Genomic DNA, 136,343 nt, shown 5'->3' with positions numbered 1-136,343 from the left:
GAAATGGATACCACACAAATATGAATGGTGATTGATTCCAATTATTATTTATGATTCTAAGCCCTGATATTTACTTGCGTCCTAGCCTTCACTTCCCTGTCCAACAAATTTGAGTTATCAGGGAGATGCCTTCTCTTCCTCTGACCATGTTATAGCTATCTAAGTCAGGAAAAAAGACCCAGATGATATCTTTTCCAGTCTAGGGTCTATGAGGACTATAACACTTCCTATCACTTTATTGGCTTAGGTTTGCAAAGTGGGCATTCAAAATACTGTCCTGTAGAGCCCGATAAGCGGCTCTACAAGGAGGGGGTTGTCCTTTGTGAGAGGGACCCGAGGAGAAGTAGGGAATCGTCGAACCAGGGTGAAGAATGACAGACACGGACAAGTCAGTGTTTAATAGGGCAGGCAACCCATATGATTTTCCCCTTGGGAGGAAAATATGAGGATCAATGGAACACGAGGTAAAGGAGAAGATTAAGGTGGAGAATGTAAGCCGACAGGGGCCATAGCCTAGAGAGAGGCTTTAGAGAGGGAGAGACAGAGAGATTGCTAGAGTAGATTGAAGATCCAAGAGGAAGATCATGGGTTTGCCTCTGAATATAATCCTGTCCTGCTTGGGCGGTACTCCCAAGCACGTAGCAATCACATCACAAAGTGTAGACAATTAAGATTGGGTGGCAATGTAGAGGGAACACTTTTTGGGGCATATAGATTTCAACCCGCCCTTTCTCCGTGTACTCCGAGCCAAAATGTTAATGAATTTGTCTTAGGTAACAGGCCGCATGGCCAGGTCAAGATTACATTCACAAACATCCGAGTATAACCTTGTGTCTGAAGACACAGTAATCATACAATCATTTATATTTCATAGATGTAAATATGCTTGGGATGCTACATGTCCATTTTTCCCCAAATTCTTTTTAGACAATTTTGACAAAGTCTGACAGGGTCTTGACTATAGCGGTCTAATCTGTCAGGCTCTCCTGAGGATGGTTAATTGAGAAAATTTACCATCTATTTCCTCTCATTCTAGTTTGAAAAAAAAAACACTTTTATTAAAGTTGTTAATAATAACCATTGTTATTCATTACTATGCTTAAATTGCTTATATACAATGCTATAAAAGACTGGAAGAAAAATTAAATTCATTCTAATTCTGGTTTCCACAGTATAAAGTCATAGGAAAAGAAATGGGGGGAAAAAGAGAAGTACATGAGCTGCATAAAGAGAAGGATCATGTAGACATTTGGACTAATGAAATAGGTAAGAGGCACAATTTGGGGAGGGCAAATTTGGCAAAATATAGCATAAATTGAAGAAAATTTGAAGAATAATGTCAAGGTTTGAATATTGATCCAGATTCTATTTAAGATTATAGAGAAGAAAGGAAGGTGGCCTTGCAGTCCCAGATCTCAAACCATACTATAAAGCAGTGGTCATCAAAACAATTTGGTACTGGCTAAGAGACAGAAAGGAGGATCAATGGAATAGACTTGGGGTAAGTGACCTCAGCAAGACAGTCTATGACAAACCCAAAGACCCCAGCTTTTGGGACAAAAATCTACTATTTGATAAAAACTGCTGGGAAAATTGGAAGACAGTGTGGGAGAGATTAGGTTTGGATCAACACCTCACACCCTACACCATGATAAACTCAGAATGGGTGAATGACCTGAACATAAAGAAGGAAACTATAAGTAAATTAGGTGAACACAGAATAGTATACATGTCAGACCTTTGGGAAGGGAAAGACTTTAAAACCAAGCAAGACAATGAAAGAGTCACAAAATGTAAAATAAATAATCTTGACTACATCAAATTAAAAAGTTTTTGTACAAACAAAACCAATGTAACCAAAATTAGAAGGGAAGCAACAAATTGAGAAACAATTCATAACAAAAGCCTCAGACAAAGGTCTAATTACTCAGATTTATAAAGAGCTAAAGCAATTGTACAAAAAAACAAGCCATCCTCCAATTGATAAATGGCCAAGGGACATGAATAGGCAGTTTTCAACCAAAGAAAACAATACTATTAATAAGCACATGAAAAAGTGTTCTAAATCCCAGATAATCAGAGAGATGCAAATCAAAACAACTCTGAGGTATCACATCACACCTAGCAGATTGGCTAACATGACAGTGAAGGAAAGTAATGAATGCTGGAGGGGATGTGGCAAAGTCGGGACATTAATGCATTGCTGGTAGAGCTGTGAATTGATACAACCTTTCTGTAGGGCAATTTGGAACTATGCCCAAAGGGTGATAAAAGACTATCTGCCCTTTGATCCAGCCATAGCACTGCTGGGTTTGTACCCCAAAGAGACAATAAGTAAAAAGACTTGTACAAGAATATTCGTAGCTGCACTCTTTGTGGTGGCAAAAAATTGGAAAATGAGGGGATGCCCTTCAATTGGGGAATGGCTGAACAAACTGTGGTATATGTTGGTGATGGAATACTATTGTGCTAAAAGGAATAATAAAGTGGACGAATTCCATGGAGACAGGAAGTGATGCAGAGTGAGAGGAGCAGAACCAAGAAAACATTGTACACAGAGACTGATACACTGTGGTACAATCGAAGGTAATAGACTTCTCCATTAGTGTCAATGCAATGTCCCTGAACAACCTGCAGGGACCAAGGAGAAAAAAACACTACCCACAAGCAGAAGACAAACAGTGGGAGTAAAAACACCAAGGAAGGACAACAGCTTGACTACAGGGGTGGAGGGGATATGATCGAGGAGAGACTCTGAACGAACACCCTACTAGGGAAACCATAGCAGGGAAGTGGGCTCAGGTTGAGGATGCATGTGACACCCAGAGGAATCACACATCACCAATGGGAGGGTTGGGGGAAGGGGGGAGGAAAAAATGATCTTTATTTCTAATGAATAATGTTTGAAAATGGCCAAATAAAATAATGTTTAAAAGAAAGATCATAGAGAAGAATGAACAAGGACAATTAAAGAAATTGTGGAAGGATTAGGAAGAATTAAAGAGAATTTAAAAAAGGAGAATTGGAGAGTGGAACAGGAAGCAAAATCAAGAAGGAAGTTGGCAATGCAAAGTAAATAAAAGGTAAGTAGAATAATAGAGTCAAATTAATAAAATGGACTGGCATGTAGAGCATATTGTTTCTATAAAATCTTACTTTTTAACTGAAAATTTTCAAAGTGCTTAGACTTAAGGTATAAACACAAATAGTTTTAAGAAACAAAACTGAAAATCTCAACCATTATCAATAGTTGGGGTAATTTTGTAACTTGCACTGGGTGTATGTTTTATTTCTGCTGCAACTAAATGATTTGTCTTCCAAGTGTAGGTATAGCTCTCCTAGAAGAGGAAAAGACCAAAAGAATATGTTTCTTCCAGGTTGTTAGGGAAGAGATTGGAATAACATAACTGTTCCAGATTGTTAGGGAGGATCAAGGGAAATAGAAGCAAGACTTCAATGAGAAAAAAGGATACTGAAGTTGAAGGAAACAGACTTGACTTATATCAAGATAAAACAAAATAAAAGAGTGTTACACTGAGGAGAAAAGGAAGGAAAAGGGCACCTATACAATTAGAGCTAAAAAAAAAATAGATCTGAGACTCTTCCTCCCTCTTCTCTGAATAGTCCTTGATGCTCTGAGGAGGAAGTAGGAAGTCTTGTCCTCTCAAGGATGATGAAGAAATTATTAGGTGAGGGATTATCTAGTAAAAGACAGAGGAAGAAAATAAGAATAGTAGTAATTAGTGATTTCCTGCTCAGAGACTGAGGGTGCTATTTACCCAATTGATAACAATAGAGAGATATATTGTCTTATTGGGCCATATATCCAAAACATAAGAGACCCTCCCAAGACTTATTAAAATGGATGAGAAATAATCTGCTTCTGGTGATTCACATGAGTATGAATGACACTTCCAGAAGGAACCTAAAATGTTCTATAAATAATTTTTAAAGAGAAAGAATGAACAGAAGTTGCAAAAATTTAGGCTTCATTTAAGGAAAACTTCTTTATAGTACTATCTTAAAGTGGATTCTGTGATCTTAATAAGCACACTTAGATAACATACTATGAACTTTAAAATTATTCCACTCAATTTAGACATGCTTTAGGGGAAGATAAAGTTGTAAACTCATGATTGAACAATGAAGGTACTTAACTCATACCTTATAGTGAAGCTAGAACTTTAAGCTAAGTCTATTTTTAGTATCTTAATACTAAAAGATGTTAAGTACCTATAAAGGTTAAATTAATCACAAAAAGGTCAAGTAATTAACAAAAGGTGAATTTAAGATATAATCTAACCAGAGAATGTGAGAACTAAAGAGTGGACAGTCCTGGAGAAAATCTAATCAAAGAATGTGAGAACTAAAGAAGGGGCAGTCCTGGAGAAAAGCATCTGCTGTGATTAGTAGTCATAAAAATTTAGGGGAGGTGACACAAGGGAAAAGATCTTTAAAAGGAGGTCTATATGAGCAGGTGAGAGCAGTTCAGGTGAGGAGTCAGTTCAGGTGGAACTCAGCCTGGAAGATCTCCCTCAGACAGCTTCCTTGAGATGGTCTCATGGTGATTGATAAGACTGACTCCCTTTGCCTTGGGCTCAGGGAGGCCACTTTGGCCAAGGCCTTTAACTCTTGCCTAGCTCAGCCTGAGCCAGAGCAGTTTAAATTAACTCTTTCTTCTCTCTCTCTCTCTCTCTCTCTCTCCCCTCTCCTTAATTCCTTCTCTCTATATTAATTAAAATCACCATAATTTCCAGCTGAATTGGTTATTTTATTATTTGGGATTTTCCCTGGTGACCAATTAATTTAGATTTAAGTCACAACTATAAAATTATCTTACACTACTGACTAATCTGTTACTGTAAATATTCATTGACATGACTCTGGTTTTCCCCTAGGCTTGACTAAAATACTTCTTACAACTCACCTTGAGCCTTTCTCTGAACATTCATGTAGACTGTTCTCCATTCTTAGAATATATTCCCACCTCTGTTTATTGAAAACATTCACCACATTTAAGGCCCAGCTCAGACAGCATCTCCTCCTTTAAAATTTCCCTAATTTCCCCTAAAAAAGTGATACTTCCAAGTTTTCCTAGTGTAACAAAGGGATTGCCAATGGGGATTCTGCCCTCAAAGCTACTCCCAAATCATATGAGAATTCTTGACAAATATATCATTTATGAAGGAGAATAGAATGCAATAAACTGAAGCTAGATTATTAAGAACTTTAAAAGCCAGAAGAGTTCATATTTTGTCTTCAGAGCCAAAGATAAATAGCCACATGCATAATGGAATCAGACTCATACTTTAGGAATATTGCTTTGGCAACTGTGAGGAGAATAAAGAGAAAATGGAGACAGGGAGACCAATTAGGATACTATTACAATAATCTAGACTGGAGATGATGGGGGCCTGAATGTTGGTTGCTATATGAGAGTCAAGTGATGAGAAAATAGATGGATGAGATGTTTTGGTGGTAGAAGCCACAAAGTTGGACAACTGATTGGTGACCTTAATAGAAATAGGGAAGTTAAGAAAAAGGAAGAATTTTTGAGGAAAGATATCAAGTTCTATTTTGGATATAAGATCACAGATTTAAATCTTTAGCAGGCTTTCAGAAGTCATATAGTTTTATTCTGAAATAAGTAACTTTCTCAAGACCATATTGGTAGGATTTGAACCTAGATCTTCTGATCAAAGAACCAGTACTGTTTCCTCTTCCAAGCATGTTGAGTGTGAGAAGTCTAAAGTACATCCAGTTGGAAATGTCCAATAAGCAGGCAATGGTACAGAACTGTAGATCAGGAGAGAGATCTGAGCTGGATGTATAGATCTGGGAGTTATTTGCCCGGACTTGATAACTGAACCCAAGGATGCTGATGAGATCCCCAAGAGGATGGATAGAAAAATGGAGACCTAGAATAGAGCCCTGGTGAGACATGGAGGATAATGATTCAGCAAAGGAGAATGAGAAGCAACTAGAAAGGTAGGATTGGACCCAGAAGAAAGCACTGCTATAAAAACTCAAGGAAGAAGAAATATCTAGGAGGTGGCAATAAACAGTATTGATTCTAAGGTAGAAGGTTAAGGGTTAAAATTTTTTTTAATTGAGTATTGGTTCCAAGGCAGAAGAGCAGTAGGGGATAGGCAATTATGGTTAAATGACTTACCCAGGATTACACTGCTAGGAAGTGTCTGAGGCCAAATCTGAATCATGGACCACCCATCTCTAGGCCTAGCTTTCAATCCACTGAGCCACCCAGCTGCCCTCTCAATACTTAATTCTGATTCTAAAACAGAAGGTATGGGTTTAAGAAAAAATTTGTAATCTACTGGAAGTTAATATTTAAGCTTCATCAGAACATAAAACAGGTTTTTTATACTGCTAATTGTGTGTTTTATATTTCACTTCAACACTGCAGTTTAATGACTCCTGATACTTGTCTGTTAGGGCAGGTGGGTGGTACAGTGGACAGCGCACCAGGCATAGACTCAGAAGACCAGAGTTCAAATCCAGTCCCACACACTTACTAGCTATGTGACCCTAGGAAAGTCATGTAAGCCTCTTTGCCTTAGTTTCCTCATCTGTAAAATGAGTTGGAAAAGGAATGACGAACCACTTCAGTATCTTTGCCAAAAAAGGTCAGGAGGAGTAGGACATGCCTGAAAACAACTGAACAACAAAAATAATAACATAAAGCCATACAAAATTATTTATAATATTTTAACTGTTTGGACATGGCTGATCAACAATACTAGTCTATTGGTAAAATGGTCAGGGTGTGGGCTAATCCTTGTCAGTGGCCATCCCCTTCAATGCAAAAGCTTCCTCTCAGTCTACTACTGACACTTCAGGGAGGTGTAATTCCATTGTGGAAAAGAGAAGAAGACATCAAGGTTGCTATGATAATGGATCAGAGGATTTGTCCTTCACTATCCCTATTCCTGGAGTCACTTCATGCTACCTGTAGTCTCAGAAGAGAGAAGAGAAGGGCAATCCTTTTTCTGCATGGACTGAATCAATTTCCCCAATTCAGCAGCCAATAAGCAGACCTCATTTCAGAGTTCCAATCCTTGCTGTCATATATGGCAAGAAGCCAAACACAAATCTTCCCTATAGTCAACCAGAATCAGGATGGGCAGCTCTGAGATCCTTGTTTTATTCAGCTCCTCCAGATATGTACAACCTTCATAACTCATAAGACCAATAAATGTGTCAATAAATAAGTCAAAAAACATTTAATGTTGTATGAGGTATTATGCAAGAGCCAAGAACATAAATACAAAAGTGAAATGTTTCTGTCTTTGTTTGTTTGTTCAATGATTTGTTTATATCTACCTCTTTGGGCCCTTATTTGGAGTCTCTTGGCAAATATACTAGTGGTTGCCATTTCCTTCTCTAGCTCATTTGACAGATGAGAAAACTGAAACAAACAGGGTGAAGTGATTTGCCCAGGGTCACATAGCTAGTACCTGAGGTCATACTTGAATTCAGGAAGAAGAGCCCTTCTGACTCAAAGCCCTGAACTCTATCCACTATGCCACCTAGCAGCTTCTTCTAGAACAATGGTTCTCAACCTTTCTAATGCCGTGACCCCGCAATACAGTTCCTCATGTTGTAGTGACCCCAAACCAAAAAATTATTTTGGTGGCTACTTCAAAAATGTAATTTTGCTACAGTTATGATTCAGAATGTAAATACCTGATATGCATTATGTATTTTCATTGCTACAAATTGAGAGGTTGAGAACCGCTGTTCTAGAAGCTACAAATATGTAAATAAATACAAAGTGATGAAAGAGTAGTATTAACTACTGGGGAAAAAAGCTTTTGGAAAAGGTGACCCTTGAGTGGATCTTTGAAGGTCATAATCTTTTCCAGCTCTAAACTTCTCTTCTGAGGGACTGAGTGAATATATGGACCTCTCTCCAGAAAACCTTGTCCATCTCAATTCTGGATTCATAGATTTTTGTTCTGTTTGGTTCTGCCCATGGTAAGTGGTTCTGTGATTGTTGTGCTGCCATTTCCACAGTTCTCTTTGTAAGGAGGAAGTCTCTTTTTTTAATTAAAAAGCATTTATTAATGAACCCACCATGTATCAAGCTAGGGGCAAAGACTATTAGGACAAAACCAAAATGGTCCCTGCCCTTAAGGAATTTATTTTCTCCTGAGAACCACATTGTATAATAGCTCTCTATACAGAAGAAAAATTATTGATTCAATTTCCAGGAGATAGGTGAGCTTATTTATTATACTAAATCATTCTGAATATTTTGTTGGCACTACAGAAAGATGAAAATGACCAGGTTTGATCTACATAAGATTTCAAAGATCCTTTGCCATAAATAACTCCAGGGACCTCTGGGGAGTCTCGGGCTCTCAGATTGGGAACCACTGGTACAGACCATAAATACTTATATGACTTCTGTAGGCCAAACGTGGCTCAGGTCAGTCTTCAGGTTCAAGATTGAAAGAAAATGAGAGGAAGTCTCTTCTAAGGAATTCAATTTTTCTTTTTTTAATTTAAAAATTTATGGAAGCCTTTTTGTACTTACAACATCTTCATTTCCCAATATATTCCTTGCAACTCCAAACCCTATAACAAACAATTTTCTAAAGGAAAAAGTAAATGGTTCAGCAAACTGACCCACTTTATCAGTAAGTCAACCTTCATAAACAGTGTTCCACTTCTAATCAACTCCCTCATTTGCAAAAAGGGAGGGAGGTGTTTCTTCATAGGTTTTTTGGGGGGTCAGAGTTGGTCAGCTTAATTATAATGCATTCAGTTTCCATTATTTTGTTGTTGTTCTTTCCATTAATACTGTGGTAGACCTAGCAGTGGAATCTCTAAGTCAAAGACTATGGATATTTTAAGTCACTTTTTTAGCACAGCTCCAAAATTGCTTTCTAGAATGGTTGAACCAATTCAGAAATTTCCCCAAGAGTGTATTATAGTTCTTGTCTTTCTACAACCTCCCACATTGATTGTCCCTATCTTTTGCCATCTTTGACAATAATTAGTATTGATTCTAAGGCAGAAGGGTTTAAAAAAAAAGCCTAGAGGGAAAATCAAGGAGATTAATCAAAGAGATTAATAGGGGCAGAGGCTGTAGATGAATCAAGACTGGTAAGGACTGGAAAAGGTCATTTGACGTAATTAAAAGATCATTAGTAACTTTGGAGAGTTCAGTTCAGTAGATTGACTTTGACAACCAGCTTCCAGAAGATAATCATCAAGAAGGTCATATGAAATTCAAACCCCCTTAACTTCTCTAGACCTGTTCCCTCATCAATGAGAGAGCTGAATTAGATGACTTTTGAATTCCCATACACCTCTGGATCTACGATCCCAAGATCATTATGTCAAGGATTTTAAGTCAGGTGTCTCTGGCTCCAAGTCCAGTGCTTAGGGTTACTAGCCCTAGAATCAAGAGAACCTAGGTTCAAACTCCACCTCTGACATTCACTGCCTATATGACCTAGGACAAATCACTCAACCTCCCTATGCCTATTTCTTCTTCAACAAAATGCAACGAACAGGCTACTTAGTAGTCAGGACAGGGTTTTAATGTGAGATCTGTGAACTAGTCTCTATTTTTTTTTATAAGTGTATTCCAAATTATTTCTTTTTTTAAAAATCCTCTATATTTTATATTGTGCATTTAAAAACATTGCTCTGAGAGGGGGCTTTACCAGATTCCCATAGAGAGGTCTGTGACACAAAAAGGATGAGGAATCTCTGAATTGGATGATTCCTATGTTCTTCCTAACACATATGGGGGGGGGGGGGAACCAGCCAATGAGATTTATTAAGTGCCTACTTAATAAACGTGCTATGGGCTAAAGATACAAAGAAAGGCAAACATCAGCCCCTCCTTGCTTGTAAACTGATAGAACAAAGTTAAAAACCCAACCTGCCATTTTGGACCATTTACAAAATCCCCATCAACAAGTCGTATTACATCCTTGGCCCCGCCTTCAGCGAGTTTCCCTAAACCTAACATATATCCGGAAACAATATAGCAAGAAAACCCTGCGTTTCCGGGAGGACTTGTAAAGCTAGAACACTCGCCGGAAGCAGCAGAGAGAAGGTAACATGGCCGCGGCCCGAAGTCTTCTTTGGTTACCGAGCCGGGCTTGGCTCAGGTTGACTCTGCTTCAGCCGCCCAACCGCTGCCTCTGGCGTACTTTTCACGATAAGGCTGTCAGCTCTGAGTTTAAAAGCATCTACAGCCTTGATAAGCTTTACCCGAATTCCTGCGGACGGGAGACTGCCTGGAGAATCCCGGTGAGGAAGGAGGGGGTGAAAAAAAGAAGGAAATGTGGGAGAAAGAACCGAAGTCAGTGGCATTACTTGACTGCCCGGTGATGTCAGAGTCGGCGCTTCATTGGCTAGGTTTAGAGTTGCGCGATGTCCGAGAGTTGGTTTTTCATTGGCTATACTTGGAGATGCTGTAGTGACTGTCAGAGAGCTAACATTTCATTGGGTAGATTTTTATCACAGCTGACATTTCATTGGCTAGATTTGAAAGGATTTGTGGAAGTTGGGGGGGGGGGTGAAGGCGTATGTTCTTCCAGCAAAGGGAAGCTGAGTGTACCCAACTCCTAAACTAGAACATTTCTTTTGCTAGGCTTTCATGACTCCGTGGCATCTTAATTGGCAGCTAACGGGATTGCTGGTTTTACATATCGTAGAATAATAGAGGTGGAAGGGACCTTAGTGATCATCTAGCCCAACCCCCTCACTATACAGAAGAAAAAACTGAGAGGGAAAATTAGGTCATCAAAAGAACCCAACACTATATTATCAGTTGTCCCAATTGTAAAGATTCTAGGAAACCCGGCTATGTTAAGAACGATAAACAGCTTTCTTTTTCTATATTATGTTCTAAAACATCCTATTATAGAATCTTTGCTGCTGTTCCATTCTTTTATGTTCATATTGGAGTGCAGGGCTCCGAGGGTGAAGAGAAATAGACAATACAATCATAAAATCTCAACCAAAGAGATTGAGTTGAAGCCACAAATCTGATGATATTTTTGGTATTCTTATTTGAAACCTTAATTAGAAGTCGCTAATAATAATAGCTTACTTTGCATAATATTTCTAAAATGCTCACATTATCTCAAGATTTGTCAAATTCCTGCATTTTTCCACCCTAAATAATAGCCCTAATAATAGTTTTTATATTGGTGAGTAAAATGTAAGTGAAGTTTTATTGTATTTTGTATTTATTGTATTTATATGTATTTTAAAATTACATTTTAAAAAATTGATAGCTCCCCACTAGATTTCTAGACTTCTTTTTCAAGCTATAGTTTGCCAACCCCCATTCTTTTTTTTAATGTTTTATTTTCCCAGTTTCATGTAATGACAATTTTTTAAAATCCTTACCTTCTGTCTTAGAATCAATACAGGGTCACCCAGCTAGGAAGTGTCCTAGGTCACATTTGAACCCAAGACTGTGAATATGTGAATATGCTTGGAATGCTACAAAGACATCTCTTCTCTAGACCTGGCTCTCAATCCACTGAGTCACTTAGCTGTTCCATAATAACAATTTTTAACATGCATTTTCTGAAATTATAAGATCTAAATTGTTTCCTTTCCCTCTCTTCTCCCTTAGATGGTAATCAATTTTATCTTCATTATAGATGTAAAATCATGCAAAACATTTCTATATGGATCATGTTGTGAGAGAATACTCATATAAACCCAAACCACCCCCATTCTTAAACCATCTAGGGCACAGATTCAGCTACCCCAGAAAATGATACTTAATGTTGGATGTTTGTGTCTATTTGTTTTAGGATGATGCAAAGCAGGCCAGCACTGACATTCCTATAGGTAAGTCAGCTTTTGCCTCATCACTGTCTTAGAAAAACAACTTATTCTTCATTGTCTCTTAAGTTGAGAGTCCCATTGGGCATCAACTATAATAGGTTATGAATGCTACCTTGAGCTTGCTTCTTTAAATCACATCTATAAGAGTTAAAATAAAAAAGTTAGACTAAATATATGAGAAATATGGTCACTGAAATTATTACTTAAGTCAGAATGACTTTTTTGTAGTTTATTTACAAAATAGAGGGAAAGAATTAGGTAGAGGAAAGAGAAAGAGGGTAGAATGAGAAATCTAGCTTAACAAGCTAGATTATTTTCTCAGGCCCTGACTCCAAAAAGTTTGCACCAGAGTGTTCATTTAGAGTCTCTCCTCAGTCATATCCCCTCAACCCCTGTAGTCAAGCAGTTGCTTTTCCTTGGTGTTTTTACTTCCACAGTTTGTCCTCTGCTTGTGGATAGTGTTTTTTTTCCTAGATCCCTGCAGATTGTTCAGGGACATTGCATTGCCACTAGTGTGTCAGTCTCTGTGTACAATGTTTTCTTGGTTCTGCTCCTTTTGCTTTGCATCACTTCCTGGAGGTTGTTCCAGTCTCCATGGAATTCCTCCACTTTATTATTCCTTTTAGCACAATAGTATTCCATCACCAACATATACCACAATTTGTTCAGCCATTCTTCAATTGAAGGGCATCCCTTCATTTTCCAATTTTTGGCCACCACAAAGAGCGCAGCTATGAATATTCTTGTACAAGTCTTTTTACTTATTATCTCTTTGGGGTACAAACCCAGCAGTGCTATGGCTGGATCAAAGGGTAGATATTCTTTTGTCGCCCTTTGGGCATAGTTCCAAATTGCCCTCCAGAATGGTTGGATCAGTTCACAACCCACCAGCAGTGAATTAGTGTCCCTACTTTTCCGCATCCCCTCCAGCATTCATTACTTTCCTTTGCTGTCATGTTAGCCAATCTGCTAGGTGTGAGGAGATATCTCAGAGTTGTTTTAATTTGCATCTCTCTGATTATAAGAGATTTAGAACACTTTCTCATGTGCTTATTAATAGTTTTGATTTCTTTATCTGAAAACTGCCTATTCATGACCCTTGCCCATTTATCAATTGGAGAATGGCTTGATTTTTTGTACAATTTTTTTGTACAATTGTACAATTTTTGTACAATTGATTTAGCTCTTTGTAAATTTGAGTAATTAAACCTTTGTCTGAGGTTTTTATGAGGATTGTTTCCCAATTTGTTGCTTCCCTTCTAATTTTGGTTACATTGGTTTTGTTTGTACAAAAACTTTTTAATTTGATGTAGTCCAAATTATTTATTTTGCATTTTGTGACTCTTCCTAAGTCATGCTTGGTTTTAAAATCTTTCCTTCCCAAAGATCTGACATGTGTTTGATCTGACTATTCTGTGTTTGCCTACTATAGATGCTTTATAAAAGAAGATAGGTGATATTAATAATAAATGGTTCCATATAGGGAACTAACACAAATATGTAAGACTAAGAGCCATTGTTCAGTAGATAAGTGGTAAAAGAATATGAACACTTTTCTTTTTTTTCCCCCGAAGTAACAAGTTGTAAAGATTAAAATTAATATTCAATACTCCAAGTATTCTTTTAATACTATTTATTAAAATTCACTTAAAGCAGAGAGAAATTTAAAAAAAAAACAGAGAAAAGCCAAAAAGCTGATCCCTCCTTCATGCTGATACCAGCCCCCAAGAGACCACGTGGGCAGCAATGGAAACTCTAAACTCCATCCACAGGAGCTGCACAAACAGGAAAAGGAAAAGGGGATTGTGGGAAATGTAGTCTCTAGGGTTCAAGATTCTAAATCAGTACAAAGTACTTGTTTAATTTGGCCTTCTCACTATCTCCTTTAAAGACAAAAAAGCTGCAAGGACTAGGCAATTGGGGTTAAGTGACTTGTCCAAGGTCATGTAGTTAGGAAGTGTCTGAGGTCAGATTTGCACCCAAATCCTCCAGACTCTAGACCTATCACTATCCACATGTGTTGCCAAGCTGCCTGTCATTTTATGTTTTAAACTACCCAGTTTACATGTTTAGTTGTGAACTATTAATCATAAAATAAGCAAATTTTAAAAAAAATCTTCCATGTAGTCAGTCACCTGACACCTCCATTCATAACTCCTACATTAATCATATTGAAACGGTATGTCTCACTCATCATTTTAACTTCATTACCTCTCTGTCAGAGGTAAGTGGCATGTTTCATCATCTTTTTTTTGAACTTCTGATTTACTATTGAACTCATCAGAGTTCTGAATTCTTTTAAAGTTGTTTTTCTCTATAATCTTGTTATTGTTATAGAAATCATTCTACTTATTTAACTCTGCATTAATTTATTCTTAAAGATCTTCCCATTTTTCTCTGAAATTGCCTATTTCTTATATTATATTATATTATATTCACAAATCACAATTTGTTTAACAATTCCCTATAGAAATATAAGAATTAAAATTGGTTTCGGTCAAATTAACAGTTATAAAAAGTTGTGGTCACCATTTATAATAGTTAAAAATTAAACTATGAGTCTGTTAGTAGCTTTAGTAGCTTTATTACAGCAAAGCAGAGGTAGTAAAGAGAGGGAAATGTAGGAAGAAGGTAGAAAATATTGCCTAGCTAAATACCCTAAGTCCAGATCCAAGTGCCTCCAAGACCGCAAAAGAGAATCCAAATGTGAATTTCAAAAGCCCATGAGTGTCTCCAGCCAAGTGTTTCACCAACCAAAAGAGAGTCTGATGTCTCAAAGACTGAGCCTCACCAGAGAGAGTGTCCCACCAAAGACAGGAGAAGAACCAAAAAGCCAGTGTCTCTGGCCAAGGTCTCCTCAACCAAAGCGAGTCACCAAAGCCAAACTTCTCGAGGCACCAATGCAGAATCTCTCAGAAAGAACCACCAAGGCAGAATTTCCAACACAGAATGAATGCTCTGCTCTTCAGGCTCACCTTTTATAAGCCCTTTTCCCATGTAACTTCCTTTCTCTCTGGTTTCTACTTCTCCAAGTTCTTGATTAAGTTAAAATAAACAAAGGGAGTTTTAAATTCCCTTTCACAGAAGGACACTATCTTTGTTTCTCATTTTTGAAATATAATATGAAAATAACTGCCATAAATATTTTTGTACATACAATTTTTTTTCATTTTCTTTTGATATCTTTAGGGAAGAGGCCTAGTGGTAAGTGGTATAGGTGGGCCAAAGGATATATACAGTTTGGTCACTTTCTGGGCATAGTTCCAAATTGTTTTCCATAGCTCCACAAAAAATGTGCTACAATACCATGAACAAACTTTTCAATGAAGACTATAATCTCCCAACAATTATGAAAGCTTGCTTAAGATCACAATAATAAGAGAAGGGTCTTGGGTTTTTACCTCACACCCAGGAAAATGGGAAAAATGTTAGAGGGGGTATGGAAAGACAGGTACCCTAATTCACTTTTTGGTAGGTTCTAAATTGGTTCATCCATTATGGAAAGCAACTTTGGAACTATACTGTGAAAGTGTTTGTCTAATTTGGTCCTTTCACTACCTCCTTTAATTAGAGGGCTGCTAATAGTGATAGTTCATATTTGCATAGTGCTTCCAAAGCATTTATATCATCTCATTTGATTTTGTTTGTTTGTAAAATATACTTACTCTTTGACCCAGAAATTCCACTGTTAGACATACTCCAAAGATATTTCAAAGATAAAAAGAATGGTCCTATCCATGTCAAAATATTTATGATAACCCATTTTGTGGTAACCAAAACTTGGAAGCAAAATAATATAATGGTTAAATCGGGATTTTGACTAAATAAGAGAATTATAAAAAGTGGTTGCCCGTTATTACCCCTTAAGGCAGGAAAACTATTACCAGCTTTTAACAATTGTGTTTAATTGGAATATTAGTAAAAAGAGGGAAATGTGGAAGGGAAAGAGGTAAGGAGACTGCCTAGACTACCCTAAATGCTGATCCAATGAAATGAAGCTCACTCCCCAACAGAGTTCCAATCTCCATGTAGGAATCCTAGTCACTCACCAGCAAGCCAGGCAGGATCCAGGCAAGGTCCCAATGTAGAAAAACCCTTCTGAGACACCAAGGCAGCAGTGAACCCAACAAGAAAGTCCCCAATTCCAAAAAGTTCCAAAGGGTACTTAAGTTTTTGCTTGATTAACTTAAAAGTCAGCTGATTGATAGACAAAGAGAGTTTGATTCACTCTTCACCATAGATACCCATAAGTTGAAGAATGGCTAAACAAATTGTGGCAAATGAATGTAATGCAATATTACTGAACCGTGTAAGAAAGGATGATTATAAAGAATTTTTTTAAAATTAGAAGATGTATATAAACTCATATAAAGTAAGAACTTGTAAAATGCTATACACAACAACTATAACAATATAAATGGAAAGAACCAAGAAACTAAACAATACTCAGTGAAATTAAATGACCTAGTTTGTCTCTAAAAAAGAGATGAGAAAATACACTTTCCTCAATTGAAGATATGGAGAATGGTAAGGTGTAGCATGTTTACATATACTACCTGACTTGATTGGTAGGTTTATTCATTTGGCTGCACTCTTTTTTTCCCTTTTGCTATTTTATTTTTCATCTAATGAAGAGGTAGCCCTTCTTCATAACTTTACATATAAAACTGGTCTTGCCCTCTTCCATTTTCTTGAGCAGATTTTTTATATTATAATTCTCTTTTCCTTTCCCTTTCCTTTCCCTCTCTCTCTTTATCTACCTATTGGCTCCTTCCTTCCTGGCTACTTAAAACCATACCCAGCCTTCCCCCTTTATGAAAAACCTTCACTACTTCCATATATTAAATTTTAAACTGGATGTCTTATAGACATCAGAGATTCAGTATGCCCAAAACAAAACTCATTCTCTTTCCCTCTTCAAAACTTTCCTGTTACTTTTAAGGTCCTCACTGTCCTTTCATTGACCACAGTTCCCAAATTTTGTTTCAGCCTCACTTATTCTCACTTATCCAATCAATTTCCAAATCTTGTGGTTTCTTTTTTCACATCATTGCTCACATGCATTCCCTTCCCTCTGTTCACAAAGCCACCATCCTAGTGAAGACCTTTACCACCTCTTACCTGAAGTTTCAAAGTTGCTATCTAAATGGACTCCCTTCCAAAAGTCCCTATCCACCCCACTCCATTCTCCACATCGCGCCAAAATGATTTTCTCACAAGTGCAGGTCTGACCATGTTATCCCCCAACTCAGTAAATTCTAATGACTTTTTATTACCCTTTAGGATCAAATGTAAACTTCTATTTGGTTTGGAAAGCCCTTCACAGCCTGGCTCCTTCCATTCCAGTCTTATATATTACTCCCTTCAGTACGGTCTAACCATACAGCCTACCTACTGTTACACTTGATACTCCATCTTCCTTCTGTGTATTTTTGCTTTGGCTGTCCTCCCATGCCTAGAATGTTCTCCTTTCTCTCTACCAACCTTTGGAATCCCTGACTTCCTTCAAGATCCAGTTTAAATCCCACCTTCTTCAGGAGCCCTTGTTATATAGTCATCCCAACTGCCAGTACCTACCCTTCTGGGGCAATTTTCCATCTATTCCAAATGTTTCTTTTTTGTGCCTGTTCATATATATTAGAATGTAAGCTCCTTGAGAACAAGTATAGTTTTTGCTTTTGCTTTATATGCCCAGTTCCTAGTAAAGTGCCTTATATATAACTGTAATTGTCAATCAATTGTTTTCATTTTTTGTTATAAATAATAGCCAGCTGGGTAGGGAAAGAGGAAAAGATGAGATCAGAAATGAAGGTGATATATTTTTTAAAACCACAAAGTTAACAATAAAAATTTTAAATAAAAAATAACCTGGTAAAAGGTTCATTTTGACCCAAAGTAAACTCTTTTTTTTCTTCTGTCTTACAGATCGCCTACAAGTATCTTATTCTAAAAGTAGTGGTCCTGGAGGACAGAATGTTAATAAAGGTACCTCAGTGCTTTCTTTTGTATTAAAACTAAATTCTAGAATTGCCTAAGTAACTATACTATAACACAATTCAAGTAGAATAGAGGGATTTTCAATAGGGGCTTAACTGTGGCCAGCTCACAGTAATCCTGTTCTTCACTCTGGTCTCTGGTCTAATCCTAGAGCTTTTAGCTATGAGTTCCTACAGCTAAGCTTTCAGTGCATATATAAATCAAGAGGGGGATAGTAGGAACTTACTGCCTACCCATGAACATATTTATAGCAGCATTTACATAGCCACCATTTTTTTAAAAAGCCCTTACCTTCTCTCTTAGATTCAGAAAAGCAATAAGGGCTAGGCAATTGGGATTAAGTGACTTGCTCAGGGTCACACAGCTAGGAAATATTTGAGGCTAGACTTCAACCCAGGACCTCCCATCTCTAAGCCTAGCTCTCTATCCACTAAGCTGCCCCTATAGCCATCATCCTTGATACTTTCTTCAGATGTGGAAAATGAACATTGCATTGAGCATTGATGCAATATGAGAGCAGTATTTTTCTCCTGAAAGTGGTTTCTCATCCTTAAGGGATTAACCCTCTGTGCTCCTTTATGACTTAGACTAATTTGAAGAAGATGGTTTGTCTGCTAGAATTTTAGCTGTGTTGCTAATTAATTCACCAAAGCCATTTTACCCTTTGAACCTTTGTTTTTTCATCTGTAAACGAAAGGGTTGAACTAATGATCATTAGGATTCCTTCCAGCCCCACATCCTCTGAACTTCACATTCTAGAATTTGAAACATAGTTTTGTAAAGGATAATTTTAGTGTTGTGACTTAAAATCTAAATTAATTGGTCACCAGGGAAAATCCCAAATAATAAAATACCCAAGTCAGCTGAAAATTATGGTGATTTTAATTAATATAGAGAAAAGGCATTAAGGAGAAGAGAGAGACAGAGAGAGAGAGACAGAGACAGAGACTGCTCCGGGTCAGACTGAGCCAGGCAAGAGTTAAAGACCTTGGCCAAAGTGGCCTCCCTGAGCCCAAGGGAAAGGGAAGTCAGTCTCAACACTTACCAAGGTGACAGTCTAAAAAGAAGTCTGGGTGTCTGTCTTTCAGTTGCTCCTCTGAGTCAGTGCCTGAATATCGAAATGCCCGTCTCCTGATTCTGAACTTTTCATCCTCTTTTATAGACCTTTCACTCTTTTTGTCTCCTCCTCTAAATTTTCACATCTACCAATCACAGCAGACACTTTTCTTCAGGACTGTCCACTCTTTAGTTCTCACCTTCTCTGGTTAGATTATATCTTTTGAGCTACTTCACACTTCTTTGTTAAGTTCACCTTTTGTGAGTTACTTGACCTTTTTGTGATTAATTTAATCTTTATAGTTACTTAATACCTTTTTGTATTAAGACCTAAAAATAGACTTAGCTTAATGTTCTAGCTTCACTATAAGGTGAGAACTAAGTACCTTCATTGTTCAATTAGGAGATTACAACTTTATCTTCCCCTAAAGTATGTCTAAGTAGGGTGGAGTAATGTAAAGTACCCAAGACCTGATTTTGTTAGACCAAGTATCTCCATTATTACTAATCAGGAAATAGCTAAATCAGATCTTCTAAAGTACAGTCTGAGTAGGGTGGAGTAGTTTTAAAATTCACAGTTTAGACATCTTTTCTCTTGGAGAATCATCAAGGAAGGTTTACAATGTGAATCTTAAAAACTACTCATACTGGAGTATTAAATTCATTCTCTCTCTCTCTCTCTCTCTCTCTCTCTCTCTCTCTCTCTCTTTCTCCTTAATTCCTTCTCTCTATATTAATTAAAATCTCCATAATTCCCAGCTGACTTGGGTAGTTTATTATTTGGGAATTTTCCCTGGCAACCAATCATCTAGACTTTAAGTCACAACGCCAAAATTATCCTTACAACAATTTAACTTTTTTCAGGATTACAAGTCTAAAAGGTCTTTGTTATTATGCTTCTCATCAGGGCTTCTCAGTGAACTGAGATTATATTCTCCTTCTCATTCACAGTAAATACCAAGGCTGAAGTCCGGTTCCATTTAGCAACAGCAGACTGGATTGCAGAGCCTGTCCGGCAAAAGATTTCTGTCTTGGTAACTAACTGCCTTTACATTCCCAAGAACCCTTAATTAAGTTTTTGTATTTTCTACCGTGAAATTTTGAGTTTTATCTTTTTTCTTATTCCAGTTCAAAAATAAGATCAGCAAATCAGGAGAGTTGATCATTACCTCTGATTCCAGTCGCTATCAGTTTCGAAATTTGGCGGATTGCCTCCAGAAAATCCGGGACATGATTGCCCAGGCTAGCCAAGTTCCCAAGGAACCATCCAAAGAGGATGCTGTCCTTCGAAGGATCAGGTAATGGAAAATTCCCTGCATTCCTATAGTCATGTTTCTTAGAGACCTTCTTTCCAACAAGGCTAAAATCCACAAGTTTTTTGTTTGTTTTTAAACCCTTACCTTCCATCTTAAAATCAATACTATGTATTTGTTCCAAAACAGAAGAGTGGTAAGAGCTAGGCAATGGAAGTTAAATGACTTGCCTGGAGTCACACAGCTAGGAAGTATCTGAAGCTATATTTGAACCCACCCATCTCTAGGCCTAGCTCTCAATCCACTGAACCACCTAGCTGCCTGCCGCCACCCCCTCCCCAGCCCACCCCTCTGACAAGTGTTTTAAAGGAAGCATTAAAAAGAATAAGGGCTCATAAGGAGACTATTGTAGTATCATAAAGAAACCATGGCTTTTGATGAAGAAGATTCTGAGTAGGAAGAAAGGAACTTACCTATGAATCTCAATGCTTTTCTTACTGCTCTGTAGTTCCTCCACCTATCACTTTGAAAGTTGTTGATTAGGCATCTAGGCATGTTTTTTCTCTTTGTTTTCAGGATAGAAAACGCGAATCGTGAAAGGCTAAGACAGAAGAGAATCCATTCTTCCACAAAGGCAAACAGGAAGATAGATATGGACTGAACTCAGTTTCCAGCTACCTGGAGCAGGCCTCTAATGGTTCTCAAACTGTTTTTGCTCAAGACCTTCTTGCATCATTCTTTGCCATGAGGAATCATGGCACATTGAACTTTTTGGTCGTCAAGACTAGAAATCACCAGTATAAGTTCCATTCAATTCATAACATACCAATGAGAAACTCATGTCACATCCTTTGAGTCTAACAACTACAATTGGTGGTCATTTGGAACCACAAAGAGACTGTTCTTGGTGGAAAAAAAAATATACCTCTTTTTATTTAACAATAAAATATCTTCAATGATTTGGTTGTTCATGAAGAATGCTGAGTAACTGGGAAAATGATGTTGCCCTTGACCAGGGAAGGATGGGTTTGGGAGAGAAAGAAAATCAGTTGGCCTATGGGACATCTTGTTGGAGATACATGGTAGTTGAAAATATGTGACTAGATCTCAGAAATGAAACTAGGCAAGGAAATACAGGTTTATTTTATGTCTGCCCAAAGATTATAACCATGGGAGTTGATTAGATCATGAAGTGACAAGAGTGTTGAGGGAGAAGAAAGCCTAAGACAGAGCCTTGGGATCTGTCAAAGTGGGCATAATGTTGATGCTAAGAAGTCATTGTTAATGTAAGAATTGAAATAATATTTCTACCCAGATATATATTTTATAAAGTTTATTAGAAAGGGTAGGCAATCATTTTAAATCTCATTCCTCTAAGTAACCTGACCACAAGCTGCCTGGCCTGCAAGTCTCTTCCTCTTTTCCTCTCTCCTGCCTGCTCCGCTCCCCATCCATTCTGTGAGAGAGTAATATTGAAGAAAAACCTGCAAACAGAGGCAATGGATGGAAGTTTAAGAGCTGTCCATCAAGGAGTATTCCAGAGGAGAATGTGACTGGGAGAAGGCAGTTAAAAGAAACACCCAAACTGCTGGAAAAATCTCTCTCTTTCTCCTGGCACTTGAAGGAGGAAGAACTGAGAAGATCCTTTGCTTGTTGGTTACTGATTTTCTCTCTACATTATCAAGAATTTACTCAAAGATCCTTAAAACTGTTAGCCACGTACCTCATCTAAGACTATAATTTTATTACTCAGTTTAGGATTTACTTAAGATCAGGGCAAGTCCTAACCCCTCTCTCCTACCCAATTTCCTTTTCCTTCCCCTTCCTTAAATAAACCCTTGTTCCAACAACTTTAGAGAGTGAGTTATCTATCAGATATTCAGGCAACTTACTCAGTCTGAATCCCAGTTTGACTCCAACTGAAGTGGGAGGGAGAAGGAGGAGGGAGACAGAGTTTGATTCCACCTTACCTCTTTGGTCTGTAGGCTTGCCCAGAAATCTTACATTACCATAGTACATCTAAAGAAACAACCACCTAATACAGTTCTAAGCAAGAAGCCCCCAGTAAAGACCTCCCCCTCACTTTTTATTCACAGATGAAAAACCTGGTGCAACTATGTTATGTCAGGAATGTTTGCTGGACAGATCAAGTTACTCAGGAGGGGGAGGGAATGAATCTTCCTTGACACATTAACTTTGGGGAGTGTAATAATTGAAATTCTCAAGAGGCAGTATTTCTTAATTTTAAAATGATTTACTAATTGACCAGTCAAGACATCCTAACCTAGTCCATTGACTCTATAATCTAGCAGGATGAAAAAAAAACTTCCTTTGTGGCACAAGTTTATATACCTCTTGTGAACTCACCTCTCAGCCCCTCTATATCACAAGACAATCTCTGATTGGTAAATAGCCACCAAGGGAGAAATTAATCAAATTGAAAGTAAAAGAACTGTTGAACTAATAAATAAGAGTAGGAGCTGGTACTTTGAAAAAACAAATAAAATAGATAAAGTACTAGTAAATCTAATAAAAAAAAGAATAAAATCAATTTAATAATAAAAGATGAAAGGGACAATCTCACCTCTAATGAAGAATACATTAAGGTAATTATTAAGGACTATTTTGCTCAATTATATGGCAATAAATATGGCAATCTAGGTGAAGTGGGTGAATATTTACAAAAATACAAATTACCTAGATTAACAAAAGAGGAAATACAATTCTTAAACAATCCTATCTCAGAAAAAGAAATTGAACAAGCCATTAAGGAAATTCCTAAGAAAAAATCCCCAGCATTTAAAGAACAATTAATCCAAATACTATACAAATTATTTGACAAAATAAACAAAAGTTTTACCAAATTCCTTTTATGAAACAAATATGATACTGATCCCAAAGCCAGGCAGACCAAAAACAGAGAAAGAAAACTATAGACCAATTTCCTTAATGAACATAGATGCAAAAATCTTAAATAGAATACTAGCAAAAAGACTCCAGCAAGTGATAACGAGGATTATTCACTATGATCAGGTGGGATTTATGCCAAGAATACAAGGATGATTCAATATTAGGAAAACCATCCACATAATTGACCATATCAATAATCAAACCAACAGAAATCACATGATTATCTCAATAGACTTAGAAAAAGCCTTTGATAAAATACTCATTCCTATTGAAAACACTAGAAAGTATAGGTATATAAGGGTCATTCCTCAAAATAATAAATAGTATATATCTAAAACCATCAGCAAGCATCATCTGCAACAGGGACAAGTTAGAAAACTCCCCAATAAGATCAGGAGTGGAGCAAGGATGCCCATGATCACCTTTATTATTCAATATTGTACTAGAAACACCAGCAGTAGCAATTAGAGAAGTAAATAGCCACCAAGGAAGTGGTCCTGGAGAGAGACCTCAAATCCTCCCTCATTACTTCAGGAGAATAATTATTTCATGATTCAATATTAGTTTTCCACAAGAAAGCAATTTCAATTGGATAGTATAATTAGTAAACAGATTACAAAAGAATTAGTAGATGAGCTAGGCTGGAGGGACAAGTCACTGGAGTTGAATAGATGGAGGAATTGGGAGGTTAGGGTATTTGTACTGATATCCTCTAGTATGAGGGCAGGAGTTGAGATGGAGTGAAAGAATTAGCCTTATGACAAGGAGATTTCAGTAATGGGGAGACAGGATGTCAGGAAATGGAATCTGAGTTCAGATTTAACAGGAAGGAGCCTGAGGTAGGAGAGACTAAGGGAAGGAGGAGTCTTTCATTCATGAGCAAAGACCTGGAGAAGGGAGGGTAGTCCAGTTGGACTGGAATTTAGGGACTGAAAAACAATTTGGGGTCAGATTATGAGGATCCTTGAATGCCAGATTGAAAACTTTTATATGTGTGTGTGTATAAAGGTGCTTTTTGTTGGGGTTTTTTTTTTTTTTAACTAAAGAAATGTATTGGAAAGTTTACTTAAGGAGCAATGTGAAAAATACTTCTCTACCTTCCCTGTCCTTTTTACTGCTTCTCTACTAGAAATTAGGCTCCTTCCCTTGAACCACTTTGGACTGTATTGAATAGGCCAACTTTGATTTTATCTTGCTAAGATCCTGACTTCCATGGCACTTCTCAAGCATCTCCACACCATGTTGCCAAGCACATACCTACCTCTCTTCCCTTCCCAGCTCCCCTTTATATATTATCTTCCCCTATTAGACTGTAAATTTTTCAAGTGCAGGTACTATCTTATTTGCTCATATTTGCCTTCCCATCGTTTAGAATGCAAATTTAGCTTGGGGTTTGGCATATTGATAACACTTTAAAAATATTGTAACCCATCAATTAGAAGCTTTCATAAGAGGCAAAGGAAATAAAGGAAATTCTAAGATGGCAACATGAAAAGGTGTCTCTAAAACAAACAAGAATAAAAACAAAAAGCCGCTGAGAAACTCTATCCCATAACAGATAGCACAAGGAAATGGAAATAGAAGCAAAGGCCTCTCCAGAGGTCCAGGGCACTGTTTCCAGGGGCCTTAGAATGCATTAGGAAAGCAGCTTTAAACCAGGGAAATCGTGGGCCCCTCCAGAGGCTGCAACTTTACGGCAAGGCCCTCTGGCAAGTATCAGACAAGGCCTGCAAAACCAGGATCAGGGGATACCCCAAGAAAAATCAGGGAATACCCCCACTAGATCAATGCCACATCCAACCCCAATCTGAGGCCAAGCTTGTAATCACAGACCAAGGCTGTGCAAGAAATCAAAGCCTGATCCTAGACACTCTCCCACCCAGGAACTACAGAGCAGCTGCTTCTGCATTATAGTTGGAACAGGGCCTAGCCCCAGCACAATATGTCGCACTTACTACCAGCAGCACAACTACAGCAGAAGAGAAGACAATCCTTGTCACCCCAACTAACAGGAAAGGAGGAGGGAGATCCTGACCCTGTGCTAGTACTGATCTGGGGCCTGAAACTGAAGACTTGAGCAAAGGCACAAAAGAAGAATACAAATAGAATGAAGAAATACTCTGAGTCAAAAGAATCCCAAAGGAAAATCCAAGAGAAAGGAAAAAATCCAAAAGATTACAAGTAGAACCTCAGAAATAAGAATGACTTGACCACAAGAAGCCCTAAAATGAATGGATCAAATTAAGAACTGAAGTTCTTAACTGAAGAAATGAAGTTAGAACACTTAGAAAGAGAATAAGCTGCTTAGATTAAAAAAAGACAACATAACCAAGATAATCAATAATGACTGCTTTAACTCTGAAAAACAGAATGTAGCAAACAATGTAGTGATTCACTGGGGCAATGAGAATTATTAGAACAAAATCATGGGAGCAGCTAAGTAGCTCAGTGGATTGAGAGCCAGGCCTAGAGATGGGAGGGCCTGGGTTCAAATATGATCTCAGATACTTCCTAGCTGTGTGACCCTGAGCAAGTCACTTAACCCCCATTGCCTAATCCTTAACACTCTTCTGCCTTAGAACCAATACATAGTAGTGATTCTAAGACCTTTCTTTAAAAAAAAAGAAAGAAAAAAGAATATTAGAACAAAATCAAAGCACTAAAAAATTAGAACAAGTGAGATCTATCAAAAATAGAAATAGAAAACAATAACTAGCATCTAATTCCCTGAAAACCATAAACAAAAAACCTGAATACCATATTTCAAGAAACCATAAAAGAAAAGGCCTAAAACTACTAGAGCTAGAATGCAAAGTGGGAATAGAATCTACTATTGCATACTACTAGCTAATTTTTTGGAGGAAGCCAAATATGGAAAATCAAAAGGAGAAATCATAACAGATGAAGAGAAAATAAAGGGAATGATTAGAAACTATTTTGCCTACTTATATGTTAACAGAATTGACTAAAAAATGTATCAATTAGAAAAATATTATACCTGTACTATCAAAACAAAAACCAGAGAATTTAAACAACCTAATCTCAGAAAAGGAAATTTTAAAAGCTATAAATGAATTTCCAAAAGAAAAACCTAAGGCCTGGGTGGATTTACTAGTAAATTCTGGGAAGAACAATGGATTTAGAAGTGGCTGAGACAAACCAAGAAAAAAATAGTAAAAAGTACAAGAGCCTTAGAGAAGGGGGCAAAAAATGACACGACCACAAGAACTATAAGTGTACCTAGAAGCAAAATGAAAGAAAAGATTAAAAAATGAAAGGCCCCTTAAGGAAAGACTTAGAAGGACAATAAATAGCTTAGAAAAGAAGACAGAAAAATTTATCCAATTAACAGACTCACTGAAAATTAGAATTAGAACAAACAGAATTCAATGACTCTATAAGAAAATAATATTGGAAAAAAATATTGAAACATTATAGGAATATAAAATAAACAGCTCTAACATTCCATCTTATACCCATTAGAATGTCAAAAGTTGACAGAAATGGAAGAAGAGAAATATTGGAGGGGCTGCAGGAAAATCGTCACTGTTAGTAGAACTGAATTGGTTTCAGTCTTCTGGAAAGCAACTTAGAACTCTGTTCCTACAATTACAAATTACTAGCCAAATTACATACCCTTTTACCCAGCAATACTGCTACTTGGAATATGGCCCAAAGAGAAAAAGGATTTAATATAGCAAAATTATTCAAAGCAACTTTTTTTTTGTGGTGACAAAGAACTAGAACTTAAGGAGATGCCCATTAATTGGCGAATGAATGCCTGAACAAATTATAGTCTATGAATGTAATGAAATACTATTGTGCTATAAGAAAGGATGAAGGGGATGGTTTCAGGGAAACCTGAGAAGACTTAATATGAATGGGTGTAGCATGAAGTGAGCAGAACCAGGATTAAAACTTATATAATCACAATATAACACTAGCTAACATTAAATAGTGTTCTAAATTTTGCAAAATTCTTTGCATATGTTATCCCATTTGATCCTTGGAATAACCCTGAGAGACAGGTGCTATTCTATTGTTAGCCTCATTTTACAGATAAGGGGACTGAGGCTGAGCAGTTAAGTGACTCGCTCAAGGATACAACACTAATTATGTTCTAAAACCCTTACCCCAAATTCAATGTGTTAAATATCTATGGCACTACCTAGCAGCCCCAGTTGTAAAGAAAAGCTACTTTGAAAGAGGAAGCATGCTCCCCACCTTCTAACAGAAAGGTCATGGACTCAGGGAGCAGATTGTGATAAGCATGGATGTACATGTGTGTGTATGTATATATATATATATATATATATATATATATACATATATATACTGTATATTTTGTGGGGATATGGCCTTATGGGGATTAGTTTTGCTTTACTATTCATATTTTTTACCAGTTTTATTTTTGTTGGTTTTTTCTCAATGGAAAAGAGAAATAAATTTTTTGTTAATTAAAAAAGAAGAGATAAACAACAAAATAGTTGGCTGAAATCAAGAAATGATCATCATCCAGGTATGTTGGAAATCTAGTGAGAGAAATAAATTTTTGGTAATTGAAAAATTTTTAATTAAAAAAGAAAAGATAAACAGCAAAATAGTTGGTTGAAACCAAAAAATGGACATCATCCAGGTATGTTGGAAATCTTGAAATACTGTACTAATAATTTTTCCTCTCCGTTTTAATGCTTTTATTAAGTATTAGGGAACCAAACCAAGCCTAGTGTGGAGATAGAATTAACTGTCCCTCTGTCTATTTTAATTTATCAAATCAAGAATTTAAAGTACCCCTGCTTAGTAACTAGCTAACCATTAGGCAAGGGAGTTCACAAGTCACTTACTAGTTCACACCACAAGAACTGCCCCCTTGGGCAGTGGTAGGCAAATTAAAAGATTGCAATTGGTTCCTGTAAAAAGGGGGAGAGATGGGAAATGAGGTGGGGGAAAAAAGGGTATAAAAGAAGAAACCAACATAGTCTGGCCTCTTTGCTTCCTTGGTTTTGGAGAGCCTGGTTCCTTGGAGAGACTCTTCCCTTGGATTCCAAGTTGGTGAGCAGAGCTGAAGAGACATACTTTTCATGTGTTGGTGGAACTCTGGCTGAATTCACTACCCAGGACTTCTGGCTGAGGACTACCAGGAAATCCATGTGGAGATTGGAACTTGGGGAAGCCCCTGCCAGTGACTGAACTGGACTTCACCAGAGCAGCACTTAGGGCTGGTAGACTAGACCAAGCTTTTCTCTTTCCTATATTTCCCACTTTCACTATCACTACTTTGTTTTAAATAAAAGCTGCTTACAGTCATTTTTGACTTAAGGGCTAATGTTTTATAAAATGTGATCACTTTTATAATTCTCATATTGAGTCCAAACCTAATTTAATTTTTACACTAGTCTATGAATGCCATGGAACATTATACTCTGATAAGAAACAGCAAATAGAAGGGATTCAGAGAAGCATGGGAAGACTTGTATGAACTAAGACAGAATGAAGTGAGAACTAGGAAAAGGATGCCATGATTACAGGAATATAAACAGAAACAACAAAATATCCAAACTGAGCCCTACATCATTATAATGACCAAGGTTGGCCTTAAAGATGATGCTGAGACTCCTTCCTTTCATTGAAGAGGTAGGAACTCCAAGTATGGAACACTGCATTATACTATTGGACTTACTTGATTGGTTGGGTTTGGTTAGTTTTGCTGAATTTGGAACCGATTTTTTTCTCTTTTTTTCCTTTCTTTATTACAAGGAATGGCTAGGAAGGTAGGGAAGCAAAGAAGCAAAGAAACAAAATATAAATAAAATGTTTTTTTTAAATAAAATTTAAAAAAAAACAAGGGAAAATCACTTTGGCCACTATGGAAATGATATATTATACAGTAGTGAAACTTGAAGTAGGAAGACCAGTGAGGAGGCTATCATTGCAATAGTTCAGTGATGAAGGCCTAAACTAGGTAGAGCTGGGGAGTGGCTGTGTGAGTGGAGAGAAGGGAACATATAGGGTCTTCAGGGGTCAGTCTTTAGTCTAACAGGTTGGGGAATCATCCTGCTCAAAAAGGGTGAAGTGGAATAGGGAAAATAGGCGTGGGAAGGGATTTTATCACTGTCTTTAGGGGCTATCTCCCCAACCTTCCTAGAAATTTAAATTCCCTTACAACTAGGCTAAATTTGAATTTGCATTCCTGTACTCTCAGTTAGCATCTGTTGGTCTTCTTTCCTTGCATGGGGTATTGCTGATCTCTTACCATAAACACTTTTACTAGATAATAAACAAATCAACTTTATGGTCCCAGGAGATTCTTCCTCACACAATGATTTCCAAGGTCAAATTATATTGGGCAGTAAATTATGTCATAATTTATGTAACAGTAATAAATTATGTTGGGCAATAAAGTAGTTAATATTTTATATTCATTTAAAAAAACTTTAATAACAAATTTCCACTTAAGTTTTCTGAAGTTATAGGTTCCATATTGTTCCTCTCCCTTAAACATTCATTTTTTTAAGTTTTGAGTTTCAATTTTTTTCCTCTCCCACTTCCCCTTCCTTTGAGATGGAAAGCAATATGATATCAATTCTACATGGAAATTTAGGTAAAATATATTAGCTGAGTTGCCAAACACACACACACACACACACACACACACACACACACACACACACACACACACACACACCTAAGCAAGAAAAATAAAGTGAAAAAAGTATGCTTCAATGTGTACTCAGAGTTCATCAGTTCTGGAGATGGATAGCATTTTTGATCTTGTCTTGGATTATTGTCTTGAACAGAAGAGCTAAGTATTTAATACCTAACTGTCATTATAATATTGTTGTTACAATGTTCTCTTGGCTCTGCTCCCTTCACTTTGCATCAGCTTATATAAGTTTTCTCAGATTTTCTGAAACCATCCAAGTAGTTAATTTTTTAAAGTAACCTTGACACTAACGAGTCTAATTACAGTCTAATACATATAATGATCATTGAAATAGCATCCTTGCTCCGATGCTATTCAACCTATTCTTCACCCAAGTATTACTACATGCTGTGATGGATCTAAATCTGGGCGTCTACATCAAATACCGACTGGATGGCTCACTATTCGACCTTCACCGCCTGACTGCAAAAACAAAGACAACAGAGAGACTCATCCTGGAAGCTCTCTTTGCAGATGACTGTGCTCTCATGGCCCACCAAGAAAATCATCTTCAAACCATTGTGGACAGGTTCTCTACAGCAGCAAAACTGTTTGGCCTGACTATCAGCCTCAGCAAAACAGAGGTGCTATTCCAACCTGCACCAGGGAGGCCAACTAACTAGCCGTGCATTACAATCGATGGCACGCAGCTTTCTAACATCAACACTTTCAAGTACCTGGGCAGCACCATCACCAACGACGGGTCCCTAGACCATGAGATTAATGCCAGGATCCAAAAGGCCAGCCAGGCACTCGGGCAGCTGCGCTGCAAAGTCCTCCAACACAGAGGTGTAAGCACTGTGACAAAGCTCAAAGTGTACAACGCAGTGGTCCTCAGCTCTCTCCTGTATGGTTGCGAGACATGGACACTGTACCAGAAGCACATGAAACAGCTGGAGCAATTCCACCAACGTTCCCTCGGTCAATCATGAAGATCCGATGGCAGGACTGAATCACCAATCAGGAAGTCCTCGACAGAGCCAACTCCACCAGCATCGAAGTCAGGGTCCTCAAAACCCAGCTACGATGGTCTGGACACGTCATCCGCATGGACCCACAGCGAATACCAAGACAGGTATTCTATGGTGAACTGTCAGCTGGACTCAGGAAACAAGGCCGACCAAAGAAAAGATTCAAGGATCAGCTAAAGTCCAACTTGAAGTGGGCTGGCATTACACCAAAGCAACTAGAACTCACTGCCTCTGTCAGAAGCAGCTGGCGAACCCACATTCACCATGCCGCCACCACCTTTGAAGATGAGCTACGTTGACGTCTTGCCGCTGCACGTGAACGCCGACACCAGGCCACAACCGCACCTCCCCTAACAACTGGCATCCCATGCCCCATGTGCCACAAACTCTGCGCCTCAGCCTTTGGACTCCAAAGCCACGTGAGGGTACATCAATAGATGATAATGCACAAAAACAATCGTCATTCTCGGTCACCGAGAGACTACCACTACTACATATAATGATCATTGAAATAGCCACTTTGGGTATTCATTAAACTTATGCAAAGGCTTTCTAAAAGCTTTTAGCACTTTATCTTATATTTCTAAAATCTTAGTCTCATCTCTCCATTGCCTTTTCCAAATCAAATATACCCGATGAAAACTAAGAATTTTGTCATTGTGGAGTTTTATATTGAAAACTGTGTATAACAGGCTTACATCAAAAAGACGTTTATCATTTGAATACCACAATGGCAACCCGTTTCTCATTTTGATTATATTCCAAAAATTCCAGTTCTTATGGAATGTACTCTATTCAAGTCATGCCCCTTGTGTTCTCATAGGAGACCCTGCCTACTCATTACTGCCAAGGAAAAAAGATCTTTAGAAATGCTGAATGGATTTAGTCTAATCAACTCTCACTAAACTGCTATGGAATGGCCTTCTGTCCTCCCACTCTGGAGGGGTAAGAACAAGATTCACATATATTTAGGTCTTCTGTATAGAGGGAAACTATTGAAATAAACAGGTTCCTAATTAGATATATACATATACATATATATAAAATCCAGTGAATTGTTTATTACAAATGGTTCAAAATGTTAAAGACAAAACAAAGTTCTAATCACCCTACTTAGAGGATTACTAAATTTCCATAGGGATCTCCGAGATTTCATTTTTTCCCCAAGTTTAAAATAGATGAAGACTTTTTTGCTCCACATAAGCTGTGTAGTGGGCATTCCTACTGACACTGATTCAGTAGAGGATGCTATTTTGACTTCAGAATGTCCGTGGAACTATTTACAAGACCTAAACTAATGTTGATTAACTAGAGTATAATATTTAAACAATCATTTGCCCTTAGAACCAATATACAGACTTGATTCTAAGATGGAAGGTAAGAGTTTAAGCAATAAGTCTTATAGCTTTTATCCTATACCTTGCCCTTCCCCGTCTCATAAGGATTTTTATGGCATCCTATGGGCAGCTGCGAACTGCCACTCATCACCTTAAGTTACAGCTCAAACAAATAAAAAGGGGGGAAATGACAGAGACAAATCAAGTTTGGGGACTAAGAAATTAGGCAAAGGTCCAAACTTTGGAAATAATATTACAGATCCAAGGACAAAGATTGGAATGTGAATATCTCCCCTCTCCCAGTAGACTAAATATCTTAGGAAGTGGCACAGATGGCCGGAAAAACAATCTTGAGAAAGAATATGTTTTTGTACCCATTTAACCATGAACTTGCTGAACCCCACATGTACTCACACACCCCCCTCCTTCATTCCTGTGGTTTTTTCCTTTATAAATCCTGCCCCTACTCAATAAACTTTGCTGGCATTAGCTATCTACTCTGCAACCCTTCTAACCCCAAAGATTCTAATCTCTGGTCTTTATTTCTCACTCCTACCTAAGGGACCCTCAGCCCCTGGTCTGAGCCTTTGGGGTTCTTCTCCCCCCACCCCCTCCCCATAGGCTCTAACAATTTGCCGGAAGAAGAGAGTACTGTTTTTCCCAGGCAAAGGTTCCTATTTTTTTTTTTAACTCTTACCTTCTGTCTTGGAGTCATACTGTGTATTGGCTCCAAGACAGAAGAGTGGTAAGGGCTAGGCAATGGGGGTCAAGTGACTTGTCCAGGGTCACACAGCTGGAAAATGTCTGAGGCCAGATAGGACCTCTAGGCCTGGTTCTCAATCCACTGAGCCACTCAGTTGCCCCCCAAAGGGTCGCTCCAATAGGGTGTTTCAAAGTTATAGCTCCCATGGCAGAAAGGGAAGAAACATTAAACCTTGTGATGAGGTTAAAGGCGTGTAAACATCAAAGAAAGCTAAGTCTTGGAAAATGGAAGCAGTATCGGATTTTATATCCTTGGACTAAAGATCACTGCAGATGGCAACTGCAGTCATGAAATTAAAAGACGCTTGGTCCTTGGAAGGCAATCTATGAGGTTTAACCCAACAAGTAGAAACCTCACCTTGCCAACAAATGTCCATACAGTCAAAGCTGTGTTTTTTCCATCAATAATGTATGGCTATGAGAATTGATCTATCAGGAAAGCTGAGTACTGAAGAATCAAGGCTTTCCAATGGATGTACTGGGGAGGACTTTTTGAGAGCCGCTGAGACAGCAAGATCAAACCAATCAATGCTTAAAGACTATTTCAGACTATTCTCTGGGAGGTCAAATACTGAATCTGAATTTTGGCCACGTAATGAGCACACAGGACCCTCCGGGAAAGATCCTTCTGTTGGAGAAGACTGAAGACAGAAGGCAAAAGATAAACTAGTGTCATGGAAATAATGAACATGAACTTGAGGAGACTGAGAGATAGTTGAAGATAGAAATTCCTGGCATGCTTTGGTTCTGTGTCATGAAGAATCGGGTATGAATGAGTGACTGAACAACAAAGTTTTATTGTGCCTTCAGTGAGATTTAGCATAAATCACTAGAAATTTCTATAATTATATGATACTATTGTCATTAGGAGAGTAGCTAAGGCTGAGAGACAGTTTCTGTTAAAAATAAATGAATGAAGTAGATCTCTAATAGAAAATTCCCAAAAGGGCATTTGTACATTGACATTTATATGGTAATTTAAGGTTAAAAGGCATTGTAGGTTTGTTATTCCATCTCATCTTTACAACACTCCTGAAAAGTAGGTGCTATAAAGTTTCTTCATATTACAGATGAAGAAGTGAGGCTGAGAAAGGCTAAAGGGCCTTTATTTCCCCAGCCATTAATAAGGGAGGAGGGCTCCTCATATATACCTTTGTATATATGCTGCCAAAGTGAGTACCTTTTTACCTTTGTAAGAAAATTCTCCTTTCAATTTATAGCCAGGCTTGGCCAAGATGGGGAAATGGTTTAAATAAGTAATCAATTATCAACAAAATGTAGGCTCACTGATATAAAAAGGGAGAGGGGGGGGGGCAGGGAAGAAATCTACACCAGCTTAGAGTGACCACTAATGGAAACAGCTGGGAAAAAAATTGTGGTACCTGAATAAAATGGAATATTATGGCCATGTAAAAAATAATAAAAGATAATTTCAAAGAATCCCAAGAAACATAAAACCAAAGCAGAGAGAAGTCAGCAGACTCACCGGAAGAATTTGTACTAAGGATGAGGACAACTTTGATCCATGCCATGACCAATCATGTCTCCAGAGGACCAAGGATAAAGCACATGGCCCTCCTCCTGCCAAAGGGGTGATGAGCACTTAGGTACAGAATAAGACACATTTGGGGGTATGACTCAGTGTAGATATAGGCTTGGCTACTGTTATTTGATTTTCTTTATTTTTCTTGGTTTTTAATGGGGAGGAGGGGATGTAGGAGGGGATGGGGTTAGTCGCAGGCCATTTTGAAAGTGCACAATGTGCAGTTTTTTATATATGAAATTAGAGATTCCCTGTTGGATAAAGAATCCTCTTTCTGTACAGAAATGATCTTTTTTGGGGAGAGAGGAGATAAGTTTAGAATAAAAAATAAGAATAAATGCAAGCTGTCCATGGGGCTTCGTTTTTTATGACTGATCTGAGTTCTTTGGTGTCAGGGTGTTTAAAAGTTCAGAACAAAAAAATGAAGTTAAAAAAAAAAGATCTACACCAGTTGGAGGGTGGCTAATCAGTCTGTATGTGAGAGAGGGGGGTTGAAAAGATTAAAAATTTTTAAATAATTAAAATATAGAGAGAGACTTGTTGGGAGCAAAGGCTTTATTTTTATAGTTAATCAGCTCTTTGGGATAGGAGTATTTAAAAGCTCAGAACAAAAAATATTTTTAATTTTTAAAAATGTGTGTGTGCGCCCGCCAGTGTGTGCGCGTGCTTCTTTTTGGTGACTAAGCAGTTTTTGATGGTGGTGGGGAAGTTGAAAAATTCAAAATTTTTAAATTAAATTATTTTTTAAATGTGTATACATAGACTCATTTTATATGGACTAGATGGGCAGGCTTCTTTATAGCTAATCAGAGTTCTTTGGGAAAGATATCTAAAAGTTCAGAATAAAAAACAAAAGTACTATATCTGCACCAAAGGAATCTTTTCCCCTCTAGTTAATCAGTTTACTGGGGAGGTGAGAGAGGTTAAAAATAAAAAAAAATTTTTTTTTTAAATTTATATATGGAGTGGAAGGGGAGCTCTTTATAGCTAATCAGTTTTTTTGGGGTGAGGATGTTTAAAAATTGGTAACAATAGATAAAGATAGATTTAAAAACCTACTATCTTCATATAGTTTCTCTCTCTCTCTCTCTCTCAATCTCTCTCTCTCTCTCTCTCTCTCTCTCTCTCTCTCTCTCTCTCTCTCTCTCTCATGGGGGGTTTCTTTCTTAGTGACTAGTCAGTTCTTAGTTAAAAGTTAAAGGTTATAATTTTAAGAATTTTTTAAAAATTTAATTTTTAAGTTCACAATTTAAAGAAAAATTAAAATTAAGAAAATGAGCTGAATTGGAAAGAGGATTCTTTTTTTCTGTTTTAATCACTGTTCAGAGCCAAGATGAAAAAAAAGTGAGCTTTCGCTCCACCCCAGATGGGACTCGAACCCACAATCCCTGGCTTAGGAGGCCAGTGCCTTATCCATTAGGCCACTGGGGCTTCCTGTAGCGAGCTGCTGATCACATGCCTCTTCTTCGTCGCACCACGCGCCGGTTCCTTCCCACCTGGTTGGTAGAGTGGGGGATGGGGTTCTATGGTGCAAGAACCCGCGCTGTGGCTCTCTACGTTCCGGAACGGGCAACCACATTATGGATTGGAGATTTAGAGGTTCTTCTGTCCTTGCGGTCTGCCGGGGAGCGGGGAGGGCGCAGGGATTCCTCTCCCTAGAGTTTCCGTCTTAAGAAACGCTAGGAGAAGCGCCAGTGCCTAACGTTCCAGTGGAGGCCAGCTTAGATTCTGAGACGCGAATCGCGCTTGCCGGGGTTTTCCGCTCAGCTTTCTGCATTTTCAGTATTTGTAAGGGATTCATCTTATTGATTTGTTTCAAAACATTGCAGCCCTCTAAAGCGCAGTGATTTGTTTCCCCACACCCCTTTTGGAATTAAAATGATTCGACCACGAAGGGACTCGAACCCTCAATCTTCTGATCCGAAGTCAGACGCCTTATCCATTAGGCCACGCGGTCCCTGTGGAAATGAATCTCGAAAGAGATTAGTTATTTGTATCAGTAGTGGCGTAGCGGAGGTAGGGAGAAGTGTTCTTTCTCTACTAATTTCCTTGGGTTCCCCAGAGAGTTCTGCAGCTGCGAGGCGACATAAGCATGGGCTGGACTGCAAAGTAAAATTACATTTCGGATTTTCCTGTTTCCGGGGTCCTTAGTTCCCACTTACCTTCTGGATTTGGGCTGGAGACCCTCTTCCCGTTACCATACCGCATATGTCAGGTCCTCCCATCCGCTGTAGAAAATGCTGTAAGGCGACCGCGTGGCCTAATGGATAAGGCGTCTGACTTCGGATCAGAAGATTGAGGGTTCGAGTCCCTTCGTGGTCGGATGACATTTTAGCGTGGATCTAATCCATTCTGAGAATGCTCTTTGCAGGTTCCCATCCAGGATTGGAAATGCTGGATTTGAGTTTCCTCTGCTGAGGAAAATCGCTCCCTGGGGACCCGTTCTTGGCAGGGCCTCATCTAGTCTGCGGGTACCCATGCTCCTCATTTCACTAGCGCCCCACGTACACGTGATCATGGATCATGACCAAGTGAAATATTATCCATTTATGTCTTCTGCCAGGATGTGCATTGCGTAACATTTTCAGTGCAAGCAAAATGGATTTGGAGATAGAATTTGGGAGCTATACGTAGGCCAAGGTCAAAATCTGATTATGCATCTTGGTTTCGGTACAGCCATTTAAAAAAAAAAAGATGTGGATGGGATTTGCAAAACCAAGTAGTACGTTTCCGTAAATATAAAGTGACACTTGGAAGCAGCAAAGAAGGAAGCCGGTGAATGGGTTGCCAGACTTGTTCTGGGAGAGGTTAATAAACCAGCTTTTTCAGCCTCTTTTTCAATTCACTCTCCTGGTTTACCAAAGACCACGTGACGTGCTCTTTTCTTTGTCCAAATGGCCTAATGGTTAAGGCGTTAGTCTTCTAAACAAAGTGTCCTAGGTTCGAGATCCATAGTGGAGTAAAGTCTATCTCCCGTTTTTCAACTCAATGTAAAATCTCCAAATGTTATTCTATTGCGCTCTATCCCTTCTTCGAGGCTGCTCCTGGATTCATTGAGTCCAATTTCCTTTCCAAATGTAGGTTTGCATTTCTCTCTCCCCAAACAAGTATTGAGCCTTTCCCTAACATGCACTAACCCCTACTGGTCTTTTCTTGCAGTGCAGGTGAGAGAAAGCACGTGATCTTTGAACAGATTTTTTTCGGTTAGTGAATTCAGTGCTCAATTTGTGGTTTGGGGGTGTGCCTTCTTCCCAGATTTACACCCGTATAATTTGGTACCCTAAATCAGCCCTTGCAAGGGGACCATGTGGTGGTCGGGGGGGAGGGGGGATGCGCTCGTGAGATTACTGTGCCCCAAAGGACCTCCTTAGATGTGCCTGGGAGCCAGGCTTGCTTTAGCCGCTCAATTTAGGAAGAATTAGACCTTTCCTGAACCATTGCTAGAGCTTTGGGAGGACAGTCTGGGCGTTTTTATTAGACACTCCGCTCCTAACTTTGAAAATCTGGAGCACTAGGGTCAGTGCAGTGAGTGGCCATGATTCTAGAAAACTCACTTTCAGAATGAGGCATATATTTTCTAATAAACCCGTGTAGGGATTAATTTTGCTTGACTATGCATATTTGTTACAAGGGTTTGGGTTTCTTTTCTTTTTCTCAGAAATGGGATAAGAGAAAGTAGCACAAGAATAGGAAGAAAGAAAAGAAAAAGGAAGAAGGAAAGAAATGAAGGAGGGAGGAAGGAAGGAAAGAAGGAACGAATGAATGAAGAAGGAAGGAAGGAAGGAAGGAAGGAAGGAAGGAAGGAAGGAAGGAAGGAAGGAAGGAAGGAAGGAAGGAAGGAAGGAAGGAAGGAAGGAAGGAAGGAAGGAAGGAAGGAAGGAAGGAAGGAAGGAAGGAAGGAAGGAAGGAAGGGAGGGAGGGAGGGAGGGAGGAAGAAAAGATTTTTTTTCATTCACAGGAGGGAACAAAAAGAAAACCACAATCACAGACAAGCAAGACAACTTCTTAATAATAACAGGTTAAAGTATAGCTAGCATTTATATATCATTTTAAGATGTGCAAAATGCTTCTTCACAACCTACTAGGAAGTGAGTGCCATTATTATTATGATTTTACAAATGATAAAACTGAGGCAGATAAAAGTTAAATGACTTGTCCTAGTCACATAAGTATCTGAGTTAGGATTTGAGCTGGGTACTCCCTGAGTTTATATCCAGTCCTCTAACCACTATAGTTTCATAAATAATCAATCCTCTTTCTCTGTTCTACAAAGGATATGGAAATACCCATTTTCTTTCATGTTTGCTAAACTCAGAAATTTTCTTTTTAAAATTATATATTCCTTGAGGACAGGAACTCCTGGATTTGTTTTCCCATCTTTTTATCTACAATGTGTATCATAGAGCTTTGTATGTGGTAAGCTCTTAATAAAGGTTTGTTGAATTCGTTGAAAAACAGGGTATTATCCTCTTCTTCAAAGAGTATTTCAACTTTCCCTGCTGCTCTGTTTATCTAAAGACCCTCTAGTTGATGGGATCAAGCAAAGAACACATATTACAGGGGAAGAATTTCAAGGAGAAACCTTAGACCTCAGAAGCCTCAGGACGTCACTCTTTGGTGGGGAAGAAGGCTCAGCCTGATGCTGTAGGAGAGGCAGCTTCCTGGGAATGATGCTGGACTGACTCAAGCAAAGGAGTTCACCAGCAGTATGACTTTCTAGTAGTTTTCTATCTTAACTAATTATTTTTGCTAAATAGTTCTTGCTTATTCTGCTTGTTGACATATCCAGACTAAACTCTATACATTCTGTAAATTTCAGTGTTTTGGCACAAGACTCCAATTAATTACCCTTCCCTAGTTATGGCTCTACAAGTATTCTTTCCACCACAAAATTTATCAGAGAAACAGAGGAGAGTCAGGTATAGCCTGATATGCCTGCTAGATTTGGGGAAAGAACAATCTCCATTTTAGGATTAAAGTAGGACTGGTGTAGTAGAAAGAGAGTCAGGAAGACCTGAGTTCAAATCTCCTTCAGAAACTTACTTAGAGGGGCAGGTTAGTACACAGTAGGTTAGTACTAGGTATAGAGTTGAGAAAACCTGGGTTCAAATTTGACCTTAGATACTTCCTGGCTGTGTGATCCTGGGTAACCCAACTGCCAAGCCTTTGCTCCTCTTCTGTCTTCAAATTGATACTAAGACAGAAGGTAAGGGTTTAAAAAAAAAAAAGGTGTTTACTAAGCATACTCTAAGCTGTATGATCGCCCAGCCTCAGTTTTCTCACCTGTAAAATGGCAATGCTAATAATAGCATCTATCTCACAAGGTTGTTGTAAGGATAAAAAGAGGAGTATTATGCGAAGTGTTTTGTAAACCTTAAAGCCTATATAAATCCTATTATTAACTAGTTATGTTTCTTGTTCCTTTAGACAAATCACCACACTTCTCTAGCCCTCAGCTTCCTTATCTGTAAAATTAAGGGATCAGGCATCTAAAGTCCTTATGAAGCTTGTTAACTTGACTTCACTCAGGTTTATATGCCCTGTAGGAAGTTGTAAGTATGGAACCTGGAAGAGAAATCAGGGTTGAGAATTATCTGCATTGAAGTGATAATTAAGAATGTAAGAATGAATGAGATTGCCAGAGAAGACTGTACAGAAGAGAGATTAAGGTTAAGAATGGAATGAAAAGCCAATGAAGAAAACAGAGAAGGAGCTGTGTTAGAGGTTTTGGAAGAGAAGCAGGAGAAAGTAATGTTTTGGAAGCTAAGAAAGAATGGAAATGATGGGTATTTAAAAGATAAATGATAAAGTATAATATCCAAAATATACAAGTAATCAAAACACCACCATGTGCCATTTTGAAGTAGATAAGAGGTTAAAAATGGGAATCATTTTCAAAAGAATAACTCTGAATTATAATGACTACATGAAAATATGATCTAAATCATCAACTTTAAAAGAAATGCAAATCACTAATAACACTGAACTTTCCTCTCATTCCATGCAAATTAGCAAAGTTGACAAAAGATGAGAATAGTCAAGTGTTGGAAGGACTGAAGGAAGATTGGTGGAGTCATTAATTTGTCCAGCAGTTCCAGATTTCAGAAAAAAAATATGCTAAATTCACTGGAAGGTTAAATACTGAAGCTAAAGTTTAAAAACTTTGACTACATAATAAGAAGGCAGTACTCACTGGAAAAGATCTTGATATTGGGAATGATTGAAGACAAAAGGAGAAGGGAATGGCAGAGGTTGAGATGGGTGGATAGTATCATGGAAACAACAAACATGAGCATGGACGGACTTTGAGAGAGGCTGGAGGATAGAAATTCCTGCTGTGCTATGGTCCATGGAGTCATGAAAAGTTGTATGTGACTGACCAACTGGACAACAAATAACTATGTAAATGAAAATATCACAGGAAGTCCACCTCACTCTAGTATACAGCCTGGAGAAGAGTCTGGCTACCTGGACAAAAGTCTCTGCCCTTTATCTAGTCATTGTGAACTGTTCCAGTTCAGTTCTGCATTACCCCTGTGAATCTTAAATTTTCTCAGCCTCTACCTTGGAACATTATCTTAAGGTTAAGGTTAAGGTTATTCTCCATTTAAACAATGGAGGTACTTGATCAGGAATGTATTGGGAACTTTAAAATGACTCCACCCATACTTAGGCATACTTTAGGGGAAGATAAAGTTGTAAAACTCCTTAGTGAACAATGAAGGTACTTAACTCATACTTATAGTGAGGCCAAAACCTTAAGCTAGGTCTATTTTTAGATCTAATACAAAAGGATGCTAAGTACCTATGAAGGTCAAATTAATCACTAAAAGGTCAGGCAACTTGCAAGGGGCAAGTTTAAAAAAGAGGTGTGAAGTACTCAGAAGATATAATCTACCCAGAGAAGGTGAGAACTAAAAACTAAGAATGGGCTGTCCTAGGAAAAGTGTCTAGTGTGATTGGTAAACGTGAAAATTTAGGGGAGGTGACACAAGAGAAATTTCTCTTTAAAAGGAGCTTTCTGAACCAATTCAGCTTTGATTGCTGAATTGGAGGTCAGGAGTCAGAGGAGGCTTCTGGGTCTCTGAACACTAGAGTTTTGCTTGGAAAGATCTTGTGGTGAGTGATTAAAGACTGACTTAGTTTCTCTCTTAAAGAGAAAGGTCTAGGCCATTGGCCTAGGCCCTAGCCTTTTCCTACTATTTCTTCTTACTCTGTCTCTTTCCCTTTCCTTAATTCCTTCATTTATATTAATTAAAATCTCCAAAAAACCCAGCTGACTTGGGTATTTCATATTTGGGAATTTTTCCCATGGCGACCACTTATTTTTGATATAAAATCAAGACGCTGAAAATTATCTTTACAGTTTGGGCAATTCACAGTCTTAAAACTCGTATTTTCACAGTCACACCTCAATCCCTAATAATGAGAAGTAAACTCTCCATTTTCAAATTCAATCCCAACTCTGGTGTTACCAGTAAGTTTCTGATAATATTGATACTTATAGCTCAAAAGTCCAAAGGGTTCCCCAGATAGGAGAAACACACAAAAGGTACCCAAACATGAATCAAAAACAGAACCAGTCATTTATTCCCACTTAGAAAAAGGAATGTGAAGAATTAAAGAATTATACCATGCAGTAAAGAATGATTAGAATAGAATTTCATGTCCAAACTTATTACTATTAAGTCATCACAAATGCCAACATAGAATGCTAAACCTTCTTGGGACATAAATTATTTTTTTTTGTAGGGCTACTTCATATATTACCTCTGAGCTAGGTATTGTCTGATCAAACAGCCATGCTTGAATTCATTACTGTGGCCTCCACTGCTAATGTTTTCCTTGTTATAAACTCAATCCTATTGCGGCTTCTACAACTACAGTTGTTCTAGGAGACCCTCCCCTTATTGCCCTTGCTGCTAATACTCCCCGTCTTTTTGGACCTTTCAATGCCCGCCAGATTGATTTGATTGCTTACAAATGGAGATACAAGGGGGCAACTAAGTAGCTCAGTGGATTGAGAACCAGTCCTAGAGATGGGAGGTCCTAGGTTCAAATTTGGCCTCAGACACTTCCCAGCTATGTGATCCTGGGCAAGTCACTTCACCCCCGTTGCCTAGCCTTTACCGTTCTTCTGCCTTGGAATCAATATACAGTATTGATTCCAAGATTTGATTCCAAGACTGACGGTAAGGGTTTAAAAAACAAACAAATGGAGACACAAAAAGAGAAGCAAAAGTAGCCCACTCTGTCCAAGCCCACTAATTAAGACCATACTGCATGTAAGGAGTAATAGCCGCTGCTTCCAATATGACAGGCTAAAGAAAAACCATCTTTCTCCCCCCAATGGAATCATATCCTGCCACCTGGAAGGTACATCTAAAAGGGTCACCAGCCAGAAACCATCTCTTTGTTCTACCAACTGTGTAATTAGACTTTTGCTCGCCAGGCCTCTAAATCCCAGTTTCCCATGTTCCTTCTCATGTTACGTGCTAACATAGGGAGGATATAAGTTTTGTGTAGCTCCAACCTCCTTTCTTCCCCGGAACACAGCCAGTATAGGTTGGAGGGAGAGCCAGGCAGGAGAATTTTATTCACATGGTCATACTTAAGCTTTGTACTTCTATTTTTATTTCTTCTACTTCAAGTGATTACCAACAAATCTTATAAAATATATACTTGGAGTTATTGGATATTAATTTAAATCTTACACAACTGTGGCACCCCATATTATCAGCTCTTCCAGCTCAGAAGCCAATTAGGGCACTATCAAAGGACGAGCCAGGCATGGCCAGAAGCCAATTTCCAGTGTTCCCTGACAGTTGACCAGAATGGCAGCTGTACATGCTCTCAGTGAGGGAAGGGGAACCAGGAGAAGCACCTCTTTTTATTTGAAAAACTGAAAAACTTGTGTTCCCAAAAAACAGTGAAAGCTACTTTTTCATTCTCAACAGAGAGGTAGGGAATTACAAGGATAGAATATTCTATATACCCAGTCAATCAAGTAAGGTCTCTTATCACAAGTTTTTTACTTGTTTGTGTTTCTCAAAAGGGAAGTTTCCATCTGGAGATAGTATAGGGAATGACTAGTGTCAGGATAAACAGCATCAATAAAACACTGTGGCTTTTTTTTTTAAAGGAACATCACTGAATTGAGTCTTCAGTGAACTTGAACAAAAAAATTTCTGTGAAGGTATAAAGATAGAAGTAAGGGATTAAGAAGAGAGTGGGTAGTGTGGAAGGAACAATATTTCCGAAGACTGGAGTCAAGTGGACTAGGAGAATTTTTCCCAGGTCTTTACTAGAACACAGGTTAGACAGTGTTTTATTTCAGAGATAATGAAATTATAAAAAGTATTAAAAAAAACCTATATGAACTAATACAAAATGAAGTGAGAAATACTAGGAACTCATTGTGCACAGTAATAGTAATGTAATGATGATCAACTGTGAAAGACTTTGCTACTCCGATCAATATGGTGATCCAAAACAATTTCAAAGAACTCATGTTAAAAAATGTTATCCATATCTAGAGGGTGAACTGACAAACACTTGAAGTAATTGAAGCATATTGAAGTATAATTTTCTCACTCTATGTTTCTTGTTTTTTTTTTAATATGGCTAATATGGAAATATGTTTTGAATGATTTTACATGTTTAATTGATGTTATATTTCTTGCCTCCTTCAGGTGGTTGGGGAGAGAGAATTTTAAATTCAAAATTTAAAAAGAAAAGAATACTTAAAATAAATAAATTTTTAAAAGAAGAGGAAAAAGAATAAAAATAAATTTAACATTTAAATTAAAAAAATTTTAAAGATATTGTTGAAAAAATTGTTCAAAAAAGTTGAAACATAATTGTCCCAGGGGACTAATTGTGCCAAACCATTGCTGTGGTTCCCTAGTCCACTAAGGACATAAAGTGACCAATGTTGTTGTTGGTTGTCTCTCGAACCGAGGATGACGATTGTCTGTGTGTTTTTGTGCACAAAGACATTTGTGCATGAAGATTTAAGTGGAAAAGTCGATGCACAGAGACAGTCCCACTCTCTCGGCGTTGGAAGCCTGGGTCCATTGGCACGAAGTCGTTATACCTGGAGACTTCCTCAGCTGCATTGGATGGCCAAGTTGTCTTTTGTGCTCCATCATGCCCTAAGCACTCCACAGTGCCTTGCTGCATCGCCATCTCAGCTGTTGAACCTTCTTGTTGGTTTCTTCCGCCTGTTCCGCCAAAGCAGTCTTCACATGCTGGGTGAGCAAAGCCCTAGTTCACCAGGGGTCGACGTTGACCCGATGGCTACCCTCACAAGGTTTAGCCGGCCTGTTGAAGCCATTGCCCGGGGTGTGGCCGCTGCCACATGCTAGCAGCTACTAGGAGCCACAAGTGAGAGCTGGGTGTCAGGTGAGGGTCAGTGGCTGGAGAGCTGCCCTAGAAGGGCACGACAAGCCCTCCATACCAAAGATATTACCCCTCCCTGAGCACCCCAATAGAGGAGTTAGTAACCCCCTCACATTTGACATATGTCTCAATTATACTGAGGTTACCATGTATGTTGATGTATGGAAATGAGGGAAGCTACTGTAAAAATTAAAATTAAATCTAAATGTTAAAAATATTACATTTGAAGAGATTTATTAAAGATCATTAGAAATAAAGGAATAAAAGGAATACAAAATAAAACCACATGCCTATGGCTAATCAGCCTATTAAAACCCCCATGCTTACCACTACCATGCTTGGGACAGGAAGGAAAGAGAGCCCTGAGCAGGACCACCCACTGAATTTATCCCCTTTCTACAGAAAGTACATAATGACAGGAAGTTTGTGAGCTCCCAGGAAATGTAGTTCTTTTTTAGGGTAACAGATTTTCAATTATACATTCCCCCTGAGATCTGTGGAAGACTGGTCTCTCCAATGCATCTCATAAACATAACAAACTTTGAAATTACAATAATTTGGGGATAAAAGGAAAAGAGAACAAAACCAATGATTGCTAGGCGCATTGACAAAAACCCAGTCCCCTTCAGCATAAGAGTATATATAAAAAAACAAATGCATTCAACCCTACACAGTTCAAACACTACATCCCAAAGTTCACTCTGGATCTTTTGGTGTAGTGTGTGGTCTGTGCAGGCATCTTCATGGTGCCTTCTCCAAACAGTTCACTTTCTGGATTCAGAGAGGTAGCATGTTTCTTATCCTGAAATTTCTTTCAAAAGAATTTAAACTTTGCATTTTAGAATAATAATAATACACAACTTGGACCCTTTGCTGAATATCTTATCCATGCTATGGCTAAGTAAATCTTTTGTCATCTGTGTAATTCTTATATGACAACAGGAAATCTTTCATAGCTTCAAAATTCTCAAGAGCCTCCTCCAACCAAGAGGAAACTAAAGCTTATGTGGTAGGACTCTCCTTCCTCCAAGTCACACCTTCTCAAGGGGGTTAGCAAAAAAACTAAGTCTCTCAAATCACGTAAGTAGGCAAATAGTAATTTTTAGAAAGGATTGAAAAAAAAATAATTTTCTTTAGTACAAAAGAAACTGAAAGGATATCCATTAACTTGGGAATGGCTCAACAAATTGTGGTATGTGATTGTAATGGCATACTATTGTGCCCTAAGAAATGATGAACAGGACAACTTCAGAAAACTTACGTGAACTGATGCAAAGTGAAAGGAGCAGAACCAAGAGAACATTATACCCCAGAAGTGCAATACTATACAATGGTTAATTGTGAAGTACTTAGCTATTATCAACAATACAATGCAAGACGACAAAGGCCTCCTGATCAAAAATGTTACTGATCACCAAAGAAAAACTGATGGAATCTGAATGCAGATCAAAGCATATTTTCACTTTAATTCCTTTATGAGTTTTTTTTCTTGTGTGTGTGATATGTCTTCTTTCACACTATGAAATATGTATAGTTACATGTGTAACCCATATCAAATTGCTTACCATCTCAGGGGAGAGGGGAAGGAAGAGAGAGAATCTGGATGGCAAAATGTCAAAAATTAAATGTTAAAAATTGTTTCTACATGTAATTGAGGAAAATACAATAAAACATTACTGGAGGGAAAAAAAATACACAGAAGAGATAAGCAAAGCCAAGGAATGAATATAAGAAAGTGCCATGGTCCTGTAAAATTAGGGTCAAGTCTGGGTGTTATAGCTCAGAATAAACTGATGCTAACAAAGAAAGCGAAGATAACAACAAGGCCTATTCAGTTATAATGGAAGGTTGAAGTGGATGCATACAGAAGAAGTAGATGGAAATTAGCAGAGCTGCTTATTTCTTATTTTGTTCCTGTTCTGTACCAAGGAGAACGACCTTGACACAGAAAACAACAAAGCAGAAGTGGAGATAATCATGGAGTACCCAGTTGCCCTTCATGGCCTTTGGAACAAATTGTTCTCATCTGCCCCTTCCGCTAGGAGAAGTCTTCACATGCTTGGGGGGGGGGGGGTAATATCTCCTCTAACTTAGCAACAGCCCTGTCAGTTACCCTCAACCTGGTTTAACCCATCAGCCAAAATGTTTTCAATGAGGTACATGCTACAGCTTCTTGGAGCCTCCGGTGAGAGTTGGGGGAAAGGTAGATAGTAATAGTGAACAAGCAGCCCTGAAGAGGGCTCAGCAAACTCTCACACCAGGGTTACTAGTTCTCTGGGCACCCCATATACCCCATACGTAGCTAAGCAGGGACTGAGGAGAAGGGATCACCCGTCCGTGGTAGACTGTCTGAGCCAGATAAATAGCTCAGAAGGTGATGTTTCAAAGAAGGGAGACATTGTTTACTGAAATCAATTAATTAGCCTTGCCTTTGATTATTGAGGTCTTTGGTTCAGGAAACATAGAGAAAGGGTTCTGTGGGTTTTTAAATGAATATTCAATAACTATTCTATTTTAAAAGTTTTATGAATAATAAAGTAAAAGAGCTAGCCGAACTCAGCCTGGTGGTGAGTAAAAAAGCGTGGGAGGAGTTTTAGCCAACTTAAATACTATCAAGCAAAACTCGAGGATTCAGGAAAAGGGAAAAGGATTCTAGGTAATACAGAAAGGAATTTTGGGTAATGTAGTTTTAGGGGTTCAAGTATTTCTAACTATACAGTTCCTACGTAGTGTTTTATTTGTGGAGACTCTTAGGGTAGAAAGACAATCCATTTTATTTGAAAATACTGGTTGCTAAATAAAGGATGTCCATTATCAATATTATTTTTTAAACCTTTACCTACCTTCCATCTTAGACTCAGGAACAAAAAGGTCTAGGAAACTGAGGTTAAGTGACTTACCCAGGTTCACATTGCTAGGAAGTATTTGACACTGAATTTTAACCTAGGACCACCCATCTCTAGACCTCAGCCACCCGGTACTATTCTTTGGTATGGTTTCAGAAATGTTAGTGTTTCTGGGGTTCGAGATCTAACTAACATTCCGGGATATGTAATTATGATAAGTAGTCCCTCCCAACCCTGAGAGAAAGATTGATCTTTGAGCCAGGGGCAGATTTGAATCACATCCAAGAGTTGTATAAAGAAGGGCATGTAGCCTATGACAGATGAGACAGACTGAGCACAGATGGCACATACAGCCTTCCTGTGGGAGATCAGAGGAGAGCAGAGCACTGGCTCTACTGGATGGAATCAAGAAATTGGACAGGAGCCACTTTAAGGAGAGCTGAAGAGAACTCTAGAAGCTTTTTAATCTCCTCAACTTCCCTTTCCATGTCTGTTTTTGAATAAAGGCTTCCATCTAATTTTCTTCTGTTTTATTTAATGTCTCTTTATCCTGATTTGTTGCTTTCAATAAAAATCCATCCTTAACTATAAATGCTTATTCTAAATATCAATATCATTACATGCCTAGGAAGGGGAGGTAGAGGAGGGAGCAAGTAACTAGTTGGGATCTACAGAACTGGAAGATCAGTCCAGAGACTATATTCTGTCCGAATTATCTGAGTTGAATTCTGATCTGGGGGGCTCAAGAGTTAGGTGTGATTTTTTTTGTGAATAGCCTCTTTTTTTTTTTTTAGCTCCCTAAGATAGCAGAGAAAAGATCTGATGTTGGACCTTCTCAGACAAAACTCCAATGTCCAAAGAAAGAGGAGGGGACAGGGAAAGGTTAGCTAACTTTGTTCTAATAACAGGTCATAGTTACTATAGTTATATAAATAAGAAAAAGAAATTCAAAGAGTATGCTAAGGCAAAAGAGAAGGTAAGGGAAAGGATAGCTATTTGTGCATGATATAATAATGATGGAATTATATAATACTAGAAATGTACATAATATAACACTAGAAATTATATAATAATAATAGAAATGGAAATATAGCAATAACATAAATGTAATGCCTATTTGGAATTATGCCCAAAGGGCTTTAAAAGAATGTCTGCCCTTTGATCCAGCAATACCACTACTAGGTTTGTGCCCTAAAGAGATAATAAACAAGGGTCCTACAAAAATATTAATAGCCATGCTCTTTGCGGTGGCAAAAAAATGGAAAATGAGGGGGTGTCCCTTGATGGAGGAATGGCTGAACAAATTGTGGCATATGATGGTGATGGAATACTATTATGCTGAAAGGAATAATGAACTGGAGGAATTCCATGTGAACTGGAATGACCTCCAGGACGTGATGCAGAGTGAAAGGAGCAGAACCAGGAGAACATTGTACACAGAGACTGATACACTGTGGAACCATCAAATGGAATCAACCTTGCTACTAATAACAATGCAACGATCCAGGAACATCTCTGAGGGATTTATGAGAAAGAATGCCATCCACATCAAAAGAAAGAACCATGGGAGGAAAAACGCAGAAGAAAAGCATATGATTTCTCACTATATGGGCATATGATTTGGGGTTTGGGTTTTAAAAGATTACTTTATTACAAAAATGAATAATATGTAAAAATAAAATAAATGTAATGCCTACTGTGTCCTAGGCACCATGCTAAGTACTTGACACATTTTAAATTCTTTGATTCTCATAATAACCCTAACAACAAATATTATTATTATTCCAATTTCACAGTTGAGGAAACTGAGGCAAGTAGAAATTAAATTACTTACTCAAGGTCACATAGCTAGTAAGTGTCTGGAGTCAAATTTAGTCTTTCTGTCTCCAGGTCCAGTGCTCTATTCACTGTACCACCTAACTATGTGATACCTAAATAATCCTAGAAATTCAACTAAAAAATAATTGAAATAATTTTAGTAGTGAGATATAATATAAACCCACAATCAATAGCTTTCTATAAATTACATATAAAACCTCGTAAGAAGAGACAAAAAAAGAAATCTTTCAAAAAAATCTAGAGACTAAAGTATCTATCTATCTACCAAGACACCCTAAAGACTTGCTCAACTATAAAGCATTTTTTGCATAAATAGGTCATCTAAATCTAACCTAAATATAAAACAACAAGATATTAATTCCTCATAGTTAGATCATGCCAATATAATACAATTTGTGATATCATCTAAATTAATTTACACATTTGGTACCATACTAATACAATTACAATATAGTTTTAAAGTTATAGACAAAAAATAACAGAATGTATCTGGAGGAACAAAAGTTTGAGCATCTCAAGCAAGATAATGAAAAGAAATGGGGGAAAAAAACCCTAAATTAAGGAAGCCTAGAAGTACCAGATCTCAAAATAAAGTTTATAAAGCCATAATCATTTAAATAATTTGGCACTGGATTTTTTAAAACCCTTATCTTAGAATCAATGCTGCATATTGGTTCCAAGGCATAAAAGTGATAAAGGTTAAGCAATTTGGGGGTTAAGCACAGCTAGGAAGTATCTGAGATACTTCTCTCATCTCTCAGCCTGGCTCTCATTGAGTCAACTAGCTGATCCCTTGGCACTAGATTTTTTTTAAGTAGATCAATGGAACAGATGACGTAAATGATTCAAACGCAATTATAGTGATATAGGGTTTTGTAAACCCAGAAATACTCTGAGGATATATGGTTGAATCCCTGAGTTTAAGGAATAGCCTGTCTAGGCTGAAACTCCTTCGACTATTTCCTATTCCTTCATACCAATTCATGTCAATACTAAATGGGGATAGGGACTCCCTATTTGATTAAAAAAAAAGTTTTCCCATTATCCAAAGCCCTCCATGATCCAAGACCATTCCTATATCTTGTCATTGGCTCCTCTGACTACTAAGCATGAGCCTTCTGCTTATTCTTCACTATCCAAGGACAGCAGGTATCCCTAAATTTGAAGCTTTTGCTATTATTGAACCTCCTATCTGAAATGCACTTCAGCTACCTAAAGCCTGGTTCTCAATCCACTGAGCCACTGAACCAATAATTGGTATTGATTCTAAGACATGTAAAGGATAATTTTAGCATTGTAACACAGCTAGGAAGAATATCTGAGACCAGATTTGAACTTGGGTTTTCCTGAATACCAGGTTCAGTAGTCTATCCACTGAACAACCTAGCTATCTCCTATGCAATCAGAACTTAAATGACTTGCCCAAGGTCACACAACTAGGAAGTGTCTAAGGCTGGATTTGAACTCAGGTTTTTCTGACCCTCTTTACCACAGAGCCACAGCTGCCTTAGTCCACTGGATCCATGAATTCTTGAGGATGATTTCATCCTCCTTTTAGGGAAAAAAATAGTCTATGTGATAGGGACCTCCTACTCTTAGTAATAATAATAGTCTTGTTCAATAAAATGGACCATTTTATTAAACTTTTTAAAGTATCAGACATCTACTTTTTGGGAAATGTACTGTTAGATGCTGAGGGGATCCAAAATAAATGTAAAGCACTGAATACAATTCAGTATTTAAATGCTTATTTGCTAGGCACTGGGGATACAAAGACAAAACAGTCCCTGTTCTCAAGTAGCAAATATTCTGTTGAGGTAAACAACATGTTCTTGTGTAAACTGACTACTTGATAAGTAGACAGGAAATGATCATAGAACATTTGTTTTCTTCTGAAGTCAATGTTGAGAAGCACATGATATGTCCTTCTAGGAAATGGACACATACTATTCCCACAGTTCTTCCTCTGAATGTGGATAATGTTCTTTCTCATAAGTCCCTCAGAATTTTCCTGGACCATTGCATTGATGCTAGTAGAGAAGTCCATTATATTTTATTGTTGAGCTGGCCTTTTAAAGCCTTTTTCTCTATGTCACTTCCTGTCCCTTCCCCACTTTACAGGAACCAATCATAGTCTTTCAATTTGCCTAGTACTGCCCAAGGTGGGGGGGCAGTGACCTTTGAAAGTCTGAGCTTACTCTAGTAAGACTTGCAACTGCTCTTACTTAGTATCAGGTAGGGGTACTTTAAGTTCTTGATTTGTTTAGCTAAAAATAGAGAAGGGGTGAGTTAATCCTGTCTTCACAGTTTTTCCCCCTAGAAATTCTATATGTGAAATTTTAATTCATATTCTAGAGGAAAAGGGAAATATACTTCTCATACAAAAAGATCTTAATAGGATTTTTGTTATTATTGTCATTCAGCCATTTGAGTTGTGTCTGATTTTTCATGGCCCCCTTTGGGGTTTTCTTGGCATTGATACTGGAGTGGTTTGTCATTTCCTTCTCTAGCTCATTTTACAGATGGGGAAATGGGGGCCAACAGGGATAAGTGACTTGTCCAAGGTCATACAGCTAAGAAATTAAACTTGGTTCTTACAGATTCCAGGCCCAGCACTCTATCCACTGAGCCACCTAACTGCCCCTAAAAAATGAGAACTGGGGGAAGTGGCTAATACTTCCTTCCTTTTATCTCACCTGGTCAAAAGAAGGAAGACAATAGATGCTCATGGAGTTAGATATTTGGTGTAAACATTTCTATCTACAGGGAAATAGGAGGGAAAGAGGAGAAAGAGAATGGGAAATTAGAAGGAGGGTAGATTAAGGTTGGAGTTAGTCCTAAACAAAACAAACTTTAAGGCTATAAACTGTAGTTCATTTTATAGATGAGGAAAGGAAGGCAAACAGGAATAAGTGATTTACCCAGGATCACACAGTGTCTGAGATAAAATTTGAACTCATTTCTTCCTGACTACAAGCCCAGTGCTCACTGAGCTACCTAGCTGCCCCAAAAAGGGGTATGAAGGCCATATGCACATAACTGCATATAGATGTGTATATTCACACACATATATAAAATATTAATCGTATTATAAAAACACTTTAGGAAATACAAAGTGCTTTATATGTGCTCTTATTTAATCCTCACAAACCCTGGGAAACAGGTGCTATTGATACACATTTTACAAATCAAGTCAACAAGCAGATATTAAGCAGCCCTATATGCCAAAATATGGAGGGGATGAAAGTAAGGAATCAAGGGTCAGATGTTATTTGTAAGCCTGGATGACTGGGGAAATGGTGGTGCCATCAACATTAAGAGGAGAGTGCAAACATCAACAATATGGAAATAGGTTTTGATCAAGTACACATGTAAAACCCAGTGGAATTTCACGTCAGCTACAGGAGAGGGGGAGGGGAGGGGAGGGAAAGAACATGACTCTTGTAACCAAGGAAAAATGTTCTCAATTGAATAATTAAATAAAATTTTAAAAATTAAAAAAAAAACAGTAATGGGAGACAGGAGAGTTTGGGAGAAAAAATAAATTCGATCTTACACACGTGAGTTAGAAATGTCTCCAGAATGTCCATTTTGAGATATCCATAAAGCAACTGAAGATGTGAAACTGTCAGGAGAGAGGTTAGGGATGAATAAATAGATCTGAGAATCATCTGCAAAGAGATGATAATGGAATTCATAGGAGCTGATGAGATCATCAAGTGAAACAGTCTAGAGAGAAGGCCTGGGGCAGAGCCTTGAGGCGTACTGACTTTTTGCCAGCATGACCTAGAAGATGATCCAGCAAAGGAGACTGGGAAGGAGTGGTCAGACAGGAGGGAAGAGAACTGGGAAAGGAGGGTTTGAGGATTTCAAAACCTAGGGAGAAAAGAAGATTAAGGAGCAGAGAGTCATTGACAGTTTTAAAGACTTCAGAGAGGTAAAGAAGGATGAGGGTGGAAGAAAGGCCATTAGACTTGGTAGTGAGTTGATGGTCCATAACTTTAGTGAGAGCATTTTCAGTTGAATGATGAGGTAGGCAGCTGGACTGGAAAGGAGGAAAAAGTGAGGGTGAGAGGGAGAGAAAAGGAAGTGGAGACCCTGATTATAGACAGTCTTCTCAAAGAGTTTAGCAAAGAAACTGAGGCAGACAGAAATAAGGTGATTTGCCTAGCTTGTACAGCTAGTGTGTAAGTAAGGGAGGATATGAACTCAAGTCTTCTTGAGTCCATCATGCTATACAGTATTCAGTATCCACTGAATATATATAATATGAATTCATTTATATTAATTAAGAATGATAAAAGATAGCAATTGCAGTTACAAAATTTTAGAAGTAAAATCATCTCCTGATACATAATAAAGGGGTATATAGGCCAGACATAATAAAAAGCACTGCAGAAGCTAAAAGTTTTGCTGGCCTTTCCTGAAGCCCCTAAATGTCCTGGTGAGATTATCCTAATGGCTGCTAAATGGATTAAAAGAGAGAATAAATATACCACCAGGGTTTGTATTCTCTAGTTGCTGTTGATGGTCCTAAAAAATCTAGATCATCAGTATAAAGAAAATGAAAGTGAACTATTACCAGGCCTACAGAAACTGGAGATTCTGATGAAAGCAGGTACCGACCAGCCACTAAGATATGGTGTCTGACCCAAAGGTCTTGCTGGAAAATTGCTAAACTCTCTTGAGAACAGGACTAGAAGGGCAGAGAAAAGCAGAAGATTCTGGAGGGACCAACCCATCAGAGGCATGAACTGGAAGATGTGTGGAGAATGAATGATCCAGAATGTGTAGACCACTGTGGTATGATGGGTAAAAAAGAGCCCAGAGAGAAGTTTTGAAGAAATCAGAGGATGAGAACTCAGATGATTTCAGATGCAAACCAGAGCAAGTTACTGATACTCACCAGTCAAGTAGGTGCTGGCAGTAGGCATCAGCAGCAGTGTCATGGTCACCCACAGTAGGGACCAGCATCAATGTAGGTTTTAGTATAGTGAACAGCAATATTGTCGACCCCATCAGAGTAGGGACCAGCTTATGACCCATGAGTCATGGGTGCCAATATTAGGTAGCATTGCTAGCAGTGTTCATAAGTAGGTTTTGATTCTGTCAGAGGCTGAAGCTTCCCATCTCAGCCCTGTATATAATTGAAAATGTAGCAGTCCACCCCTAGCTATGGGCAAGGGAAACAGTATGTACAGAGTGGCTTAGAAGAGAGCATGCTCAGTCTTGCACATGGCTGGGAAAGCCTCTGACCCTTGACCCCAGCCTCCCCCAGGTTAGGCAGGAAAACAGGTTTCTTTGTGCTCACCTGGCTGAGAGAAACCACACCTATACCTTGTCATTGACCAATGATAATCATCCCTATGTATTGTGTATATTTGCATATCAAAGAGATTAAATACTGGGCCACAGCAAGCTCCGCCTCTCGATTCCCTCTCTCTTCCTCTTGAGATAAGATAAAGTCACAGATCTCAGCTCTCACTGATGCCTGTCCTAGCTGGAGCTTGGCCAAGCTCCATCTTTGATTCCTTTCCTTATCTACCTCTCCCACCTGGGACCTGGCCTTCGGCCAGGCACTTTCTTTTCTCTATCATGTCTCCGACCTGTGTGGTATTAAATTTGGATCTTTGGACGGTATAAGCCTTCTGAGTAGTCCACTGATCGGAGTTTTTGCTGTGGCTCCTTTGTAATCAATAAGGCCTGGATTTCTGACTCATTCCTGCCACCTCATATCTCTAAGTTGGCTCCGCCATCCCCCTCGCAGCATCCAGAACTTCTATCCTTCCTCTATCTTCCTCCCTTGAGGCTTCTCACGGGTTCGAGGAAGCTTCAGAAAATCTGTTACCTTAAAAAAGAACTACATTTCCTGGGAGCCCACTGACTTCCTGTCATTACATACTTCCTGTAGACAGGGGATATTAAGCGGGGACATGGAGGGTCCTGCCTCTTTACTTCCTGTCCCATGCTTGGTGGTGGCAAGGCAGGAGTTTGAACTGGCTGATCAGCCATAGGCACTTTGTCTTTATTTTGTATCCTCTTTATTCCTTGATTTCTAATGATCATTAATAAATCTCCTAAAATAGAATATTTTTATTTATTGAGACTAATTTAATTTTTTATACCTGACACCCTTACCTTCTCTATTAGCCCAATTGGCCCCCACCTATAAGAAAGTGACCCCTGTCCTTAACGAATATAGATGCAAAAATGTTCAATAAAATACTAGCAAGGAGACTATAGCAACATTTCACAAGGATCACTCACTTTGACCAGGTAGGATTTGTACCAGGAATGCAAGGATAGTTTATTATTAGGAAAACTATCAGCATAATTGGCCACATCAATAACAAAACTAACAGAAATCACATGATTATCTCAATAGATGCAGAAAAAGCCTTTGACAAAGTATAATACCCATTCCTATTAAAAACACTAGAAAGCATAGGAATAAATGGGTCACTTCTTAAAATGATGAGTAGTATCCACTTAAAACTATCAGCAAGTATCATCTGTAATAGAATTAAGTTAGAAGCCCTCCCGGTAAGATCAGGAGTGAAGAAAGGATGCCCATTATCACCACTATTATTTAAAATATTAGTAAATATTTTTTACTAATAAAAAAAAGTAAATAAAAGCTAGTACAATAGTACTAGAAATGCTTGCAATAGCAATAAGAAAAGAAAAAAAAATTGAAGTAATTAAATTAGTCATCACTCTTTGCAGATATGATGGTATACTTACAGAATCCTGGAGAATCAACTAAAAAACTAGTTGAAATAAAAACTTTAGCCAAGTTATTTTATAATATCATCAGCATTTCTATATATTGCTAAGAAAGTTCAATAAAAAGAGAAATTGCATTTAAAATCACTTGAGACAAAAGTAATTTCATCTGGAAGAATGAAAAATCAAGAATATCAAGGAAATTAAGGAAAAAAAAACTGTTAAGGATGGGGGCCTAGTGGTACCATATCTCAAACTGTACCATAATGCAGGAATCATCAAAACAGTCTGGTACTGCCTAAGAAATAGAGTGGTGGACCAATAGAATAGATTAAAATTTTAAAATACAGGGGTAAATGACCTTAGCAACCTAGTGTTTGATAAATGCAAAGACCCTAGCTTTTTTGGGATAAAAATTCAGTATTAAACAAAAACCGCTGGGAAAACTGGAAAACAGTATGACAGAAACTAATTATAGACCAGTATCTCACTCCCTATAATAAGATATGGTCAAAATGGGTATAAATTAATTAGGGGAACACAGAATAGTTTACCTGGCAGATCTATGGAGAAGAGAATTCATGACCTAACAAGAGGTAGAGAGCATTATAAGAAATACAATGGATATTTTTGATTACATTAAATTAAAAAGCTTTTGTACAAACAAAACCAATGTAACCAAGATTAAAAGGGAAAAATTTTTTAGTAAAAAATTTCTCTGATAAAGTTCTAATTTTTCAAAAAGATCTCAAATAGATAACTAAGTTAAATTTATGTCATTCCCCAATTGACAAATGGTCAAAGGATGTGAGCAAAGTTTTAAGATGAAGAAATCAAAGTTATCGATAATCATATGAAAGAATATTCTAAATCCCTCTTGATTAGAGAAATGCAAATTAAAGCAACTCTGAGGTACCACCTCACACCTATCAGATTAGCCAATATGACAATAAAGGAAAGTAATAAAAGTTGGAGGGAATGTTGCAAAATTAGGACACATGCATTGTTAGTGGAGTTGTGAACTGATTCAATCATTCTGGAGGGTGATTTGGAACTATGTCCAAAGGGCTATAAAACTGTGCATACCCTTTGATCTGATAATAATACTTCTGGATCTATATACCAAATCGATCATAATAAAGGGGAAAGGACCTACTTGTACAAAAATATTTATAGCTCTTCTTTTTTGTTATGCAAAGAATTGGAAATAAAGGGGATGTCCATCAATTGGGAAATAACTGAACAAATTGTGGCACATGTTGGTAATGGAATACTGTTATGCTATAAGAAATGATGGGCGGGATGATTTCAGAAAAAGCTGGAAAACCCTACATGAATTAGAACATAGTACACAGTAACAGCAATGTCATACAATGATCAACTGTGGAAGACTTAGCTAGGCTCAGCAATACAATGATCTAGGACTATTCTGAAGGACTTAAGACAAAGAATACTCTTTACCTCCAGTCAAGGAATTGTTGGAATCAGATGCAGATCAAAGTGTACTATCTTTCACATTAGTTTATTTACAGTTTTATTTTGGGGTTTTGGTTTTATATAAGTATTTTCTTACAATGACCAATATGATAGTGTTTTGTGTGATAATACATGTATAATCCAGATCTAATTGCTTACTATCTCCAAGAAAGAGGAGGGAAGGGAGAGAGGGAAACACTTAGGACCTTATAGTTTGAGAAAACATATGTTGAAAATTGTTATTATATGTAATTGGGAAAAGAAAATATCTTTGAATTAAAAAAAAAAAAAGAAACTGGCCCCTGAGGATTACTATTTGGCATGGTCTATTGGAACCTGCCAGCCAAGTATCTGCTAATGGATCAAGTTCCTGACAAATGCTCTCAGTGAGCCAAGCTGCTGGGCACATGATTGGCAAGAGAGCCTCAAGAAACAGATGGGATGAATAAAACCTAAATTTACACAGATACCTGGGTTTGGCCAAATGGTCTGGGATATGGAGGGAAGAAGACTGAATAATTAGTTTCTTTTTTTTGGAATCAAAACCAAGAGAGGAATTTCTCCATCTCTATCCCATCTATAAAAGTTGTGAGGGACTTCAGTGTTTTGTTAAACTGAATACCAATGCGATGCTGCTGCAAGGATGGCAAAGGTTTGAGGGTAGGTCTACTTTTTATCTTGGCATGGGAGCTATGATGTCATGTTGTGGTGGGTACAGGACCATATGATACCTCTAAAGATGAAGCAGCTACTTCTGCCCAGTGTGGCGACTTCCTGTAGTTAAAAATCTACTTCCAATTGAAAAATGTATCTTGTTGTCTCCACCCTCCCATCTCTAGCCAAGAGGTTTGCCATGCTAAATAATTTCATTATCCTGCCCTTGACCACTTAAACCTGACTGCCCCACCTCCCAGAAGCCACAACCACCAAGGAGCAACATCCCAGAAATCAATTAATTTCTTGCATTTGGTTTCCATGGAAATTTATCTGATAAGAATCCACTCTTCCCCCTTTTTTTTAAACCCTTATCTTCTGTCTTAGAATTGATATCACTTCTAAGACAGACAGCTAGGCAATAGGGGTTAAGTGATTTGCCCAGGGTCATACAGCTTAGGACGCATTTGAACCCAAGACTTCCTATCTCCAGGTCTGGCTTTCAATCCACTAAACCATCTAGCTGCTCCAATGCACTCCTTAGGCAGCTGACTATGCTGAAAGCACATCCATGCTGTGGCCCTATTCCTGGTGCTGTTTCTGCTTCACACCAGGAAATACACTTCCCTCAATCACACCACCTTCAGTCTTCCCACATACCAGATTTTAAGATTCAGGACAGGATCCTGTAGCATTCCAAGCACATTCACATCTATGAATCATAAATGATTGTATGATTACTGTGTCTCCAGGCATAAGGTTATACTCGGATGTTTGTGAATGTAACCTTGACCTGGCCATGTGGCCCTTGCCTAGGACAAACTCATTAACATGCTGGGAGGTTTGTAATCTACACGCCCAAAGGTGTTACCTCTACCTTGCCTCCCAATCATGATTGTCTATGCTTTGTGATGTGATGACGTCCAAGCAGGACAGGAATAAATTCAGAGGCAAACTGGAGATCCTCCTCTTGAACTTCCTCTCCCCTTTCTTGGATCTCTGCTCTGCTCCTGATCCTCTTCCTCTTCCTCTCTCTCTCTCTCTCTCTGAATCTCTTCCTCCCCCAGGCTCCTGCCCCTCTCCCCTATGCACTCTCCACCCTAATCTCCTTCTCGACCTCTTAAGCCCTTGATCCTCATACTTTCCTCCCAAGGAGAAAATCATAGGGGTTTGCCTGCCCTAGTCAATCACTAACTTGTCGGCGTCTGTCATTCTTCACCCTGGTTCCCTGATTCCCTACCTCTCCTCGGGTCCCTATCACAAAGGACAACCCCCTCCTTGTAGACCCTGTTTATCAGGGCTCTACAGATCCTTTGGAAATGTGGAGATGAAGTCTAGGATCTGTAACAGTTAAAATTAGTTTCTCTGCTAAAAGTATTATATTTTTATAAGGTTTATTAAAGATTAAGAAATAAATACAAAATAAGAAAACACATGCAACCTACATCTTGCCTGCCTGATAGCCAGCCGAGTGTGCCTAGAAGCAGAAATGGAGAGGAGTAGGAGGTACAGTCAGTTTAAATACCCATCGTGTTCTCGAACTCAGGTGAGGACTCAGGGAGATTTTAGGGCATTCTGGGAACTACAAAGGACTTCTGGGACTTGAAGTCTGGGGTTCAAATCTCCATTTTACAGATCTCGGGGCCTTCTTGAAACCCTGAAGCTGCTGCTGTCCATTACTGGTGATGAATGGCTCTAAGACCATTTAGAGGTCCCCGAGAAGTGTTAGGTGGAATGTTGGGAGCAATATCTATTAAGACTAAAAGACCCCTGCTACTGAGGCTAATTTTTTCCTAAGAAAGGTCATGAAACTGTCCTTGAGTGAACTGATCTAGGAGACAAAGACGTAAACTATCTTGGCAAAACTTGCTGGTTTCTTAAGCCTTTAAGCCCAGGGCACAGGCTCCTTAGTTTGGACAGACTTCCCATGGCCCAAAAGAAACCTTTTGACATGACTCCAGTTGAGTGGGGCCTTACCCAACTGAAATAATGTGGGGTCTACTGAGTATTTTCATGTTATTGTTGAGTAAACATCCTCTGGTTAAGTGTTGGATGGCTTACCAAGATCTCATTTCATTCCAACCTCATCTGTCTAGACTACCCCAAGTCAGACCCATACCAGAACAAGATATTCAATCACTGAGCCCAGGCTTATAGGCTAGACTGAGTCTGAGCCTCCTCCCATCATTATATATTTTAAATGACCCTCCCACCCACCCCCACCATCCACCTACAGTATGGTAGAAAGAAGGTGGGGGCTGAAACAAAAGGACTTGGATTTTCATTCCTAGCCCACCACTCCTCAGCTCTAACATTCTCACTGCCCACCAGTCACCTTCTACTCTGGAAAAACTCAAGACTGTGTTTGGATTAGTGGCTTTTTCTCCAAGATCACTAATTTGGGAAGGGCCCTAGCCTTGCCTCCCCATCCTTTCTGCACCTGTCCCTGCCCCTCCCACTTTACAGCTGCTCTGTGATTTTTCCCAGTTTGAATGTAAGTTCCTGAGGACAGGATCCTATTGTTCCCCTGGATTGATATCCTCAGGGCTGAGTATAGTACCTAACACATACTAAGAGGTTAATAAAGTGCTTTACCTATCCATTTATTTTCTACATGACTTTGCATAAGGCATTTCTTCTCCCTAGCCCATTTCCTCATCTCTATAATGAGGTTGGTCTAAATCCTCTACAAGTTCCCTTCCAGTTCTAAACCTATGATCCTCTAGCTTGTTTTTAAACCTTCTACCAATTTGAAGGCAGAAAAGCAGCAGGGGCTAGGCCAATAGGGTTAAGTGACTTGTCTAGGATCATGCTGCTAGGAAATATCTGAGGTCCAATTTGAATTCAGGTCCTCAAGCCTATATCTTTTCTATAGGATTCCCTGCAGTTTTTTTTTTAAACATAGTGAGTTTTCCCAGTGAATAAAAATGTTTTTACCCAAATTTTTATGGAACTAAGTAAAACAAACTTCTTCCAGCTTTTTTTAACATTTTCTAACTTGCTTGGCATGGAGAACAGTAGGAGTTCAGAACTGGAGTCCAAAGACATGGGTTTGAATGCTGGTTCTTTTACTTACCAACTATATGGCCTTCAGCATGGCAGCACTTCCCTCTCTATTTGAGATTAGAATCTTTAGATTGCGGATTTTCAAGGTAGATGGGATCTTAAAAGTTCAGAGTTCAAGATCCCAGCTTTTGGGACAAAACCCCACTATTTGACAAAACTGCTGGGAAAACTGGAAAACAGTATGGGAGAGATTAGGTTTATATCAACATTTCACACCTTACACCAAGATAAGTTCAGAATGGGTGAATGACTTGAATATAAAGAAGGAAACTTTAAGTAAATTGGGTGAACACAGAATGGTATACTTTTGAGATCTTTGGGAAAGGAAAGATCTTAAGACCAAGCAAGAGTTAGAAAAAATACCAAAATGTAAAATAACTAATTTTGATTACATTAAATTAAAAAGGTTTTGTACAAACAAAATCAATGCAACCAAAATTAGAAGGGAAGCAACAAAATGGGAGACAATCTTCATAACAAAAACCTCTGACAAAGGTCTAATTACTCAGAACTAAACCAATTGTACAAAAAAATCAAGCTATTCCCCAATTGATAGATGGGCAAGGGACATGAATAGGCAATTTTCAAATAACGAAATCAAAACTATCAATAAACACATGAAAAAATGTTCTAAATCTCTTATAGAGAAATGCAAATCAAAACAACTCTGAGGTACCACCTCACACCTAGCAGATTAGCTAACATGACAGCAAAGGAAAGTAGTAAATATTGGAGGGGATGTGGCAAAACTGGGACATTAATGTATTGCTGGTGGAATTGTGAATTGATCCAACCATTCTGAAGGGCAATTTGGAACTATGCCCAAAGAGTGCTAAAAGACTGTCTGCCCTTTGATCCAGCCATAGCACTGCTTTTGTACCCAGAGATAAGAGATAATAAGGAAAAAGACTTGTACAAGAATATTCATAGCTGCACTCTTTGTGGTGGCCAAAAATTGGAAAATGAGGGGATGCCCTTCAATTGAAGAATGGCTGAACAAATTGTAGTATCTGATGGTGATTGAACACTATTGTGCTGAAAGGAATAATTAACTGGAGGAAATCCATGTGAACTGGAACGACCTCCAGGAAGTGATGCAGAGTGAAAGGAGCAGAACCAGGAGAACATTGTACACAGAGACTGATACACTGTGGCACAATTGAATGTTATGGACTTCTTTACTAGCAGCAATGCAATGATCCAAGACATTTCTGAGGGACTTATGAGAGAGAATGCTATCCACATCCAGAGAAAGGAACTGTGGGTGTAGAAACACAGAAGAAAAACAACTGCTTGATCACATGGGTTGATGGGGATTTGATTGGGGATATAGACTCAAAACAATCACCCTAGTACAAATATAAATAATATGGAAATAGGTCTTGATCAATGACACATGTAAAACCCAGTGGAATTGCATGTTGGCTACAGAAGGGGGGTAGGAGGAGGTGAGAAAAAGAACATGAATCGTGTAACCATTGAAAAATTTTCTTAATCAATTAAATAAAAATTAAAAAAAAAATTCACACCTTCCTCATTTTACAGATGTGGGAACCTCAGCAAGAGTACTGCCTGGTAGCTCTATAGATCAGTGCTGTACGTGGCTGTGAGCAATGGTAACACTGCACTAAGAAAGCCTCTCATGGACAAATGTGGGGTTATCCACCCAGATAAAATCCCTATCTTTGGAGCACAAAAGCTACCTCAATCTTTTTCGTGCATGTCATTCCCACTCCTTTTGGTCAGAGGAGGGATATCACATTACTTCCAGGGCAATCAGCTCGAATCTACTCTAAATTTAGAGAAGCAGCAGATATAAGGCTGTACAATTGCTTTATTTGAAATTTCAAGAGCATATGACAGGAAGGTCACAGCTTCCTCTGAGATCCAATTTTAAAGGTTCTCAATTGGCTGGTGGGGCCAATAAGGATAATTCTTCTTGTCCAGTTTGGTTTGAGGGAAAGCTTCATTCAAATCCTCAATGGTCATCTGTTCAAAAGGAATTATATTCCTGATCTTTTCCAGCTGGAAAAAAAAAAGAACATAAATAAGAAACAGTAAGCCACAGTGAACAAGAATCAAATGCAAATTGAAAGTAACAAGGAAAAAGACTTGTACAAAAATATTTTTGGCTGCACTTTGTGGTGGCAAAAAACTGGAAAATGAAAGGTAGTAGGAAAGCAGCCAGTAGACAGGGGGAAGTTTAGTGAGAAAGTGGAGATGATGGAGAGGGCAGCCTGTCAGAGGAGATGGAGTATAAAATAATCAATTGGGGAGTGACTGAACAAATTGTGGTATCTGATGGTGATGGAATATTATTGTGCTGAAAGGAATGATGAACTGAAGGAATTCCATGTGAACTGGAAAGACCTTCAGGAATCAATGTAGAACAAAAGGAGCAGAACCAGGAAAACATTGTACACAGAGACTGATACATTATGGCACAATCGAATAGAGAATCGACTTCTCTACTAGCAGCAATGCAATGACCCAGGACAATCCAGAGGAACCTGGGAGAAAGAATGCTATCCATGCCCAGAGAAAGAACTGTGGGAGCAGAAAAGCAGAAGAAAAATATATGATCAATATGATCGATCATGAAGTTCGATATGGATATAACTCTACTGTAAGGATGAATAACATGGAAATAGGTTTTGAACAATGATACATGCATAAACCAGTGGAACTGCTTGTCAGCTCCAGGAAGGGGGAGGAAGGGGAGGGATCATGAATCATGTAACCATGGAAAAATATTCCAAATAAAATAAATAAATAAAATAAAGGGCAAATTAAAAAAGAATCCAAGGCAAATGAATTCTATTAGGCAGGAGTAGATAGAAACAGAATCAGGGAGAAGAATGTGTGAATAACATTTACCTCCTTCTGAAGTTCTACAATCCTAGCATTTGAAGCTTTCACAAACTCAGCACCAATTTTCACCTTTAAGAGATTGGATAAATGATTGTTTTAAAAAAACCAAATTGTATTTAATAATTGCCATGACCCTGGAATTTCCTGGTTTCCTTGTACCAATGGCTAAAACTGTCCCCAAAATTCTATTTTGTTTGCCTACATGAAACAAGATTTAGTTATCTTCCTTTTCTTGGTCAGTGTATGCAGCCTTGTTAGTGAAGTCCTTTTGAATAAGAGAGAGGGAAAGGGCCTGGATCAGTAATTTCACAATAGAGAAAAATCCTGAATGAGGAAGCTCTCTCCACTTGTACTAAAAAGGGGACTTGCCTAACATGTGTCATTCAGGAGACATATTAAACTACAAAGAAATCAGAAATTATGGCTTTTAGTGATAAAGCAGACTCAACTTCTCTACAAAATAGGAATGATATTTTCACTGTTTTTTTTTTTGCAAAGAAATTTTTTGTAAAATTCAAAGTACTTCAGAAATGTTATTTTATTTATTTTTGAATATTTCAATAATAAATTTATATGTATATATTTACATGTGTAATATGTACATTTTATTTATAAATAAATACTATATTCAGATATATTACCTACAAAATTATTAACCCAAGTAATTTTGATTATTTAATGATTGGGTTGGACAGTAATCTGACTTTGAAGCAGGAAAACTTTCCCAGAAATATCAGATAAAAATATAAGCATTTTTCAAATATCTGGATTTCTAACACCATTATGAACACAAGCAACCCAAAAGTCAGATATTTGAGTAGCATTTCAGCCATTTCCTAAACTTGGGAGACTACAGGGGTCCATTCAATTCTTGCTAGGATTTGACTCAAGTCACTGCACCTTAATCTAGACACTCATACTTTTACCAGGTTTAGGAAAATTCCACAAAATTGAGCAGCTTTAAGCACTTACATCTTCCTTTTCTTCAGCATCCACTAGGGAAGTGAATTTATCTTCTGGTATGGGTATCTTCAAGTCATTGAACTCAGAACACAAAAACAAGAGTATTAATAGTCAGTACAACTGGTAACCCAGAAAAGGACTTACAGCAGCCAATCCATATAAATGTTTCTCAAAAAAACAAAATTACCACTTCTAGGGTTGAAAGACTTAAGTTCAAATCATATATTTAACCTTTGGGCAAGTCAGTTACACTCTCAGTGCCTCAGTTTACTAATCTGTAAAATGAGGTGGCTAGACTAGTTTTGTTGGTTTTTTTTTAAAACCCATACCTTCCATCTGAAGAATCAATACCGTGTATTGGTTCCAAGGCAGAAGAATGGTAAGAGATAGGCAATGGGGGTTAAGTGACTTGGCCAGGGTCCCAGTGAGGAAGTAGCTGAGATTAAATTTGAACCCAGAGCCTCTCATCTCTAGGTCTGGCTCTCAATCTACTGAGATACCTAGATGCTCCCCTAGAGAGCTTTAAAATCTCTTCCAAATTTACATCTGTAACCCTAAAAAAAATACCAATATATCTCTATTTAAAAAATTAAACAATGGAAAGTCATTAATATAAAGGAAGGCACAAGATAGAGACTCAAAGGTAAAATAAAGGCAAGTACAGAATGGAAGAAAAGCAAAAAGTCAAATATTAGAGTATGGACCTATATTTTATCTAGTCCAATTTCATACTCTGTGAAGAATCTACTACTGTAATACCTCTTGATGGTCAGTCTATGCTTGACCTACAATGGAGAAGAACTTATGAGTTACATGAAGCAAGCGATTCCATTTTTATCTTAGGACAAAATCTTTCTCCTTTTAATTTTTACCTCCTAGTTCTGCTTGTCTGCAAATACAAAGAACAAATCTAATAATTTTATCCTGTAATATCCCTTCAGATACTTGAAGACAAATCAAACCTATCTCCTTCATTTGTGTCACAATATTTCTTGCCAAGTCAAAATCCTGCACTTGTACAAATGATTATTTTATACTCCATCTCCTCTGACAGGCTGCCCTCTCCATCATCTCCACTTTCTCACTAAACTTCCCCCTGTCTACTGGCTGCTTTCCTACTACCTCAGAATATGCTCATGTCTCTTTCATCTTCAAAAAAGTAATTTGATTGTCCATCCCTGCTCACTACTGTCCTATTTCTCTCCTGCCTTTCATGACTCCTTGAGAAGGCTATCTACAATCAGAAGTGTAAAAAAAAACAAAATTTCAAATGTTACAAGAGTCTTCACTTCTGTTCCTCTCTCTTAACTGTATGCTGTCAGGTTTCCAATCTTATGATTAAACTGAAGCAGTTCTTTTCAAAGCTACCAATGATCACTTAATTCCAAATCTAAATCCTCATCTTTCTTAACCTCTCTATAGCCTCTAAGACTAAGAGGATCAATGATACTTTTCTCCTAGATACTATCTTTTTTTTTGATTCCAAGACACTGTAAGATTCTTTGAGAACTTTCCAAAATCTCATCCTAACTGTCACATCACTGCTCAATGTCCTATGCTGGAACTTCATCCAGGGCCTGCCTACTAAAAGGGGATGTATTCCACGGTTCTACCTCAGATTTTCTCTTCTTCTATACAATTACACTTTGTCATCTCATTAACTTAGCTAAATTCAATGATCATCTCTATTGAGATGGTTATTTATTTATCCTTCCTTAAACTCTTTCCTGACCTCCAATCTCTCATTTCCAACTACCTGTTGGATATCTTGAACTGATTATCCTGTAGACATTTAAACTCAATATTGCAAAATTAAAGTCATTATTTTTTCCCCTTATGCTTTCCCTTCTTCTAAACTTCTATTACTATTTAGTCTCCCCAGCCACCAAGGCTTGCATCCTACATATCATCCTAAACTCCTCATTGTTTCTCATCTAATATCCAATCTGTTGCCAAGTCTTGTTGATTCTGCCTTTGCAATATATATCCTATATGCCCCTTTCTCTCCTTTGACACTGTCCCAAAAAGTTTCTTCCCACCCAAGTCTATCCTCCACTCAACTGTCAAAATGATCTTCCTAAAATGGTAAGTCTGACCATGTCAATAAATTCCAATGGCTCCCTATTACCTCGAGGATGAAACATCTAATCCTCTGTTTGGCTTTTAAATCCCTTCATAATCCATTCCCTTCCAAATCCCGACTCTCCTCTCAAGTACTCTGCAATTCTTGATAATGGCTTCCTGGCTATTCCTCTAACAACTAGTCATTCCAACTTCATATATTTTTACCAGTTGTTCCTCCATACCTGAAATGTTCTCCTTTCATCTCTTTCCTGGCTAGTTTGACTTCCTTCAGGATCTAGCTAAAATGTTGCTTTTTATGAGAAGCCTTTCCTGATTCCCTCAAAGCTGCCTTGCAAAGATTATCTTGTATACAGTCCTGTATATACCTTGCTTGTACCTAGTTGTATGCATGCTGTCTCACTTTGTATTCCCAGAAGTTAGCACAGTGCCTGGGACATAAGGGTACTATGCTCACTGACTTGATTTGACTGCTGTCACATCAGCCTCTGACTCTTTTCTACTTCAAGCTAAATATCTTCAGTTACTTCAACAAATGCTTATTTGAGTTTCCAAGTTAATACTTTACAAAGAGAAACAAGGAATGCAGCTTTGTCAGTATGCTTTTGCTCATAATTGACAGTAATGTAAATAAAAAGGGGCATCATAAAACTTTTTTAAAAAGAACAAGAGACTGAAGACAAGTTAGGACAGATGTCTCAAACAGTCATTATTTTCCCTCTGGCTTTATGATTTTAGCGAGTTTGTTGCCCTAGAAAAGAAACAATTATCTATCATCAACTGCTCTGATTTTAAATAGTTTGTTTCTAAATTGGCTTTGGCTATTCACGTTATCATTAAATTTCCCTCTAGACTACTAGAACTGCCAGTAACCTCTCCTCACTGTCACCCTTAAAAACCCTACTTTTTCAAGATGTTATTGGTTTTCCTGCTTCCCCACTCACAAATTAATTTCAAGAAATGTCAATAAGGTTTTTAATGGTGGCCTCACCTTCTTCTCAAAATCTTCTACAAGACCAGGCTTGGCAACATTTTGCTTGTAAAAAGCCCAGTTGATCACTTGCGGCTTCTCGGACAAGGCAGCCAATCTGCCCAGATGGAAAAGCAAGAGTTAAGACCAACATATGGCAACTAAAGAAAGTTTGTATTTCCCATTTTCTTCCATGAGTCAACCCAGAAATAATATAATATCTAGACCTAATAATGGAGGATACAGAACTATGAACACTTAAATTTTGATGCTACATAAATTCTTTAGCTTTCTTTCAAACAAGAAGGGAAATGGAACTTTTACATTATTCCATTACCCTATCTAGAGTTCAGAGTCCATTAAACTCCCTTCTCTCCAACTTACCTGGTAGTAAGAAATTCATTTTGGGATTTCAAAGCATTAGCAATGGCTTTCTGGTTTTTAGGGATGATCTCCCCAAATGCTACCCAATCAATAGTTTTCAGAGCAAGCTTTCGTCCAGCCATCTTAGAACTGGAAAACAGAAAAAACAAAATGGGTCAGAAAAGAAATAAAAAGCCCATAATGATGTAATGAATATAAGTTCCTTAGGATGGAAGTTGTCTTTCTTTTTCTATTTTTTCTTTTTAACCCTTAACTTCTGTCTAGAATCAATACTGTGTATTGGTTCTAAGGCAGAAGAGTGGTAAGGGCTAGGCAATGGGGGTCAAGTGACTTGCCCAGGGTCACACAGCTGGGAAGTGTCTGAGGCCAGATTTGAAACTAGGACTTCCCATCTCTAGGTCTGGCTCTCAATCCACTGAGCTATCCAGCTGCCCCCAGTAATTCAAACTTTTGAGAAACAACACCAAGATCTCTGTTATCTAGTTAATGTGTGCTCTTCCAATACTTGTTGTTAATTTCTACAGACTGGGGGCAGCTAGGTGGCTCAGTAGATTGAGAACCAGGCCTAGAAACAGGAAGTCCTAGGTTCATATCTGGCCTCAGACACTTCCCAGCTGTGTGACCCTGGGCAAGTCACTTAACCCCCATTGCCTAGCCCTTACTACTCTTCTGCCTTAGAACCAATACTCAGTATTGATTCTAAGACAGAAGGTATGGGGTTTATATAACATATAATTATATATAAATATATAATATAACAAAATATAATACAACATAAATATATATTAATAATTTCCACAGAGCTAGAAAGATTTGATTCTTTGAAGAGGGCTTCCTCAACCAATGCAAAGAGAGTAAAAGAAACATGGCAAATGACTGTTTCTGGAGGCATCAGAACAAAAGAAAAATAAGATTAAACCAAGGAAGAACCTCCTGAGAGAGGTGGCAAATAAAGGGGTTGGTTAAAGAAGAAGGTAGAGGAAGTTTCTTTCAGAATCCAAAAAAAATAGGATGGGCACTCCACCCTCTTCCCCCCCTCCCCCCATTTGCTTGGATGGGCTCAAAGGAAGCCTGATGGGAGTAAGAAACGTCCAAATCAGATTTTTATAAATTCTTGAAAGCATGTGGGTAGCAAAAGGATTGCATAAGGGAATACAATTCAATTTTCAAATATCCTTAGCTCGCAAGAATATCACAACCTTAAAGCTACTGAATTAAGAATGATAGATAGGTTGGAAGGAAGACAGAATTTAGGTGCTGAAAGGAACCTTACAAATCATCCACTCTCCCTCACTTTACAACATGAAGAAACTGAGGCCCAGAGAGAAGCGGGGACTCGCCCAAGGTCTCATACATATTAAATTAAGCTGGGCCTCTATCCCCTATGATCTGTTGTGTAAAGTTTCACTGACCCATGTCCCTGGCTCCCTTCTGACAGGTGGAGTCAGGGCCCGGGAAGTACTGGCCTTCCCGGAGGCACACAGCAGAGACCCAGGAGTACACCCTGGGTGGCAGAGGCCTGGGAGCTACGGAGAAGGCCGGGAGAGGAGAATGCAATGGCTAAAGCAGGTGAGTGCTAGGAGTAAAGTTTAAGCAAAGCTTCGACCCCAACTCACCTTCACCGACCCCGGCGGCGTCTATCCCTGGGCAGAGAGCAGCCGGAAAAAGCGTCACCGGAAATCACCTTCAAACCAATCCCTCTCCGAGGTAGGCGGGTCTTCCTTCCACCCACACCAATGGAAATAACGAGAGGGTCCCAGAGGCCCCGCCCTCTGAGGGAGGGGGTGTGTGCCCGGCTTGGGGTGCTGGCGGCGCAGACCCCTCCTTCCCCTGCCGTTGGGCCGGTCCGGCTCTCCCTGCCGTGGAATGGGAATGGACCGGCCCGGGGATGCGCGGGCAGGAGGGGTCCAAGATGGCTGAACTGCAAGTGGACTCGACGGTGGGAGGGGGCGGCCTCGGGGACGGCCGCGGCCCAGCCAGCGCCAGCCCCCGCGGCTCCTCCTCCTCCATCGCTGCCGCCACCACGGCTTCCTCTCGCGGCCACGGCCGCCCAGCAGCCGCCGCCACGGCCTCCGGTCTTTCGTCATCGCCGCAACCAGGGCCGGGGCCGCCGGAGCGGACTGGGGGCGCGGGGCGCTGGGTCCGACTCAATGTAGGAGGCACCTACTTCGTGACCACTAGGCAGACATTGGGTCGGGAGCCCAAGTCCTTCCTGTGCCGTCTCTGCTGCCAGGAGGACCCGGAGCTGGACTCAGACAAGGTGAGCCAGGGCCGAGCCCCCGGCCCCCTCCACTCTTGGTTCCCTCCCCACCACCATTCCTTTCAAAACAAGACTTCCGTCCCTCCCCAGCACCCCAACACTGCGCGCCCCCCCCCAAGCCCTTCCTTACCTAAACATTCAACCCACTTCCACGGTCAACCCCAATTCTTTCCACCTCCCTGCCTGGTCCCAGCACCCCAGGCTACCACCCTCACCCAGTCCTTTCCTTCCCAGCATCTCGGGCTCCGCCTCCAACCCTTCCCTTGTTATACTCCTTTCATAGTCAGCCCCAGCTCCTCCTGCCCCCCACTCCCCAATCCTCCCTTCCTTAGCATCCCAGGCTCCCCACCATCCTTTCCCTCTCCAGCATCCCAGGATCAGTTTCCAGCCTTTCTCTTCCCCCTCTTCTTTTTTTAATCTTCCCAGGCCTCCACATTTTTCTTTCCACCATGCCTGAAGTACTCTTTTCTCCCCTGTCAGTCTATCAATAAGGATTAAGCGCCTACTATGTGCTAAGTATTGGGTATACAAAGAAAGGCAAAAAAAAAAAGTCCCAGCTCTTACAGTCTAATGGGGGAGACAACAAGCAAAAACTGTAAACAAGCTATATATAGATTCGGGATAAAAGGAAACCAACAGAGGGAAGGAACTAAGATTCTAAGAGGAGTTGAGGAAGATTTCTTGTAGAGGGAGGGAAAGAAGCCAGTAGGGTGAACATTTGAGGGAGGGGGAAGCAGAGAAAATGCCTGGAGTTGAATCTTGTTTGTGGAATAGCCAGGAGACTGTCACTGGAGAGACTATGTGGGTAGGAGTAAGTTGTATGAAGACTGGAAGAGTAAGAGGAGGCTAGATTATGAAGCACTTTGAATGCCAAACTGCATTTTGTATTTGATCCTAGAGATGTTAGGGAGACCCTTTGAATTTATTGAGATGAGCTGTAGAAAGATCCCATTAGTGACTGAATCTGGGTGGACAGACTTGAATCAGGCAGATCCACCAACACACATTTGCAATAGTTCAAGTGTGAAGTGATGAGGATCTGTACCAGGGTGCTGACAGTGTCCAAGGAGAAAGGGGGAACGGGAGGTATTTATCAGAGATGTTGAAGAGGTGAAATCAACAAGCATTGGCAGATTGGATATGGGAGGTGAGAGACAGATTAATGAAGGTTGACACCTAGGCTACCAGTCTGGGGAAAGAGGAAGAAACTGGATTGTAATAGGGAAGTCTGGAAAGGGGAAGGTTTGGGAGATAAGCTTCTTCTCTGTGCCTAGGCTGCTTCCCAGCTCCTCTTTTCTTTCTTCCAAGTTCCTTCCTCAGCCCCTTTTCTTCCCAATGCCCCTGGAAGCCTTTTCTAGCCATTCTTCCCCCACCCCCAAAGGTAGTGCCTACAATAGAAATGCACACATGCACCTACCCCACGATCTTGCGGTGGACCAACTAACATTAACATAGGCATATTTGGCTGGCTTCCAGCCATCTTTTCTGGTTGGAGAATCAGAACCTGGGTTAGACATTTAGGTCTGCTACTTGCCATCTGTGTTGCTTTGAGGAAAAGCAGAGCCTCCCTGGGTCACAGTGTTCTCATTTGCAAAATGAAGGGGTTAGAGTAGATGATCGCTGAAGGCTTTTCAAGTTTTAAATCTTATGATTCTTCATTCCCACATCCAAGGACAGCCCCTTCCTGTAATCTATTTAACTTCTTTGATGTATAAAATGTAGAACCTATTCAAAATTCCACCCCCTTCCTTAAAAATTTTTCTCACTAAATTGTTTTCTCCTTCCTTCCATTACTTTCTTTTTTTTAAACATTATTTTATTTGGTCATTTCCAAACATTATTCATTGGAGACAAAGATCATTTTCTTTTCCTCCCCCTCCCCCACCTCTCCCATAGCCCATGTGCGATTGATTCCACTGGGTATAACATGTGTTCTTGATTCGAACCTTCCATGTTGTTGGTATTTGCATTAGAGTGTTCATTTAGAGTCTCTCCTCAGACATGTCCCTTAACCCCTGTAGTCAAGCAGTTGCTTTTCCTCGGTGTTTTTACTCCCACAGTTTGTCCTCTGCTTATGGATAGTGTTTTCTTCTCATAGATCCCTACAGATTGTTCAGGGACATTGCATTGACACTAATGGAGAAGTCCATTACGTTCAATTGTACCACAGTGTATCAGTCTCTGTGTACAATGTTTTCCTGGTTCTGCTCCTTTCACTCTGCATCACTTCCTGGAGGTTGTTCCAGTCTCCATGGAATTCCTCCACTTTATTATTCCTTTTAGCACAATACTATTCCATCACCAACATATACCACAATTTGTTCAGCCATTCTTCAATTGAAGGGCATCCCCTCATTTTCCAATTTTTGGCCACCACAAAGAGCACAGCTATGAATATTCTTGTACAAGTCTTTTTACTTATTATCTCTTTGGGGTACAAACCCAGCAGCTATGGCTGGATCAAAGGACAGACAGTCTTTTAGCACTCTTTGGGCATAGTTCCAAATTGCCCTCCAGAATGGTTGGATCAATTCACAACTCTACCAGCAATGCATTAATGTCCCAACTTTGCCACATCCCCTCTAGCATTCATTACTTTCCTTCACTGTCATGTTAGCCAATCTGCTAGGTGTGATGTGATACCTCAGAGTTGTTTTGATTTGCATCTCTCCGATTATCTGGGATTTAGAACACTTTTTCATGTGCTTATTAATACTTTTGATTTCTTTATCTGAAAACTGCCTATTCATGTCCCTTGCCCATTTTTCAATTGGAGAATGGCTTGATTTTTTGTACAATTGATTTAGCTCTTTGTAAATTTCAGTAATTAGACCTTTGTCAGAGGTTTTTATAAAGATGGTTTCCCAATTTGTTGCTTCCCTTCTGATTTTAGTTATATTGGTTTTGTTTGTACAAAAACTTTTTAATTTGATGTAGTCAAGATTATTTATTTTACATTTTGTGACTCTTTCTAAGTCTTGCTTGGTTTTAAAATCTTTCCCTTCCCAAAGGTCCGACATGTATACTATTTGTGTTTGCCTAATTTACTTATAGTTTCCTTCTTTATGTTCAAGTCATTCACCCATTCTGAATTTATCTTGGTGTAGGGTGTGAGGTGTTGATCCAAACCTAATCTCTCCCACACTGTCTTCCAATTTTCCCAGCAGTTTTTATCAGATAGTGGATTTTTGTTCCAAAAGCTGGGATCTTTGGGTTTATCGTATACTGTCTTGCTGAGGTCGCTTTCCCCCAGTCTATTCCACTGATCCTCCTTTCTGTCTCTTAGCCAGTACCAAATTGTTTTGATGACAGCTGCTTTATAATATAGTTTGAGATCTGGGACTGCAAGGCCCCCTTCCTTTGTATTTTTTTAAAAATTATTTCCCTGGAATATCCTTGATCCTTTGTTCTTTCAAATGAACTTTGTTATGGTTTTTTCTAAATCAGTAAAAAAAAATTTTGGAAGTTCAATGGGTATGGCACTAAATAGATAAATAAGTTTGGGTAGGATGGTCATTTTTATTATATTGGCTCGTCCTACCCATGAGTAGTTAATGTTTTTCCAGTTGCTCAAATCTAGTTTTAGTTGTGTGGAGAGTGTTTTATAGTTATGTTCATATAGTTCCCATGTTTGTCTTGGTCTAAATATTTTATTTTGTTTAAGGTGATTTTGAATGGGATTTCTTCCATTACTTTCAAGAAAGTTCTTCTCCATGTCTCACTGCCATTCCATCCTGCAGCACTTGGAAACTACTTTTTTTGCTCTTTCCTCTACGCCCTTTCTCTCAAATGGTCTTTACCTCTCCATTCTCCCATATTTTTTGTCTTCCATTCTTTCCCAATTCTAATCTCCTTGCTTACTATTTCCTTCCTAGCTGCCTACAAACTTGGCCACATCTTCTACTATCACTTCTTGTGTTAAACTCCTTTAAAAAGCTGACTCTCATCTAAATTTCCTCTCCTCGAACTACCAAATCCTGTGACTTTTTCAGTTCTCATACTTGTTCTCTACAGCATTTGACAGTGTTGGCCACCTTTCTCCCTTGGATAGTCTTCTCTTTGGGTTTTTTCCTGTTCTCTTGGTTCTCCTCCAACTTCTTTAACTACTCAGTCTCCTTAGCTGTATTTTCCTCCACATCATCACAGTCAACTCTAGGAATCCCCCAAAACTCTGGCCAAGACTGCCTTTTCTCCTCCCTTCATGCTCTCTTACATAGTAATTTCATTAGTTCTTATGAGTTCAATTATCTGCATGCTGATGGCTCCTGGAATATATATATCACATATCTTCAGTCTCATATCACTGACTGCCTATTGGGCATTTCAGACTTTCTTGTAAGCGTCTCAAATTCATTATGTCCAAAACAAATTCTCAATTACACTTCTAACTAGACTGCTTGCAATAATCTTTTTTTTTAAATCTTCCTGTCTTAACTTTCTCTCCACTCCCAGTGTCATAAGATCTATGTAGAACTGGAAGAGAACTTGGAGGCCATCAAGTCCAATGCCTTCATTTTACAGATGAGGAAACTGAATAACAAAGGTTAAATGACCTGCTTAAGGTGGCACAGCTGATAAGTGTCACAGGCATGGTTTGAACTCAATTCTTTTTTTATTCCAAGTCCAGTACTACCCATTGTACTACCTAGCTGCCCCTTTTCCCATCTTTTCTCTACACAGCTGCCAAAGTAATCTTCCTACAGTATAGGTTTCATCATGTCACCCCAGTTCCTCAGTATATTCCAACACCTCACTATTACCTCTAGGATCAATATCAGTTTCTCTCCTTTGTACTTAAAACTCTTCACCTCCTAGCCACTTCATTTCTAGTCTTCTCACACTTTACTCCTCTCAATGAAATTTTCAGGCCAGCTATATTGGTGTGCTTATTGTTCTTCACACATGATGATGGATCATTTGTCTCTGAGCCTTAGCACTCATTGTCTCCCATCCCTCTAATGTGTTTCTCACCTTATCTCTGCCTTTTAAAGTTCCTTGTTTCCTTGTGATGCCTTCATGAAGCCATAAAGCTTTTCCACATCTCTCTAGCTGCTAGTAGTATCCTGAAGGATTGACCCTCTTCTCTCTCAATATACATGTACACTCCCTGAGGAAAAACTGTTTCATTTTTGGTTTTGTATTTCTATACCTAATAATGCCAGGCATATAGTAGTTATATGTTATATGTTAATATTAATAATGCTCACAGTTATTGATCTGCCCCTCCCTTTTGCTACCTGCTAAGCTTAGAGTTGAAATGGGAAAAGTTCTTGACAGGTCTTCAAGTGGTGCACTTTCTGGAGTCTCAGATCTAATAATGGTATAAGGAATAATGATCTATGTCTGGATCAGAATTATGAATGGTAGAGCTAGAAAGGGTTCAAGGAATCTACTTTCATTTTACAGAAAAATAAGTTGAGCCTTAGAGAGTTGAAATAATTTGTTCAAGGTTACACAGCAAGTTAATAGTAAAGTTTACCTTTTGGTTCCTAATCAAAATCCAAAATTATTTTCACTACACCTTTATATTGTCCTAGGTTGATGTGTTAAGACTGGGAAAAGAAAAGCATAATAATGGAGAAGTGTACCATCTTTCCCTAAGTTCTACAGTGAAGTCTAGGTACTAACTTTGGAGCTTAGGAGCTAGGGGATATATAAGGAAGGGAAAGAACCAGCAGGATCTCTGACTGAGAGAATTGATTTCAGACTCAAAACCAGGCAGGGATGAAGAAGGGGAAACCACATTTATACTTCCCTGACTCCAACTTCTCTTCACTAAATAGAATCACAGACTATTGATATATCTAACTCATCTCTTCTAATTTTGAAATGTAGTTTTGTTTCTCTTATTGTTTCATTTCCTATTTGAGGATTGTCTTTCCAACTAGATTATAAGTGTAATACACTATTGTGTTCTAACTCCTTGAAATACCCTCCAGCATCTAGCATGATACTTTGTTGGAATTATGAACTCAGTGGATAGTTGCTTTGATTTTATTTCCTTGTCTGAGTGATACATTAATACATTCCAAATGAACTAATGCCTATTCTATTTTTAAGATATTTTGAGAAAATTCCAAAACATTTCTTTGTCAAGCAGAACCTTTTTTAATCCAACCTAAATTTCCCTCATTGCAATATAAGCCCGTTTTTGTTTTTGTTTTTTCTTTTTACATGAACTATAGTAGTCTTGGAATTTCTGAGCCAAAGTCTTGGTTCTCCCAAGCCTTCCTCTGGGCACATGGCTGGATCAGGTGAGATTGGTACTAGAATGCAATCATCTGTTAGTATTGGCCTTGAGCTTCAAAGAGTTGCAGAACCCAGACAGGGGTTTTCTTATAATTAGGAAGATGATCCAAAAAAGATTGGAAAAATTTAAAGATGTCCATCCAAAGTGGGGCAGCTAGGTGGCTCAATGGATTGAGAACCAGGCTAGAGACAGGAGGTCCTGGGTTAAAATCAGCATCATACATTTCCTAGCTGTATGACCCTGGGCAAGTCACTTAATCCCCTAGCCTTTACTGCTCTTCTGCCTTAGAACCAATACCCAATATCTAAGACCGAAGGTAAGGGTTTAAAAAAAAATGTTCATCCAAAAAAAAATCCTATGGTATAAAACTTTCTTCCTATTCCTTTTCCTAATAAATCTTTTAGAAGAACATTTATTATTTATTCTAACTCCTACCTTCTTAGTATCCATTCTAAAGCAGAAGAGCTGGGCAGTTGAGGTTGTGTGACTTGCCCATGGTTATAGTGCTAAGAGGCTGAGCCCAAATTTGAACCCAGTTCCTCCCCCTGGTGTTCTATCTACTGTGCTCCCTAGCTGCCCTCCTTAGTCCATTTTTAAAGCTCCCATTGACACAGCATTCTTATACCAAACTGACAGGATGAGACAGGAGCCTATCTGATTGACAGAGATCCAACATACTTTGGTCCTATCCTAAACTACCTCCGCCATGGGAAACTCATCATTAATAAGGAATTGGCAGAAGAAGGTAAGAAACATCTGCTAGAAAGGTAAGAACAGGTGTTTTCCAGTTTGAGCATCATGTAATACCTAACATTTATATAGCACTTTAAGGTTTGAAAAGTGCTTTATTTATATTCCCTTCCTTGATCATCTTTAAATATGTTGTGAATTATATGTTGACTTGACCTGGTTCTCTAGTTTCCACTAGTACATTTCAGTTGAGATGTTCATTAAATTTATGAAAGCACACAGGAAACTGCTATTTATTGTCTTATCCAGGGGAACACTTCTGTGATCAGTCTTTAGTGGGAAAGAAAATAATTTATTTTTGCATGTGGTTTCTAAAGGTTTCCCTAGCTTACAGTCATTTTTATTAGTCTTTTCTCAATATGACTATTGTCCAAGAAAGAGTTCATTTGATGGCAGTTAAAGTGATAATCTATAATAAGTGATATTTTCATTTAGCACTTTAATTTGCTTCCAAGTACATATTTTTAAAAAATTACAAAATCTTAAACTAATTTCTTTAAGATTCTATTTCCTTTGGGAACCCTGCAAAGTTTAATCACTGATATATTTTATTCTTAAAATTCATTCCTAGTTGCCCTGTAGTTTTGGTTTTTAGAGAAGACAAGATTCCGGATCTAATCACTTTTCCAAAAACATTGGTTCTCTTTCACAGAGGACATCTAGTGGAAGATTAGATAGAGACTGCCCTTCCATCCAACAGATTCCAGATTTGGGGGCATTGTTATAGGACAGGCATGTAGTAATTATTACTTTTTTTTTTTAAACCCTTACCTTCCATCTTGGAATCAATACTGTGTATTGGTTCCAAGGCAGAAGAGTGGTAAGGGCTGGGCAATGGGGGTTAAGTGACTTGCCCAGGGTCACACAGCTAGGAAGTGTCTGAGGTCAAATTTGAACCTAGGACCTCCTGTCTCTAGGCTTGGCTCTCAATCCACTGAGCCACCCAGCTGCCCCCTGTAATTATTACTTCTAATAAATTTTTCTAATACTGAACCATCCTTCCATTACTGGTATAAAACCCACCTGGTCCTAGTGTATGATCCTTCCGATGTATTGCTATAATCTCCTTGCTAGTATTTTATTAAAATTTTTTACATCATTATTCACTAGGGATATTGATCTATAGTTTTCTTTCTTAATTATTCTGAAAAATGTAGCAAAGTAAATAGCCCTATACAGAGCCAATTGATTCTAACTTGTTCAAGCTCACCCTAAATATAAATATATTTTTCTCAAACTCTTCATCTGGCAAAAATGGAAAGTCTTTCTTTTGCTTGGTTGGTTGAGTTTTTTAGTTTATCAAGTATAGATCATCACTATGTTATATTATGTCTAAATAAATCAAAGATATTGTTCCCTTTTGGATAACATTACAAATTTTTTAATGACTTCTTTTTCCATATGTTCCTGGCAGCACCAGGAGGTATCCAGGATGAAAATAATAATAGCTAATATTTGGCACTTTTAAAGTTTTCAAAGTATTTTACATATCTCATTTTGTCTTTACACTACCCTGGGTAGTATTATTAATCCCATTTTATAGATGAGAAAACTGAGGCAAATAGGTTAAGTAACTTGCCAAGGGTCTTAGGATTTGAACTCAGATCTTCCTGCCTCCAGATCCAACATTCTTACCCATTGTGCTCCTCTAAAAATCACAGGAACTTGATTCCTTCTCCCTACTTAAAAGTGAGACACTACTTAATGATGAATCACAACTTTAGAACTATAAGCTCTAGGCTTTAGAGACCATCCAATCCAACTCCCTTGTTTTATTGATCTGGAAATTGGTATGACTCTCTACTGTAGCCCAAGGCTTGGGTCATTCATGTCTGTTTCCATTTAAGAAATATATTCTAAAGAAGGTAACTCAAGCACAAATATGACATATGTCTCCAGTTTAGATGGAAGAAAGACTAGAATCTTAGTTTGAAAAACAAAAGTTTATGAGCAGAGATGAGTGAACAAAGCATTTTATTTGCTTATTTTAGGTGTGTTGGAAGAAGCGGAATTTTACAACATTGCATCTCTTGTGCGACTGGTTAAGGAAAGGATACGGGACAATGAGAACATAACCTCACAAGTAATTTGTTTTAAAATTTTATGTGGAAAAATGTCCCAAACAGTCTTAACCATTTTGAGTATGGTGTCAAAAGGGTGACGTGCTGCTTGGAGAGAAAATAGCTCAGCTTCTAGTTAGGAAAGTATATTCCTGAGTCCTCAGAGACAGTCTAGGCATGACCAGCTACACATGATTCTGAGGCTAGCTACTCAAAATGAGTACGTCAAGAAAAAAAAAATCAGCCTAGGAGACAAAAGCCTTCAGAAAAAACCCTCAGCTAAAGAAAGGAAGGCTAATCACCCTATTTTAGTACTGTAAAAATAGTGAAGACCTTGAGAGTCTTTACTTTCAAAACCTGCTCATACTGATAGAGAAACTCCCTAGAAAGAGAAATATGTGAGTGTGTGTGTATGAGAAGGGCAAAGGAATATTTTTCAAATGATACCTTCATTAGCTTCTATTCAAAAAGTTTTTATTTTGCATTGTTGTCATCCTGTAAATTATTTTTCTGGTTCTGTGTGTTGTTTACATATCTTCTTTTCTCTTAATTTATCATATTCTCTTATGGAGCAATAACATTTCACTAATCACATACCACACTTTGGCTAAAGGTTCCCAGTAATGAGTACTCACTTTGTCTCCGAATGAAGTAATTTCTTTTTAAAAGTTGAACATTGACCTTTGTTTAACACATTCAATTATATTCACCCTACTGCCTGAGATCAGGGCAGAATGCAGAAGAAGGGGATGGCAGAGGATGAGATGGATAGATAGTGTTCTGGAAACAACAAACATGAGATCGGACAGATTTCAGGAGACAGTAGAGGATAGAAGAGTCTGTGCCTTGGTGTGATCATAGTCCATGGGGTCACAAAGAGTCGGATACAACTGAACAACAACAAATATGTGACCTCTTTGATACCAGACTGATTTGTTTTGGAGCAGAACCTCCACTTAATAAAATGAACCTTTTTCTCCTTACTGACTCCAGCAGTTTCTTCTGTTTGAGAAATTTATATGGTAAGGTCCAGCTATTGTTTTTTCCTGCCTGACATATTAAAGGTTGCCTCTTTCTTGGTCAAAGATGAATCAGACAGGGAGCCCATATACCACATATTTTCTTCTAGTGAGTGACAATCCTTTACTGTTTGTGATATCTACATGCTGAATATCATTATCAAGATTTCCTTAAACTGGGAATATTTTGATAGCAATATTTCAGTGTAATTGTATTTCTATGTGTTTTATTTTATCCAGACCTCTGCCCTAAGGATCTGTGACACACACAAAAATGCTAAGAACCTCTGTAATGCTTAGGTGCCATATTGCTTTCTCATATTCCAAAAGAGCTCTCTAAAACTTAGCTCAGGATCCTGATGTTATAGTCACGTTCTTCTGAGGTTTTCTAACCACAGTAGCTTAACATTTCCCCATGGAGGGGGTGGTGGTGTTTGGTATTGTATTATTTCTGATGAGATCAGGGAAGTAAATTATTTCTCCACATTTTAAAGGTTTTCTAGACTTAGAGCTAAAGGGGATAGTGTGACCTTTTCTAATCCCTAATATGAAACTCAAAAATCTTTTTTTTTTTTGGTAGGGACCTGTGAAGCATGTATACAGAGTACTGCAGTGCCAAGAGGAAGAACTTACACAGATGGTTTCCACTATGTCTGATGGTTGGAAATTTGAGCAGGTAATAGTTTAGAATCTTGAATTCTTTATGATATGTGTGTCAGAGTGCTAAAACCTCTTTCTCGCTTCTCATAAGGTCTAGGTGGTATCTGCTTGCCCAAAAGGGAAATGTGAAGGCCTTGAATGATTGAAATATTTGCTGAATCGGTCACCAACCCAAGTGCCTGTTATGTGCTAGGCACTGTGCTAAGTGCTAAGAATAGAGTAAAAAATTAAGCAGACCTTGCTCTAAGGAATCTTGGGATCTAATGAAGGAGACTCATGAGAATGTATGTATGTGACATAGAAATCTAAGACTAAATAGCCTCGATGGGGAAAGCAATAGCAGTGTCAAGGGGTGGGAAGGGGGAGGAAAGGAAAGGCTTCATGCAACCATTGACCTTTGAGTAGCTACATACTGAAGAAAACCAGAGATCCCAGGAGGCAGAAATTTGGAAGGAAAGCACAGAGATAGCCAGTACAGAAGTACAGAGGTGGGAAGTGAAGCTGTTTCTTCAAAACAGCAGGTAGGTCAGTATCATGGAGGGGAGTAATGTGAATGAAGACTGGAAAGATAAGAGGTTGGATTATGAAGAGCTTTAAATGAGAGTTTATTTTTATTCCTAAAGGTATAGGAGTTACAGCCAGATCTACACATTAGGGAAATCACCAGCTATATAGATGAATCAGAGAGGCAAGGGGGGAGAGGGGAAGGGGAGAAAGCTAGGTGGAGCTCTGGAGTTAGAAGGACTTGGGTTCAAATTTGACCTGAGATATTTCCTAATAGTGTGACTCTGGGCAAGTCACTTGACCCCCATTGCCTAGCCCTTACCACTCTTCTGCCTTGGAGCCAATACACAGTATTGACTCCAAGATGGAAGGTAAGGGTTCAAAAAAAAAAAATCCTTATCTTCTGTCATAGAATTGATACAAATATTGGTTCCAAGGCAGAAGAGTGGTAAGGGCTGGGCAATTGGAGTTAAGTGACTTGCCCAAGGTCACACAGTTAGGAAGTGATTGAGGCCAGATTTGAACCTAGGACCTCCCATCTCTAGGCCTGGCTCTCAATCCACTGAGCTACCTAGCTGCCCCCAGAAGATAAGGATTAAAAAAAAATTTTTTTTAAGAGCTAATAAGGGCTTGAATTAGAGTGGTATCCAAATGAAGAGAAGGTACGTATCTAAAGATGTTGTAGAGAAAGAAATTACAATATTCGGCATATGATTGAATTTATGGGGTGAGTGAAAATGAGATGAGGATGACAAAGTTAGGTGCTGTGGAATTAATATGAAAAACTTGGGCTTCCTAATTCCTAGTTCAATGCCCTCTTTATTAAATGGATGTGCTAAGATTCTTTCTAATAACTTCAAATCTTTAGGGGGTTTTTCTCCTCAAAGTTTCCTCCTTCCCCAGGGGGGAAAAATCATCTTTATAGTTTACCTATTTTCATATGGAGAGTAGAATTATTTTTCTTTCCGGTGATCTCAGGTTCTTAATATGTGGGCCAGTAAAACACACTAAATGGGTACAATTTGAAAGGATTCAAATTCATGGAGAAATAAACTCTGGCCATCTCTTGTTAGCCTATTCAGTTTATCAATCCAGTCATTCATCAAGTGCCTTATTATGTTACTGACATAATTAAGTTCCTGACGCAAGGGGGATATAAAAACAAATGGGAAACTTCCTCTGCTCTCAAGCAGCTTCTTAACATTCCATGAGGAAAGATAGATAGCATAGAAAGAAATGTGTACAAATTAAGCTATTGCAAAGCAAAATCATTGTGCATGATTTCCATGGCTCTGTAATGGCCACTGAGTGCCAAAGCTTTGGGAGTTTGTCAGGCCAGAAGCTTAATGGTTTTTTCCTTAAGGTGGCAGAATTGTCAACTTTATCATTCTCTCTCTAAACAATAAACTCTTAGAGTGAAGTGAACAGAATGAAAGAATTTTAGGTGTATCATATTTGTTTGCAAGTACAGTTCATCAGGCAGAATTGTTTAATTATCAAAATGTTCACTTTTCTCCCAAAAGAAAAATTTCTTATTTGAGCCAAATGTACCATTGTAGATTAAATGAATTCAGTGATCCTTCTCTCCACTTCCAAAATTATTACACTCAATTTTTTTTCTATTATCAATTCTGTTTTGGAAATTGTCAACTTTGTTAAAAAATTTTTAATTCGTCAAGCATCTATTATTTTTATATAACTGTGCAAGGCATTGAGGGAAATAAAATATTTTTAAAATACAGTCCTTATTCTCAAGGAACTGATAAGTAATTAAACAAAAGTGCTAGGAAAGGAGAGTGCCAGATGTATTCAAAAACATTGATGATTGCATCTGTTAATTTATTCGCTAGAACAAAGAGTATTTGAAGAGGTATAATGTGAAGTGTCTGGAAAAATAGACTGAAGTCATATGTGAAAGTCATATGTCAAAGTTGGAGAGTTTGTATTTTATCCTGGAGGCAGAAGGAAGCCATGAAATATTCTCAGGCAGGGTACTAATATGGTCAGATCTGTGTTTTAAAAATATTAAATTGATTGATGAAAGAAGATATTGGAAAAAGGGAAACCAATTACACTATTGCAAAAGTCCAGGCACAAGTTGATGACATCCTGAACCAGGGTGGCGACTGTAGAAACAGATGCAAGATATGAAGTTCAATTTGTCAAGTTTTATCAGCTGACCAATTATGGGAGGCAAAAGGGGTAAAAAGTTGAGAATGATTCCAAGGTCTGTATGACTTCAGTGTCTGGAAAAATGATGGTGCTCCAACAAAAATAGAGGGGTTTAGGAGAGATTTAGAGTTAGAGAGAATTCCGTTTATGATCCTTATGGTTGAACTTGAGACACTATTGAAATTGTCCATCAGGAAGTCAGTGATATGAAACTGGAGCTCAAGAGATGCTCTCAGGCTGAATATATAGATTTGGATTCCTCTGAATAAAAATGAGAAATACACCCATGAGAAGGAACCAATGAAGAGAGAAATGAGAAGCAAAAACTTCTGTATGGATCTTTTCTCTTCAATAAAGGAGATAAGAATGAAAGAAAAATTCTTCTTCTAAATCCTCTGAAATTTGGTTTCTTACCTCATAATTCAACTAATAGTGTGCTCTCCAAAGTAACCAAATGTATTGACCTTTTATCTAACTTCATCCTTCTTGGGCCTTCCTATGGTGTTTAACAATATTTACCACCCACTTTTTTTTAAACCCTTACCTTCCATAGTAGAATCAATACTGTATATTGGTTGTAAGGCAGAAGAGTGGTAAGAACTAGGCAATGGGGTTAAGTGACTTGCCCAGGGTCACACAACTGGGAAGCGTCTGAGGCTAGATTTGAATCTAAGACCTCCCATCTTTGGCCTGGCTCTCAATCCACTGAACTACCCAGTTGCCCCCACCACCCACTTTTTATGAAGACAATCCTTTCTGTTTTTTAAGTCTGGTCTTAGTTTTCCTACCTATCTGATCACTTTTTAGTCTCCTTTGCTGCTTCATCTAAGTCACAATTACTAACCATGAGAATTCCCCAATACTCTTCCTGGACCCTTTTCTCATTGTTACTTTCTTATATCACTTTCTCATTTGTCATCTCTTCAATTCCCATGGATTCAAGTTTCTGTGCCACTGATTCCAATGATGTGTTTATCTAGGCAGAGTCTATCACCAGCCACCTAGTGAACATTTAAATCGGATGTTTTGGAAATAGCTCAAACTCAAGGTGTCCAAAACAGAGTTTGCCTTTCACCCAGAACCCTCCCCTTTTCTAGACACTTATATCTGTTGAAGGTACCACCTCTTTTCCTAGTATCACCCAGGATATCAACCTCTGATGCCATCTTCAACTCCTCTCTTTCCCTACAATGTCCAGTCATTTGCTAAGTCTTACTGTTCCTTTCTCCACTATATTTCTTGCATCTAGATGGCCCTTCTCTCTATTTTCATAGTCACTACCCTAGTTCAGGACTAAATAGCCTCCCAATCAGATTCCCCATCTCGGTCAATAAATTCCCATAACTTCCCATCACTTATAAAAACAAATAGAATCTCCTCATCAGCAACTCTTTACTACCTGGCCTCTTCCTGTCTTTCCATTCTTTTTAACATATTACTTTCCTCCACAAACTCTGTGGTCCAATTTTATTGACCTACTTTCTGTTTTCCACACACAATGCTCATCTTCCTTTTCTTTGTCTCTCCCTTCCCCCTCCCCCCCCAATCTGCCTTGCTCTGTCTTCTCATCTCCTACTGATAGAATCCCCAGCTTCCTTTGAGATTTGACTCCATTGGCACCTCCTTTCTGGACCTCTTAGCTGCTAATGCCTTCTCCTCTTAAGGCTGCCTTCCCTTCGTTCTTTGTATTAATCTTGCAAGTATTGATTTATGTATAAGTTGTCTCCCTATTAGAATTTAAGCTCTTTGGTTTCAGGAGCTATTTTGTTTTTTTCCTTTGTATTTCTCAGTGCTTATTAGCATAAAGCTTGGTATATAATAATCACTTAAGAAATGCTTACTAATCGATTCTGAAACATTCTTCTAAAGAAGGATATTACATTTTATGTTTATTATTTTGCTGTGGGCTAGAGAAGGCAAAATATCAGTGATTCCTTTTTTTATAGTGGTAGTAAAGTGATTCCCCAAGTCAGTCTAGTGGTGGCAGAACTTACCAGCACTTGCTGTAGAACCAACGTTTCCTTACTCCCAATCTAGTGTATTTACCAATCAGGTGTCCTTGTTTCCAGACTCAACTTCTCCCTACCAATTGTTTCCAGAATAAAATACTGAACTACAATTGAACATAATTTATTCCAAAAGATGGAAGCATTTTAATCTCTGGGCAGAAGATTTACCTGTGTTTGATTTAAATTCTCTGGAGACCATATATTAATTTATAATTATTTATTAAATAGTTAAAAAAAAAAGGTCAGAGAAAGAAAAGGTACATAGCCACCTTGCCAGTAGCATACTTTCTTCCCTAGCTAACCCAAATTTCCTATTCACCTTGTAATCTCTATTTACTCCTATAGCTTGACCAGAAAGCCCCAAGAGTTTACTTGATCTATAACTTAACACCCCCATTACATCATTTTTTCTGGGTCTCCTCATTGGACAGACTTGACCTCAGTCCAGGTCAGAGGTCAGTCTTCCAGGACTCTAGGAGTCATGTGGGACAAGAGGCAAGCTTCTATGAGGGGACACCAGGGAGTCATGAGGCTTCTAACATCCTCCCAGAGTGCACATGCATTCCCTTTATCCAGATAAGCCTCAGGCCTTGTTTTTAATCCAATCATCGAATGGAGATGAAACTGAAATAGATTTTCAAATTCAAAATTAAATTTTATTTTTAAAAAGGAAAGTGGGGGACAAATTTGTGTTAAATTCCCACAATTCCCTCTCTGATTTGTTTGGAGATATGTTAGTCTCTCCAGTGAATCATTCCATATATAATATGTATACATTTCAGGATTGTCTCACCAGGGTACATAAGGGCCCAAAGATAGTATACATTTCGTGGAGGGTCTAACTACATTTGGGTGTTTCTTTACATATTAAAAAGATTGATAGATGGATTGACAAGGAGCCATTAGGAGGCTTTTAAAAGGAAAGACAGGTACAGATTTGTGTTAAATTCTCACATCTGATATGTTATAATATCTGTTTCTCTGGTGCGATTCTCCCATCAGTTCTGCAAGTAAAAATTTTGACTGAAGAGGATATCTATTATTCATACACATTTTCTCATTTAAAAAAAAGCATTCTATTTCATTTCTTAATGTTTAATTTGGGATTGATAATGTGATTTTTAATTATTAGGATTATACTTCTAGTGGTTTTTTCTTCCCTCGATTTTGTATTTGTTGGCTTCATGGAAGGCTGTTCTCTGATCAGTTAGAAATTCTTTTATCAACAAAGGGACTCAGAACTCCAGGAGTTCTTTATCCTTTTAGAAGAAAAACTATAATATATGTTACTCTAGGAGAAATATTCTTGTTTAAAGTTTATATTGGATTCTGGTAATAGTTACACCCATGAGGGTGTGTCAGAAGATAGAAAGATGAATATGACTGTTTATATTCACTCTGCCTTTCCTTCTTTTCTCAGCTAATAAATATTGGATCTTCCTATAGCTATGGAAATGAGGATCAGACAGAATTCCTCTGTGTTGTCTCCAGGGAGCTAAATAACTCTACTAATGGTATTGTCATAGAGCCTAGTGAGAAGGCAAAGGTAAGAAACTTGGCTGTGTGGGTGGGTGGGTGTGGGTGCAGGATTGTTCCTGATTCCATTCTACACCTATCAGGGTCTTTAGTCCTAACTAGCATTTATCATTCCTATCTCCTGCCTAGGTTAGCTTTGCATTTGTACCTGCATTGTAGTTCCTTGATTTTTGAAACCAAACACAGACCCCATCTTGCTCCAAGATTGTTTAATGGGGAGTGGAGAATTGAAGTTCAGAATTGTGAACTTGACAGAGTGGAATGAACTCTTTGCAGTCTCTATCAAAATAAAAATTAATTAAAAATAAAACCTTTCTAATGTTTAAATATCAGAAACTGACAATTCTGGTGTACTCCTTAGAAAGCCAAGCCTTTTGAAAAGTACTTAATTTACTCTTTGAAATAGCTGATATCACTGTTTCCTCCATAGGAAAGGTCTTCATACTCCCCCCCCCCCCACTTTTTTCCCACCTTAATATTTATTATATTTATAATGGTCTATGTAGCATGCCTTGAAATTCAAACATGGTCTCAGGAGAATTAGGTCAATTAAAGCATATACTTAGGTCAGATAAAGACTTACCAAACTCTTGTTATTTTATATAAATTGTGTTTTATATATGTAGTCCCCTGACTTCCTAAAGCAGAGAAGAAAAAAAGTCACTCTTCCTCCTAATCTGTATGTACTAGACATAGATCTGATATGGAGTCTACACAAAACCATGCTACCTAGGTTTAGGGTCTCCTTGGATACTGACCAATTACCATTTGAGCAAGTGATTGGAACTAGTTGGTGATATTCTTGTGGACATTTCTTCATTTAATGATGATAAAAAAGGATGGTCAACAAAGTGGAGTGGGCTATCTTGATCCTAACCTTTGGCTTTTAAAAATGCTAGGTTTACTGGTTAGCATAATCCAGAGTTGAGCATCCTGAGGCCCAGAAGGTAGCTTTGTAGCTCTTGAGACTTGAATATCTCTTTTTATAACCTTTATCTACTATCTATTAAATTATTAATTCTTTGTGGTGTATATACCTGAACCTTGAAAGCCTAGTATCTTGGACTGATAAAAGTATTTCCTTACCCAAAAACAATTTCCAAATCCATGGCATAAGCCTTCATGAGAGCCATGCTCAAAATTAAGGTTCCCAAGACTATTATTGGTTCATCAATGCACAGACCTTAGACCTCACTTTGAACTGTCAATAAACAACAAAAATTCAACCACAGTAGTTGGCATGCTTGAGAAAATTTGACCCTCGGGTTATTAAAAGGACTCCTGCAATACCCTTTCTCTATGTCATAGATATAAAAACTGCTCTTGGCAGACAGTCTCATAAGTAGCCATACATCTTTCTCCTTACATCAGTCAGCCTAGCAGTCTCCATTTTAATAAAAGCCTAAAACCCAAATCCAAACCCAAATCTTTCACCTAATTCTCTTTCAGATTCTTCAGGAACGAGGCTCTCGGATGTGAACTAAGAATCTGGATCCACTGAAGTCCTAGACATCATGAGGGCAGTCCAGCAGAGCATCTCTCCAAAGTTCAGTGTTGCTCTTGTACAGTATCCATGCTAAGGCAAGGCAAAGCTGAACCTGGCCCACCAATGGAGAATCATTCTGGCCGAAACCAAAGGATTTCCCCCTCAGCCTAGGAAACAACAAAAAAAAAACAGATGAGACTCCTACCTAAAGAGTTCTTTTTCAGAAACCTGCCTTTGTTTTGTTAGCCAGGGCTGTAACAGATCTTTACAACAGTTGTGCCAGGTTCCTAGTTCGAGCCTTTACCAGGATCTAGGGGAAAGGGGGGAGGAGGACCTATTTAGCCAACCTCTGCTCCATAAATGGCTGGATCAGGTGAAAAACAGGATTCCTACCTGGGCTGTACCATGTTCTCACTCCAAGATTTACTGAGTTGGAAATTTGCAGCTACTTGGCATCCTTCTCTTCTTCCTCTCCCCCAACCCCCCCCCCCCCATTTCTTCAAACGGGTACAACAGATGCAAAGAAATCTAGCACAGATTAACAACAGAACTTTTATTTTTAAAGGAAAGGTGATTTTAGACTCTGAAAAACTTCATCTTTGCTTTACATGTTACTTTCCCAGTTTTAGAATTGGGGTCTAAATAAATTAGAGGAGAACCTTGTGTCTTTGTTGAACTCGGGCGCTGGGATTAAAAGATTAACTTGCTCACATTGTCTCACATCACTTAAACCTGCCATCTTCCCACAGGAGCTAGGAATAGACCCATCTTTTGGTAAGAGGTGAACTGTGGCTCCTTTTCCTCTGTGTCCCACAGAATCCCAAGCAATCTAGCTGGTTTGATTGGGCTTAATGAATGCTTGCTAGCACTTAGTCTGGGGTTCTTTGTGCTGCCCTGTTCAGCTTTGCCTTGCTTGCCTCTAATAGCAAGGATGCTCCTAAGGCCCCTCCTGTGTCCCCTACAATTGTTGCAGAAGATGTGAGGCTGACTTTTGTTCTGTACTCTTTATCTATCCAACAGGTAGGCTACTTAACCAGCAGATAAATGAAAGTTTCTATTTGATTATTTCAGCTGCCTCTGCAGCCTCCTCCACCCTCTTTGTCCTGTCTCCCTCTGCCAGCCTGTGAGCTCCCTGGCAGTAGCCAGGGCAGGGCTTGGAGGAGGTGGGGAAGTTGCCAAAGTTGTTGTGATGTTGCCATGTATTGTAGCAAAGTATTGTTGACTCCCGTGACTGTCTTTTGGGGAATGCCTTGATTGAACGTGCAATGTTTGTATATGCCTCTCTTGGATTTCTAATTCCAGCCAATAGGACTCACGGATGCTTCAGTGACTCTGTACCATACTAGTGTTTGTACTTAGTTGGATGGAAGTTTCCAAGGTCTTGCACTTCTCCTATGCTTCCCTTTGTCGCCTGTCTCCCTACAGTGTCATGTTTAATCCCAAACTACTTGTTTGGCCAGGTTAGGGAATCATACTAAAGTCCTCTATTGGGCAGTGAACAAAGGAACTGCACCTGGGACTCTGTTTCTGGCGTTTTTGGTTACTGTCTTTGAGAATACAAGGGGCCCGATATCCCTTCCTTTATTTCTGATAACGTGTGGTGTTGTGGTGTTATACTAAAGATGTACTCAAGGTTCCCCTGGGAAGCAGAAACTGGTATTAGAATCCTGCCCCTAGTTCAGGGGTTTGGGGAGCACTTTCAGACCTGGATTACTCTGTGCTGCTTAACTATTATGTTCACTAGATAAAAGTTCTTTCTTTGGGACCAGGGCAAGTCTGGACTGGCAATTTCTTGAAACTGCCCACTGCCAGTTGCCTTTTGAACTTTGTGATGGGCCAATGCTTAGATGACCTGATGGTCAGATTATGAAGCCTGGTAATGTCTTGTGTCCCTTATTCTTTTGTATGATTTGATAGCTTGTATTTGACCGAGCCTCAGTAATACTTGGGGTACATGTATAGGTGTATGTATATAAAACCTGTATTGGTAATGTGAATCTTCAGCCTGTATCCAGTACCTTTTCACAGCAAAGAAACATCATATAAATCAGAAGACATGTAAGAGTGCTGAAAACAGCCCTGTGAGGCGATCTGTTACAGAGAGGAAGTTCTTAGTCAGGAAAAGAACACAATGTAAAGGTAACAGGAAGGACTGCTGCTGTGTCAAGAGAGATCTGGGTGGGTGAAGAAAACATATAGCTCAGCCTCTTAACTGCAGGCAGGAGGCATGTCACCAAAGGAAGAAGGTTTCGTTTAGGGTCTTCTTTCTAAATTTTATGTCTTTTTTCTTCGGAGATTCAACTCCCCTGTTTGCTTTATGGAATCAGACCAGTTGAGGCATCCCTGATAGTCAGTATCTGGTTATAAAGACAGTGGTTGTGGGGTAATCCTGAACCCAGAACCCAAGCCTAGAAGCCCCAAACACAGATTTCAGATGGGAAGCGGAGTAACTAGGTAAGTGTCTGAGCTGACACCTTAAAGGTAAATAAACTAAAATTTGGGCAAGTAGTCTGTGAGATGACTTTAGAGCAGCCTGTTTCCCTCTTAAGATAATCAAGAAATACCAAGCATCTACTTTGGGGCTAGTGCAACTAGGCGCTTGAGAGAGACGGATAGTGTATGAGGGCCCTGCCCTCAGAGCTCTTACAGGCTAATTGGTATTTAGCAAGTTACTCCACTGTATCCCAATGCTATTAAAAAACTAAATTTCCAGCAGTTTTAGAAATCCAATCCCCTTTCAAATTTTAGAATTGATACAACAGATGATTCAATTGGTTTGGTTTCTGTAGCTCAAGCCACCTTATAGAAGCCCCTGTCTGAAACAAGATAACAGGCTCAAAAAGCTTTGTCGCACAAGGAGAGCTAGCCTTATCCCTGTTGGGTTTACCTATCAACGTGGTCCAGTATCTCAAGTTATTCACAGTCTTGTCCATTGTATTCAGCACAGCCATGTTGAAAGATGTGCCCCTTCTGCCTTTTTATTCCCCTCTTAACAACTGCCTGCTCTTGAGATTGTCGCGGTGATGCAGTGAAAGGGCTGGCATCTCCATAAGGAGGTGCCCTGCGCCCACGTGGGGAAGCAGGGTCCTTTCAAGTCCCAGAGGCCTAATCCATTTCCTGGCAGTGAGATGGGAGGGAGGGTGTGGAAAGGCCCAACCTCCTCTAATGTGTCTTTGTTTCTGCACATTTCTAACTGATCTCAGGGGTGACACTGAGGTGCTGGGGAGGAGGGGCCAGAGATGAGAGAGAAGAGGGCAGCACCCCAGCAGGGACAGGACTCCCGTGCCCTCAGTGTTGCCTGCAATTCTGATGTGTGATACTGTATCTGTCACTTGTTGGTGCCCTTTGCTACTGTTAGTGTTTGAATAACATTTGAAATGCTGTGATTTTTTTTGTCAATAAAGAGAGTAAAATAAATTTATGAATCTTGCAACTCCTGTGTAAGTGCTTTTTAATCCCTTCAAAGTGATTTTGTCTCATAAAAGCCATTGATTCCCTTCAGATTCCTGGATAATGAATTTCTTGGCACCATTCTCTGTCTGGGCCCTATCAGGCATAGGTAATGATGTCATGTGGACTGAGCTGGAAAACAGTAACCAAAATCTTGAAATCTGCCACCTCATCCATCCCTAACAGGGTGCCAAGAAAGTGTTGCAAACCAAAAGGCAATAGATGAACTATATGGGAAGGTCTAAGTAGCTGGCCAGGTGACACTTTGCAGCAAAGTAAGCAGATGGGGTGACAAATTTACCTAATACCTACTGGGTGCCTATCAGTACCTGGGAGAGAGAAGCCTGTGTCCCTCATTTCACACTGAAGAGATCACTAATCCTCATCTATTTTTTTTTAAATCCTTGCCTTCTGTCTTGGCATCACTACTAAATATTAGTTCCAAGGCAGAAGAGGGGCAAGGACAAAGCAGTTGGAGTTGTGACTTGCCCAGGGCTACCCAGCTAGGAAGTGTCTGAGGTCATATTTGAGCCTAAGGCCTGCCATCACTAGGCCTGGCTCTCAATCAGCCACCCAGCTGCCCATAACTTAGTTGTGTTCTTTTTTTTAGAATATAAGCTCTAGGGGAGCAGGGATCACTTTTTTTTTAACCCTGGTATTCTCAGGTCTTAGCAATGTGCTTGTTGGAGAGCAGCTCAGTGGATTGAGAAGCAGGCCTAGAAATGGGAGGTCCTAGGTTCAAATATGACCCCAGTCACTTAACCCCCATTCCCTAGGCTTTACCACTCTTTTTGCCTTGGAACAAAGTATTGATTCTAAAGTAGAAGGTAAGAGTTTTATAAATAAATAAATGCCTGTTAACTGAGGTTGGGAAAGCAACTTGCATAGTCTAAATGCCCAAATCATAATTCCTACTTACATGGAGGTATTCATAGGGGACACCCTGACATTTGGTGTGAAAATTGTTTTGAACTTAAAATCGCCTGTGGGCAGTTCTTTCAGGAAATACAATCACTCCTTTGATACCATTGGCTCACTTTAGCAACAAAATTATTCTTGCCCCAAAATAAAAGTTTGTTTCTGTGAAAAAAAATGTTTTCCTTTATTCCTAGGAGAGCTGGAAGGGATCCCAGATATGAACTAGTCCAATTTCCTGCTTCAAATGCTTATTTTCGAGTGACTGAGGCACATTTGTCCCTTAACCTCCCTGAACTTCAGTTTCTTCATCTCTAAGTGGGCTGCTGGGGAGGTCGTGGGAAATGAATTACAGGACTGAAAGGATGCGGTGTAGTTTAACATTATGAGCCAAAACTAAAGAGATTTTGCGTTCAAATCCCAGCTCTGCTATTGACCCTATATAGTGGGAATGTCATTACCCCTCTTCGGCTATTTACTCATCTACTCACAGACCTAGAGCTTCAAGGGAACTGAGGCCATCTCTAGGTCTGTGATCTATTTAATCAAGTCCTAGAGTTCATTTGCCACACGACCTCCCAGGGAGCCCATCTGGCCCCTGGAGACAAGACCTGGCTCACCAGCCCACTCAACTTAGGATCTTTGCCACCATGGTTGCCAACCTCTCCCCACCCCCACTTCCTCCTGGGCATTCACTGACATCACAGGGAGAATTCTGGGGTTGATGAGGCTTGAATTGTGAAGTCACCCAGCTGAGCCACCGGCAATCCCCCAAAGCAGAGGGGTAGGCCTTGGAAGGGAGACCTCTGGGCAGCAGCTAAAGGGAAAGGTAAGAAGGCAGTGGCCAGGTTAAGGAAAGGTAATGGTCATGGGTCACCCTAGACTATTGGGTGCCCCCCAGGGGACCTGGATGACTAATGGGTGTCTTTCGGTGCAATCTGCCCCACTCTTCCTCTCCCTTTCCAGCCCAGGGCAGGGGGGCTAGGCTCCATCCCAGGGAGCACACCAGGAGGCCTATGTAACTTGGGCTTTCGATTCAGTTCCTTCAGTCAAACATTTATTACACATTGGCCTTCTGGGCACCTGCTCCATCTATGGATGCCTCCTTTCTCACCAACTTGGGATGAGAGTGGAATACCAGTTACTCAGTGGCCAAAATAGCTGCTGCCTCTACCCACAGTCTACATGTCCAGCTCACTTAGGTTTACAGGGATCAGCAACAGGGATCCATCACCTGTCTGCACCGACTGAGCTCAGGCAGCATGGCACTAGAGGAGGTGGGATACCCCAGTCAGCCAGCTCTTCCCCCATTCTGTGGTTGACAAGCGCCCAGCTCCTGCTCCTCTTAGCCCGGTGTCCAAGCAAAACTCTTTCCCTCCTCTCCAAACTCTGATCCTTCATCTCAGCCCTACCCCAGGACTACCACTCATATCCTCTGTGTCTCCTCTTAACTTCCATCCACCCTGTATCCCTTCAAATCCTCTCTTTCTTTTGAGGTTAATGGAAACTTGATTCTCCAGAAGATAGAGAATCTCCAATAAGGGATGCTCCTCTCATGGACCCCAACATGTTGGTCCTGGAGATGAATGGGCCCATTCCTTGCTCCTATTGCCACTTCCAGACCAGCCCCCTACAACCTCTTCTACTTTGACTTTGACTCCATTCATCCATATCGCCCAGTCCAGATCTCTGTCACACTCATCTGCTGGCCTCCAGACCATTCTTTTTCTTTAATTTTTTATCTTATTTTTATTGATGCCTTTTAAAAGATCACATTCATATATGAAGATATCCCTCCCATCTGCTACTTAGGAAACGTTTTCTTCTTTATATGTGTGTGTACATAGATGAGAGAGAGAGAGAGAGAGAGAGAGAGAGAGAGAGAGAGAGAGAGAGAGAGAGAGAGAGAGAGAGAGAGAGAGAGGGAGAGAGGGAGAGAGGGAGAGAGGGAGAGAGAGAGAGAGAGAGAGAGAGAGAGAGAGAGAGAGAGAGAGAGAGAAGAGAGGAGAGGAGACAGAAAGAGGGAGGGAGAGAGGGAGAGAGGGAGAGAGAGAGAGAGAGAGAAGGAGAGAGGAGACAGAGAAGAGAGGAGACAGAAAGAGGGAGGGAGAGAGGGAGAGAGACAGAGACAGAGACACAGAGAGACAGAGAGAGAGAGAGAGAGAGATGAGACAGAGAGAGAGAGAGAGAGAGAGAGAGAATGGATGGATGGACGGATAGATATGTATGTATGTATATATATATATATATATTGTTTTTTACCATTAACAAAATTCTATTTTATCTTCCTATCACCAACTATCCTCCCTCCCCACTGGAGGTGAGAAGCAGAACCCTTATAACAATTAAGAATAATCAATCAGGGGGCAGCTGGGTGGCCCAGTGGAGTGAGAGCCAGGCTTAGAGATGGGAGGATGGGAGGTCCTAGATTCAAATCTGGCCCCAGACACTTCCCAGCTGTGTGACCCTGGGCAAGTCACTTAACCCCCATTGCCTAGCCCTTCCTCCTCTTCTGCCTTAGAATGAAAACACAGTATTTATTCTAAAACATAAGGTTAGGATTTTTAAAAAATATATAGGTGTGTGTACATACATATATACATGCACATGAAGAAAGAAAATGTCTTATTCTGTACCCTGAGCCTATCATCTCTCCATCAGAAGGTGAGCAGCATTCTTCATGATCAATCCTCTGAAATCAGAGTTGGTTATTGTGTTTAATCACTTAAGTTTTTTGAAATTGTTCTTCTTTAAAATGGTGTTATTACTATATAAAATATTCTGGTTCTGTTCACTTCACTGCGCATCATCCTAAGTTTCACAGAAACCATCCTTTTCATCATTTCTTATAGAACCATAGTATTCCAATACATTCATACACCATAATATAATGATTCCCCAAATGCTGGGGAAGCATACCTTCTAACAATTTTTTTTTAAAGAGAGAAAAAAGCCCAACTCATCAAAGTGAATCAATACTTCAACTGAGTCTGTCAGTTAATGATATAATTCATAACTATAGTTCCTCACTTCTACAATGAAGGGAGGAAGTACATTTTCTCAAATCTTAATATTTACATACCATATAATTTCTCCTCCTTTCCATTGATATTATTACAGTAATTTTGAATAGTCTTCCTATGTCTTATTTACAACTTAAAAAATTATTACCTTCCATCTTAGAACCAGGACTAAGTATTAGTTCTAAGGCAGAAGAGTGGTAAGGGCTAACCAGTGTTGGTGAACCTTTTAAAGATTGTGAGTCCAAACGGCACCCTCAAGCCACCTGTGAGCCCCCTACAAGCCCCCTGCATTACCCCAGAGAGCAGAGGGAGGAAGTGCTTGCAATGGACAGCTGGACAGAGAGGCAGGACATGTGAAAAATGTCCTCAAACACTGTGGGCACTCACAAGTACACATGCCATAGGCTTACCAACACATGGATAGGCAGTGAGGGTTGAGTGACTTGCCTGGAGTCACACAGCTAGGTAGTGTCTCTAAGCCACCTAACTGCCTTTTTTTTCTTCTCTTATTTACATTTGCTTATAATAATTCATATGAATTCCTTTGTTTCTGTGAATTTTTCATATTGTTTCTTATGACATAATTATCCTCCATCACATTCAGATACCACCTTTTGTTTGGCCGTTCCCCAATTGATGACCACCTATTTTGTTTCCAGTTCTTTACTATTTTGGTGTACATATAACATTTCTCTTTGGGATACATATCCAACAATGGGATCTCTATGTTAAAGGGCACAGGGGCATTTTAGCCGCTTTTTAAAATTACTTTTTGGAATAGTCAGATTCATTCAAAGCTTCACAAAGTACAAGTCTACCTGCTTTCCAGAAATCCATTTAACATGGCCCATTTCCACTGTTTTTTATCTCTGTCAATCTGCTAAGTTAAGAGGTTTTAGTTTTTTCTATTTTTTTCTGTTTTTCAATACTCTTGTGATTAATTACTTGGAGCAGTCTTTCATATGGTTGTTACTTATTTTGCAATTCTTTTGAGAAGTATTTATTCATATCCTTATATCATTTATCTTTTTTTAATTTTTTTAAATTAAGTTTATTTATTTAATTTAGAAAATTTCCCCCCAGTTACACGATTCATGTTCTTTCCCTTCCCCCCTCCAAAAGCCAATGATACCATTTATCTTTTGAAGAATGGTAGCTAGCCATCTGTTTTGTTAGTTCGTCATATATTGGATGGCTCCACTAGGTGGTGCAGTGGATACAGCACTAGGCTTGGAGACAGGAAGACTCAGGAATTTGAACCCAGTCTCCAACACTAAACTTCATGACCCTGGAAGTCACTTTTTTAGCCTCAGTTTCCTCATCTGTCAAACGAGCTGGAGAAGGAAATGGAAACCACTTCAGTATCTTTGCCAAGAAAAACCCAAAAATGGGGTCACAAAGAGTCAGACATGACTGGATAATCAATATATTGGAAAGCAGATCCCTGTCAAAGAAAATTGATGCAATTCCCCCCAATTGATATTTCCCTTCTTACCTTGCTGCATTCTTTGTTTATTTAAAAGCTTTTCAATTTCACATATTCTCTGCTCTTTAAGGAATTCCCAATACATCTCACAGTCTACCTTGCCCTCATACTCAAGAATTTCAACTCAGGCATATCTCAGAGATATTGCAGGTCTTGTTCTAGTCCACTGCAATAAAGTGAATATCGCAATCAAAGGAGTCACACAAATATTTTAGTTTCTCAGTACATATAAAAACTGTTTGGGGATAGCTGGGTAGCTCAGTGGATGGAGAGCCAGGCCTAGAGATGGGAGGTCCTGGGTTCAAATCTGACCTCAGACACTTCCCAGCCGTGTGTCCCTGGGCAAGTCACTTAATCCCCATTGCCTAGCCCTTATGGCTCTTCTGCCTTGGCACCAATACACCGAAGTGATTCTAAAATGGAAGATAAAGGTTTAAAAAAATTATGTTTATACTATACTATAGCCTACTAGATGTGCAATAGTATTATATCTAAAAAATAATCCAATGAAAATGCTTCCTCTGCACCTATTTTGTGTTCTTTACTGTGGTAGGAGCTTTAATATTACGTGCGTGTGCGTGTGCGTGTGCGTGTGCGTGTGTGTGTGTGTGTGTGTGTGTGTGTGTGTGTGTACTTGTTGGCCTTCCAGCTTGGCTGATACTAAGCTGCCATCTTGGTTCTGCCCTTCTTCCAGCTTGGAACCAATACTAAGTACTGGGTCCAAGACAAAAGAATAGTAAAAGGCTAGGCAATTAGAGTTAAGTGACTTGCCCAAGGTCACACACCTAGTGGGTATCTGAGGCTAGTTTTGAACTGTGGGACTTCCTTTCTTTTGACCTGGACCTCTATCCATTGAGCCACCTAGTTGTCCCCCTAAACCCAACTTCCAGGACTTTCTTATTCTTTCCATCTATTTCCACTTTTCTGGCCTCATTTTCCTTCCTTCATGATCTTGGTCTTATAATTGCAGAGTTCAATTATATACTATTGTCCCTTTCCATATTCATTTTTGAAATACAGTAATCTTTTAAGACCAAAATCCCAAATCATGTACACCTATAAACAAGTGATAAATCATATGTTTCTCTTCTGCATTTCTGCTCCCACAGTTCTTTCTCATAAGTCCCTCAGGATTGTCCTGGATCATTGCATTGCTGCTAGTAGCATAGTTGATTAATTTTGGTCATTCCACAATATTTCACTTTCTGTGTACAATGTTCTCTTGGTTCTGTTCATTTCACTCTGCATCAGTTCATGGAGGTTCTTCCAGTTCTTATAGAAATCAAGCAGTTCATTGTTCCTTATAGTACAATAATATTCCATTACCATCAGATACCACAATCTGTTCAGCCATTCCTCAATTGAGAGAAAATTCCTTATTTTCCATTTTTTTCCTGCTCTAATATCTGAGTAAAAGGTGGCCCTTCTTGACAAAGTCAATACTCCCTACTTGTGCTCTTTAAAAAAACATACTGATATTTTCATGTTATATCATTTTGACTTTAAAGTATATCCCTCTTAGCTCATTTAGATCAATGACCATATCTGTATGTTGTATATGTATATGATGGACCCCACTTATAGTGTAGTGACTCATAAAATCATCATAATAATGTTTAATCCATAAAATAAGATATATATGATTATAAAGGGAATCAGTGAAATATAGTCTGCATTTAAGAAGACTGTAATATGGGGTGATCTGTTTCCAGGTCAAATAACTATACTAATTTTGAAGTAATCTTCTATGTAAATGGGATTTCAATATTTCTACAAAATAATAGAATGTGAAAAAAGGAATACAGCAATTTCTATTAGTGACAAAGTTAAAGGTGCTGTTAGCAGTATTGTTGTTTGTTGCTTACATGTGTAATTAAAGAAATTAACTTTCAGATAGAGGAATAAACAATAAAGCATATCCCTCTCCTTCCCCCTAGAATGGTGAACAATTCCTTTTTTTTTTTAATTCAAAGATATTTTATTTTCCCAATTGTGTAAAAAAATTTTTCAACATACATTTTCCAAAATTATAAGATCCAAACCTTTCTCCTTTCTCCCTTGCCTGCCCTCTCTCGGAGACAGTAAATGGGTTATATATGAATTATCTGGGAAACATACTTCCATATTGTGAACCATTCCTTCTAACAAAGATTTTAAATGAGAAAAAAAAACAATTCAGCAAAACTATCCAGAACATCCACAAAATCTGATACTATATATATCCCACACCCATAGTGCTCCATCTTCATGAAGAGGAAAGAGAAGATGCATTTTTAAAAATCTCTTATCCAGAGCAAAGCTTAATCATTATTATTCTGCAATATTCACTTTGATTTTTGTTTTTGCTCTTTTTCATTTATGTCATCATAATCCTTTTGAATATTGTTTTCCAGGAGCTGAGGATGTCATTCAGTATTAGCTTGTTCAAGTCTTTTTATCTCTTACAGTGCAGCACATTCAATGTATCACAGTTTAGACCTTCCTCAACAGATTGGCTCCTCTTTTTTTCCCATTTCTTCAAAGCTACCCAAAAGTGCTATTGTGGATGTTTCAGAGTCCTCCTTGGGCCAAAGAGGATCAATATTTTAGTCACTCAAGCAAAATTCCAAACGACTTTCCAGAAGAAGTGAACTATTTTGCAGCTCTACCAATGGTTTATTAGTATGCTTCTCTTTTCAAAAATTTATGAACTCTTCATCCAATGGTTAAGAGTTAGGAAGCCATGAGTTCAAATATAGCCTCAGATAATTTCCCATCTGGGTGACCCTGGGCAAACCTCTGATTAACCTCTGATTGCCTGACAAAAGGGTTCACTGGATCCACGGGAAAAGGAAATGACAAATCAGTGTCCTTGCCAAGAAAACTCATGGAGGGTTTTGGTTTTCTATGAGTATTCTCTTACAAAAATATGGAAATGTGTTTTGCATGATAATACATGTATAACCCAGATCGAATTGCTTGCCAGCTCTGGGAGGGGGGCAGGGAGAGAAACAATTTGGATGCTATAACTTTGGAAAACTTCTGTGGAAATTTATTTCATGTAATTGGTAAAAAGAAAATATTGATAATGAAAAAAAAAAAGAAAACTCCACGGAGAGCTGTGGTTCATGGGTTCACAAAGAGTTGAACAGGACTGAATGAATCAATAACATTCCATACCTTTTCTTCCTTTTGGGGAGCCTACCCCTTCGATTATTCCCTCTCATTTTCAGGCTCCCCTTCTTGGTCTTCTCTTACCACATGTAAACGTGCCCAGCTCCGCTCCATCTTTTAAAAAAACACCAAACCCTGCATTTGACTTGGCTATTCCTGAAACGATCCTTCCTTACACCTCTACCCTTTCACAGCATTGCAACATACAGTGCCTGGCACATAGCAGACATTTAATAAATGTTTACTGACCAATTGATTGATTTCACAGCCAAATTCTTAGAGTAATATACCCTTGACCTTTACTTTCTCACGGCTCACCCAAGTCCTTGCAGTCCTTTCTGTTTTTTACCAATGATATCGAAAATGGCTAAGGTTGCAGTCTAATGGCCTTTGTTCAGGCCTCCTTCTGCTTTGAACTGTCAAGTACACCCCTCTTCTCCTGAATGCTTCATCTTGCCCTTCACTTCCAGGAGAACTGCTAAATCTTGGTTTTCCCTTTCTAGCCCCCATTACTGAATTGTTGGATCACTATCCGTCTTCTTCCCACTAAGCGTCAAAGACACCCAAGGTGTTCTCTCTGTCTTTTTCTTTTTTCTTTTTCTTCCTTTCCTCCTTCCCTAATTCCTTCCTTCCTTCTTCCCTCTCTCTCCGTTATTTCTCACTATCACTTTATCCCCTCAATTTGAAAAGATCTTTGTAAACCTTAAAGTCTTATATAAGTGCTAGCTTTTATATTATTATTAAGATAAGGAAAGAAAAAATATGAGATGGCAGCTGAGCTAAGACTTAAAAAGAAACCAGGAGAGGTAACTAGATAGCACAGTGGAATCGTAAGAAGTTGGGTTCAAATTTCATCTCAGACACTTCCTAGCTGTGTGATCCTGGGCAAGTCACTTAACCCCAATTGCCTAGCCCTTGCCTCTCTTCTCTCTTAGAATTGATGCTAAGGTAAGGGTTTTTTAAAAAGGATACTGAAATGGTTTGCATTTTTCTTCCCTGGCTCATTTTACCAATGAGGAAATTGAGGCAAACAAGGTTAAGTGACTTTGCTCAGGATCATAACAACTAGTAAGTATCTGAGACCTGATTTGAACTCAAGATGAGTCTTCCTAACTCTAGGCCCAGCACTCCATCTACTGTGACAGTTCAGCTTCCCATTAGGAGACTGTTATAAAAAGATGAGAGAATATAAACTAGGGTGGTGGCCTTGTGAGTAGAGAGAAGGAAGAGATATACCACTTCCTGAGGAAGGGGCTTTTCTTCCCCCTTTTGAATAATTTAACTCCTTTCCTTGCCTGAAATGAAAGCAATAGGTATGCTGGTAATTTTTTTTTGGGGGGGGTGATATTTAATAAATATAAAGCATCACATACTTTAAGTTAAATTTGTATTATTCCTATTTCCTTTAAGTCTCAACACTCACACACACACAAATAGATCAAGCCCTGATTTATAGCATTTGCCAATTGCTGAGATATAAATGTTCACAATGAACATTTTACAACAGGCTCTCAAAAACCTGTATTGGGGACAGCTGAGTGGCTCAGTGCATTGAGAGTCAGACCTAGAGACAGAAGGTCCTAGGTTCAAGTCTAGCCAGATGCTTCCTAGCTGAGCAAGTCACCTAACTCCATTGCCTAACCCTTACTTCTCTTCTGCCTCAGAACCAATACACAGCATTAATTCTAAGACAGAAGGTAAGGGTTTAAAAGGAAAAAAAAAGCCTGTGTCAGCTAGTTCTAGCATGCTCTAGATAGAAGTGATTTCTATCTAGTTCAATTATTTTTTAACAATCACAAACTTGGAGACTGAGAAACCCTAACTAGACAAAAGAGCCAACAAACCAGCTAAGCAACTGAAAGTCAACAAACACAATGGTTGCCATGGTTAACATCTCACCCCTCTCAGGGACATCCAACGAAGTTAATCCAAGTAGCTCACCTTCCCCAGAGACAACCAATAGAGATGACCAGAATTGCTTTGTTCCCTGCAGCCCCCTTCTTATAACACCCCATATTTTTCCCCACTCAATTGGGACTCCATAGGCAACTCTCTTGGCATTAGGCTTTCTTCCTCCATTCCTCCACCCTCATGGGACTCCCCAGCCATTACTACTGGCATTGGACTTCCCCTTCTTTCCTTCCTCCATTCCTCCACCCTCATGGGACTCCCCAGCCATTACTACTGGCATTGGACTTCCCCTTCTTTCCTTCCTCCATTCCTCCACCCTCATGGGACTCCCCAGCCATTACTACTGGCATTGGACTTCCCCTTCTTTCCTCCATTAAAGCTTTGCTAACTTACTCTGGTCTCACTGTCTCCTGAGTCGAACCCCCATCAAGCAAACTGACATAATGGTGCTTGTCAGTCAGACTGGCATGCATGACATTTATCTTTTGTAGGTTTTTTTTTTTCTCTCTCAGCAGAACAAGTGAGTATCAGTGATGAGAAACTGTTACCACTGATGCTATTCCTATTTGTAAGGTTTGTACATGAGATCAGTTGGATTTTTTTTTTTATAAGACAATCAGGATTAAGTGACTTGCCCAGAGCCACACAGCTAGGATGTAGCTGAGGCTACATTTCAACTCTGCTTTCTGGCTATCAGTACTAGTCCTCTATCCACTGTACCACCTGGCTACCTCTCAACAAACATATTTTAAATGCCTAATATGTGCAAGATGCTGAATGCTTCACTAGTCCCCATGTACCATGAATATTTAGCAATTTTTATTGAATTTTATTTTATTTAGTGAACTTTCAGACTAGAATAAATAGGAAGCTCATGCACTGCCATTCCCTTTGCATTCTTTTCTTCCTTGTTTCCACTGGTTCATCTGACTGTGCCTGGGAGCATTGATAGGAGGTGAGAGTTGAAGTCCAAGAGATTTGAGTTCTCAACTTCACTCAGCCACCTGTTAACTGATGTGAATCTTAAAACTGCTCAGACTCTACTTCAGAAGATTTGATTAAGCTATTCCCCATTGATCTACAATGTAGGTACTTGATCAGGAATGTATTGAGAACTTTAAAATTATTCCACCCTGCTTAGACAGTGCCTTAGGGGAAGATAAAGTTGCAAATTCCTTACTGAAAAATGAAAAGTCCCCAACTCGTAGTGAAGCAAAATCCCTAAGCTAGGTGGTCTATTTTTAGATCTAATACAAAAGGGTGCTAAGTACCTTTAAAGGTTAAATTAATCACTAAAAGGCCAAGCATCTTACAATGGGCAAGCTTAGCAAAGAGATGTGAAATACTCACAAAATATAATCTAATCAGAGAAGGTGATAACAAAAGAAGATGTGAACTAAGAATGGACAGTCCTGGGGGAAAGTGTCTACTGTGATTGGTAGATGTGAAAATTTAGGGGAGGTGACATAAGAGAAAATTCTCTTTAAAAGGAGGTCAGGAGTTCGCTGTGGAGGTTGGAGTTTGGAGTTAGTTTGGAGGAGCTGGATCTCTGAACTTAGTTGGAGTTTGGAGTTAGTTGGAAGAGCTGGGTCTCTGAACTCAGTTCAGGAGTTGAGGATTTCAGTAAAGGACTGGAGTTTTGCTTGGGATGATCTTGTGGTGACTGATAAAAGACTGACTAGTCTCTCTTAAGGCTCAGTCCATTTGGCCTAGGCCCCTCCTACTCTTTTTCTCTCTCTCTTCTTTCTCTCTCTCTCTCTCTCTCTCTCTCTCTCTCTCTCTCTCTCTCTCTCTCTCTCTCTCCTTAATTCCTTCATTTGTATTAATTAAAATCTCCATAAAACCCAGCTGACTTGGGTATTTTCATATTTGGGAATTTTCCCATGGCGACCACTTATTTTTTATTTAGATCAAGGCACTAAAAATTATCTTTACAGTTTTGGCAACTCACAGTCTAGAAACCTACATTTTTGCGGTTACACTGAGTCACCCTAGGCAATTATCTGAATCTCTCTGGTTTGAAAGTATCCTGAGTGGTTTCAGCTTTTGCTACTACTAAGCCGCCATCTTTCTTAACTTCTCTGGGACTCAGTTTCCTCTTCTGCATAATGGGGATAAAAATGGCATTTACCACTCATCAGCTCTGAGTGAAGGGAGGGAAGAGGAGAGGGAAAGAACATGAATCATATAACCATAGAAAAATATTCTAAATTAATTACTTTTTAAAAATAATGGCATTTGCCAAAGGATGGTTATAAGAATTAAATGAAATTTGCGTGTACAATGCCTTGTGAACCCCCTATATAAATGCTAATTGTTGTTTTATTGCTATTCTTGTTATTATTATTATCTGCCTTATACCTTGAACATGGCATTCAGTCTTTGGGACTACTGCACCATTGCCAGTGAAAAAGATCAGTAGAGAATCTTAGATTTACATCCTGGAGGATCCTTAAAAGTCTCATTTAAGTATAATTTTCTCATTTTGCAAAATAAGAAAATGGAGGATCAGAGAAATTAAAATGGGATTTGCCCAAGATCACATTTGGTCATTTTAAGTAACAGAGACAGAATTCAAACCTAGAGGACAGCTGGGTGGCAGATTCTGGGGTCAATTCTGGCCTCAGACATTTCCTAGCTGTGTGACCCTGGGCAAGTCACTTAGCCCCATTGCCTAGCCCTTACCACTCTTCTTCCTTGGAACCAATACACAGTATTGATTCTCAGTCTGACAGTAAGGGTTTAAAAAACCATTATTATACCAATTCAAACCTAGATCTTATGATCCCAAATCCCACACTATCATGTTTCAGCTTGAGTTTTGTCTTCTTACTGCCTTCTCCTTAGGTTAGCACTCCCTTCTCTCTTGGTTCTGGGGAGACTCCATGCTTCCCAGGTGGCCTGTTTGTATGGAAGGCTAAGTGATTAACCCATCCTGTAGGATAGGGGTTCCAGTTTGGGGTACACATAGTACAAAGCAGTAGGAAAAGCTCATTAAGGAGGTACATGGAATATTTGGTAAATTACAAGACCTCTGATTAGCCTTTAATTGTTGAAGTTAATTTCTGTATTTTGTTTCTATGAATACACATGGTAAACTCTAGAATTTTTTTTTCCTTTTCCTATTGCAGGGTACAGGAAGGTTTACTGAAAACTTAAGTTTAGGTCCAGGGAGAAAAAGGTTAGGAAGCCTTTCTTTTGAAGCTTTCCCCTAAGACAAGGGCGAGATGTCCCACCATATTTTTCCTGTAGACAGAGAAGTTACTCCAGCCTCCCACCCTTATTACCCCTACCCCAGCCTCTGAGCAGGCTGCATTATTGGACTTCAGTATGTAGAACATTTAACACATTATTATTCACATTTTTTCATTACATAAGCTTCAACAATCATTAAAAAGATAGATCATGCACTGATGGGTAACATTTGTCAATTTCTGAGCTATAAATGCTCACACTGAAAATATTTTACAATCAGCTCTCAAAAGCCAGTGCCAGCTGCTTCTAGCACACTCCAGACAGAAATGATTTCTTTCCTGTTCAATTCAACAAACTTTTTTTTTAAAACCCTGACCTTCCTTCTTAGAATCAATTCTGTTTCTTGGTCCTAAGGTAGAAGAGTGGTCAGGGCTAGGCAATGAGGGTTAAGTGACTTGCCTAGGGTCACACAGCTAGGAAGAGTCTTTTTTTTTTAAAGGCAAACAGGGGTAAGTGACTGGCCCAGGGTCACACAGCTAGTAGTGTGTATGACATCTGCAAAACGTACAACATCTTCTGTTTTTCCCTTCCCCAGGGCCCTCCCAGAACTGATTCAAGCATCACATCCCATCTGACCCACCGTGACTCAACCCTTCCCCTCATTCCCTGCCCCCTAAGATCATCCCACAAGCCCAAGTCAAGATGAGTAACAACAACAGCCTCTGCATCTTTGAAGACCGGGTCCTCTGCCCCATCTGCCTGGAAGTGTTTCGCAACCCAGTCACCACAGCATGCGGGCATAACTTTTGCATGAACTGCCTTCAGGACTACTGGGACCACCAGGCAGCCATGGGGGAAACACCTTACTGCCCCCAGTGCAGGGAGGTCTTCACCTCCAGACCCCACCTTCGAAAGAACGTCATCTTGGGAGAGATCGTGGCCTGTTTCACCCAGAACCAGACTCCAGCGCCAAACAGAGCAGTGGCAGGGCCTGGAGATATCCCTTGTGACTTCTGCTCCCCCGAAAAACTCAAATCCGTCAAGTCGTGCCTGCAGTGTGCAGCCTCCCTCTGCGAGAACCACTTACGAACTCACTATGAGGACCAGGTCTTCCAGGGCCACCGGCTGCTGGAGCCCATCTGGGATCTCAAAGCCCAGTTATGCCGCAAACACCGGAAGCTTCAGCGGCTCTACTGCCGGACAGAGGGTTGTTGTGTGTGTGGGGCCTGCTTGCTGGAGGAGCACAAGAATCATGACACCATCCCGCTGGAGGAGGAGCGAGCCCGCAAGGAGGTGAGGGAGGGAGGCTGGGGAACAGGGAAGGGGGAGCCTTTAGAAAACTCCAGAAGCAAGGATGCCCATTATCAGCACTGTTATTGAGCATTAATATTATTGATTAATTATTAATTAGATTATGTTATGTTATATTATCTTGTAGTATATGATATTATGTTATGTTATAGTATATTGTGTTATATTGTCATGTTATGTTATTTATACTATATTACAGTATCATGTTATGTTATATTATGTTGTACTGTGTTCTGTTCTGTTATATTGTGTTGTGTTATAGTATATTGCATTACATTGTTATATTATACTATGTTATGTTATATTATGTTGTTATGTTAAGTTGTATTATGCTTTGTTATATTATATGTTATATTGTTATAGTATATTATGTAATGTTGTTATTTTATATTGTTATATTATACTAATGTTGTTACATTATGTTGTTATGTTACAATATGTTATGTTGTGTTCTGTTATATTATGTCAGGTACTATACTATATTATATTACATTATGCTATGTTATATTGTATTATGCTATTGCATTATATTGTTATGTTATGTTATATTATGTTATTCTATATTATAGTATTATGTTACCTTAAGTTGTATTATGTAATGTTGTATTGTGTTATGTTATATTATGTCATATTGCATTATGTTATGTTATATTATATTGTCATATAATATTATGTTATGTTGTATCATGTTGTTATATTATAGTGTGTTATATTATAATTTATTATGTTATGTTATAGTATATTTAGTAGAGCATAGTATAGATTTAAATTTTGTTTTTTACATATTATATCTCATATATAAATATCATATAAAATATCATATTAATAGCTTTAGCAATAAGAGAAGAAAAAGAAGTTGAGGGAATTAGAATAGACAATGAGGAAATAAAGTTATTACTCTTTACATTTGATAGGATGGTATTCTTAAGAGAATCCTAGAGAAACAACTAAAAAACTAGCTGCAATAATAACTTCAGCAAAGTTGCAGGATATAAAATAAACCCACAAAAATCATCAGCATTTCTATATATTTCCAACAAAGGTCAGCAGTAAAAGCTAGAAAGAGAAATTCCATTCAAAATAACTCTAGAAAGTATAAAATACCTGGGAGTCTACTCGCCAAGACAAACATAGGAATTATATGAACATGATTACTTTTTCACACCGTCAGATCTTAAATGATTGGGAAAATATTAATTGCTCATGGGTAGGCTGAGCTAATACAATAAAAATGACAATTTGACCTAAATTAAATTATTTATTCAGTATTTTTTTATTTTATAGGACTATTTTATATTTTATTTTAATTATTTTCTAGAACTAGGAAAAGTAATAATAATAGTAAAACTACATACATAGCTTTTAGGATTCATCCACTGTGGTAGAGGAAAGCTCAGGATGAGGGAACAGCTCAAGGGGAGACAGGCATGCTACAAGCTTAGGGATGCCCCATCACAGCTGTGTTTGAGGGAGACCAGGGAACTGGGGCAGATCTAACTATGGGAGCCCAGTACCCCTTCAAGCATTCCTCACACGGTTTCTGATTGACTTCTCTTCCCACACTCCCTTCCCTTCCCAATTGCTGTCCAATGGGATACAGATGTCCAGTCTCAGCAATGTCCAGTCAGTCACTCTGCTCTCCCCATCCCTGAGAATGATGCTCCCTATCTCTCCCACTCTAGGGGACACATTCCTTAGCAGAGTCTCAGCAAAGACTAGATCTTCTTAATCCATGCCAAGAATCTATTTCAGCCTATGGTCATCATAACCCAGCTGGAATATAGTCATAGACTCTGTGGTCTAAGATGAAGCATTAAGGGGCAATTGGGTAGCCCAGTGAATTGAAAGCCAGACCTAGAGATGGGAGGTCCTGGGTTCAAATGTGACCTCAGACACTTCCTAGCTATGTGATACTGGACAAGTCACTTAACCTCCATTGCTTAGCCCTCTTCTGTCTTGGAACCAATATACAGTATTGATTCTAAGGGGGAAGGTAAGGGTTTTTAAATAAATAAATAAAATGGAGCATGAGATTTTTGTTATTCATTGTTTTAGTTGTATTCTACTCATTATGGTCCCATTTGGGGTTTTAGTTTTCTTGGCAAAGATCCTGAAGTGGTTTGCCATTTCCTTCTCCAGGTCACGTTACAGGCAAGGAAATAGTATTGATCCCAAGACAGAAGGTAAAGGTTTAAAAAAATAATAATAGTAATAATATCTGGCATTTATTCAGCATATCCCAAAAGTCCCAGTGCAGTTAAAAGCTTTAATAATTTCAGAGGTATAAATGTTACAGACACACAAAATGCATCATTTGAGAGTGTCATTACTTAAATTTCTTATTGTTATTTAGTTTTGTGACTTTCAAATATCAAATTTTAAAATATTATTTAGTTTTCTAGATGACATTTTCTTAGACCAATGAGTAGTAGTCGTGTTGGGTTGCCCGCTTTGGTCCCATGAGCTAGTAGATGTTTTCTCATGGGTCCACATCAAAACTTTCTTGTATGGGGGCAGCTGGGTGGCTTGGTGGATTGAGAGTCAGGCCTAGAGATGGGAGGTTCTAGGTTCAAATCTGGCCTCAGACATTTCCCAGCCATGTGACCCTGGGCAAGTCACTTAACCCCCATTGCCTAGCCCTTACCACTTTTCTGCCTTGGAACCAATACACAGTATTGATTCCAAGAGGGAAGGGAAGGGTTTTTAATAAAAAAATAAATTTAATAAATTTTAAAAAACTCCTGTATGCACCAAGATTATGAATGCAATACTTTTTGTCATTTAGCAGCAAATGTAAAAGTTTTTCATGAATTTTGAAAATTGACCTAGAGATTTAGCACAAGATAGAGGTTATGTTGATTTTTAAGAAACATATCAGCATCTTAAAATTTTAGATAATTAACCTTTCAAATGTTGCTTTCTGTAAGTTTGTAGCAATTATATTTCTAAATTTATTAAAGCTTTAAACTCCACAGACTTTTTGGTTTTCGATACTATGTTATTTTTCCCAATTACATGTAAAAACAATTTTTAATATTAATTTTCTAAAAATTTGAGTTACAAATTCTTTCCCTCCCTTGTCCCTTCTCTGAGATAAATAAGCAATTTGCTATAGATTATAAATGCTCAGTCATGTAGAAAACATTTTCATATCAGTCATGATGTAAAAGACATCTCTAAAAATTGGAATTTTCTTGGCAAAGATACTAAAGTGGTTTGCCATTTCCTTCTCCAATTCATTTTTACAGATGAGGAAACTGAGGCAACCAGTGTGAAGTGACTTGTCCTGGGTCATATATATTTTTAGTACTTCAATATTTGCAAAGGGCTTTACATTGATTAGGTGACACAATATAAGCCAGAATACCAGACTCAGAGTCAGGAAGATTCATCAAATCTGGCCTCAAACACTTCCTAGCTGTGTGACCCCCTCTCACCATCCTATTTGTAGCAAGAGACTTACTTGGTCATTTCTTTTGACCTGGATGCTAATCCTCAAATAAATAGCTCAGTATGTTATTCCTTAGGCAGTTAGATAGCACAGTGCAGAGAAAGCCAGGCTTGGAGTCAGGAAGACTCTTCTTCCTGAGTTCAAGTCTGGCCTCAAACACTTGCTAGCTGACTCTGTACATGTCACTTCACCCTGATTGCCTCTGTTTCCTCATCTGTAAAAATGAGTTGGAGAAGGAAATGGCAAACCACTTTAGTAACTTTACCAAGAAAACTCCATTTTTTAAAACTATTTTTTCTGCATGACTAATATCAAAATAAGTTTTTAATATGACCACACATCATATAAAAACATTAGTCATGTTTTGGAAGAAGACATTTAAAAATTGGGATTTTCTTGACAAAGATACTTATCTTATAGCAAATTGCTTTTCTATCTTAGGGAGGTGACAAGGGAAGGAGAGAGGGAGAGATTTTGTAACTCAAAATTTTAGAAAATGAAATGTTAAAAATCATTTTACATGTAATTGGAGGGAAAATAAAATAGTGTTGAAAATAAATGAACAAAAAGAAAAGCCCAGAACAGAGTCAGGAAGAGTTGGATACAACTGAAACGACTGAACAATAACAATCTTATTCCTTGTTGGGCAATCACGTTAGACTGTTTTCTCATCTTTAGTTTGAAGCCAACTAAAATCTTTCAGTCTTTTTCAAAGAAACTATTCTCTCCCACCCTGATACTTGAGAGTTGCTTTTTTAAACCTTGGTGGAACTCTTTATGTTTATCCTGTTCAATACTGTACCATCTTGTTAGTTTAAGTCCATAGTTCCAACCTCTTGAGATTTGTGGGGGAGGAAGTGAGAGGGGAAACACTCAACTGGGGTGCAGTAGATAGGAAGTGAGCCTTGAAGTCTAAGGACTGTTTCTGCCAAATACAGGCTGAGTGACCCTAGACCTGTCATTTCTCAGTAGGAGCAGCTAGGCAGTGTAGTGGATGGAGAGCTAGGCTGGAAACAAAAAAACCAACAACTTTGAATTCATATCCTGTTTCACTCACTAATTAGGTGAACCTGGGGTAAGTCGCTTAAATGCCATCTACCTCAGTTTCCTGAATTGTAAAAATGAAGATAATAATAGCAACTACTACCCAGGGTGATTGTGAAGATCAAGTGAGTTGACATGTAAAATGCTTTGCTAGCCTTAAAAGTACTACATAGATACCAGTTGTTATTTTTTTGTTAAGTTGTTTTTTTTCTGTTTTGTCTGATTCTTCACTGACTCCGTTGGGGATTTTCTGGGCAAAGATGCTAGAGTGGTTCGTCATTTCCTTCTCTGGCACCTTTTACAGATGAGGAAACTGAGGCAACCAGGGTTAAGTGACTTTGCTCAGGGTCACACAGCTAGTAAGTGTCTGAGACTAAATTTGGACTGATTCGAGGTCTGTCCTCAGCTACCAATCCTAACCAAAAGGAAATGAGGTTAGTTTATTTAACATGAGCTTATAATGCTTCCTGTTAATGGTGGTTCTTCTTTCTAAGGGTTCATGAACTACCCATCTAATAATTCAATCTAAAATTTTTACCAGTGAATTGACAGCAAACTGTTTCCAGGATCTACTTCTTTCCTCTGAAAAATTAGACCGTTCAATATCTCCTGTGCTTCATTAGTCCTCAGAGATCACTAGCATTAATTCAAGAGTGACATGTCCAAGTTCTTTCAATTTTCTGGAATATAATTCTTTGGGACCTGAATGTATATGCTCATTTTTAGAAATGGTTATTTTTGTAATTAGTTACAAATTCTTTCCTTCCACCCTTTCCCCACTAGTTGAGATGGTAAAAAATAGCACCCATTATACATACAAAGGATGTATGGAAAACAGGTTTCCACAATAGCCATGTTTGAAATAAAAACCAAAAAAAAAGCAAAAAAAATAAAGGTAAAAATATGGTTCCATCTGCATTCTGAGTCCATTAGTTCTCTATCTGAAGGTAGATAGAATTTTTTTATGAGTTCTTTGGACTTCTGGCCAATCATTATACTGAACAGAGTTAAGTTATTCAGAATTAATTATCATTAGAGTATTGCTATTACCCTGTACATTATTCTCCTGGTTCTATTCACTTCACTTTGTGGCAGTTTGTACAAGTTTTCCCATGTTTTTCTGAAACAATCCCCTTCATCATTTCTAACAGCACAATACCACAACTTCTTCAATCATTCTCAAATTGAGAGGATCTCATTGAGAAATTGCCTTGGTTTCCATTTCCTTACCACCATACAAAGAGCTGCTATACATATTTTTGCACATATGCATATGATTATTTTAAGGCATAATTTTTTTTTAAATCTCACCTTTCTTTGACTTCAGTTCCATCCTTTGTGATTCTTACTTTTTTACATATTCTATGTATTCTGATGGTTATTCTAGATAGAAAAGGCAGAAGTAAGCTAAGAATTAAGTAGTTTTGCTTTCCCTCTATCCTCTGTCAACCAAGAACCACCAGGCAATGGTCTAATTCATGTCTTATGATTCTCAATCCAAACATAATTAAATATATATATATATATATAGCAAAACCTAGAGTTCATGAATGGATCCCCAAATGGACCATAAACTCAGATGGGGAAAATAATTACATTTTTATTTGTACTAACCTCTAACTATAATTTAGCATTCCCTTCAATTCCAATTTTTAAAAATATCTTGAGAAGGGGTCCATAGGCATCATCAGACTGCCAAAGACATGACATAAAATAAAGGTTAAGAATCCCTGGTCTAACTAATACACTGTTGGTGGAATTGTGAACTGATACAACCATTCTGGAGAGCCAAATGGAACCACACTCCAAAGGACCATAAAACTATGTATACCCTTAAAAATTTTTTTTAATCCTTACCTTCTGCCTTAGACTCATTATGTATTGGTTCCAAAGCAGAAGAATGGTAAGGACTAGGCAATTGGGGATTAAATGACTTGCCCAGGGTCACACAGCTAGAAAGTGTCTGAGGTCATACTTGAACCCAGAATTTCACATCTCTAAGCCTAGCTCCCAATCCACTGAGCCATCTAACTGCCCCTATGCATATTCTTTGACCACTACTGGGTCTTTATCTCAAAGAGATCAGAGATAAGGGGACAGGATCTACCTGTAGAAAAATATCTTTAGCAGCTCTCTTTATGGTAGCAAAAGATTGGAAACTGAAGGACTGTCCATCAATCAGGGAGTGCATAAACAAGTTATGTCATATGGTGGTAATGGAATATTATTCCACCCAAGAAATGATGAACAAGATGAGTTCAGAAAAACTTGGAAAGACTTATATGAACTGATGCAAAGTGAAATGAGCAGAACCAGGAGAACAATGTATACAGTAACAGAAATAATGCACGATGATCAGCTATGAAAGAACTTTACTATTCTCAGTAATTCAAGGATTCATGATGGAAAATGCTATCTATGGCCAAAGAAAAAATTATTAAGAGTCCAAGTGCAGATCAAAGCTTACCATTTCCCACATTATTTCCTTTATGAGCATTTTATTACATATGTGATATGTGTCTTGTCATGACAAAGGGAATATGGAAATATGTATTCCTTGAAAGCACTGGTATAACCTATAGCAGACCACTTACCACCTTGTGGGGAGGGAGGGAAGGAAAGAGAGAGAATCTGAATCATAAGATGTCAGAAAACAATTGTCAAAAATTGTTTCTACATGAAACTGAAAAATAAAATAAAACATTAAAAAAAAAAGATCCCCTGGTCTGTAGGGATAGGAACTGAACCTGTGATTTCATTTGGAATAGGGAGCTCTTTACCAATGTAGATTCCTTCTATGCAACTTAGAATCTTAGTGTGTTGTCTGCAGTATAGAGAGAAGGTAAGTCACTTGCCCAATCAGGTCCAGATCTTAAACTCAGACTGTCTTGGTTTTGAAGGCTGACTATCTACTATGTCATGCTGCCTCTGTCCTCATTTTAAGGGTGAGAAAATTCCTTTCACAGGGCAGCTAAGTATAGCACAGTAGCTAGAGCACCAGGCCTGAAGTTGGGAGGACCTGGGTTCAAATCTGAACTCAGATACTTCTTAGTGTTGAGTGAGTGACCCTGGGAAAGTCACTTAATCACTGGCCTAGTTCTTGCCATTCTTCTGTCTTAGAATTCTCACTAAGACTAAGGCTTTAAAAAAGAGAGAGAGAAAAAAAAAAACAACTCCTTTCAGGACCAGGCCTAGATGTGACTTCTTATTTCCCTGTCTGGAAATAGGAAGAGAGCCTAGTACTTTGCAGAGCAACATGTGGGCCCTGGATGTGTTAGAAAGATGTTAAGGGAGAAGGAAAAGAGCAGCCTATCATCACTTCCATGAAGATAATCTGGTGCTATGTGTTGCAGTATGACACCAAAGCCTCTTTTTGGAAGGCGGCTCCAATGGGGTCTCCAATGATGGACTTATCCTTATAACATCCTTCCAATGTTCCATTCCATAATTCATCTGTGTCTGTCCATCTCTGCATTGTCTATTGCCTTCAAACAGGGGGGTCAACCGGGCAAAAGGACTTCAAAATTTCTGAAAGGCAGCAGTTGTTAAGGGAAAAGAGAAACCTGGGCAGCAGGGGAAGGGAAGACAGAACCCTCTGAAGTCTGTCCTTCTGAAGGGGGTGACTTCCTCTGCATCCCCTCCCCTCTGCCCCAGGTAGAAGTTCGGAAAGTCCAAGCCAACGTAGAAAACCAGATGCTGATCATTGCATCCGATAGCCAGAAGCATCGTGGTCGGGTAGCCTTCCTCACGGTAAGATTGGCATAAATCCTTTAACCCGGGCTTCCAGGGCGTCAAGTCAGGCTGTCAAGAAAGGCATCCAGGGAGCCAGCATCCATCTAACACCTCCATCCTTGACTTCTCCGGTTGAATGAAATGGTTTGGGGTAGGGTAGAATGGAATGAGCTAAAATGAGATAGGTAGGATAAATTGAGATGGAATAGGATAAGATGAGATAGGATAAATTGAGATGGGATGAGCTCAACTGGGATGGGAACATTTAGAATTCCTTGTCTGGATTTCCAACTCCATTGCTAGCTTCTGGCCCATGAGGTCATTTTAGGGCAAAGGCCATGGGTTAGCTCTAGATCTAAGCTACTGTCCAAACCACTGGGCATTTGCTTTTCTTTCCCTCACCAGAGGGGCTCAACTGGGGACCAAGGGCAGGGAGGGTCTTGGCTCAGACACTGGGAAGTACCTTGTGCCATATGGGCACTCCCAACCTTGGACTCAAGATCCCCAAGGTGGGGGTAGGTCAGAGATTCCTCTCTCCTCCCCTTCCAGAAATTGATCCAGACAGTACGAGAGGATGTTAATCGTTGTTTCGCGGACATCGGGAGGGAGGTAAAGCGACTGCAGGTGAAGGTCTTGGAGTTTGTGGAAAAGGAGGAGGCAGCTGCCCTGGGTCAACTGGGAAGCTCTATCCAACAAAGCCATAGTCGCCTCTTAGAACTAGAGGGTGACAGTGTCTGGCTCCGAAGTCTGCTTACCAACCAGAGTGACCAACAGTTTTTAGAGGTAGGAGTTCCTCGCATAACCCTGCCCTTTCCCAAGCCTTTACCCAGGTCTCATAGCAATCTAGAAGTCCTGGGTCCTACTCCTGGCTCTGCCTCTGACTTGCTCTGCAACCAAGGACAAGTCACTTCACTGTTAGATGTGGAATCAGGGGCTAGATGGCTTGGTGGATTAAGAGCCAGGCCTGGAGACAAGTGGTCCTGAATTCAAATCTTACCTCAGACACTCTCTAACTGTGTGACCCTACACAAGTCACTTAAATCTCAATTGCCTAGCCTTTGCTACTCTCCTGCTTTGGAACCGATATTTAGTATTGATTCTAAGACAGAAGCCAAGTTTACAAAATAAAAGAGATGTGGAATCAGAGGACCCAAGTTGGAATCCTAACCCTGTTACTTACTGTACTTCTTACATGTAGTAAGACAAGTCTTTTAACTTTCTTGGACCTCAGTTTCCTCATCTGTAAAGTGAGTTTTAGTTTGGACTAGATGAACGATAAAGTTCCTTCTTATTCTTAAATCCTATGATTCTATTCTGTCTCTGGGCTTCAGTTTTCTCTTTATAAAATTTAATTCAATTCAACAGGTATAAATTAAATATGTGCATACAGAATGTTACTAAGGGCAGCCGGGAAATACAAAGTCAAGATAAATGGTCCCTGCCTTCATGGAGTTCACAGTCTACTTGGATGATAGAATTTACACAAACAGTTATAATACAAAAGCAAGACATTTGGGGCAGCGAGGTGGCTTAGTGAATTGAGAGTCAGGTCTGGAGTTGGGAGTTTCCGAGTTCAAACCTTGATCTCCAATACTTCCTAGCTATGTGACCCTGGGCAAGTCACTTAACCCCCATTTCTCACCCTTACTGTTTGATACTTTGTATTGATTCTAAGACAAATGGTGAGGTTTGTTGTTTTTTTAAGTAATACATTTGTGCTTAGGAGAAGTACAAGCAAAGTCGGAAATCATTACCAGCTGGGTAGTAGGAGGTAAAATAGTTAAGGGAGCTCTTGGAGAAGATAACCTTTGAGTTATGTATAGGAAAGCTTAGGAGCAAAGAATTAAGGGGTTACATCAGAATGAGCTCTTTCCACCTTAGAGGGAGCTATGCTGCTGAATTCCTACAATGCTATGCTTCCCTCGCTGTTAGTTCAGCGAGTCCTGCCCTTGATGATCAGTACTCTAGAATAAGCCCTGAAGCTTCAAAAGGCTATAAACTGAGGACAAAGCCTTATTACAACTTCCCCCACCAAGATGGAATAAAAAAGAATGCCTCGCTCAGTCCCCTTCTACAACTCTCAATCCTCCCATTTTGTTGGAAAGTTCTTCCCTAATCCTTCTATTATATCAGGGCAGTAGTTCAATTTCCCACAAGAGGCAGTTAAGAGATGCTGTTCAGTCATGCCTAACACTTTACAATCCCATCTGGAATTTTCCTGGCAAAGAGACTGGATTGGTTAGCCATTTCCTTCTCCAGATCATTTTATAAATGAGGAACTGAAGTAGACAAGGTTAAATAACTTGCCCAGGGTCACATAGCTAGTAAATGTCTGAGGATGGATTTGAATTCATGACAATGAGTCTTCCTGATTCAAAGTTCAGGGCTCTATTCACTGCATTACCTAGCTGCCTATATATTGGAAAGTTCTTCCTTAATCTTTCTATCAGGATAACAGAACATTATTGATATGATAATTTCTATCAGAGGCTGCTAGGAGATAGAGGTGTATTTGGAGTCAGGAAGACCCAAATTCAAATTCTGCTTTGGATACTTACTAGGTCTGGCAATCCTTGGCAAGTCTCTTAACTCCTAAGGGTCTCAGTTTCCTCATCTGCATCATGAAGGTCAGATCTTGACCACCCCCAAGATACCATCCCTCCATCTTTAAGGAAGAAATGTAATACATTAATCATAGAAGGTCTCTTCCATTTTTAACCTTTAATCATTGTGTCATGTTCTTTCTGAATGACTTACCTTGGTCATGCTAAGCCAGGTCTAGAAGGTGCAAACTTCTCCCTACAGTCCCCTTTCCCCTCTAGTCTAGACCAGCTGCTGCTTCCCAGAGGAGAAATGGAATGGACCAAGGATGATTTTGCAAGCTGGGGCATTCCTGTATTTCTCTTATCCTGTTCAGAATTTTATTTTTTAGAACCTGAGATTAAAACAAAAACAAGAAAGAAGCACTTTAGAATAATTCCAAAGGCTCATCCAAAAAAAAAAAAGTGACCCTCCCTCAATTACCCACCTAACTGATCCATACTTTAAGCCATGTCTCGCCATAAATATGTCAGCACCCTGAGCTAGGAGCACTTGCCAGGATAAAAAAAAAAAAAGAGGAAGATAGGGAGGGGAAAGAGGGAACAAGAAGGCATGGGAGTTGAAAGATGGGCAACTTGTGTGCCACCTCCCTCACTGCCATAGCTGCCACCCTTGGGGCAGCAAGAAGCTCCCAGTCACTGCCTGGCACACAGCTGACAGAGAGGGCTCCTCTCCCTGGGTCCCTGGCCCCAGCTCATCCCACCTCCTAGGAGTTCCCGAGGTTGAAGCGGTTTCCAGCCTGCACAGAGTCACTGCTGGGTACCACCTGTGAAGAAACAAACAGCTTTCCTCGGCTCTCAGAGATCTTGGCAGAGCTGCGGGCCCAGCTAGCTGTGGTGGGCCTCCGATTTGTCAACCAGCTTCTCCTAAAGGGTGAGTGTTTATCAGCAAAGAAGGCTTGATGAGGGCTGAGGAAAGGAGTGAAGAGGAGTTAGGGACTAGGGATTGTTTGTCCCCCTATCTTTCTTTCCATACATCTCTACCTAGTTGGGAAGGAACTTGGGAAGAGGGTAAAGAGACTGGGAGGAACCTACGTTGTCAATACTTTTTTGGTGGGGGTTGGCCTTTGCCCTGGTCCACTCTGTCCAGTAACCTGACCCCCTGTGACTGGGAGAAACCAGCTGTTAGGAAGTCTGGGGCTTTTCTCAACTGAAGTCACTGCACCTACAAAAGGTCTTTATCTCCCCTAGGCATTAAGATGCGTTCCTATGAGGTCCTGCCCTCAGCTGTGGACAGGAAGAATCTACTGAAATGTGAGTCCAGGGTGCTAGAATGCTTTGCCCTTTGAGGAGGATGAAAACAATAAGGTGAAGTAGGGAAAGGGGTGTCAGAGGACCTGGGTTCAAACCTCAGTTCTGCCACCTGTGATCCTGGGCAAATTATTTAACTTTCTAGACCTCTACCTCTACTTATCTATAAAACCAGGGGTTGGACTAGATGATAACTAAGATCTGTTCTAACTAAGATTTTGATGTAGACTTGGAGGGACTTCACTCATAAGTCATTTCCGGGGGCAACTAGGTGGCAGAATGGATAGAACACTAGTCCTGGACTCTGGAAGACCTGGATTCAAATGTGACCTCAGACACTTCCTACCTGTGTGACTCAGGGCAAGTTATTTAATTCTGTCTAGCCCTAGCCCTTCTGTCTTAGAATTGTTACTAGGACAGAAGGTAAAGGTTTAAAAAAAAAAGTCATTTCTGCTACTTATGCTCCTTCCATTCTGTTCTTTGGGAGAGCTACCAGCCCTCTCTAGCTTTCCCCACCCAATCACTAAGCAAATAATCTGGAAACTTCAGGGATGACTTTAGGCAGTCCTGTCAGGAGGGGAGGGGAAGTTCTGTAGGTCTACTGGGAGAAGAATTTATACTGGAAAGCACAACTTGGAGACCCAAGCTTCTCCTGACCCTAATATTAGCTTGCCATACATAGGTGGCCTAGGTCCTGGATATGGCACAACCACTGGCCACAGTTGGGTGATTGCTAGCATCCAATGGAACCAAGGCAAAACTGGGAGAGAGTATCATATTCCTTTGGCCTTGACCGGGACAGGTTCCCCTTGGTCCCCTGCCCTCTTCCACAAGCTAAGTCCCCATTCCATCTGCTTCATACCCAAATTCATAACCAAGACCCAACTTTCCCATTCTATCAACTTCAACTCACAGCAAAGTGCCACCCTCTACAGAGCTCTTTTCCCTGATTGGACAGGTAGGGAATGTTCTCCATCCCATAGAGACATACTAACAGAGTTCTGCATTCCGGTTATTGTTCATGAAAAGTTTCTGTAAGAAGACCATATCTGTATCCTCTTCTTAGCAGGACAGAGTTTTGACAGGGCTTAGCACGGGATCCTGTGATAGTAACCCCTCGATTCATTTCCTACTCCTATGTGCCTTCTCTCCAGCTAGATATACAATAGGTGCTCAACCGACAATCCCTCCGCAGTCACAAGTACTTATTAGCTACTTGCTGTACACCAGGCACTGTGCTAAGTGTGGGGTTCCTCCCTGTAAGAGCTGGTCTCTGACCAGGTAAGTGTCAGCCCCAGCCTCCCTCTGATCCCCTGCTGAAGGAACCTGGAGAAGACCCAAACGGTCATCAATCTAGGCTGAAGCAGCTCAGTTTGTGTGAAGAAGAGACTAGAGGGAAAGAGGCTGCAGAGCCCCCAGAGATCAGGGGTCCCCAGAATGCTGAATGAATAACTAACATGTGTGATAGGCAAATCAGCACTTCTTTTCTCTCTCTCCGGAGTCCCTGGTCTGCAACGCTGTCCCTCCCTCCTTCCTCTTCCTTATCCCCCTCATCAGGCTACTGCAATTTGAACTTTGACTCCGCCACCGCCAGCGAGGAGCTGTTCCTTTTCAAGGAGACCCATTCGGTGCTGAACCTGGGCATCCTTCTCGAGCCTTACGCCTCGGGCCCCTTCCCGGGCTTCAACCAGTGGCCCCAGGTGCTGTGCACACGCAGCATGGCCGAGGGCCAGCACTACTGGGAGGCGGAGGTGTCCAACTCGTGGGTCTGCGTGGGTGTCACGTACAGCTGCAGCCCCCCGCCCAGCGGGCGACCCCGGCGCAACATCGTTTACCTGATCGGCCGCAACAGCGCCTCGTGGTGCCTCGAGTGGGACTCGCTCAAGTTCTCCGTGTGGCACAATAACACGCAGACTGTGCTGCAAGGGGGCTATTACCGCACCATCGGAGTGGCCCTGGACTACCCCGCCGGATGCCTCTCCTTCTACGGCGTGGCGGGAGGCATGAGCCTCATCTACCGCTTTCTCACCAATTTCCTGGAGCCACTCTACCCGGCCGTTATGGTCAGCAGCGGGGCCTCCATCACCCTCAAGCAATACCCCGAGTCTTAACGGGATAGGGGACGGTCGGTCGGAGGGAGGGCCGTCTCCTCCCCAAGCCGCCTCCCGTCGTCGTCGTCGTAGTCGCCGCCGCCGCCGCCCTCCCTCTTGGCCAAGGTCTCAATTACAAATAAAATTGGATTCTATCTCACTCCAAGGACAACTGTGGCGGAGTGAGATTTGGCGGGGAGTCTGGAGATTTGGGGGGGGGGTCAGAAGGAAGGGATGGATGGATAAAGCTAAAGGGGTCTCCTGAAGCCCGGAAGTGTCCAGAGGTTGTAATCCTAATCCACTATCCTGTAATCCACCCAACCCTCAATTCGAATGGGGTGGGGGACAAGAATATAAATTTATTGATTAGATCAGTTTCGTTGGTTAGGCCAGCATCATAATTGATGAAGGGATACCAGCCTCCATGGCTCCCTTGTGACCAGGAACGATCTGAGCTGGATCATAAATTTTAAGGAAATTTAATTGTAGAGCCCCTCCTTTGAATATCCCAAGATAGATTTAATTGATGGTGGTTAATTTAAAGGTGGTCTCTCAAACTATCCATCCCCACAGGTAAACAGGTCACAGTAAGCAGGAAAAGAACCCTTCTGCCCTTAGTTTATTGACCAAAATCTGTTCAAAATGAAGACATTCCTTGGGATTCCCAAGGACAAAGGAAATGCAAAAAGGATCAAACTAGATGGTGTCTCTGACCCAGACCCCAGACACAAACATACACAGTAATTCTCCCTAATATATAGGAATTAATACAAAATGTGAAAAATTCTTGCAATCCCCCTTTTTCTTGGGGAAACAATGTTTCCTCAGAGAAGCACTCCAAATAAGACAATACATTAGATGGAGGACCTAACTTCAATGCTTTGCTTTGGCTTTTTAACATCATCCAACAAAATATTAGAAGGGGAGTGAGCACGATATGACTCTTATCATCGCTGCTGCCACCACCACCACCACCACCATCATCCCTTCTTTTAGGCTTCCAGAACTAATGTATGGTCTCTGGGAAAGCCTCTGCCAGGGACGACCCTTGAGATTCTTAGCATCCCTCTCCACCAAGAAGGGAGGGAGTTCAGCCCCCATTAGCAAGAGATTATGAAGAAGAAGCTCTCAGCAGGAATTGCAAGCCAACCCCATGCCACTGGGCATCAGGTTCTGGGAGAGATTGAATTCTGATTTATTCCACTGTAGAAAACACAGGCTAGCCTATAAAAGTGAGTACAACTGTGGCCCAGATGACTCTTCTAAGCTATTCCCATCACCTAGATTTAAGAAGGGACAGTTAATAACACTGGCTATTAGGTTCCTGGGTCCTAGCTGGAGATTTCTGAACAAACATGGGATTAGTTCATTTTGGTTCTAGGATCCACTGCAAAGGATGAGATTAGGAGTAAGAGATATTGAAATGCCTTCCCTGCCCTGGAAATCTGTCTTGGTTCTATCGCCAACTGAGAGCATGATTATTATAAATTTTAAGGAAAGCTTGAACCCCTGGGGGACTGAGGTATGCTGTATTTTAGATTATCAGCTTCAAACTAAGGCTGAAGTGGACTGGAGAGAGTGCAGTGGGGACAAAGGAAACTTCACAACATGTTTTGCTAACAGGATCATGGAAAACCCTGACAAACTTAGAAATGCCTACCTGGATTTGTTCCTCAGACACTAGGTATGTGACTTCATGGCAAGTCATTTGACCTCTGACTCTGTTGATTAATTCTGGAATTAATTATACTTTTCCTTTTAAATTGGATGAATCTCCTTTGGGAGATTTATCCCACAAGCACAAAATATCACATGAAAACCAAAGCAGAACCAGAAGAACATTGTACACAATAACAGAATGTTGTGGAACAATCAAAAGTAATAGACTTTACTACTACCAGCAATACAATGAACCGGAACAATTCTGAGGGACTTCAAAGAAAGAATTTGATCCTCCTCCAGAGAAAGAAATGTTGGAGTAGGAATGCAAATGAAAGCATATAATTTTTCATTTGTTTATTTGGGTATATGTTTTGGGGTTTGGGTTTTATAAGATTATTCACTTACAAAAATGAACAATATGTGTAAGGGGGGAAATTATGAAAGTTAATTATTTTATTTAATCAGAAAGGAGCAGGGGGAAAGGATGAAAGAGAGGGAAGGTAGATAATTTATATGGAATATTTACCCTAATCTAGCTTGATACATTTAGCTTACTGTTCTGCAGCAGCCATGTGGTTCTCCTAGTCCCCCCAACATGGAAGTCCAGAGCCAAAATTCTGTCTTGCCTCAGTTTATCTAATTTTCTCTCTACCCACTCACTCTTACATGTCAACCTAGTGAGCCAATTGTCTCCTTTCTCCTTTGCCTGGGTTGCCCAGGGGGCTGCCAACAGCCTCATGATCCCTTATCTCAATTGCTGGCTTTTCCTGACAACTACAGGGGGCACCAGAGCTTCTATTCTATCCTCTTAATCAGAGTCACCCATAATAATTTCCTTCACACAATCCTCCCCCTACTCTGATTCTTTGGAAGACCTGTATGTTAAATCTCCTCACTTGGGTTTTTCAGGAGATTAACATATCAGGTGTCCCCAATGAATCATTCCATATATGGAGTTTATACACTTAAGATTCTCTCACTAGGGAGTATAAAATATTGCACCTTATATAGAAGGAGTTACAACAATCTTGGGAATAAAAGGGAAAGAGAGAAAGAAAAAAATGATTGATAGGTACACTGACCAAAAAAGCCAATTAGGGGGCCCTCCCCTTTGGCATAAGAGTTTACAATCAGAATAAATGGTAGTTTCAAACCGCTTCTGTTCAGTTCATTATATCCAAAAGTTCACTCTGGATTTCTTGATGTAGTGTATGATTTCTGCAAGCATCCTTATAGCTTCTTCTCCAGAAGATCACTTTCCTGGTCCAGGGTGTTGGTGATTTTCTTTTCCTAAAATTACAAGCTCTTAAATTTGGATTTTAGGATAACAATAAGAAATATGTTTTGCAAGATAATGCATGTATAACCCAGACTGAACTGCTTGCCAGCTCCTGGGGGGGAAGGGGATGGAAAAAGGGAGGGAAACAACTTGCATCATATAACTTCAGAAAACTGATGTGGAAAATGTATTACATGTAATTGGTAATAAATAATGAATCTAAAAAAAGCAAAATAAATAAAGACTTAAAAAAAAACCTTACTTTCCATCTTAGAATCAATACTCTGTATTGGTTCCAAGGCAGAAGAGTGGTAAAGGCTAGCCAATGGGGGTTAGGTGACTTGCCCAGGGTCTCACAGCTAGGAAGTATCTGAGGTCAGATTTCAATCTAGGACCTCCTGTATCTAGGCCTGGTTCTCAATCCACTGAGCCACCCAGCTACCCCCTAAATAAATGCTTTAGAAATATCCTATTTGATACCGTATTTATGGTAGGTGCTATTATTATCACCATTTTGCAGTTAAGGAAACTTAGGCAGACAAGTTAAATGACTTGCCCAGAGTCACACAGCCAGTAAGTGTCTGAGGCTGGATTTAAACTCCAAATTTGTATATCACGATAAAAATTTCAGGAAATTACTCCCCTTCTCTTCCACTCCACCCTCCCAAAATTAAAATCCAACTTTCCTGTAAACCCTGCTCTGACTCTTGGTTATTAATCTCCTACTGTGTGCCAGGTACTGTGCTAAGTGCCCCGGAAGGGGTCTAAGGCTTAGGAGTCCCAGAGGATGCCCAGGTTCAGCACCTAATGGATGTCCTTGAATAGGAACAGCTCCTTGCTTGTAGTGGCCGAATCAAAGTTCAAGTCTCAGTAGCCTGGAATGGGGAGAGGGCAGGAAAAGGGAATGGGAAAAGGATTGGAGGGACAGCCTGCAGACCTGAGACCCAGAGAGGACCGAGCTCTGGACTCTGCTGAGAAAAGAAGAGGTGCTGATTTGCATGAATGTCCTTCCTTTCAACTAATCAGCCCCCCCACATCCTGACGAACCTTTGTCTGGAGCCTCTTCAACTCTGGCCCCTTTCCCTTCTGCCTCCTCTTCTCTGAACCAAACTGGCTCAGCCAAGAAGGGTGACTGGATGGGCCTCTTCCAGGTGACCTTAGCAGGTCAGAGGGAGTCTGGGCCTGACGATTTTACCTGGCCAGAGACCAGATCTTACTGGGAGGAATAGTTCTTCACTTGCCCTTAGCTCACTTAGCAGAGAGCCTTGTGTGCAGTAAATAAGAAGCAAGTATTTTGTAACTTCTGAAGGATTGTAGATGGGGTACCTATTGCTTACCTAGCTGGTGTAAATTTGGGGGATTCACACTCCTTAGATGGAGAGATGAGAGTTGAAGGCAGTGAGGAAAAAGTTGATGAAAGTGGCTTCCCTGACTGCTCCCTCCCCCTGAATTACTTGAGGGAGACAAAATGGAGATCTCCCATAGGTGAAGGCTTGCCCCTTGGTGGCCGTGCTGTTCCTCAAGGGTGGTGGGGAAGTCTTCTCTACAAGGAGGGGTATGAGGGACCTCAATCTGGATTTGTGCTGTTTTGGGGTGCTCACGAGCCTCCCCCTTGTGTCTTCTTGAAAACTGGCAACAAGATGGAGTCTGCCAGTGGGCTTACTCTCTAGGTGTAAATAAATGAGATTGAATTCCCTTGATTGGGGTAAAGGGTAGAAGTTAGAGGGTTGAAGTCACCCCAAATCTCTTCTAAATAAAACTAATTACTGAAGTACAAGAAATTTCTTGTAGCCAGAGGAGAGGTAGGATAAGGGAGAGAGCACTGCTCACTGATTTGAGTCCAGTGTCTCAATAGTTCATGAAAATGAAAGTCTTTGAAGAAATTAGGCTTATTGATAGGAACTAGCGATGTTTTCAACAGGAACCCATGAAATTAGGATTTCTGTCAGTGTCGGAAATCCCCAAAGGTGAATGGCTTGGAGAAACAGCTCCTCCTTTCACTCCCTTCTGTGTCTCAACACTCAAGACCCTGCTCCTCCCGAGAATTTCCCAGAAGTCCTTGTTCAGTTTCCAACTGCCATTTCTACCTCAATCTGTAGAGCTCTCCCAATGATTCTTTTTTTTTTTTTGGTCCTACTCCCCATCATTACACTGGAGAGAGGGCACCAGAAAATGGGGAATGAACTGAGGGGCTGCCATCACAGATCAGTGTTCACTCCCTGGCCTGCTAAGGAGAAGGCAGACATGCTCTTCATATAGAATTTTTTTATTAAAAATAATTGGAGGGGACAGCTAGGTGGCTCAGTGGATAGAGCCAGGCCTAGAGATGGGAGGTCCTGGGTTCAAATCTGGCATGAGACATTTCCTAGCTAGGTGACCCTGGGCAAGTCATTTATTCCCATTGCCTAGTCCTTATTGCTCTTCTGCCTTGGAACCAATACACAGTATTAATTCGAAAGTGGAAGGTAAGGACAAAAATAAATTAAATTGGAATGCAGAATTATGTTCCTAGAGCAGAGTTTTACATTGATTATATATGAACTGCAGACTCAGCACCACTTAACTGCCTAGCAAAGGCAGGCCAGCTTGAGAACCTATGTGATTTCAGAGACATTTTAGAACTGGCTATGAACTCCAACAAAGCAGCCACTTCCAGAATCAACCCTCTAGACTCTAGAGGGTTACCCTCTAGAGGTTATCCTCTAGGGAAGAAGGGGAGGAAAAGTCTGGACAGAAAACCTCTTGAAGGACTCTGAGCCCTGGAGGTACTGTATCTCCCCGAATGCTAATATCCTAATCCTGTCCCTGAAGTTCATTTGGCAGGCACCATTTGGCAGCTACCTTTTTATGTGGTTTTGATAACTGGTCACTGGGAAAAGTTAATGATTGCCTCTTAGGAGGAAAAGTCTTAGGGGAAAGGTCTACTGGAGCAAACAAGGGTACTCACTTGGTCAAAGTAGCCCCAGGGTCCTATGTTGAAAACACTTCAAAACTTGACTGACCCTTCCCTTCCCCCTTCCTATATCATTCCAGAGGTTGGCCCACAATGAAACCACAATCAATGACCCTAACCAGAGGTATGTGACAAATAGCCCTAAGGTATCTTGAGCAAGAAAGAAGAAAAGTATGGTGAGTGGTTATTAGCCACCAAAGTTTATTCATTTCAGCCTTTACATGAAGCAAATCTTTTCCTTAATCCTCTTACTGATGAGTAAGAGTGGTGGTTTCCATTGCCATTCCAATGAAGGGTGGAGTTTCCACTGATACTCCTGTCTCACCAAAGGCTCAGACAGCTCAATGGAGTCAACTGATCAATCAAAAGTATGAGCTCTTTTGTAGGAAAAAAATTTTTTTAATCTTTAATAAATATGAGAAGAATAAAATGCTTTGATCATTGGATGAAGACAAAAAATATATTACTATTGGCTGAAAGAACCAGACCTACCTCTGCACCTATACTACAAACCAATCGGGAAATCATCCAAACAAATCATAAAAAATATGTCAAATGGTAGTTGAATCCAGTGGTGAAAAGACTGGAAAAAGGGGGGATTGCCCTGAGGTAGGGAAGAGGATTGAATCTCTCTCCCTAGTTCTTCCTCTATTGACTACTTGAAGATCTTATGAGCTTTGAAAGGTCATAAAATCTGGAGTTCTTACCAGATGCAGTAACAGTGTCCCTGAGGCAACAGTGGCTGGCCAGGGCATCCGCATCAAGAGCTGAGAGATGTTCTGAAGACAAATTGGGCACACCAAGGAAAGAAAGTTTCAGGACCAACCCTCAGAACCCAACAGAAAGCAGAGACTTCATAAGGACTTTATGGAGCAGGGCAAAGGGACTTCCAATAGTAACTAGGAACTGTGAGTTTACCATTGACCATATGTGCTCTCTTAAGTTTGAGTTTATTATTCCCAGGGACCTTGTATGTGGAAGGGACATTGCTCTCCTGGTTTAGGGAAGGATCAAATGGAAGTTTTGAAGGATCAAATGAGATAACTATTTCTGTAACAAGTGTCTTTGCTATAATTGCTTATTTTTTATAAGTGTGAATTCCAGCTGATCATCTGTAGGGAACACACAAGCAAGGGCTTATGATGACAGTACTAGAAGTCCCAGCCCCATTCTTTACCCCTGGAATTCTGGAGGGGGAGAAGTCAGTCATCCTCTATGGACCTGACCTGCCAAAGAGAGTCAAAGTTTGGGAAGTAGTTCCACAAGAAGAGTTACATGAATATAACCACTTCCTCTATTTGATTCCTTAGTTAATAGCTCTCCTTTTCACTCATTCTTCCTACGTATCTTATGATAGGTTCCTAAAGAAAATTTGAAACTTTTTCTGCATTCAACCCTCAGCTACCAGGAAAAGCCTTTTAAAAAATTATTGAGATTTCTTGTTTTAACATCACCTTCATGTACAATATTTCTTTTCCAATGCCTACCTAGCAAATCATTTCTTCTTTTTTTAAAATTTATCTATTTAGTCAATTTAGAACATTATTCCTTGGTTACAAGAATCATGTTCTTTCCCTCCCTCCCCTCCCCCTCCCCTTTCCACATCCAATGCGCAATTTCATTGGGTATTACCTGTGTCCTTGATCAAAACCTATTTCCATGTTGTTGGTGTTTGCATTAGGATGTTTATTTAAAGTCTACATCCCTGGCCATATCCCCTCAACTCCTGTATTCAAGCAGTTGTTTTTCTTCGGTGTTTCTCCTCCCACAGTTTATCCTTTGAATGTGGATGTTTTTTCTCATAGATCCCTCCAAGTTGTTCAGGATCACTGTAATGCCACTAATGGAGAAGTCCATTACATTTGATTGTGCCACAGTGTATCAGTCTCTGTGTATAATATTCTCCTGGTTCTGCTCCTCTCACTCTGCATCACTTCCTGGAGATCGTTCCAGTCCCCATGGAATTCCTCCAGTTCATTGTTTCTTTGAACACAATAGTATTCCATCACCAACAGATACCACAATTTGTTCAGCTATTTCCCAAATGAAGGGCATCTCCTCATTTTCCAGTTTTTTTGCCACTAAGAGCATAGCTATATTCTTGTACAAGTCTTTTTCCTTATTATCTCTTTGGGGTACAAACCCAGCAGTGCTATATGGCTGGGTCAAAGTGCAGACAGTCTTTTAGCACCCTTTGGGCATAGTTACAAATTGCCCTCCAGAATGGTTGGATCAATTCACAACTCCACCAGCAATGCATTTATGTCCCAATTTCACCACATCCCCTCCAGCATTCATTACTTTCCATTGATGTCATGTTAGGCAATCTGCTAGGTGTGAGGTGATACCTCAGAGTTGTTTTGGCAAATCATTTCTTCTAATAACGATTAAATAAAAGGGAAAGAATTTCAGCAAAATAAACCAACATATGACTGGCAGTATATGCGATATTGTATGCCCATAGTCCCCCAACCTCTGCAAAGAAAGGAGAAATGTATATTTTTCTCAAATCTTTAAGGCCAAACTTCTTGGTTGTTATAGTTAGAAAGTGTCAAGTTTCTTTTTTGTTTTTTTTTTCTAATACATTTTTGTAGTCATTGTGTATAACTTTTCCTAGTTCTATTTACTTTTTTTCTACATCTGTTCATATATCTTCCTATGCTTCTCTGAATTCATCATATTTATCATTTCTCATGGCAGTTTCTATTATACTAAAAAACCAAATTAAATATGAAAAAATTCCTCTTTCCACTATTCCAAAACTTCACTGCCATAGTTTGTGTTCAGTACATCTGATTAAGGTCTTTTCTTTTTTAAATATTTATTTAAATGTTCAGTCATAGAGATGACTATTTTTCCACCAAACTATAGAAATTAAAGTTTTCTTAAACTTATCTCTTAATTTTAGAAATGGCTTAATTATTAATTTATTCAGTCCCTCCCCATGCCATAGAAGGTATCATCCAGCAAAATATATAGAGTACATCTTTTGTATTTCCATTTCTCAGTTCATTTTTGGAAGCAAACATTCATAAGTTTTTCTTCAAATATTAAATCTGTAGCTATATATAATGTTATTTTGGCTCTACCCATTTACGCTTCATTTTCTCATCTAGTTCTTTCAAAGTTTTAAAAAAATGAATCTGCTTATTGTTTATTATGGCATGGAAATATTCTATCATAATCATATAACACAATTTGTTTAGCCAGTCCCCAATTGATGGACATCCCTTGATTCTTTGCTGCCACAAAGGGAGCTGCTATCAATATTTTGGAACATATAGGTTCTTTTCTTTTTTCCCCTGATTTCCTTGAGAAATAGTCCCAGCAAAAGTTATACACAGTTTTATAGCTCTCTGGGCATAATTCCAATTTGCTCTCCAAAATGTGTTTGAATCAGTTTACAGTTCCATCAACAGTGTATTATTGTCCCCACTTTTCTATATTCTACAACCATCAGCAAGTATTATTTATAAAAATGAGGAGAAGTTAGAAGTCTTCCAACTAAGATCAGGAATGAAACAAAGATGCCCATTATCACCAATTTTATTTAGCAAAATTTTTAGAAATGCTAACAATAAGAGAAGAAAGAGAAATGAAAGGAATCAAAATGAGCAAAGAAGCAATAACAGTATCTCTTTTTGCAGACGATATGATGGTATACATGGAAAATCCTAGAGATTCAACTTGAAAGTTAGTTGTACCAATCAATAATTTTAGTAAAGTAGCAGGATATAAAATAAACCCACATAAATCATAAGCATTTTTATACAACTGCAAGAAAAGATAAAAAGAGATACTCTATTTAAAAACACCACAGATAGAATAAAATACCAGGCAGTATACTTGCCAAAAGAAACCCAGAGACTTCATAAAAATAATAACAAAATACTTTTTACACAAATAAAGTCAGATAGAAATAATTGGAGAAATATTAATTGTTCATGTATGGGCAGACCCAATATAATTAAAATAACAAGCCTACTAATCTACTTATTCAATGACATCCCAATCCAGTTACCAAAATATTATCCTATAGAGCTAGAAAAATAATAACAAAATTTATTTGGAAGAACAAAAGATCAAGAATAGAAAAGGAATTAATTAAAAAAAATAAAGGAAGAACATTTAGCAGTACCAGATTTTAAACTGTATTAGAAAGCAGTAATTATCAGTACTATCTAGTACTGGCTAAGAAATAGAAAAATAGATCAGTGGAACAGAACAGACAAATAACCGTTGTAAAAGACTATAGTAACCTCGTATTTGACAAAAATATATAGATCCAGGGTATCAGGATAAGAAATCACTATTTGGTAAAAATGACTGGAACAGGGGGCAGCTGGGTGGTTCAGTGGATAGAGAGACAGGCCCCAAGACAGGAGGTCCTCAAAGCCTGAACTTGGGAAGATCTGGTTCAAATCTGGCCTCAGACATTTCCTATCTGTGTGACTCTGGGCAAGTCACTTAACCCTCATTGCCTGGCCCTACCTACCTCCTGCCTTATAACCAACACACAGTATTGATTCTAAGAGAGAAGATAAGAGTTTAAAAATTTTTTTTCTGGGACAACTGTAAAGTAGTTTGGCAAAAATCAAGTACAGACCAATATGTTGCATCATTCACAAAGATAGGATAAAAATGAATACATGAACTAGACATAAAAGGAGATATCATAAGCAAATTAAAAGAACAGGGAAAATATCAGACTTATGGATAGGAGAGGAATTTATGGGTCAACAGGAGAGAAAGAGCATTGAGATATAAAATGGAAATTTTGAGTACATTAAGCTGAAAAGTTTGTGTACAAAATAAATTTTTCCAAGATTAGAAGGAAAGCAGAAAATTTGTAAAAAAAAAAATGTTCATGGTCTCTTAGAGTCACATATAGAAAATAGAGAACTTTGTCAGATTTATGGGAAAAAGTCATCTCCCAGTTGATAAATGGGCAGTTTTCAGATGAAGAAATCAAAGCCACATATAGTCATATGAAAAAATGCTCTAGATTACTACTGATTAGGGAAATGCAAATTAAAACAGTTCTAAGATATCATCTCAACCCATCACATAGGCTTAAATGACAAAAAGGCAAAATAAATTTAACTTTTAAAAAGACTAAACTTTATTTAAAGTGTACAAACTTTGCAAAGGACTCCTTTTAAATTAAATCCCTTTCCCTGGTCTAAAATACAAAATGTTAACAGAGGCATTAAAAAAGCATCTCTTAGAACCAGACAGAGATAAAAGTGATCCAGGATCTGCAAAGATTTGCTAATCTTTACAAAGAGGATCCCTCCACTACTGCTACAAAAACTACAACAGCAAGAGAACCACTAGCAGGAGAAGCCAAAAATGGGAAACAATTTAATTCTATTCTTTTATTTGTTTATTTGTTTGTTTTTCTTTCTGTCTTAGTAACAACCCTAAGACAAAAGGGCAAAGGCTAGTCTAGTGGTAGTCTCTAGGTGACCGAGAATGACAATTGTCTTTGTGCATTATCATCTATTGATGTACCCTCATGTGGTTTTGAAGTAAGAGGGTGCATGGGGGTTAGGATAGATGAGTGTGCACAAAGACACTTGTGCATGAAAGAGATTTAAGTGGAAAAGTCGATGCACAGAGACAGTCCCATTCTCTCGGCATTGGAAGCCTGGGTCCAGTGGCACGAAAAGTCATTACACCTGGAGACTTCCTCAGCTGCATTGGATGGCCGTGTTGTCTTTTGTGCTCCAACATGCCCTAAGCACTCCACAGTGCTTTGCTACGTCGCCATGTTGAACTTTCTTATTGGTTTCTTCCGTCTGTTCAGCCGAAGCAGTCTTCACATGCTGGGTGAGCAAAGCCCTGGTTCACCAGGGGTCTATGGCCAGATCGTTACCCTCACAAGGTTTAGCTGGCCTGTCGAAGCCGTTGCCTGGGGTGTGGCCGCTGCCACATGCTAGCAGCTACTGGGAGCCACAAGTGAGAGCTGGGTGTCCGGTGGGGGTCAGAGGCCGGAGAGCTGCCCTAGGAGGGCACGACAAGCCCTCCATACCAGAGATACTACCCCTCCCTGAACACCCCATACACCCCTAGGTGTATGGGCAAAGGCTAGGCAATTGCAATTAAGTGACTTGCTCAGGGTCGCATAGCTAGGAAGTACCTGAGACCAGATTTGAACCCAGATCCTCCCAAGTCCAAGCTTGATATACTATCTATTATGCCACCTATAGCCAGTATCAAACCATCAGAACCAACTAATGTAGAAACATATAGATTCCAGAAAATCATTCCCTAAAACAGTGATGGCAAACTTATGGCACAGGTGCCAAAGATGGCGCACAGAGTGTGGACATGTGGATGCCCTCCCCCTTTTCTCCACCAAAGTTCATTACTAGAGAGCCAGAGGGACTCTGGCAGAGCTGCTCCTCTCCCCCACTCCATCATGCCTGATGACATTCTGCCCAGCAGCCCAATGGGAGAGTTTCCTCCCTCCACTGTGTAGGGTAAGGGGGGGGGTGGCATAGCACACAGTCTCTGGTGAGGGGCTGGCACAATACTCAGTCTGGGGGGAGGGCCTGGCACTCCAGTTTTAAGGTTCAACATCACTTTTAAAATGTATCCAAGTAAAAGAAGGGACCTTCAAAGTTATTTTTTTTATCAACAAAAGAAATTCAGTTAGAGCCTACTTAGAAAAGGAAGCACCCTTAAAAAAACAAAAAAGACTTGAAAAAATAATGCTTCAGAAAGTGACATTTTATCAGGCAATGGAATTTAGTTCAAAAGATTAAGTAATAACCAAGATAGTGACTCACAAGAAAGAGGAACTCTTGGTTCCATGGAGACTGGAACAACCTCCAGGAAGTGATGCAGAGCGAGAGGAGCAGAACTAGGAGAACATTGTACACAGAGACTAATACACTGTGGTATAATCGAATGTAATGGACTTCTCCATTAGTGGCGGTGTAATGTCCCTGAACAACTTGCAGGGATCCAGGAGAAAAAAACACCATTCATAAGCAAAGGATAAACTATGGGAGTGGAAACACCGAGAAAAAGCAACTGCCTGAATACAGAGGTTGAGGGGACATGACAGAGGATAGACTCTAAATGAACACTCTAATGCAAATACTATCAACAAAGCAATGGGTTCAAATCAAGAAAACATCTAATGCCCAGTGGACTTACACGTCGGCTATGGGGGGTGGGGGTGAGGAAAAGAAAATGATCTATGTCTTTAACGAATAATGCTTGGAAATGATCAAATAAAATATATTTAAAAAAAAAAAAGAAAGAGGAACTCTTGGTTCTAGAAGAAAACATACTCTAAAGGAGACCAAACCATCCACCAGTTCAAAGCAGACTAAAAGTAACCAGACAGCAAAAAAGAACATTAAGCTTAAAAAAAACAAACAAGAAAATGAAGATGCTCATTGTGTAAATAGTAAAACATAATATAAAGGCAATTACCATTACCCTGTCTATCAAGAACATATAATTCTTTGTTACAGAGTGAAAGTAGCAGAACCAGGAGAACATTGTACACAGAGAAGGATACAATATGGCACAATCAGATGTAATGGACTTCTCTACTAGCAGCAATGCAATGACACAGGACAATTCTGAGGGACTTAGGAGAAAGAACTGTGGGAGTAGAAACACAGAAGAAAAACAACTGTTTGATCATATGTGTCAATGGGGATATGATTGGGGATGTAGACTCTAAACGATCACCCTAGTGCAAATATCAATATATGGAAATAGATTTTGATCAAATGACACATGTAAAACCCAGTGAAATTGCTCATTGATAATAGGAGGGGGATAGGAGGAGGGGAGGGAAAGAACATGAATCATGTAACCATGAAAAATTTTTCTTAATCAATTAAATAAAATCTAAAAAAAATTAAAAAAAATTAAAAAAGAACATATAATTCTTATAGGAGAGAAAAAATAAGGATAGAAATTTTTAAGTAATTTTAAGTGAAAATATGTACATGTCACAGAATATTTTATAATTTCTTGTCACAAATTTTCAAGTTATTTTGAAAATAGGGGGCAGTAAAGGTCATATTCCAGACAATGATTTCCTTAAGTACATTTCAGTAAGCTAATTTAGCCTTTTGCCAATACAAAGAGTTCTTTTTTTTTTTTAACCTTACCTTCAACTTTAGAATCAATACTATGTAGTGGTTCCAAGACAGAAGAACACTAAGGGCTAGGCAATGGGGGTTAAGTGACTTGCCCAGGGTCACATAGCTAGGAAATGTCTGAGGTCAAATTTGAATCCAGAACCTTCCCATCTCTAGACCTGGCTCTTAATCTACTGAGCTACCCATCTGCCCCCCATAATTAGTTTTAAGGAGATGGAGTGTCTTCTTATCTTTCCAATTGTTTTAGACTTTACTCCTCTCCACATATTTTTCAATCCAGCTACACCACACCGTACCTCTCAAAGGACACTTCATCTTCTAGCTTATCTCCATGTCTTTGCA

At 39.3% G+C, this 136,343-nt stretch overlaps 4 protein-coding genes and 3 non-coding genes across 10 annotated transcripts; 4 read left to right on the top strand and 3 right to left on the bottom strand.

Annotated features, from left to right (window-relative positions):
• The first annotated feature begins 10,042 nt into the window (after positions 1–10,042).
• Positions 10,043–21,112, top strand: MRPL58 (mitochondrial ribosomal protein L58). 2 transcript variants are annotated; one of them, XM_001377924.5, is made up of 6 exons: positions 10,043–10,290; positions 11,814–11,850; positions 17,773–17,832; positions 19,852–19,934; positions 20,029–20,198; positions 20,730–21,112. In XM_001377924.5, the coding sequence occupies exons 1-6, from the start codon at positions 10,099–10,101 to the stop codon at positions 20,812–20,814; spliced, it is 627 nt and encodes a 208-aa protein (XP_001377961.2). In that variant the 5' UTR covers positions 10,043–10,098; the 3' UTR covers positions 20,815–21,112. The 2 variants fall into 2 exon arrangements, with proteins under 2 accessions (XP_001377961.2, XP_007482734.2); XM_007482672.3 differs by lacking the exon at positions 17,773–17,832 and having other exon boundaries at positions 10,051–10,290.
• A 14,625-nt stretch (positions 21,113–35,737) lies between these two features.
• Positions 35,738–35,810, bottom strand: TRNAR-CCU (transfer RNA arginine (anticodon CCU)). The gene has a single exon. It is a non-coding gene; the product is annotated as a tRNA-Arg (tRNA).
• Positions 35,811–36,263: 453 nt separating this feature from the next.
• TRNAR-UCG (transfer RNA arginine (anticodon UCG)) lies at positions 36,264–36,336 on the bottom strand. The gene has a single exon. It is a non-coding gene; the product is annotated as a tRNA-Arg (tRNA).
• Positions 36,337–36,628: 292 nt separating this feature from the next.
• Positions 36,629–36,701, top strand: TRNAR-UCG (transfer RNA arginine (anticodon UCG)). The gene has a single exon. It is a non-coding gene; the product is annotated as a tRNA-Arg (tRNA).
• A 26,502-nt stretch (positions 36,702–63,203) lies between these two features.
• On the bottom strand, positions 63,204–70,410 carry ATP5PD (ATP synthase peripheral stalk subunit d). Of its 2 annotated transcripts, none has more exons than XM_001369588.3 (6): positions 70,274–70,410; positions 68,658–68,786; positions 68,295–68,391; positions 65,231–65,302; positions 64,265–64,327; positions 63,204–63,412 (listed from the first exon to the last, which is right to left on the bottom strand). In XM_001369588.3, the coding sequence occupies exons 2-6, from the start codon at positions 68,777–68,779 to the stop codon at positions 63,281–63,283; spliced, it is 486 nt and encodes a 161-aa protein (XP_001369625.1). In that variant the 5' UTR covers positions 68,780–68,786; positions 70,274–70,410; the 3' UTR covers positions 63,204–63,280. The 2 variants fall into 2 exon arrangements, with proteins under 2 accessions (XP_001369625.1, XP_056673160.1); XM_056817182.1 differs by having other exon boundaries at positions 70,070–70,290.
• Positions 70,411–70,545: 135 nt separating this feature from the next.
• Positions 70,546–92,796, top strand: KCTD2 (potassium channel tetramerization domain containing 2). 2 transcript variants are annotated; one of them, XM_001377865.5, is made up of 6 exons: positions 70,546–70,917; positions 77,804–77,912; positions 79,909–80,000; positions 81,577–81,672; positions 87,762–87,887; positions 89,327–92,796. In XM_001377865.5, the coding sequence occupies exons 1-6, from the start codon at positions 70,546–70,548 to the stop codon at positions 89,354–89,356; spliced, it is 825 nt and encodes a 274-aa protein (XP_001377902.2). In that variant the 3' UTR covers positions 89,357–92,796. The 2 variants fall into 2 exon arrangements, with proteins under 2 accessions (XP_001377902.2, XP_056673158.1); XM_056817180.1 differs by having other exon boundaries at positions 87,762–92,796.
• A 1,618-nt stretch (positions 92,797–94,414) lies between these two features.
• Positions 94,415–122,147, top strand: LOC100027651 (E3 ubiquitin/ISG15 ligase TRIM25-like). Its single transcript, XM_007482666.2, has 7 exons — positions 94,415–94,557; positions 107,092–107,789; positions 115,957–116,052; positions 116,584–116,817; positions 119,346–119,508; positions 119,826–119,888; positions 121,443–122,147. The coding sequence occupies exons 2-7, from the start codon at positions 107,199–107,201 to the stop codon at positions 121,994–121,996; spliced, it is 1,701 nt and encodes a 566-aa protein (XP_007482728.1). The 5' UTR covers positions 94,415–94,557; positions 107,092–107,198; the 3' UTR covers positions 121,997–122,147.
• Positions 122,148–136,343: the final 14,196 nt, after the last annotated feature.

Source organism: Monodelphis domestica, chromosome 2 (genome assembly GCF_027887165.1).
Source record: "Monodelphis domestica isolate mMonDom1 chromosome 2, mMonDom1.pri, whole genome shotgun sequence".
Taxonomy (NCBI): domain Eukaryota; kingdom Metazoa; phylum Chordata; class Mammalia; order Didelphimorphia; family Didelphidae; genus Monodelphis; species Monodelphis domestica.
This window is presented reverse-complemented; position numbering and strand designations above follow the sequence as displayed.

Coding starts and splice junctions, on each gene's coding strand:
- MRPL58 (XM_001377924.5), top strand. CDS start 10,099: ATGGCCGCGGCCCGAAGTCTTCTTTGGTTACCGAGCCGGGCTTGGCTC. Junction 10,291..11,813: donor AGACTGCCTGGAGAATCCCG/GTGAGGAAGGAG, acceptor TATTTGTTTTAG/GATGATGCAAAGCAGGCCAG. Junction 19,935..20,028: donor GGCAAAAGATTTCTGTCTTG/GTAACTAACTGC, acceptor TTCTTATTCCAG/TTCAAAAATAAGATCAGCAA.
- ATP5PD (XM_001369588.3), bottom strand. CDS start 68,779: ATGGCTGGACGAAAGCTTGCTCTGAAAACTATTGATTGGGTAGCATTT. Junction 68,392..68,657: donor AATGAATTTCTTACTACCAG/GTAAGTTGGAGA, acceptor CCATCTGGGCAG/ATTGGCTGCCTTGTCCGAGA. Junction 63,413..64,264: donor TTGTAGAACTTCAGAAGGAG/GTAAATGTTATT, acceptor TTTTTTTTCCAG/CTGGAAAAGATCAGGAATAT.
- KCTD2 (XM_056817180.1), top strand. CDS start 70,546: ATGCGCGGGCAGGAGGGGTCCAAGATGGCTGAACTGCAAGTGGACTCG. Junction 80,001..81,576: donor ATGAGAACATAACCTCACAA/GTAATTTGTTTT, acceptor TTTTTTTGGTAG/GGACCTGTGAAGCATGTATA. Junction 81,673..87,761: donor ATGGTTGGAAATTTGAGCAG/GTAATAGTTTAG, acceptor TTCTTTTCTCAG/CTAATAAATATTGGATCTTC.
- LOC100027651 (XM_007482666.2), top strand. CDS start 107,199: ATGAGTAACAACAACAGCCTCTGCATCTTTGAAGACCGGGTCCTCTGC. Junction 107,790..115,956: donor AGGAGCGAGCCCGCAAGGAG/GTGAGGGAGGGA, acceptor CCTCTGCCCCAG/GTAGAAGTTCGGAAAGTCCA. Junction 119,889..121,442: donor CAGGAAGAATCTACTGAAAT/GTGAGTCCAGGG, acceptor CCCCCTCATCAG/GCTACTGCAATTTGAACTTT.